General features: G+C 32.9%; 4 protein-coding genes and 1 long non-coding RNA gene across 7 annotated transcripts; 3 read left to right on the top strand and 2 right to left on the bottom strand.

Moving 5' to 3' along the window:
- The first annotated feature begins 31969 nt into the window (after window positions 1–31969).
- Window positions 31970–79673, top strand: LOC114326862 (alanine--glyoxylate aminotransferase 2-like). Its single transcript, XM_050648857.1, has 8 exons — window positions 31970–32137; window positions 49728–49846; window positions 52414–52648; window positions 58180–58273; window positions 67643–67843; window positions 72782–73009; window positions 73968–74212; window positions 78933–79673. The coding sequence occupies exons 1-8, from the start codon at window positions 32088–32090 to the stop codon at window positions 79198–79200; spliced, it is 1440 nt and encodes a 479-aa protein (XP_050504814.1). The 5' UTR covers window positions 31970–32087; the 3' UTR covers window positions 79201–79673.
- LOC114334349 (uncharacterized) lies at window positions 43601–46274 on the bottom strand. The gene is made up of 3 exons (XR_007697631.1): window positions 45512–46274; window positions 44722–44879; window positions 43601–43780 (listed from the first exon to the last, which is right to left on the bottom strand). It is a non-coding gene; the product is annotated as an uncharacterized LOC114334349 (long non-coding RNA).
- A 3506-nt stretch (window positions 79674–83179) lies between the features above and the next one.
- On the bottom strand, window positions 83180–87811 carry LOC114326864 (SNAPIN protein homolog). 2 transcript variants are annotated; one of them, XM_028275317.2, is made up of 2 exons: window positions 87602–87811; window positions 83180–84141 (listed from the first exon to the last, which is right to left on the bottom strand). In XM_028275317.2, the coding sequence occupies exon 2, from the start codon at window positions 83873–83875 to the stop codon at window positions 83243–83245; it is 633 nt and encodes a 210-aa protein (XP_028131118.2). In that variant the 5' UTR covers window positions 83876–84141; window positions 87602–87811; the 3' UTR covers window positions 83180–83242. The 2 variants fall into 2 exon arrangements, with proteins under 2 accessions (XP_028131118.2, XP_028131119.1); XM_028275318.2 differs by having other exon boundaries at window positions 83461–84141.
- Window positions 87812–89350: 1539 nt separating this feature from the next.
- LOC114326863 (BSD domain-containing protein 1-B) lies at window positions 89351–129127 on the top strand. Of its 2 annotated transcripts, none has more exons than XM_050648849.1 (8): window positions 89351–89535; window positions 89596–89650; window positions 107602–107718; window positions 109727–109784; window positions 109841–109938; window positions 112784–112995; window positions 115972–116084; window positions 119192–129127. In XM_050648849.1, exons 1-8 carry the CDS (start codon window positions 89525–89527, stop codon window positions 119491–119493), a joined length of 966 nt encoding a protein of 321 aa, XP_050504806.1. In that variant the 5' UTR covers window positions 89351–89524; the 3' UTR covers window positions 119494–129127. The 2 variants fall into 2 exon arrangements, with proteins under 2 accessions (XP_050504806.1, XP_050504805.1); XM_050648848.1 differs by having other exon boundaries at window positions 89354–89535; window positions 119189–129127.
- A 2339-nt stretch (window positions 129128–131466) lies between these two features.
- Window positions 131467–143794, top strand: LOC114326866 (zinc finger protein 502-like). The gene is made up of 4 exons (XM_028275319.2): window positions 131467–131626; window positions 133422–133998; window positions 137616–138260; window positions 143471–143794. Exons 1-4 carry the CDS (start codon window positions 131558–131560, stop codon window positions 143758–143760), a joined length of 1581 nt encoding a protein of 526 aa, XP_028131120.2. The 5' UTR covers window positions 131467–131557; the 3' UTR covers window positions 143761–143794.
- The last annotated feature ends 385 nt before the right edge of the window (window positions 143795–144179 follow it).

The raw sequence follows: 144179 nt of genomic DNA, 5'->3' as shown, positions 1-144179 counted from the left end.
TTGACAACAATTCACTAACAATTGTATTTTAACAACGAACCCCGATTTGGGCTTCGAAACGTTAATAAAATCTTTTTTTTTTTAGTAAAATTGTGGCTTATTTCCCATTGAAAATAGTTGATTATAAAAATGCCACAAGGAAATAGCTTCAGAACAACAACAAAAAAATGTATTTCCCTAACTGTAATGAAAATTAAGAAGAAACCCTGGGGAGATTAATCACAACTAAGTGGCTGATTTTTAGTTATAGGTTTCATTTAAGGGTAGTTGCCCATTTTTTAATTACAGGGTGTTACATTTTAAAAAACCCCTTTATATACCATCTGAACCGCCTATGCTAGAGTAAAAAAACTTTCAGCGATTATCCATGTACTGGTGTTATTTACAAATTTGTATAATGCACCCCATTTTTTTCCGAAACCACCCCAAAAAAAAGGAGAAATAATAAAGAAAGTGATTTTCTTGGAATCATTCACACACCATGCCCTTTATTAAAATGCTTCATTATATCGTTTTGTGCGCGTTCTTATTACCCATGCATGAACACCAAATGTGATTTCCTAATGCAACCCCTGTAGCCAAAAAAATATATATAATTATTGCAACATCCCTGCGAAAACTACTCCTATTCTTGAAAATAAACTGCAGAAACTACCCCTATCCCTTGGAGAGCATATTTTGACGATTTTCTCATTACTTATGCATTTTTTAAAACAATACTTTTACAGAATTAAAGACCACTATTTTCTCTACAAATAAGGTCTTATGCATTTTTTCCGTATAAGCAACCGTTACGGCACAGTGGCGCCGTAAACCTCATAATGCTTTGGCGGGCTCCAGTTTTTGTTTTTTTTTTCGTCACCTATTCATTTTATGGATAACATACTTATGGAAAATAAAAGAACACACTGTCTGCTACACATTATGACCTATGCATATTTTATTTTCTCTGCACCCTAAAGCCACAGTGGTGGCCCAAAATCAATTTTTGATTATTTTCTTTATTAATTCTCCTTTTTTTGGGTGGTTCCAGGAAAAATATGGGGGTACATTATACAAATTTGTAAATAACACTAGTACATGGATAATCGCTGAAAGTTTTTTTTACTCTAGCATAGGCGACTCAGATGGTATAAAAAGGGGTTTTTTAAAATGTAACACCCTGTAATTAAAAATTTTGCAATTGCCCTTAAATGAAACCTATACCAAAAAATCAGTCACTTATTTGTAATTAATTGCCGCAGTGTTTCTTCTTAATTTTCATTACAGATAGGAAAAAATATTTTTTTAAAAACATCTTTTTAAAAATTTGTCAACTTTGGGGCGCCACCCCTGCTAAACGGTGGGTGATGGACATATGCTGTCGGAAATAAATAGTAGGAAATATAGTCCTCTTCATTTTACTATTAAGTAAATTTTTTGCAAAACGTACAGGAAGGGCTACGTTTTGCAAAAACCACAAATTACCCCCCTTTAAAGGGATGAAAAGGGGGTTCCGGAGCGAAATTTTTTAAGAAAAAGTTAGTCTCATAATAAGCACCCCTTGATATACCAGAAAAAAAAAATTGGACTTGTGTCCATTTTGCGAGGTTCAACCTCTGTTTCCTACACTATTACTATCAATCTGAAAGTGAAGTGAATATAAAAAAGAATAAATATATGAGGGAGGAAATGAGAAGTCCCAGATTTAGAGCATAAATCCGAAAATTCTTGTGTAACTCCTTTGTGGTAACATAATTGAGGCGCTCAGAGCAACAGTGGCCTAGCCCACATCCTACAAGTTTACCAAAAGGCTTTAATTACATTAAAGTTATTCCTTATTTAAATATTTTCAGATGCAGAGTAGCTCAGCCAATGGTTGCTTGGGCCACTCTGCATCTGAAAATACTTAAGTAATGTATAACTTTAATGTAATAAAAGCGTTTTGGTAAAATTGTGTGTTGTGGGTTAGGCCACTGTTGCTCTGAGCGCCTCAATTAATCTCTGCCTTTTACAATTTGCCAATAAAGAAGACGAAAGGAACTCTACAATATGCAGTCACAGTCCGTCTATTCGTCTAGGAAAAATTCCAACGAAAGTTGATTCCGTATACTCAGAATATGAGTAAAATGGGGAAAAAATGAAACATAGGCTGTTTTTCATTTTTCATTTTGCTTATATTCTCAGTACACGGAATCAACTTTCATTGGAACTTTTCTTAGACGAACAGACGGAATGTGACTGCATATTGTAGTCATTTTCGTCTTCTTTGTTTGTCGTCTCCTTGCCTTATAAATTGAAAAAAGCAGATATTGGTTCCACGAGAATTTTTAGATTTATTGTTTACATCTGGGACTTCTCATTTCTTTAATAGATGTCGCTACAGCGTCGGATACGTGAGGTTTTTTTATAATTCTGCTTAAATAGGCAGTTTGTTTCGTTTCGATTCAGGGTGTTCATTGTTCATGTAGCCCCACTGAAGGTCATGAGAGACCGAAACGGACGTATGGGGATGGTGGATTATTTCTGAAGAAATGAAACACAAGCTGTCTTTAACTAAATATATGCTAATAATAAAGAAAACAAATATACAAACAAACATTTGGGAGAAGTACTGGCAGAAAGAGTTGAAAAATACAAATACTTGGGAACCTGGATTGCAGAAAATAATGATCCATCAACAAAAATTAAGGTCAGGATAGAAATATCAGGAAATGCGTTTGAAAAAATGAAAGCAATTCTTTGCAATAAAGACCTTAGATTAGAACTGAGAGTTCTGAGATGTTACGTGTTTTCGATACTAAAATATAGACTTGAAAGCTACTGAATCAAGAACACATACTTAAATGCTACAGTCATTTGAACTGTGGTAAATATGGTGGTACCGGGGGTTGTTACCCCCGATGATGGGGTTGATTTAGTTGAAACACTATTTAGCAGAATATATTTATTTAGGACACTAAATACGACAGTAATTAGTTAGTGGATAACGTATCTGATCTAACCACGTCGCTGTCTGAATAATGAATAATCTCTCCTCTTCACTTTCTCCGTATCTATAAATAAATTGTAATTATTTTGTTATAATTGACTACACCTGAATGTGCCCATGAAAATACTAATAGTAACATAATTGCTGACTCCGTTGTTTTCAAAACGAGTGGCCTGCATTACATTGCAAAAACAATGTAAAACCTTTACGTAATGTAAACAGTACATGTAAATAATATTTATTTGAGACTTTTAAAAATTAAATCAATATGGGTTACTCTTATTTTTTGGGATGCTAATATAAATCCTGTACATATGGTTAGAATAGTATGGACAGAGAAGACAAAGAACACGTAAGTATTGTGAGAAATGAGTAAAGAATATGAAATAACTAACACAATAAAAATAAGAAAGTTACAACACCAAGGATACGTAATGAGGGACAGCGATATGAAATGCAGGACAGCAGATAATACAGGCAATGATAAGGGGAGGAAGGAGTGTAGGAATAAGGAGAGTGAAGTGGTAAAAAAATTAAAGGAACTTGGTTTAAATTCAGTTTAATAGAACTCTTCAGAGCAGCGGTAGATAGAATAAAGATAGTGATGATGATGATATCAAACCTCCGATTGGGATACGACATACGACATTTAAAGAAGAAGGAGTGCTTACGTTACGATCATCATGTTGATCATACAATATAGTCCAGGAACCAAAGCTTTTCACCTCGCAATTTTAACAGAATGGATCAATTGGCTTGAAAATTTGAGAATAAGTAGTGGATAGTCCATTAATCAAAATCTATATGATGCCGACAGGCGCTTTTACCATGGGGGTGGTTGCCACCCCATCTCGGGGGTGGAAATTTTTTATTATATTTTGACCGCAAAAGTTAATAAAAACATTCATTCTAAGCAAAAAATGTTCCAAACATTTTTTTGATAAAATTAATAGTTTTTGATTTATTCGCTATCGAAAGTGTTAGTTTTATATCTAAAAAATCAATGTTTTTCGATGGTATACTCATTTACGATTCACTCAAATTTTGCCGTAGAACATATTTTATCCAACCATGTTCTTGGGAATTAAATTACCTACAATTTCATATTTAAATATTTTTTCGTATCTCTGACGCTAATCTATCTATTCTGAAGAAAATGGCATTTTTTACCAAATTGCAAAGATTCGTTATTCGCTTTAAACTTCAGTTTTTTTAAAACTAATCATTTCAAGCCAGTCAAACTTCTAGAATATATTAATAATACATAAATAAAGAAGAATAAGGCCAATGACTAAAAACACCGCCAACTTACAATATTATGCTTCCAATTGGATTTCTCCTTTTTTTTTTCAAAAAAATATATTGTTTTTTTAACCGTAACTTTTTTATTTTTTATCTTAGAAAGTTCGTTAAAAAAGAATTTTGTAGGTTTTTACAAGATCTATAAGGCTATTAATATTAAATTCTTTTAAAATTCTCATTCACAAAAAGAGGAAGCATTGAAAGGGTTGGTAATATAAAGGTGGTTTTTGCATGATATTACAAGATTTAACTGTCAATAGTTCACTCAATTTTTGCCGCAAAGAAAAATTTTTGTAAACCAAGTTCTTGTAAATTAGCTACAATTTCATATTTAAATATTTTTTCGTATCTCTATTTTTTACCAAACTACAAAAACTCGTTATTCGCTTTTAACTCCATTTTTTTTAAACTAATCATTCAAAGCCGATCAAACTTCTAGATCCTAGAACCTATTAACAATACATAAATCAAGAAAATCGAATCAGGTCAATGACAAATTTTAATTAGGGTGGTGGTTAGGCGGTTGTTTACGATCACTTTTTTGCTGAAAAAAATAGGGACTGACATGCTTTTCATTATAAGTCACTTAATTTTTTTAGCTAGAGATATTTTTTATTTTTGGAGATATATATTTTTAAACACTTTAAATTAGTTTCAACAAGCTATTCTCGAAAAACGCGTCCGTTTTTAGAATTGGAAAAATTATCAATAATAAGCCTAGGCTAGTAAAGGTTAAATTTTTCGATAATGATAGTCCTTTGTTTATGTTACGAAATAAGAGGAGGTTGCTAGGTACTCAATTTTCTAGAGTTGTTTTGAAGGATGGTTTAACCAAATATCAGATTAACTATTTGCAAAGTACGAGAGGAACTGGAAAAACGAAAAATATTTGATAAGAATCTAACAATAAGGTATATTAATAAGGTTCCAACCATTGTTAGTACTAACCAACAACCTACCGCAAAAAACGAATAAAGTTGACAACAATAAATATTTTTTATACTAATATTGATTCTTGACATGCTAAGTTTGCTGATGTTTTGTCATTTTCATCTTCTAATCCCGATATTCATATTTTTGCTGTAACGGAATCCTGGTTAAGTCCCAAAATAACTAATTCTTTTGTAAAACTTAATGGCTATTCAATTTATCGTAAAGACCGTATAGATCGTGTAGGTGGCCGAGTATGTGTCTACTTTCAGGATGCCTTCTTTAAAAAATCTAAGATAAATACTGTTAGTCATAATCTGGAAGGTATAGAATCTCTTATGTTTAAAATTATCTTTCCTAATAAAGTTGTTATGCACCTTCTTGTCATCTATAAACCAAACATTTCTTTTACACTTACCAAATCAATGTGTGAATTTATTGAAAAATGTAGTAGAGAAAAAGAAAATTTAATCATTTGTGGAGATTTCAATTTTAAGGACTTAAAATGGCCAGTTCAAACTCCGCTTATTGGAGATAATCCCAGTGTTCCATTTTACAATTTATTTTTTCAAACCAATCTAAACCAATTGATAACAGAACCTACTAGATATCGTCAAGGTCACCAGTATCACCTTCAGTTTTAGATTTGATAATCACTAATGAGGAAGAACTTATCAGTGAAATTCATTATCTTTCACCAATAGGTATTTCGGATCATGTAGTTCTTCAGACACAAGCTCAACTGGACATTACTGAAGCAATTAATGAAAAAATAGTTAAAGAGTTTAGCAAAATAGATTAGGTATGTTAAATTAGATCAGTATTTTAGAGAAGTAATTTGGCCGGATTTCGATAATTGTTCTTGTAACGATTCTTGGAATAACTATAAAGAAATTATATATAAAGGAATAGATAAATGTTCTTCAAAGTACACTCTTAGGACTAATCCCAGAAGCCCTTGGATCGATAATCGACTTATCGCAATGACTAAAGAAAAAAACATTTTATGGAAAAGGGTAAGAAAAAATTCAACTGAAGAAAATATACGTACACATAGACAATTTTCCAATGAACTGACAAAGGAGTTGAGATTGTCCAGAAGTAATTATGAAAACAGAGTTAGCTCCAGAGGTCCCAAATCTTTTTACAAATAAGTGAGATCAAAATTCTGTACAAAAACTGGTATACCGTTGTTAGAAAAATCTAATGGCGAAATATGTTTAAAAGAAGAGGTTTGTGAAATATTTGCTGAAACATTTTCCAGTGCTTTTACAATTGACACGGAGGCTGCGTTTTCAGGTTTGCCCACTACTGATAGAATAATGGAAAGTTTAACAACAATTGACATCTCTACTGGATTGGTTAAAGAGGTATTAGGTTCTTTAAAGACTACTGCGTCTCCTGGATCGGAAAATATTTCACCATTGTTATATCATAATTGTGCAGATAGTTTAGCGGCTCCAATGGCAGCTTTATTGGCCAAATCTTTGCATACTAATTCAATACCAGCTTCATGGAAATCTGGTATAGTAACACCGATATATAAAAGTGGAAATAAACTCCTTTCGTCTAATTATCGCCCAGTAACAGTTCCACCAACATAGGTAAAAGTAATGGAAAGATTAATAGCTAATAAATTAGTATCCTTTTGGTTACAGCATAATGTTATTCCAGTTTCTCAACACGGATTTCTGCCGAACCGAACCGTTCTGTAACTAGCAACCTTCTTCACTCTCTTAATGAATGGACTTTATCTTTAGACCGATATGAGCCGATTGACATTATTTATATAGATTTTTCCCGTGCATTTGATAAGGTACCCATAAAAAAATTAATGCTGAAGCTAGAACATTACGGCGTGCGTGGTGAGTTGTTATTGTGGATAAAAAATGAAAGAACTTTCTGAAAGAACTTTTTCGGTCAAAGTGGAAAATAACTGCAGTGTTCCTCGTGCGGTAGCCAGTGGTGTCCCTCAGGGATCAATATTAGGGCCGATTCTGTTTTTGCTGTACGTATCTGATTTAACGTGCGGATGGCAGTCAAAATCGGTTTCATATACCGACGATTTAAAGTTATATTACTGTCCCGATATTGTTAATACTCTTCAGAGTGACCTTAACCAGCTATCAGAATGGAGCATGAAATGGGCTATTCCAATAAATACGCTTAAGTGTTGTGTCGTTCTATGTGGATATAATAATCCATATATAACATATTTTTTGGATGGAGTTCCTCTTAAATCGGTAGAGGAAGTTAATGATTTGGGCGTGACGGTCAGCCAAACGTTAAGTTGGTCTACTCAAACAGCAAAAGCAGTCGTTAAAGCTAACTCTGCTTTATACCTCATAGCAAAAGCTTTTCCCAGAATGTCTCCGGACTTGTCTTTGAAACTCTATAAAAGTTATGTCAGACCTCACCTAGAATTTGCGGTATCTGTTTGGTCACCTCATTTACAAAGAGATATTAATTTATTAGAAGGAGTACAACGAAGAGCTACTAAGCTACCTATTAATTATGAAAGACTAAGCTGCGAAACTCGATTAAGAAAGCTTAAGTTGTCTCCATTGACTCATAGAAGAGAAAGAGGTGATTTAATATCTACTTATAGAATTCTTAGAAGGGGATTTTGGGGAACATCAATTTTTTTTAATATCAGCGAAGATGCTAGACTGCGGGGTCATCACTATAAATTGAAAAAGGAATCTTTTAAAACCACTGTAAGACAAAACTTTTTGGTTAATCGAGTTCTTGATAAATGGAACAGTTTAAGTGATGACATCGTAGGGGCTATTAGCTTAAATAGTTTCAAAAACAGGTTTGATGAGAAATAACTGGACATTGTAACTTTACATGTGTAATGTTAATAATTTTTTGTGATTATAGTTGTTATAAAATGTATGGATATATTTTGTTTTCACTTTATGAAAAAAAAATTGTAATCTTTATGTATACTTTCTAATTTTTGTACTTTTTTTTAATTTGCCATTGTATAAGAATTTCTGTAAAAACCAATTCTTTTGAATATTTATTTTAATTTAATTTTTATTTTGTAAGAATTTGTTTATGTTATATTATTTAGTTTAAGGCCTACAATTATTTTGTAATTTGAGCCATATAATTTTTGCTTTTGCTCGATATTATTGTATAATAATAATAAAAAAATGCATAGTTTTCCCGTCCTTTGACTTTGAAACTACAATATTTAGCATTTGAAGAAGAAGAGCCAACATATGAAGTATAACTCGATTACTGTTGGTCTTAAAGGAAATAAAAAAACGGTTTTGTTTATTTTTATAGTAAAGTTGTTTTGATAAAACGAAAACTTTTTGAGTTATTAGCAGAAAACTGATTAAAAACATTGATTATTTCGATATAAAACTAACACTTTCGATAGCGAATAAATCGAAAACTATTAATTTTATCAAAAAAATGTATAGAACATTTTTTGCTTATAATGAATGTTTTTATCAACTCTTGCGGTCAAAATATAATAAAAATTGCTACCCCCGAGATGGGGTGGCAACCACCTCCATGGAAAAAGCGCTTTTGGCATGATATAGATTTTGATCCCTGGACTATCCAATACTTATTCTCAAATTTTCAAGCAAATTGATCCATTCTGTAAAAATTGCTAGGTTTTGTCCTATTTTAAGCTTCATTACTTGGACTAATATTAAAATCTGTCAACTAACAACAAACAAACTTTTCAACATCATAAACTTCATCAACAAACTTCTTGTTTGGCGCCAATACTATCTTCCTATCGAAAGATGTAAAATTGTAGTTATTTTGATTAAAGTGTTATCCAAATCGATAAAAATAAGACTAATTTAAAATCTGTAATCGTAAATCGTAATTAATATTTGTTAAATATAGTGTTGTTATCATTTAATTTTAGCAAGATTTTTTATTTTTAATTCTATAATTATTAAAAATAATATTGACTATGTCTTAATTTTCAATAGTTATTATGAAATTATTGAGAAATGGTGATTTGATACAAATTTTACAAAGTGACCATGAATATGAAAATAGTCAATAGATAAATATTTACGCCGCATTACAAAGTAATAGAAACATTAAAAAGGGACTATATTATGAAACTAGTGTAGATATACATAGTTATACAGGGTGTTTGGTAAAGATTGCGCCCTAGCTTAAAGATCCCTGAGCTCAAAATAGGTCGATTTAAGCTAACTTACCTTAGTACGAAAGTTGATAATAACCGAAATACAGGGTGTCAAAGTCTAACTTTTATTTTCTTTATTCTCGAATATTTCTTGACAAGCATGGGTTAACAACACGAAATTTGGTACTGTACACCCTACTAAATTATGTTAAACAAACGTTTCTGGCTACTACCAGAGGCGTACGACGAGGGAACGTGAATGGTTAACCCTTCCTAAATTCTACGCCACTGGCGGAATTTCTATTTTAGTGCAATTTTTTGATTCTCCAATACTTTCTATGTAAATAACATACTCTTTATTCGTAACGATAAAGCCATTAGTTTTCGAGATATTTAAAGCTAATAACGAAGGAGCATAATACATTAATCAAAATACATAAGTGTGCCTATTCATTTTTAACTTTAAATATCTCGAAAATAGAAAAGCGTCAGGGCCTGGCGACATAGCACCAGAACTGCTCAAATACGGTAGCAACACCCTGTATGAATACCTAAGAGATCTATTTAATAGATGTATGAATGGCGAAGTGATACCAAAAGAATGGCAATTGTCTGTAATTTCTACAATACACAAGAAAGGCAGTAAAAATGTATGCGATAATTACCGGGGAATATCTGTCACAAGCACCATCAGCAGAGTTTACGGAAAAATTATCAAAAATAAAATAGAAGAAGAATACAAGGACTTAGAGGCCGAAGAGCAAGCCGGTTTCCGCGCTGGCAGATCCACCACTGACCACCTATATTGTGTAACACAGTTAATAGACAAACAAATAGCCTACAATCAAGAACTGCATTTAGTGTACATAGACTTAAAAAAAGCATACGATACTGTACCACAAAGTAAACTTTGGGAAGCCCTCGAAAAAACTAACATCAGTCTGAACCTCATTAAAGCTGTAAAAAATCTATACCAACATAATATAGCAAAAGTTAAGCTAGGCAAGGAAATCTCGTCAGGATTTGAAGTGAATAAGGGTCTTAAACAGGGCTGCTGTCTATCGCCGACACTATTTAAAATATATTTAGAGCAAGTTTTGAAATCCTGGAAAAGGAAATGTAAGAATATGGGTATACCGCTAAATGATGATAACATGCTATACACTCTATGTTTTGCGGATGATCAGATTCTTATGGCCCAGGATTATCACGATATTGAATATATGACCCGAAAAATCATAGAAGAGTACCGGAACTGGGGTTTAGAAGTGAATACCAAGAAAACGGAATATATGTGCGTTGGAGGTATACAGCAGGATCTAGCGTTGGAAAATGAAATAACTATTAATCACGGTCAGGAATATAAATACTTGGGTCTTAAAATTACACAAGATGGAACGTTGGACAAGAATATCCAAGAAAGGTGCACACAAGGAAGGAAAGCTATCGCATTATTGAACAAAATCCTATGGGACCAAAGTATCTCCAAAGAAAATAAACGTAACATCTATAACAGCATTGTTAAGAGCATTATAACATACAGCAGCGAAGTTTGGCCACTTAAAGAAAAATCCGAAAATATGCTCAGAACAACTGAAATGGACTTCTGGAGAAGATCTGCTGGTATATCAAGAATACAAAAAAATCAGAAATACAAGAATATTGGAGATAATGGATGTAAAGCATACAATAATGGACGATATAAAAACAAAGCAACTAAGATGGTTTGGCCACGTACAACGTATGGAAGAAGACAGATTACCCAAACAAGTGCTACGATGGGCACCAAAAGGACGGCGGAAAAGAGGAAGACCTAGGAAAAGCTGGATAGAAGGAATCCATAGGGAAATCAGAGAAAGAGGCTTGAACGAAGACATGTGCTACGATCGAGAGCAATGGCGATTGGGAATCGGAAGACGTCGTAGAACGTTATGAACCGATTATATATATATATATATATATATATATATATATATATATATATATATATATATATATATATCTCGAAAACTAATGACTTTATCGTTACGAATGAAGAGTAGGTATATTATTTGCATAGAAAGTATTATAGAATCTAAAAATTATGCTAAAATAGCAGTTTCATCAGTGGCGTAGAATTTGGGAATGGTCAACCATTAACTTTCCCCTATCGTACGCCTCTGGTATTAACCAGAAACGATTATATAACATAATTTAGTAGGGTGTACAGTACCTAAACTCTCTGCCAAGTATCATAAGGATATGTAAAATAGTTTTATAGTACCGGGCACACATAGTTCTTAAAGTTTTAAATAAAAAATAAATTATTTAAAAGAAAGAATACTTTCAAATAATTTGACATATCCGTGTCATAATTGGCAGAACGTGTAGGCACTGTACACCCTACTATATTATGTTAAATAATCGTTTCTGGTTAATACCAGAGGCGTACGACAGGGGAAAGTGAATGGTTGACCCTTCCCAAAATCTACGCCACTGATGAAACTGCTATTTTAGCATAATTTTTAGATTCTCCAATACTTTCTATGCAAATAATATACTTTTCATTCGTAACGATAAAGTCATTAGTTTCCGAGATATTTGAAGTTAAAAATGAAAAGGCACACTTATTTTGATTAATGTATTATGCTCCTTCGTTTTTAGCTTCAAATCTCTCGAAAATTAATGGCTTTATCGTTACGAATGAAGAGTATGCTATCTACATAGAATGTATTGGAGAATCAAACAATTGCACTAAAATAGAAATTTCGCCAGTGGCGTAGAATTTGGGAAGGGTCAACCACTCACGTTCCCCCGTCGTACGCCTCTGGTTGTAGCCAGAAACGGTTGTTTAACATAATTTAGTAGGGTGTACAGTACCAGCACCACTTACCAAGTTTCGTGTTACTGTCCCATGCCTGTCAGGAAATATTCAATAATAAATACAATAATGGTTTAACTTTGACACACTGTATTTAGGTTAATATCAACTTTTGTACTAAGGTAAGTTAGCTTAAATCGACCTATTTTAACCTTAGGAATCTGAGGTTAAGCTATTGCCCATTCTTTACCAAACACCCTGTACTTTGTAAGCTAGAGAGCGTGAATTCTAATAATTATATGAAGTACTTTCAAATTTTTAAGCAGATTCCATCATTCAACCTTCGCTTGTCCACTGCCGAACAAAGATCTCCCTCATAATTTTCCATCTATTTCGATCTTGTGCCTCTTGCATCCAATGCCTATGACAACGTTTTAGATCACCAGTCCAACGTGTTGGTGGACGACCTCTGTTTCGGTAGCCATCATCTCTTGGTCTCAATTCCAGTATCCGCTTTGTCCATCTGTTATCTGTCATTCGAGCCACGTGACCTGCCCAGTTCCATCTCAGTATTGCTATTCTCTCCACTGCAGATAGATAGATAGATTTAGGGAGGTGGCTTTCTGGCCTATTTCACTGCGACCTTTTCGGATCTATTGTGGTCCTCTAGTCCTAGATAACATTCTCTAGCCTGGCCCTTTTTAAAAAGTCTAATAGCTTCGAGACTGAACCTTCCATGTAGCTATTTGCCGGTGGATTTTGTTCTCCTAATGCAAAGAACCGCACATTTGCCAGACTGGTCACAATGACATAAAATGTACTCTGCTGTTTCTTCTTTCAGGTGACAGAATCTGCACAGGTCATCATCTGCCAATCCCATTAGCTTTAAGTGCCTATTCAGCTTACAGTGCCCTGTTAGAGGACCTACTATGGCTTTGACTGTTTTCCTGTCTTTGCTTATTAGGTCTGCCGTAAATTTTGGCGAATGTTCTGTAATGAACTGTTTCGCCTGTCTTTGACCTGGTGAATTCCTCCACTATTCCAAAGATTTGTGAGCTACCCAGTTTCTTGTTGCCTTTCTTGTAGCCTTTCTTGTAACTGCCTTTGCAACGCCGCAGAAGGGTTCCGGTCCAACGAATGGCATTGAAGAGCCTTGTTTGGCCATTTCATCTGCTTTTTCATTGCTTTTATGACCCTCGTGCCCCGGTACCCAGACTACCGTAACCTTGCTACGATCTCCTAGTTTATTTAGGGCACTCACACAATCTCATACTAGCTTAGAATTGACCTCTACAGAATTGAGTGCCTTAAGAGCTGCCTGACTATCTGTGAAGATGGCAACTGAACGGAACGTTCTTTTCTGCCTTTTTATTTCTTCCACATAGTGATGAATTGGCGTTATTTTCGCCTGAAAAACTGTGACATCCTTTGATACACTAACCGGGAACTGAATTCCTTGATTTGTCCCTACTATGCCGGCTCCCACACCTTCCGATGTTTTTGAGCCATCAGTGTACCAGGTAGCAACAGCCTGTATGGGTACACCTTCCTTCCAGTCTTCCCTGCCTGGTATATTAATTTTGAACTTATTGTCAAATCTATATCTCGTTGCTGTTGCATCGATAGGCTGCCCCATCACAATATCGGCTTTTAGCTCCTCGATTAGCTTTCTATTGTCAGCACCATGCACCTGGCTTATATGTGGCTGACCATGGATTAATCTGTGCCTCAAAGATATGAAGTGGTGGTAGATTCAGCAGGACTTCCAGCGCTGATGTAGGAGTGGTTTTTATGGCCCCCGTAATACACAGGCATGCTAGCCTTTGTGTATTACCTAGCAGCCTTATTGCTCCCACTTGCTGCGTCTTTGTCCACCACGTCACCGAGCCGTAGGTTATCATGGGTCTAATAACCCTTGTGTATAACCATAGAGCCATTTTGGGATTAAGCCCCCAATTCTTACCACACATTCTTCTACATCTGCCCAAGTAGCTTTTTGTGTGGTTTTTAGGATGTGAGTATTCCATGTAAGCCTATGATCAAAATAAACCCCAAGGTATTTTGTTTCTTTGGCAAATGAAATCTCTTTTCCTCCCAGCACCGGTGGTTTTAGGTCTTGTAGTGCTGTCTTTTTGGTGAAGTTGACGATTTGTGTTTTCTGAGCATTGACTAGCAGTCTCTCTTGTTTACACCAGTCGTCAACTATATTTAGGGCTGCTTGCATTCTTCCAGACACCACCCGGACAAACCTGCCCCTGACAACGATTGCTATATCGTCAGCGTATCCTAGACAGTAAAAGTCTTCTGTGGACAGATTTTTGAGAAGATCATCTACCAAGGTTGCCCAAAGCAGAGGTGAAATAACTCCTCCCTGTGGACAGCCTCCACCTACTCTTGCTTTGTTGGCTGCTTTACCCAGAGTGGATATTACAATCCTTTTCTCCAGGTATGCTCTTATCCATCTACAAATTACCACAGGTGATCCTCTTCTACTCATAGCCCCTATCAAAGAGCTGGTAGTAACATTATTAAATGCCCCTTCAATATCTAAAAAAGCGGCCATTGCTATCTCTTTGACTCTCTACTGCATCAGCCACTCGGTTTGGGATCTTGTCTCGTAGTGAAACGTCCAACATAGCCTCCATCGCCCTTTGAGACACACGTATCTTCTGCACTGTTCTCCTTGTCATGATCAACGTTTCCGCTCTGTAAGTCAACTCTGGTTTAATCAGTACTGCTCGAAGTTCTCTTTTCGTGACGCGATAATTTGGCTTAGGTTTTGAATGTACAGTAGACTCGCGATTATCCGAGGTAACTGGGACCGTGACTACCTCGGATACGGAAAACTCGGTTAACACTGAGATTGGTTATAAGTATTGATAGAAACACACGTATATAATCATAACTGTGGATATTTTAATGACAAAATTAATACAGTACTGTCTATAAAAGATAAAAACATTTACCTTATCAATATTACTGTTTAAAAAAGTCTTTGATTTTGCACAAGCTTTATTCCTCTTTTTGATTTTGAGGTTGAAAATTGTAACTCACCTGTTATGACTTTTGCTTCGGTTAACCGAGTGGCTCGGATGACTGAGACTCGAATAATCGCGAGTCTACTGTACTTTACTAAAATATCCAATGACTTTTCCACTCGATTCTAGATCCTGACCCGAGGATTAGCGGCGTGTAATTTGTGTTGCCTATATAAACTTGAATCGGGAAACGGACTCTGTTTATTATTCAAAAAATACTCCTTTTTAAAAGTTGCATGATAATTACACAGAGAACATTTATGTTGAAATGTTTTAGTTTCTGCAGAAACCGAAGCAGAAACTGATACATTTGTGTGCATTTGTTTGACATGAAAGTTTAAACTTGACTTATGTCTAAATTGTTTATCACAATGTGTGCACATATAGACGTTGCCTTTAAGCACTAAAGGGGCAATTGCATCCAATTTGTCGGGATGCGAACTTTTTACATGTCTTTTTAAATCATGTTTACGTTTATACACTTTTCCGCATTCCACGCACTTATTAATTCTTTCCACACCGAACATTTTTCGTTGTCAAGAAAATGAAATACCTACTCAAAAGCAAACACAAACACAGAACTGTGAACAGTAGAAATGATTGAATCGGAAAATTGATCTAACGGCTTCACTGTTTAACTGGTAATTATACAAAGAGTCTACATTCTACCACATCCAATACTATTTTAATATTAAATATCATGCAACCGCAGTAAATATTGCTTTTCATTATCAGTATTATCACTAAATGGTCTTTTCAGCGTTTTAAACATAGAGGTATATATTAACATAGAGGGAGCCTACCTTCCGCGCTTCCTGACGACAAGATCTCATGGACTGGTTTGCGGCATCTCTTTCTAACACATTGTATCGAAAATCTATGATGACATTCAGTGTGAATATAGGCACGGAAGAGGAGGACAACTGTAGCAGCTTTACTATGCGTAAGAGTGAAACAGCACTAATCCAAATAAAAAAGATGGTGTCGTCACTTCGCTCTGAATGATACTCTCTCTATGCTAATATATAACTCTATGGTTTTAAATAACTCAAAAGGCCCATTTCGTTGATTCAAGTTTATATAGGCAAAGGCAACCCAAATTACACGCCGCTAATCCTCGGGTCAAGTTTTAGAGAGAATATCTAGTAATTTCAAGCAAAACCAAATAAATCCACTTTTATTTAAATTAACTTTTCTATTAAATATCACTTTTACAAATTTATATTGTAGGAAAAGTTTTATTATGACTTCTCTAAAGACCGCGTCCCACCATCAAATAATTTGATCAAACTGGTTTGAGCAAACTGAAAGTGACAGTTAGTGACGTCACATCCTGAGTGTTCATTGTGGATAATAATGAAAAATTTTAATTTTAAATAAAGTACAAACAAGTTAGACAACTCAATACAAAAAATTTGATCAAACTAGACTGATAGTGAGAGCACAGATTTTTAGAATTTCAAAAAAACTGCAATTGTGACGTCACTTTGACGTACTTCCTCAAGTACTTCAAGTTTGCTCAAACTGTTTGATCAAATTATTTGATGGTGAGACGCGGCCTTAATAGTATTTGCGAACAAGGTAAACAAAAACATAATTACTTTTTGCGTCCCAGAAAAATCCTTTCCAAAAATCGTTTTTAGTGGATTTATTCGGTTTTGCTTTAAACCTCCTCATTTATTGTTTATTGTTTTTAGCAGATGTCGCCACGACATCCATACCATCATGTTATTTATTTCGTTGTGAATCGACACTGGCATCCCGAATTTTAGTTTGTTCAGAAATACCTACTTAAATATGCACTCCCTCATATAGAGTTTGAAATCTCTCTCAATAAGGTTTGAAACTGGTTAAGGTACTTTTGATCGTCTCTGAACAAACTGAAATATAAGACGGCTCTTGTTTCGTTTTACAACAAAATGATTATTTATTTATATTAGTTTTGTTTTTGATATTATTTAATGTTATTAAAAGCAAAACTTTCGCTTGTAATAATTTAATCGCTTATTGTATAAAGGGAATAAGTCCACTTCCGTACGAAATTAAAGTTTTGTTAATTGACGTCGACGGATCGATGAGTCTATAAAGGAAATTTGTATCTCTCACCGTACGCGAAATATCGCACGATATAGTTATTTTCGGAAAAGAGACTTTCTGCAAGAGTTAGGAACAATATTTTTTCTAAGAGTCTTTAAAAAATTACCAAATCTTAATCAATTAATTTAATTAATATGAAAATACGTACACAAATTAATTCTTTGACTAGGTTGTCAAAACCAAACTTTCAATATACAGTGGAACCTCGATAAGTCGGCCCCCGATAACCCGGAAGTCCGGCTAACCCGGACCGATTTTCATCGGTCCGGGTTTATTTTCAACAATAAAAATGTATGTATTATTTTAAAACATTTTATCTGCAGCCGCTTCTGGAATGTCTTAAAAATATCGAATTTCATTGATAAAACTTCCCTTCAATCATAATATAATATTTGAGAGATAATGGGTATCTGTGCAATTTGAACTATATATGATAGTAAAAATGACTCATGCACACGGCGGCGGCAGAGCGACATTCATTATCGCAAACAACAGGCACCTGTTATTCCATTATTTATTTTCAACTGTCTTTTAAAAAATTGTTTTTTAAACAATGGTCTTTTAAACAATGAAAGAGTCACTGTTCTTAAATGACATAACATCGTTCCGATGGCAGACCAGACGAAATTGACAAAACCAAACTGACTGAGTTTTTTTTTACCTAGAAATGAATAATACTCTATATTGTCTATACTAAACTCTATACAACTATAGGTAACTGTACATATATATTTCATATTATTTTGCTTATAAGGGACTTTATCTGTAAGTATACCGTATTTTATTAATTTTTACCATGCTCTCCGGCTAACCCGGATTTTCGATAACCCGGATCGGCCGCGGTCCCGATTAATCCGAGTTATCGAGGTTCCACTGTAATTAGTAGGCTATTGATTATATTCAAAATAAGATAGCTAAAAGGAACTACAACGTTAACGGGGTTTTATTATTTCATATGGTCAATGGACATCTATATATGAAAAAACCGCGGAGTGCTACCATTTAAAGGGGTGCGTTTTTGAGAAATGGGTGAATTAGTCCCTGGGCACAGGTTACATTAGGGTGAGTTCTATGCACTTTTGGTACAAACATATCTACATAAAAATTGTTCCTGGTTAAATTTACTATATAATATTTCGCTTTATAAAGTTAATAATACTTTTTTTACAAAAATATATTCAAAAGAAAAAGCACAAAGAAACCCAAAAGAATGAAATTTTGTTTTTTGTCCCATAACTTTTGTCCACGAGGATATAGGTATAGATATTGCTTTATAGAAAAAAAACCTACATATTTCTTCTTTAAAATGTTGTTTAGAAGAGGTAATTAGGATTTATAGTTTTCAAGATATGATTTTTCAAAGTTCGCCACTCACAGCAATTTTGGGCAATTTTCCTTGTTATTTCGCAAATATTGTTCTGTAGTTTTTTTCTACGTAACTTTAGGTATATGCAATGGTACACGTAATAGGAATAGAAATCAATTACCTTTAAAATGGTCTACTGTGTAACGTTGTACGACTTTTTTTTAAAGAGATTCACAGTTTTATACTTTTAACGATTTTTTATAATATAATATAAAAAGAAAAAAATATTATATAATATATTATATATTCTATAATATTATATTATATAATATATACTATATATAATACAATATTATATTATATATTATATATTATATATTATATATTATATATTATATATTATATTTATATAATACCTAATATAAAAAAATATTATTTTTTACATTTTTTACGATTATTTTTGAAATGTCTCATTATAACTTCTTTTTTCTTGTATATGAATATACTATATATTGCTCAATAAATAGCAATATCTATATTTAAACATTTAATGGAAACCGAGTGATTCTTTGATATTTTTTTACCTCTATTATTTAAAATTATTTCTTTTACAAAAATTACATAAACATTAGTCTTAGAAAACATCACTTTAGTTAAAATTGTTTAAACGTTGACATTTAAAATTTTTTCAAAATCAAAGTCCATCTCTTCGTTAGCACAGCTTCAATATCTTCCTCTGACACCTCAGTTATCTTTGAGTTCCCACAATTAGTACCCATGCACATGCACTCTTTGCAGAATATTGAACAACTAATTCCTATCTTCCTACAACCGCATTTTTTTGTACATCCTTTGGTACATTTACATGCTATTTTTTCAAGCAAAGCTTGTGATGCAGGAGCTTTGACAGTAAATATTGGAATTAATCCATATTTTGAAGTTTGCCGGCCGAGTCAAATGGATCCAAAGAATTACCTATAAAAAATAAGATTCAATCATAACACACAATCACATAAAAAAGTTATAATGAGGAATAAAAATTAATCCTAAAATCAAAAATCGTTGCAAGTACATTTTGAAAAAGCATATCTTATTCAAAAATAATCCTAGAATTTTTTATAATACACCATTTTAAAGTAAACAGAATAAGCTTTATTTTTTTGTTATATAATATATACCTAAATGTAGAAAAAAAAGTTTTAATGGGAAATTTAAAAAATAATCGTAAAAAATATAAAAACTCGTTAAAAGTATAAAGTCTTGAAAAAGATAACCTCTTTAAAAGAAGTCGTACAACATTATACAGTAGAACAATTTAAAGGTACAGTAGAGCGTCGATAATCCGAACCCTGGTAATCCGAACTATCGCTAATCCGAACTCAAAAAAAATTTATAAAATTAAAAAATATGATCGCGGACCGTATTTTTTTATTTAATATGACAATATAGGCAAAATATGACCGCGGATTTTTGTTTTGTTTATGCAGAAATACATACAATATATTTGTTCATTATGCAGGTGTTTTATTCCTTGTAACTAAAACGTATGTGCATATGTACAAATCATGTACTATGTTTATGAGCTTTGTATGTATTTTGAACATATGTTCGATAATCCGAACAATTTGATAATCCGAACTACCCCTGTACCAATTAGTTCGGATTATCGACGCTCTACTGTAATTGATTTCTATTCCTCTTACATGTACCATTGCATCTGCCTAAAGTTACGTAGAAAAAAGTTACAGAACAATATTTGCGAAATAACAAGGAAAATTGCCCAAAATTGCTGTGAGTGGCGAACTTTGAAAAATCATATTTCGAAAACTGTAAATCCTAATGACCACTACTAAACATCATTTTAAATACAACATATGTAAGTTTTTTTCTGTGAAGCAATGTCTATACCTATATCCCCGTGGACAAAAGTTATGGGACAAAAAACAAAATTTCTTTCTTTTGGGTTTCTTTGTGCTTTTTCTTTTGAATATATTTTTGTAAAAAAAAGTATCTTTGACTTTAAAAAGTTATATTTAGATAGGAAATTTAACCAGGAACAATTTTTATGTAGACGTGTTTGTACCAAAAGTGCATAGAACTCACCCAAATGTAACCTGTGCCCAGGGACTAATTCACCCATTTCTCAAAAACGCACCCCTTTAACTGGAAGCACTCCGCGGTTTTTTCATATATAGAGATTCATTGACCATATGAAATAATAAAACCCCGTTAACGTTGTAGTTCCTTTCTATAGTACATAATCAATAGCCTATAGCTATAGTAAGCATGACGACGATCTTGGTTTCCATAACAATGATTCAAAACGACTGTTATTGTTTACCGATTTGACTTTCGAATATTATGTCAAAATAATTTTATTTCATCGAATTGTCGCGTTAATTTCATTAAAACAGGAACACAATAAGATATATTTGAAACAAATTAATAAATAATATCTAAATATTAGTTTATTGCATGTAGTATAATTACTTTAAGGCCATATTAACATATCTTAATTAACACACGTGCGGATAAGTAAAAACCGCGTGCGGAAAAGTAACACGCGTGCGGAAAAGTGAAACTTTCTAAACTAAAATGCGTGCGCGAAAGTAGACATTTTTGCACGCTCGTAGAAAAAAATATTTGTTGAGCGTATAAAGGGAACTAGTCCGGGACTGATTACCTTTATACAATGATTCTTGTGGCACCACCATCGTTTGTGGCATTTTGTTTACAGAGTCGTTTATTTTATTACTTCGGTTAGCTTACGTTAGTTAGTCTTACGATGTATTTTAGATCTTGTTTGTAATAATAAACCTTTTTTTATAAATAAATTAATAATTTAACTGTAGAGAAGCAGCACTATTTCGTCTCTTATTCATTGACTGTATAAAGGAATCAAGTCCCAGACTTTAAAAACGACTTTTTGGTGTTAATCGTTTTCAAAGCCAAGTTTGCTGTATCACATGTCACTCTACTAGTCTTAGTCTCCTTCTACATTTCATCTGTAGAACAAAATTTGATAGACCATCAAGTTTCTAAACTAAATAGTTTTTTTCGTTTTTCTCAAAACTAAGTATTGTGGACTTATACCTTTTATACAATGAGCGCTTCAATTGTACTTTTTTTTCTATTCGACACATGTGGCATATTTTGAAATTTTCAGTTTGTTACACGAGACATAAGGCATAAGAGACAAAATAAATGTTTACACGATATTTAGAGTACTTATTCCATGACCAACAAAAATATGCAAAAATATTTACGATTTTTATATTGTGTTTAAGATGGTTATTGTATTGTATGTAAAATAATTAGATCAGTAAATAGATACTTTGTATTATGTTATATTACTTATCAAATTAATTAAATTTTTTACTTTGTTTTCAGGTCCTACTCATTGCTACTAATTGATAAAGAAGACCATTGTCTAAATGTATACATGTACATATTGAGATAATACATTATTTAATTTTTTCAGGCAAATATTACTGTCGGTCGTAGACCATATAAAAAATAATTATTATTTATTTTATAAAGGTACATGACTATTTTAAGTTTTACTACGAGTCGTATCTCAAAAACAATCATCACGAACCAACATTAATAGATAATTATTTATTCAATAAAAAATTATACAGAGTGAGCCAAAGAAAACAGCCCATCTCGATATTTGGCAGTATTGATTAGATTTTAAGGAAATTACAAAACAGGTCGATTTTTGATCTAAGGGGGACACATTTTTACGATACATGCCGTTGTCATTTGTCAACCCCCTCTCTTCCACTTCCCCTACCCATTATTTTTAAATAGAGAATAGGGGTCGTGTGCTAGCTCATTTAAAAGGTTATTAAATTCTCTATTCAGTAATATAAACATTAACATAATTAAAAATAAAAATGTATACCATTTTTATTCAGTTGCAATGCGAAGGCAAAACAATCTTACTTTTCAATTAGAATACGAAGTGCAGCCCAGTCCCTTGAATCGCGATTTTTGGCTCTTATTGGAGCCTTCATCGGAAGGAACGTAGACATATTAACGATTAACATTATTATTTATACAGGTTGTCCAAGAAAAAAATATTTTAATTAAATTAATTGACACAAAAAAAAGAATGTATGTAATTTATTTAATTCAAAGTGATATGGGAAATGTAAATCCCATTTAAAATACATTGTTACTTCACGCACACTTTAAACCCTTCAAGCACTGCTATCTATAATGACAGTTTTCACAAACTAAAAACTTATACATAATATGACATAGAGTAGATAATATTTTTTTTACACACTATCAAATTTTTTTGAGAACATACACCTGTTTGCCGGTTTGACCTACTTAGAAATGTGTACAAGTCTTTTTCAATTAATTTATTAATGACTTTAACACTTATTTTATTTAGTTTTTTCATTTTAATTTATTTATACCTATTTTAATGTATTTATAGTTAATTGTATTTAAACTAAAACATAATTTATACAGGGTGTTTAATTGGGAAACGGAAATATTTGAATGGTGAGTGGAGGTCTCTGAGGCGGTTCTAGATATACTACATTTATTGCCTCATCGATTTTTATAACCGAGTTACAGGGTGTTTTATCGATTTTGTTCCATTTCTTTCAGGACCCATAACTTTAGAACCACCTTGTATATTTTTTTAATATTTGGTACACATAGGTGTACATAAAATTTTTCCGGAGACATAGGCAGGTGAGCGTTATTTACTTGGAGTTCCATTAATAGAATTCTCTAGTGGGTCATTGACAGACCTAACGTAACGATACTATTTCCAATTGTTAAAATATCTATTATAAGCCCTTTTATAGGAAAGGGCTTTAAAAAAAATTTAAATTAAAAGAAATTAGATGTGAATTTATTAAGTTTAAGGGGTTTTTTTACCCAAGATATCTGGCTGTTGCCGAGTATCTATGTTTTTTATTGTGTTGTTTAGCAATTGCTCTTCTATGAAGGTTTTATAATAGGACGAAGCTCTGATGATGGCACGTAATGTGTTGAAGTACTTAGCTGATCTTTTTACACACTATCAAATATTTTTGAGAACATACACCTGTTTGACCTAATTAATAAATTAGACAGTAAAAACGTTACAGTATAACGTAAGTAAACGTTACAGTATAATTATTAGTTATTCATCTGCCCGATGGAGTCTTAGGTCCAGCGTCCACGGCGCAACTGTTTTAAAACTACGGTTTAAAACCGGTTGCACTCGCAACAATTTTGTTATCTCGATAATGTAAAAGCACGGGGATTCATCCACGAGTCAGTCCGTCTGAAACTGGTTTCTAACTAGTTTTCAACCGTTGTTTTAAAACAGTTGACTGAAGAATGACAAATAGCTTATGTATACAACACTAAGACCAGTGGCGTAGCTGAAGATTGCGGGGCCCCCCGTGACAGTCTTTGTGGGCCCCCGTATTATAAACATAACGACATAAACATAATATAAACATAACAGTATAATTACTAAAATATGTGTAAATGACAATAGTTGGCCTTTCTTTAATAAGTCTTCATTAGTTTATGAATAGACATGAAACCTATTATACATGTATCTTAATCAGATAAACCTATTAGTAAGTTGTTGCAATATTATATCCAAATTTACATTGAAAACATTAACTACAAAACTTTTTTGCAAAAAGTTATTTTTTCGTCACAGCTGAGCTCATCGTAAAAAAGTTTCGGAAACCAAATTTCTCATTTCTAGAAGATTATCACGAGTTTTTTTCAAAAAGTTGAAGGGCGACCGTTACCCCTGCCGTTTCAGATTGCAAAAGTCTTGATGTTAGACTAATAAAGTTAAGTATTTTAGATTTAATAGTAATGTTAACGACAAATTCAAAATTATTTATATGCTCTAATAATGCATTCGCTTGTAGTAATTTTTCATCGTTTTTTAAAGAGCAATGAAATTTTCGTTAAAGATTTCGTTACTTGTCGGAAAGCTCGACGCAAAGCCATAACAGCATTATGTCTGGATGACCACCGGGTTTCACATAACCTTGTGTTGGCAAGCGCGATGGATCCAAAGTTATAATAGTACATAGTACTATAATCTATTCAATTATATCCTAAAAAACCAACTCCTGTACACCAACAACGGCATCATTCAACACTAGGTTCAGATTATGGGATGCACAATGAAAAAATCCCAAAAAACTTTCAACAACTTCTGCTTTAGAAGATAAATTATTTTCATCGCAAGTTACATGCCGGAAAATAAAATTAAGCTGATCGTGTTTCGAAATATCTTGAGTGGTATCAAGAATTATTGAATAAAAACAATTTGTTTTAATTAAATTAATCAATTTGTTTTCAGTTTCTTGAGCCAGCAAAATAACTTCGTTTTGTTTTTGAGGGCTCAAGTAATTTGTTTTTTTAAGTTATTGTTTTTATCGATTAATTTAGCTAAAACAGGATCATATTTAGCTAGTAAAGGAACCACCAACAAAAAATTACCTTTTTGGGATTCACTTTCACCTAAACTACCAACATGTCCACGAAAGTACGAAACGCTAAATTGCACACGAAAAGAGTTACGTCAACTATCCGCTTCATTATTTCCTTCCAAATTCAATATTTTGATGCTTATTATGAAAATATATTTTGGTCCCCAATTTAAAGAAAGTAGAAGTATTAACACATTGAACGCCACGTATTTAACTCATGCCTTGTTTGGCCCAGGCGCTTAGTGAGTTAAATATTATTAACATTAACATTGAAATTCTCAATGTGGAGCCTGAAGGCATAAACAAAAAATTTTAATTTGGCGGTTAACCTTTAACTACACGCGCTGGCGTATTTTGTACGCCATATATAAGTATTCTACTGCAAATATATTTAAAAATTTAATTTTTGACCTTGTTTATCTACCTAATCTATCACTGGAATGTGCTTTACAATTTGGTTTTAGTTTCTTTATAATCGGCGTTCTGGGGAGATCGTAATTTACATTTTAGTATTTGTTGTTTCCGGCGGTGGACAATATACGCCACGATTATAGTAATATAAGTAGTAATATAAGTACATCTTTTAACTGTTTTTAAGTCATTATGGCACAAAATACAGGGTGTAACAAAAATACAGATCATAAATTAAATCACGTATTTTGGGACCAAAAATAGTTCGAATGAACCTAACTTACCATAGTACAAATATGCACATACAAAAAGTTACAGCCCTTTGAAGTTACAAAATGAAAATCGATTTTTTCGAATATTTCGAAAACTATTAAAGATGTTTTATTGAAAATGGACATTTGGCATTCTTATGGCAGGAACATCTGAAATAAAAATTATAGTTAAATTTGTGCACCCCATAAAAATTTTATGGGTGTTTTGTTCCCTTAAACCCCCCCAAACTTTTGTGTACGTTCCAATTAAATTATTTTTGTGGTACCATTAGTTGAACTAAATATTTTTAAAACTTTTTTGCCTCCTAGTATTTTTTCGATAAAGCAGTTTTTATCGAGTTGCAGCTTCTTTTTTAATATGTTTACATAAAAATTTTACGGGGGTTTTGTTCTTTTAAACCCCCCAAATGTTTGTGTACGTTCCAATTAAACTATTACTGCGATACCATTAGTTAAACACAGTGTTTTTAAATTTTTTTGCCTCTTTGTATTTTTCCGATAAGGCATTTTTTATAGAGATGTGGCTTCTTTTTTAATATGGTTCAAAATATACATAAAAATGTAAATCATAAATAAATGTTCATATTATTACCAAGTCTCCATAATCGTACTTAACCATATACACATATGGGGTGGATTTGACAAATATTCAAAATATCTCGATATAAACTGATTTTTCGAAAAAGTACTGAGAGGCAAAAAAGTTTTTAAAACATTGTCTTTAACTAATGGTACTACAATAATAATTAAATTGGAACGTACACAAAAGTTTGGGGGGGTTTAAAGGAACAAAACCCCCATAAATATTTTTATGGAGTGTCCAAATTTCACTATAATTTTTTCGTAAGATACTACTGCCATAAGAATACCACATGTCCATTTTCAATAAAAAATCTGTAATAGTTTTCGATATATTGGAAAAAAACGATTTTCATTTTGTAACTTCAAAGGGCTGTAACTTTTTTTACGTGCACATTTGTACTATGGTAAGTTAGGTTCAATCGAACTACTTTTGGTCCCAGAATATGCGATTAAATTTATGACCTCTATTTTTTTTACACCCATTATATTATATTTACACTCATTTCAAAAAAATTTTTATTACTTATTTTACATATTTATAATGGAATCAGATTCCAGTTATAAATCCCAATTGGCTTACTGAGAAGAAACTTCAAGTATGTATTCGCTGATGCCGAATAGGGTTTATAACAAACAACTAAGTGTATTTTTTCAAAAATAAAATAATAAACAAATCCATTGTTTTTAAGTGTATTTTCTTGTGGCGTATAAAGTACGCCACGCGTGTAGTTATGTTCTAATTTGATGCGCGGGTAGTTAAAGGTTAATGTGTTAAGCTTAAAGGCTTTAAGGGGTCCCTCCTAACGTCGGGCCCCCCGCCTTGCGGGCCTGTCAGCTACGCCACTGACTAAGACATGTTTAAACAAATGAAAGTTGTTATCGTAACTCAATTAATAAAAGAACGTACTGATTTAGCTAAAAATAGTAGTACCTAAATCATTCTAAACAGCACAAATCTGCAATAAATATTATATTACTGCTAATATTAAATAAATTTGATACTGATGTTTTTCATCTCCAACCACTCTAAAATTTTCCGTTTATTGGCACCTAATATTTATATCAACAACAAGTAGATAAATTAATCACATATCAAGTTCATAAATTGCATAATGCACACATAATATTTGCAAAATTAATAAAAATTGGCATTTAATAATATTAACCTTAGATTTAAATTTCATTTTAATAAAAACGAAAATATTTTCGTATTATCTAACAATAAAACACTGAAAACGTTTGTTTTCTATACTTCCACAAAATTTATTACAACTATGTGACTACAGCTGTTTCGGCAGAGTGTCTTTCTCAAGTGATTTAGATTACTATGGGTTTGCCTTCTTAAATTCTTTTTACTGAAGAGGTTGAGGAGTGGGGAGCTGTTTGTCTCGAGTTGGTCATTCAGAATTATATCTGTATTTTTCAATTTATTAATTTCCATAGATTCTAATAAAGATAGCTTAAGGCCTTTATTTCGAATATGTAGAATTTGAAACTCTTCATTGAAAGAATGATTATGATCTAGAAGGTGAAGTGCGTATGTAGAAGTGTCTGTTTTTTATTGTTGAAAGCCGTTTTGTGTTCTGCTATCCGTTTGTCAAAGGTTCTGCCAGTTTGACCGATGTAAGTTTTCGGACAGTCACCACAATTTAGTTTGTAAACACCACTCTGTAGTTGTTTTCTCTTTCGGCTCTTATTGTTCTTAATATATTTGCTTTTGCTTAAGTTGTTGTTAGTTCTGAAAGCTGGTGTTATTCCTTTCTTTTTTATGTATCTGGCTATTTTTGTTGTTATCTTGTCAGTATATGTGATAGAGCAGAAGGTACTGGGTTCTTTCTGTGGTGGTGGATAGACTAATTTCAGGGCTTTCTTATGGAGTTTTTGGTTTAAAATTTTGTTAATTGTTTGTTCGTTATAGCCATTGTTTACTGCTATTTGTTTAATGATGTTCAGTTCTATCTCGAAGTTATTTTTTGACATGGGAATTTCTGTCAGTCTATGGTAGGCTGCTAATTTGTGTTTTGTAAGATGGGATGATGAATTGTGTATAGTTGTGTCAGTATGGGTAGGTTTATGATATACGGAGAACTCATGTTTGTTGTGTAGTCTGGTAATTGTTACATCTAGAAAGTTTATAGACTTATTCTGTTCTGTTTCTGTTGTAAACTCAATATTACTATGAAGTGAATTAATGTATGATAGAAACGATATCTTTATTTATGATAGTTCAGTGTTTTATTGTTAGATAAAATGAACTTCCATCATATCAAGTAACGGTCGAATCCATCAATTATTTTTGTATTACAATAAGAGAGAAAATTTTGCCCGCAATATTTTCGACTGGCATGAAATACCTGGCAATTTTCGCGAATTAAATTTTGACAGTTAAATCACGAGACGTCAGTCGAGTGATTTTGTCAAAATTTCATAAGCGAAAATTGTCAAAAGGCAACAAACTTAAATAAAACCAGAAGAAAATTTTGCCGGTAAATAATTTTCTCGAAAATGATATTCGACAAGACTATTATTTCATGAGACAGTTAATACACCATATCAACGAAACATAATCTTTATTTATTTGTTAACAATATTAAATGTACAATTATTATAAGCTATAGTAGTTTGCCCATTCTTTTCTACCAAAGCATGATTTTGTGTATTATTGACCTGTAGCATTTGGGAACTCGAAGGTCCAGCTTCATTTGTTGTTCTGAGATTTTCAATCAACTTCTTTTGTTGACTGGAATCCAACTGCAGATATGGTTTTAGAAAGCTTGTATTTGAGTGACCCGTTAATTTAATTAACTTCTGTTCAGTTCAGAAACATCTTGCTTGAACAAGGCTGACACAGCTGAAGATCGATGAGAATGGTTTGTTATTTTATGTTTTTGAAGTTATACTTCTTTAGGCGCGATTGAGAGTAAAATTTCATAATACCTGCGCGCATGCGCACACAGACAGTATAGCGTTTAGTTGCTAAATCTTTCTAGTTATGTATAAATATATCAGTGCAAGAAAAGGCGTGAAAAGAATATATTAGTGTTTTTAGTAAATATATTTAATATAATTTTTGTGTCTTTGGATTTGTCTTCCTCAGGAGTAAGATAAGTATCATTAAAACATTTTATTGTATATTTATTATACTGACTTCACCTTGTCTGTTTGTTACCGTGAATTGTCATTAGGTACGTCCGAACCAATACAGACACAGTCCTCGTAGCGTATTTGGTATAGCATTCGGCCAGAGATCGAGAGGTCTTGAGTTCGAATCCAGTACAATTCTATACTTTTTTTTATTTTTTGAAAGCGGTATATAAGCACAAAATTAGTTTGGTGTTTAAAAAAAATTAAAACAAACTGTTTAAAGTATATTTATTTTTAAGAAATCATATAATAGAAGTATAACTTCTTACGTGCGTACAAAGTACACACACATTCTTTTTTTTGTGTCTATTCCAATTTTTTCAGCTGACATTTTTGTCCACTTAGATACGGTGTTGATTCGAAGTGGACAGTTTTTGAACCAAGATCCATCGTTCCAGTTGGGGTGAACGGTAAGAAAGAGGAAGCGTGGACACTAACTGTTGGACACGTGGACACGTGTTATAGGCGCATCTTACGTATATCCTGGGTTGACCGAATTACTAATGTGGAAGTCCTGCGTAGAATGGGGAAAGAGTGTGAAATTCTCATAACCAAAATAAAAAAAAATAGAATATCTAGGACATGTAATGAGAAATCAAAAACGTTACGGCCTTCTTCAACTGATTCTCCAAGGGAAGGTAAATGGTAAAAGAGGACCGGGAAGAAGACGCATTTCCTGGCTTCAAAATTTACGTAAGTGGTATAACACGAATAGCACTGAACTGTTCCGAGCTATGATAAAAACAAAGTCAAGATAGCCATGATGATCGCCAACATCCGGAACGGATAGACACTTGAAGAAGAAGAAGAAAAAGAAGAAGAAGAAGAAGAAGAAGAAGAAGAAGAAGAAGAAGAAGAAGAAGAAGAATAAGAAAAAGAAGAAGAAGAAGAAGAAGAAGAAGAGGAAGAAGAAGAAGAAGAAGAGAAAGAAGAAGAAGAAGAAGAAGCAGAAGAAGAAGAAGAAGAATAAGATCATTATCTTCATTCTATCTACCGCTGCCTTGAAGAGTTCTATTGAACTGAAAGTTAGAAAAACATCATACCTCGGCTACATACTGAGAAATAATAAGTACCAATTTGCTCAATTTATAGTGAAAGGAAAGATCGAGAGAAAGACAGGACTAGGAAGGAAAAGACTATCGTAACTCAGAAACATCTGACAATGGACATGGCTAAATTTTGAACAGCTAACAAGTTTAGCTGAAGACAGAGAAGAGTTTGCAATTGTAGTAGCCAACCTCCATTGAAAATAAGGTATTTTAAGAATAAGAAGAAGTGTCGTGTTCACACTCGAACAACAACGAGTTCATGGGTGAAAATGATATGTATAAAAATATCAAAATGCTATTTTACAATATAAATCGTGGGCGTACTGGTTCATTCCACCAACATACGTCTGTTTTGAATTATCGCGACAACGAATATTTCAGTGTGCAACATAAGAATTACGAAAGTAAATGGCTCTAATAGTTATTCCAATAAACAGCAATGTAATTTGCAATTTATTTTCGTTCTTCATATTTTGCACAATAAAATATTCGTTGTCGAAATAATCCAAAACAGACGTATATTCGTGGAACAGGGTATACCTTATGGCTTACCTCTTAAAAATCGGGTACACTGGCTGTTCAAGTTTTGGTACCTGGATATGATTTTGAAGGATGTTAACCACAGGTGGTGTAAATACACATTACCACATGTGGTGTTAACCACATAAAAATATTTGGACAAACATTGTTTTATTCATGAAAACTTAGAAAAATATGGAGTTAGTTGATTTTCTTTGTCATTGAATGTACCGATTTAAGCACGGTGGATGACGAATTTGGAGATATACGGTTTTTCCTTTTTCCTGTTAACATATTGATGTTTGTGGATTTAATGGTATTAAAATGTCAAAATTGAAAAAAAATAGAGTTGATGGATATTCCCAGTACAGTGAAACCTCGATAAGTCGGATTAATCGTGACAGCGGACGATCCGGGTTATCGAAAATTCGGGTTAGCCGGAGAATAATGTAAAAATTAATAAAATACATATAAATAATCTGAATGGAAGGACATAGCCAGACAGGCAAAGATCCATCCAGGGTTATGATGCCAAAAGAAGAAGAAGACATAAACAAATACACATTATAATTGCAAAAACATGAAATAGGTACATATGCATGGCACATCTAAATTACGTACAGTTGTATACAGTATTGTTTATTTCTTGGTAAAAAACTCAGTCAAAGCAAAAAAAAATTGTTTTGTCTGATGAAAATCGGTCCGGGTTAGCCGGACTTCCGGGTTATCGGAGGCCGACTTATAGGGGGTTTCACTGTACATACGCCCACGAAATTAACTTTCATTTAATTTAATAAAAAAATAACTTTAATAAAAATATCAATCTTTTAAATGGAAACTCGTAGTGTATGGTCTCCTTTATGAAATTTTCATTTATTTGATTGTGCTGATAAAACAACCGCGCGTCATTGGTTAGTCAAGCGTGCGCAACACCCGTCAATATAAATACTTAAATATTAACCGGTAAGCCTCGTTAAAGCTGTCTTTGACCAAAAGTCAATCGTACTTTCGTACTCGAAAAATTTTGCAGCCAAGTATCATCATCAACTTTACGCTGCTACAAAATGCCGCTATCAAAACAAGAGTCTTTGAACCTGCGTCAGAAACTTATTGGGTAAGAATTTTTTGGTTCTTTTTAGCTTTTATTTATTTTATTTATTTATTTAGCGTATTTCTACATCACAGTTCAGTTTTTGTGCATAAGTCTCCTTCTCTTTTTTTGTGTAGATATGACTCTGTCTCTTTTTTCAATGTGCCTCCAGTAAGATGTTCCATCGTTTTCCTGGTCTTCACACTGATCGTCTTTCTATTAGGAAACCGTCTCTCGCCGTCCTTACTACTCTTCTTATTGCCATTCGGCTAATGTGGTCGTTCCATTCTACTCTTGTGTTTTTTACCCAGTTATTAAAGTTGTCCACCTTGCATCTCCGTCGTATACTTATATGAACTTCTAGCTCTGTCACATAGTGTCTTACCATCGATTTTTCAAAGGGTTTTCATCCCTGCTGTTTCTAGCATTATTTTTGTCCTGTCTGTATCATGTCGTTTTCTGCCGCGTATGTCATTATTGGTCTGATGACTGTTTTGTAAATTCTGCCTTTCATTTCTTTTCCGATATGTTTATTTCTCCATAAGGTGTCATTCAGGCAACCTGCGGCTCTGTTTGCTCTATTCACTTGATCTTCCACTTCTGTTTCGAGCTTTCCGTAGCTATATAGTGTGATGCCTAGATATTTAAACTCCATGATTTGTTCTATTATTTGACCCTCCAGCTCTAATTTACATACATCTTAGTAGATTTGCGGTTATAAACATATACTTGGTCTTTTTTGGGGAAATTAACATGTTCAATACTCTGGCAGTTATAGTAAATTGGTGCGGCATACGTCGCGTAAATCATCTTCACTTTGAGAGATTAGTATTGCATCGTCTGCATAGCAGATTGTTTTAAGTAGTTTTTCTTCCATTTGGTATTCTTTTTTAGTTCCTACTTTTTTTATTATTTCATCCATGATCAGGTTGAACAGTAGAGGACTCAGGGAATCACCCCCGTCTTATCCCATTGCCAGCTTCAATTGACTCAGTTAGTTATTCTTCTAGTTTTACTTTCATTGTGTTGTTCTGGTAGATATTTTCGATCGTTTTAATTATTCGAAGAGGTGCCTCTCTTGCGTACAATAAATGGATAACGTCCTTTAATTTTACCCTGTCAAATGCCTTCTTAAGTCCACGAAACGTAAACATGCCGGTTTGTTGTATTCTAATAACTTCTCTTGAACCTGCTTCATTAGAAATATTACGTCGGTGCATGATCTTCCCGACCTAAAACCTTGTTGTTCTTCTGCTAATGTTATAGTTTTATTCAGTTTGTTTCTTATCACTATGGTTGTTAATTTTAATGTTGTGTTTAATAAATTAATTCCTCTGTAATTCTCTTGGTCTGATATGTCTCCTTTTTTGTAGGGATTACGATTACCGATTATCATAAGATGTATCTATTATGTATCTATTATACATACAGTCGGAAAAATGAAAGAATACCCATGGACGAACATATAAAACACGCTGTATTTTCCTGTCACCGTGCCACACAAAAAATTGGCCAGCGCAAGTACATGTAATAATTATTGTTACATGTACTTGCACTGGACAATTTTCTTTGTGACACGGTGACACGAAAATGCAGCTTGTTTTATATGTTCGTTCATGGGTATTCTTCCATTTTTCCGTCTGTATATGTTGTATAACAATGGTGATGCAGCCCTGTCTAGTTTCTTTCTTTGTTTTGAACGCATATTCCGTGTCTTTAACTTTGGCTGAATTTTTATCATACAATTTTTTTATTATGTTAATTAGGTGGTAAGGCACTCCCATATTTCCCATTATACTCCAGAGGGGATCATATTTTCTGAATCAAAAGCGTTTGTGCAATATATGCAACACTACAGCAATTATTTATCTGGTGTTCAATATCTGGTTATGAGTTTCTTTTCCTGGTACGAATCCACTCTGTTCTTCGGCTATATCTTTGGAAGTACAAAGTTCTTTAGCCGTTCTTTGATTATGTATGAGGATTTTGTTTGCATGAGGAATAAGGCCAATTCTTCTGTAATTACTGCATACTGTTAGTGATCCTTATGAATAGGGAAAAAAGTTGATTCGCATCATTCATCAGGCGATTCACCTGTGAGCCATATCATGTTCAATCACATATCCAGTATTATATTTATACCAATCTCGCCATAGCTTTTAGAGTCTCCACTGGTATGCCATCTATCCCTTCGTTTTCTTGTTTCTTAATTAGTTGAGAACTCGTACAATGATCGGTTCTGCCTTTTTGACCGATGTATCTTTTGAAGTATCTCTGTATAATTATGAGCAGTAATTGATCCAGGATTTTGCAATGCTCATTCCATTCATTTTTGTATTTAATAGTTTGATACTGTGGCTTAAACAGGCCAAATATGTAGGTAACTTTTTAAATAGTTCATGACTTTCATCGGTTTGCATGTTGCTCCAGTTCTTGACACACTTATTTGCGTGATTATTTTATCTCTGGGGCACAAACATTTTATTTTCCTGCTTAGCCTGAAAAAATGGCAAAACCTCGCAATTTTTTCGTCCAGCATCGATTTGTACAAAAATTTGGGATTAGGCTTATTACACCCTCTAGTTCATTTTCTATATTGAGCCGTTGTACGCTTTTGGTTTTGTAAGGGTGAAAACTACCCCTAGTTGTAAAAAATTATAAAATAACATTTTAAACTTTAATATTGTCAACATTTGGTTCTTATTAGTTACATAATGAATGTTTTATGCTTTCACCCCCAGCTACTAATTTTTTTGAGGTAAATAATCCCAGCGATTTTAAGTTTGGACATACGGTGTAAGTTTTCATGCTTATATACCAACGGTCGTACGTTGTACGTCATAGGAACGAACCTACACTGAAAAATGTAATAACTTGTACAAAAAAAGATATTTTCTATTAAAATGCATATACCGTATACCGTTGAGTGAAAAGTATAAAGAGACGCAACTAAATGTACTACTTTGTGCCAAATTTTTCTCACGGATAGATGGCACCTGTACATAATTCTCCAGGATTTCCCACACTTTTTACTTATTTGGATTAGAGATTCAGTGGCGTATTGTTTTATAATAGTATGATACAATTGATTCAAAAGATGGCATAATCCAGACATCCAAAGTCAAAGTTATCCTCCAACATCAAATGTTCTATATGGTCCATATAATGTTCAGGAAAAAGTCACACCATTTTGAGCGTCGGGTTTGGGTGGGAGAGTGGGGAAAAATCGGTAAATTCGTAGTTTTTTACGTTTTTCTTCAATATTTATATAACTATGAGGTTTAGCATGAACAACCTTCTATCTATACAAAAATGTTCTACATTAAATTTGAAATAAAAAAGGCCCTATGCATAATCCTTCTAAAATGAACAGTTCCAAAGTTACGGAGGTAGTATAGTATAATTGGTACAAAAAGAGGCCAAACCCAGACATCCAAAGTAAAATTTTTCCTCCCAACACCAAATTGTTCTATATGCTCCACATATTGTTTAGTAAAAAGTTGCACCATTTTGAGCGTCCAGTTTAGGGGGGAGATGGGGGAGAAGTCGGTAAATTAGTAGTTTTTTACGTTTTTCGTCAATATTTCTAAAACTACGCTTTAGCGTAAACAATGTTTTATACAAAAATGTTCTACATAAAATTTAAAACAAAAAGATCCTATGCATAATTGTTATAAAATCAACGGTTTCAGAGTTACGGAGGGTGAAGGTGGAGGTTTTCGATACGTTTTATATATATATATATATATATATATTTTTTTTTTCAATTGATGATGATTCTGGTTTGGTGAGGTTGACGTTTCTTCAAGGGCTTATCACCATCGGCCACTGAAATAGCAAATTTTATTTACAAAACAAAATCCTGTTAAAGAAAATTTCTTTCATCAGTAATAATATTATAAATTGCCCAAAAAATATAAAAAGTTTCGAAAACCTCCACTTTACACCCTCCGTAACACTGGAAACCTTAATTTTATAACAATTATGAATGGGCCTTTTTTATTTTATATTTTATGAAGAACATTTTTATATAGAACATTGTTAACGCTAAAGCATAGTTTTAGAAATATTGACGAAAAACGTAAAAAAACTACTAATTTACAGACTTCTCCCCCATCTCACCCCAAACCGAACGCTCAAAATGATATAACTTTTTACTGAACAATATCAGAGTGTAAAAATAACACAGAAAGAGAAATACAATTAAGTTTTTTTTATTGATATAATACATAATTTATACTTGTGTGATACAACAAAAAATCGGGGTCTGAATCACTGTCACTCATGAGAAGAAATAGTTTTCAAGATAATATAAAATAATTTCAAAGAAGACTGCACTTCGAACTACAGTTTAAAACTAAATCGAAAACTAATATCTTTTCGATTTTATTTATTTATTTTAACCATAAGTAGCCTATCAGCAGGGACACATAAACTTTTCTCCGGATTATTAATTGAATCCTCAAGAAACTCTGTACCTGCAAAATATACATTCTTATCTGGATCTAATTCAGTCATTCAGTGTTTACCTGATTGTATTCAAATTTTGGGTAAATATACCTGAAATCTAATGAAACCCTTTTAAAACACAGTATTTATCAATCATAAAATAGGTTTTCCCAAAATGTACTTACTAATTCTGATTAACTATTACTAATAAATATAAAGGTCGCATATTTTTCTACCTGTCTTTGGACAAAATTGTTTGTTTGAAAAGGGGTCGACCCACGATATACTAAACTGTGACTAAACTAAATAATTGAAGACAGATACTAATTTTCAATATTTATTTACAGTGGAACCCCGATAAGTCGGCCTCCGATAACCCGAATCGATTTTCATCAGATAAAATAAAAATGTTTTCACTTTGACTGAGTTTTTTTTTACCAAGAAATAAACAATAATGTATACAACTGTACGTAATTTAGATGTCCTGGACATAAGTATTTAATTTTTTTGGCAATTATAATTACCTTTATCTGCAAGAGTACCGTATTTTATTAATTTTTACCATATTCTCCGGACAACCCGGATCGGCCGCGGTCCCGATTAATCCAACTTATCGAGGTTCCACTGTATTTATTTATTTATTTATTTATTTTGAAACGTTTTTTCAGTGTAAGCAAAAAATCCAAATAAAAACAGTTGAAACGTAATAAAATAAATTTGACGTACGTCGTACGTCCTGAAGTATAGTAAATGGACGTACGTCGTACGTCCACTGGTGCTGAAAGGGTTAAGATATACTCTCAAGATATCATAATATTTCAACCCTTAAAACCACCCTTGTTGGAGCTATATATAAAAAATTTACTTATCCTAAAAGAATAATTTCGGCTTGCATCGATTTACATAAAAATTTGGGATTAGGATCACCTCACCCTGTACTTCATATTCTATATCATTCTTAAGGGAGTTGATTATTTTTAGGGGTGTAAACAACCCCTTATTGTCAAAAATTATATAAAAACATTGTATACTTTAATATGGGTAAAATTTGGTTTTGATTGGTTAAATAATGATTGTTTTATACTTTAGGGTATAATATCATAATATTTCAACCCTTAAAAACCACCCTTAATAACATTACAGTTTTTATAAGCAGATATTTTAATAGGTCTATACAGAAAAAAAAGTAGAATTAAAGAATTACAAAAACATTTATTTACACAAAAATACGAATTTACAAATATGTACAAATACAAATACAAATAGTTTTTTAGTCATCTTCCAGTATACGAACCGGTTCTGTGGTATTATACATACATTGAAAATTATCCATAAGCGGACTATCCGAATTTTTCGAAAAAAAAAATCGTTTTATAAACATAGCTCCTTCATTTTTGGCGGTGAAAAGATTTTTCAAAAATGACTTTGTAGGGTTTTTGAAGAGTTATAAGACTGTGAAAACTAAATTCCATAAGATCCCTCAGTTTTTAATTAGGGTGGGTTTAAAGGGCTCGAATAAAGGGGTGTTTGCTCGTAAATAGAGGCTTTAAACAGCTATATCTCGCTAACTATTCACTGTAATGAAAATCTATGTACAAGGGAATTTTAGTTATTAAAGAAGCTACAATTTGGTAATCTATCATTTTTTTCATATCTCCAGTATTTTCGGAGATATTTTGAAGTAAAAGGTGAAAAATGAGAAATTCCAAAAAATTAATTTTTCTTTAAACTCCAATTTTTCTAAAATTAGGCCTTTTAAATAGGTCAAGCTTCTTGGTTGTATTGATAATACAAATATAAAAGGAATTATAGAAAGGTGAAGACCCATTTTCAATCAGGAGGGTAGTTAGGGAGTTGTTTTCACTGATTTTATCATAGAGAAAACCAGGTACTGACCTTTTTTTGATCATAAGTCGCTTACTTTTCAGACTAGAAACTTTTTAATATTTTTTTTGAAAGGCCTAACTGTATACTTGAAAAAAGATTATTTAATTTTTCTTTGAAAAATGCAAAGTGCTTCCTTTATTTTACTTTGAATATTTCAAATTATGCATTTGACGAAAAAAGCTAACTTTTAACATGCCGTATCTCGGTTTGTGTTGGTCTTAGCGATATTACAGAAAAATAATTTAGTTTGTGTTACTAAAAGATACAATTTTGATACCTACAGTTATTTTGATTAAATGCATACTTTCGAGGTATTCTCAAAAAACCCTCTAAAAAAGTCGACTTTTTCATCGAAAAACTGTTACTTTCAAGCGCGAATAACTCGAAAAATATTAGTTTTACGAAGAAAATGTAAAAAACTTTTTTTCTTATAATCACTTTTTACATCGATTTACTTAGTTAAAATGTAATAAAAAATTCCCGCCCCCGAGATGGGGTGGCAACCACCCCCAAGGTTTTAGCGTACAGCGGCATGATATAGAAAATTATCCTTGAACTATTCCCTACCTTCTGTGAAAATTTCAAGTAAATCCATGCTAGACGAAAAAATTGCGAGCTAAAATGCTTCATTTCCTCGACTATAAGGTTTTCCCTGACATCCAATATTTGATTTTTTGGATTTTATGCACTTTTTTTTCACTGATTGTATACTGCTTTTTATTCCGTTTCATATGTTTATTTATTTGTGTCTTCTAATATTTTTGGTTTTTCATTCGTTACCAGTTTGATCTGGAATTTTTCCGCATTATTTTTCCTAAAGGTACGATTCCGATAACGACGGCAGACGTTAGACGGCAACTGCAGGCGGCAGTTAGAGTTGTCACCACAACGACGTCATTACTTTGCACTATTAATTTGTATATTTATTAGCAACTGACGTTCTGCCGGACAGCAGTTTAGCCGTTTTTTCTGATGCATTTTTCCAGTTGTGTGTAGTTTAAGCCTGCAGTTCATTTTTATCAGCTTATGATCTGATCCACAGTATGCACCAAGCATAGCTTTTACCGTCTTTTAAATTTATTGCTGAGGTTTTCCATCTTTTGCTCACGAGTATCTATATGTACTAAAATTACAATAAAGATGCACTAGAAATAAATAAACCAAGACACATTGGAACACTCCCGAATCATGATTTACAATGTATAAACTTTATAAATCACATTGTTAATCATGATTTGGGAGTGCTTCTTCCCAGGAGAGTAACATTCAATGTGTCTTGGTTTGTTTATTTCTTCTTCTTCTTTAAGTGCCGTTTCCTAATTGGAGGTTGGATATCACCATTACTATCTTTACTTTATCTTCCGCTGCTCTGAAAAGTTATATAGAACTGCATTTAAACCAGTCCCTCAAATTATTCAACCATGACACTCTCCTTCTTCCCAATACTCCTTCGCCTCTTATCTTTCCCTGTATTATCAGTCTTAGCATTTCATATCGCTGTCCCCTCATCAGTTCCGCGCCAGCACGTTGTAGCACATGTGTGCAAAAAATTTAATGGCGCCCAAAATGAACAATTATTTATTTATTGTAATCAAAAATAATAGTTCTTACATATGCAACAGGAAAATAAAGTAAATTAAAATATTTATGTAAAAATAAATCTTTGGCATAAGAGCATAAAAAATAAATACATATTATATAGGTAGGAAAACATGAAATACTTAGCTATGTATTTTATAAAATATTAACTTTTCGCGTCTTCAATTCGAAAAATCTGTTTATAATATGGTAAATATCAATTTGATTTAATACTGACGACTCTATAGAGATGGTATCTTAACTTGACTGATGGTCGATCTTAAATAATTTTTTAAGTTTCAGTTTATAAAAAGATCACTCAGCAGTGATATCAGATATGGGCAGAGTCAGCAGAATGCGAAGAGCTATTGCTAAATTGGTCTAAACCGCAGTAAATTCGTTTAAAAATATAAATTTAAAATTTTACATAGGTACATTATTTAATTCTTTTAACAAATGCTGAAGCTGTATATTTTCTTCAATTAAATCGTCTCCCCCTATATCTAGATGATCATTAAATCTCATTATGTACAAATTTCTACACAAAAGTTTTAATTGTGAGTGTTCTGTACTGTCGTTTAAATTATATAAAAATTTGAAAGAATCAACAGGATTTTCCAATAAATATGGAAAATCTTTCATTTACCGAAATTAATGCTTAGTTGAAAACATAAAAGAAATGAACTTTTTACGACATTTTAGGATACAAAATCGGTTCGTCTTTATGTCGTAATCGAACTGTTTGCTTTTATTCCGACGACGAACTGTGTGTCTTGTTGAAAACTGGGCTCCACATCCAGTTTCTCTGCAGTTTCATTTGCTGTAGTAATAACATCATTAAATTTGCGATCTATCCGAAACTAGAGCAAGAATTGGTTTAAGGGCGTAGGCGCAAAATTTTTCTCCAGTGTGTTTTAAATGAATTAATTTTTTTTTGAATTCTGAGAAAACTAATAAGAATTTTTAAAATATTTAAACGCAGAATGAAAGATTACATAATTACCGAGTGCAGAAAGTCCCTTAGAATAACCAAAAAGTTTGAGATATTTGAAATTAAAAATCACACTAATTTTTTTACCCCTGTAACCTAATGAAATAAATGTTATAGAAGTTTTTAGGGACTTTCGACCCTCGGTAATAATGCAATCTTTCATTCTAGGTTTACATTTTTCAAAAAGACCTATTAGTTTTCTCAGAATTTGAAAAAAAAATAAATGAATTTAAAACACATTGGCGCGAAATTTTGCGCCTACGTCCTTAACTCTTGTAAATCATTTAAGGTAGGCTGCATATATTATTCATTGTTTTTGATTGTAAAATTTTGCTAACGAAGTTAACTTTCATCAGAACTTCATACATAGCTATATGTGGACTGAGCATATTATGAATGTAAATGTTGATATCTTGTCTCCTAAATATCTAGCTTGATATTTTGAATTAAGATCAAGTTTATCCGAAAGTGAATTATCACATAAAGGCATCATACTTTTCTATCAATTTTTTTTGCAATGGTTTTAAAGCATAAATTCTGCTGGACCGGTGACTGCATGTCTTTACAGGATTTTCCTTGTTTATGCAGATTGTATAAATCAATACGTAATTTACCTACCTTTGAAGTTAAGATATGCAAGGTCGTTAAATGGGTAAGTGTTGTTTTGACCTGCGTAAAATTTTTGTAACAACTCTAGCGGCGCCCCTAATTGCTGGCGCCTGTGTGAGCCGCACACATTGCACACATGGACGGCGCGGCCCTGCCCCTCATTACGTGTGCCAGATATTGTAACTTTCTTATTTTCTTCTGTGTCCATGCTGTTCTAAGCATCCTTCTGGAACACCACATTTCAAATGACTGTAGCTTATGTATGTGTTCTTGCTTCAATGTCCAGCTTTCAAGTCCATATTGCAGTATCGAGAACACGTAGCATTTCAAAGCTCTTACTCTTAGTTCTAAGCTATAATGTCTTTGTTGCAGAGAATTGTTTTCATTTTTACAAACGCATTTCTTGCTATTTCTATCCTGGTCCTTATTTCTGTTGTTTAATAATTTTTCTCTGAAATCCAGATTCCTAGGTGTTTGTAGTTAACAACCCTTTCTATGGTACATTTCCCAAATGTAAGCTTGTATGTTTATTTCTATACTAAATTTACAATCAAGATGCAGTAGAAGCAAACAAACCAAGACACGTTAAATGCTACTATTAGTAGACCAGGGCATTTAGCACAAAATAAATAATTTTTTAAATACAGCACCTAGAGACTTGCAGTTATTTGCATTATGTTCAGGATGACGTCAGGAAAAAAGTCTACTATTCAAAAATGGGTGGAAATGCATAACTGCACTGTAAAGTGCATAAAATGCATCCAAAATTGCATAAATATAAAAATAAAGTCCAAATCAGTATACTATTATTAGGGGGGTTTTTGGGGTCACTGAATACGATTACGTCATCAAAACTGACCTCCGGATCACCTGGTGCCCAAGGTCACGGCAAGAGACGTCATCTTCTCGAGTTTCGATGGTTTTCGGCATTAAATCAATGCAAACGGATTACTCGCGAGTTTTAGGGGTCCCTAAATACGAATATGCCATCAGAATTGACCTCCGCAGTACCTGGTGCCCAGGGTCGTTACTAAGGCACATCATCTTCTGGAGTTTCGAGGGAATTCGGCACTAAATTGATGCAACTGGACTATTCGGGGGGTTTTTGAGGTGGTTAAAGTTAAACACGAATACGAATATGCCATCAGAAGAGACTTCTGGATCACCTGGTGCCCAAGGTCACTGCAAGAGACGTCATCTTTTGGAGTTTCGAGGGATTTCGGTATCAAATTGATGCAAACGGATTACTTACGGGTTTTTGAGGTCGCTAAACACGAATATGCCATCAGAATTGGCCTCCGAGGTACCTGGTGCCCAGGGTTGCTAGTAACCCTAATAACACAAAACATTCCATGAATGTTCCTAGAATGTACACACAGGACATTGAAAACATTCCTGGAATGTCCCCAAATGCACACGAATGTCCCTGGAAAGTACCAGGAAAGTGCTGTGTCAGCATTTTAAATATTCTTAGAATGTTCTGTTGGAACATTCCATGAATGTCTACGAATGTTCTTTGGACATTCACAGTCTATTTTTTAGACTGAATGTCTTGTTGGAACATTCCATGAATGTTCTTTGGACATTCACAGTATATTTTTAGACTGAATGTCTTGTTAGAACATTCCATGAATGTCTACGAACGTTCTTTGAACATTCACAGTATATTTTTTAGACATTCACTGAAATATATCGTCAGTAATGTGACTAATACCTCCTATATGTTTTTTCATGAGGTTTGCAGGAGATGAAAAACATTTTTTAAGGTCACTTTCTGGTTTCGTACGTATTCTGACTTTTTTTGTAGTAAATAGATAGTTGAATTTACTGCAAAACAAGTCAAAAAATATATGAAAACAGGAGGTGGCCGAAACAAGTTTTTAGTCTATCTTACAAATCTCTTGAAAAAAACAGATAGGAGGTACTGTCACATCACTGACGATATATGGCCATACCAAATAATACATCCTTGATAAATATAAACATTTTTATTGCAAAAAATCTTTACATACATTTTTTAATGTAATTTGCTGACATTCCTAAATATTATAAAAAATGTGTCACATTTGCTTTGTAAACCTTTCTTTTGCTTTTCGTAGCCACATATTCCGTTTCCTTTCTGGTTTTTTGTAGACCACTTCTCTCAGCTGATTCTAAAAGAAAATAAAATAAAAGGTAATTTTTCTATATTTACAATTAACAATCAGAAGAAATATTATTTACAGGTAATAATATGCATAAATAATAATAATAAAAAAATAAATATTAAATAATATTTAAATAAATAATAAATAATATTTAATAAATAAAATAATAATAATGAACATTTTGTATTTTGACAACAACATCCGATGTGGAAGTAGAAACCTTAATAAAATTATTTTTTCAAGTAAATTGTGGCTTATTTCCCCATTAGAATAATTAATTACAAAAAAGCCACAAAGAAATAGATTTTTCACAAACAAATAAGTATTTAGTATTCATTATATTTATTGTTTTTATTATTTACTTTAATGTCCTACTGGTACATTATTTGACAAATAATGACATTTCGAAGTCTGTTAAGTACGATATAACGCCCTTGGGCATTAAATTTAAATAACGACTTAGATACTGTCAAGTTGACAAATATCAACCTAAGTAAAACTATGGTTACCACAATTACGTTACTACTGTTACTGGTAAATGTACTTATTTAAAAACTAATCAATTCAAAATTCATTCAAATTTTTCGCATATAAAGAATAATTTAGTCGGGCATTAAACGTTGAAGGCACCACAGGTATTATAATAATAACGCTTTCGGTCAACGTATATCCCTATAATACCCTTGGTACCTTAATAACTGTAACATAAGATTATACCTTAATTCTTGTTTTCGATTTCTGATGTTTTTATTTATTTACATTGAATATTAATCTGTTTTGTTGTATAATCTACTTCGCAATAATTATGTGATATATTTGACTTAAAATGAATTCAAAAATTTTTTGTAGTTGGGCAACAATGTCAACTTAGATCTCCGATGTAGATAATGAATTACAACAGTATCTATATTGTACGGACTGTATTATTAATTAGGTTATGCATATACCTGTGTGACATAAGCTATTGGAACAGCACAGTCTCTCAAACGAACAGATGAAAGTGAAGTTCTGTCAATATCTTTTTCTAAAAAGTGTTTTGAACATACTCCTCTATTAACAAATCTGATCTATACTTCATGTCTTCTTCGCAGGATCTTCTGGAAAGCTAAAAATACAAAATATATGCATTACTAAGCATTATTAACAAATTTTAGTTTTAAATAAAAAATATGATTACTGAACTCACAAAATTATTATAAAACAGCTTAGAAATTGTTTATTAGTATAGTCGGTTCCCCAAACTCAGACACAACTGGCTAGTGATTTTAGTAGGTAATTTTTTTTGTTTTTGGCCAATTTTGCCAAAATTACAGTAATTAGTACTGAGACTGAGTTTAGCAAATCGACTATAATATTCTGTGTATTCATTAGTTGGTACTGCATATTATAGTGTGTGGTCTACCATCCTATTTATAAAGGCATACACTAGCAAAAACGCAAAAAGAATTATTTTAGTTTTACAAATCCTTTTGTTATTACCTATCTCTATTTACTATTTTAGTTAGGAATAAGCTAAGTTTGTGGCTTATTCACAATTATTATTAAAATAAATGGATATGACCAATTATTAACTTATAAAATAAAATAATAATTCTTCTGATTTATGCCTTTTATTCACTTTGTTATATCTACGTTACTTAAAAGATTTTTTATGAATAGTATTATTAGGGTATTAATAGTATTAATTTATTTTCTGAAATACAGGGCATGCTTTCGTTTACATATTTGCATACTAACCTTTTAATAGGGCTTTTCATTCACAGTCATTTGTTTTGAGCTTCTGTCATAATTGAAACGTTATTCCTGCAGATTTTTTTATCTACATTTGTTTCTGCTACTCCAACTGCGTTAAAAACAGGACACCATTTTATGCACTATGTTAATAATACTATTAAAGCTATTATAAAAGTATCCGAATTAAAAAAATATTCTTAAAAAGCACAAATAATACAAGCAACTAAAAACAATCCACGGCAAGGCAAGGTCGCCAAGATGAAGATGCCAAGATGGCCGAAGCGAGGTCGTTGGTTGGTCGTTTTTAGTCACGTGATGCCCTCTCAAGCGCCATGCACAAAAATATATGCACGGCGAATTTGAAAATGAACGCAAAAGAAATAAATATAAATGCCTCTCTTGGGTTTTGCATAAGTTATAAGTATTTTTTTATTAACAAAATCGCATTCCAAATTGAATATTCGCGAACAATAATTTTTATTACATTTGTATGTTTATAATCTTGGGAAACTCTTTAAATTTGACATATTATTGCACTGTAGGCCTAAAATGTCACTTAGTTTGTCTGGTATGTTATAAGTAATGTTGTATCTCTTACACGTATGTATTATTTCGCAACTTAAAATATAGGAACATTGGTAGTATGTTCACAGAATGTCTTATGGTAACATTCCAGGAATAATTTAAACAGATGTTCACCGAATGTTCCCTAAATGTCCAGGACATTCAAATATTGATAGAACTTTGGTAGTACATTCCTGGAATGTTGTGTGTTGTTAGGGAAGTCACGTAATCTTCTGGGGTTTCGAGGGTTTTCGGCATTTAATTGATGCAAATGGATTACTCACGGGTTTTTGGTGTCGCTAAACACGAATATGTCATCAGAATTGACCTTCGTAGTACCTGGTGTCCAGGGTCGCTACAAAGGCACGTCATCTTCTAGAGTTTCGAGGGCTTTCGGTATCAAATTGATGCAAACGGATTACTTACGGGATTTTGAGGTCACTATTAAACACAAATATGCTATCGAAACCGACTCCCTGTGCACCTGGAGCCCAAGCTCACAGCAAGGGGCGTCCTGTTCTGGAGTTTGCGAAATTTCGGCATTAAATTGATAAAAGTGGATTACTCGAGGGTTTTTAAGTCGTTAAACACGAATATGCCATCAGAATAGACCACCGGATCACCTGCTGCCCAAGGTCACTGCAAGGGACGTCATCTTCTGAAGTTTCTAGGGCTTTCGGTATTAAATTGATGCAAACGGATTACGGTGCAAAGGTCTGTCATGATGGCATCTTCGTGTTTAACCACCTCAAAAACCCCCCGAGTAGTCCAGTTACACCAATTTAGTGCCGAAATCCCTCGAAACTTCAGAAGATGACGTACCTTTGTAGCGACCCTGTGCACCAGGTACTATACGAAGGTCAATTCTGATGACATATTCGTGTTTAGCGACACCAAAAACCCGTGAGTAATCCATTTGCATCAATTAAATGCCGAAAACCCTCGAAACCCCAGAAGATGACGTGACTTATTAGCGACCCTGGGCACCAGGTACCCCGGAGGCCAATTCTGATGGCATATTCGTGTTTAGCGACCTCAAAAACCCGTAAGTAATCCGTTTGCATCAATTTGATACCGAAATCCCTCGAAACCCCAGAAGATGACGTCTCTTGCAGTGACCTTGGGCACCAGGTTATCCAGAGGTCTGTTTTGATGGCATATTCGTGTTTAACCACCTCAAAAACCCCCCGAATAGTCCAGTTGCATCAATTTAGTGCCAAAATCCCTCGAAACTCCAGAAGATGATGTGCCTTAGTAACGACCCTGGGCACCAGGTACTGAGGAGGTCAATTATGATGGCATATTTGTATTTAGGGACCCCTTAAACCCGCGAGTAATCCATTTGCATCGATTTAATGCCGAAAACCATCGAAACTCCAGAAGATGACGTCTCTTGCCGTGACCTTGGGCACCAGGTGATCCGGAGGTCAGTTCTGATGGCGTAATCGTATTCAGTGACCCCAAAAACCCCCAAACAATAAATTTTGTTCCTTAGTATACTGATTTGGACTTTATTTTTTATAAAAATAAAAATAAAAATGTATACCATTTTTATTCATTCAGTTGCGGTGCGAAACCAAAACTGTCTTAATTTTTACTCAGATCAGAGAGTGCAGCCAGCACTCTTATCGACGATTTCACCTCTTTTTAGAGGTTCATCAGAGACTGCATAGGCTGCTTTTCTCTGGCCCAGGTAAAAATCTTCGACATATCCATCTCCCACCGCAACTGACGAGATGGTAGTAGGTGCCTAGCGGCATCTGCTAAAAATTTTTTTTTTTTTTTTTTTTATATTTATGCAATTTTGGATGCATTTTATGCACTTTACAGTGCAATTATGCATTTCCACCCATTTTTGAATAGTAGACTTTTTTCCTGGCGTCATCCTGAACATAATGCAAGAAACTGCAAGTCTCTAGGTGCTGTATTTAAAAAATTATTTATTCGGGTGTTTTTAGTGCTAAATGCCCTGGTCTATAGGAGCACTCCCAAACCATAATTTTTACTGTACATAAATCCCAAATCATGATTTAAAAAGTTTATACATTGTAAATTATGATTTGGGAGTGCTCCTAGTAGCATTTAACGTGTTTTGGTTTGCTTATTTCTACTGCATCTCGATTGTAAATTTAGTATAGTGCATCTTTATTGTGATTTTAGTATAGTCGATTTGATTTTTGTGTTCTTTTGAATACCATGTTCAATGTCATCAGATTTATCTCACATTTTTTCTTCGTATTTCGATTTTTTATGACTGATATTCTCCATTCTATTATGTGTCATTTTATGTTTTTCCATCACGTGTTAACTTATAATTTTTTAAACGAGCATTACCCAATTTTTAAAGCGATAACAAAAAAGTCTTAGTACTAATGACTCCGGAAACAAATAGAACAAATAGAACTCATTAGGCAGTTTAATTAGTAATTTTCCATAAAAATAATTCTCAACAATTATTGGTATCGCAGATAAACAGACAATCATAGTATGGAAATAAATATTATGATATCGATATTACAGATAACCTAGCAATAATTATACTATGATAACAAATTCCGTTTGTTAAATAGAAATTGTATAATAATTATGTATAGTGAAGGAATATATTTTTAAATTTTTTCTTGTTGTTTTAAGACACATTATAGTAAGGGAGGAAAATATGCTAAATTTGCAGTTACTCGAGCGTTATCGGGACCTATTGTGTTGTGAAGATTAGGTCCAAAGTCCTAAGACCAAAGAAGGTTAAGCAAAGTTTTTCATTTAAGTGGGGACTTTCCGTCTTTTAATTTAATTTTCCATTTCCAACAATCTTTTTTCCGATTGTAGCGCCATCTATCCATAATTCGAAAAAATGACTCGAATAAAAGTTACTTATTTTTACGTAAGGAATCCAAATCTGCAATAAAAAATAGGGGCTCCTATTTAAGGTTTTAAAGTAACCCCCACCCCACCTCCGTGGGGATCGTGTTTGGTGTCATTCGATAGATTTTTCAAAAATATTGAATACGTGTGATTTTCAGTTTTTCGATCTGACGTTTATTTCTTGAAATATTCGCTTTTTTCTTATGAAACTTTGTGACTCACCCATTTCCTTGTTCAAACCGTCAGATTTTTGTAATTTACACTGTTCTGCATGTATATCCCATTCCACGAATATACGACCCTCTTGGATTATCGCGACAACGAATATTTTACTGTGTAAAATATGAAGAACGAAAGTAAATTGCAAATTATATTAATGTTTGTTGGAGCAATTATTAGAGCAAAATACTTTCGTACTTCTTATGTTGCACACTAAAATATTCGTTGTCGCGATAATCCAAAACAGTCGTATATTCGTTTAATACACCATACTTAACTCACCTTATCTTAATTTGACGATTTCGAGTTTTTCTAAGGATAGTTTTTTTTTCGGGCCGCCTTAACGAATTCCCCTGTATTAAGATCCAAAATATGGTAGGGGTACATTTACAGGGTACAAGGATTTTCCCCTTGTGATTTTCTGACGCGCTCGAGTAACTGCAAAAATCCCCGCTTGGGCTCTCCTGCCATTACATATCTATACAAAATCTAAATTTTAATTATTTTCATTATTTTTGTCATAGAAAAACAATAAAGTTTAATATTTGTTATTTAAAATATTTTTTGTTTACAGAGAATCATGCCAACTGTTTTTCCGACAAAACCCCTTGAAAATCGTCAGGGCTAAGGGGCAGTATATGTATGACGAAAAGGATGATTCGTATTTGGACTGCATTAACAATGTTGCCCATGGTGAGTAATAACTTATCTATATATTTTATCAAAGATCCCATTTATGACCAATTGTTATTATACTATATTTTTCATACATTTATTGGATACGCATTCCTTTTGTCTTCACATATCCTTCTCCATGCATTATGATACTCTGTGTCTTTTGCTTTTATTCATTCTTTGAACATGATTTAAAAATGAAATTAATATGATTACAAGTATCCAGAATTGATTTTAAAATATATACATTTTCTGAGTTGGTACTACTACCCACATAACAATGATGTTTGCATCATGTTCTAAGCATATCCTACCAACATTCGTCGAAGTATATCCTTTTTAGTATATGCGTAGTACAAGCATAGCACGTACCATAAAAAACATTCTAAATTTCATGTTCTTTGCATGTGCTTCAAAGAATATTCTTGCACCGAATATACTGAGCACATTCGTGTACGTAGTATCTCGGAATGTTCGTAAAAGTTTATTCTTAGAATATACCTTAATCGAATATTCTTAGTGTATGCGTAAGTATATTCAAAAGTATATGCTTAGCACATACTTGTATATACTTTTAAAATATCTTAAAAAGAATATACTGTATGTACCTATAGGAAGAAGAATAATGTTAGCCTATAGATTATCAACTTCGCGTTAAGAATAATTAATAAAATTTAGGTATTTTGGAGGTACTACTGAACTATCTAATTCATTTTTTTAAACCGTTTTAATTGTATGGTAAAAAAGTTTAAAACTTAATTCTATTAAAGAAAAATGAGAAATTCTCGTTTTGTTTTCAATTGAAAAGAATATACCATTTTGATTTGAGTTGAGTTTTTCAACAAAATAACCACATTTTTACACGGTTTTTCGCAAATAACTCAAAAAGTAAGTATTTTGTCGAAAAAAACGTTCTTAGCAAAAATATAGCCTGTAAAAAATGGTTTACGCGTTAGGTCTCTGGACCTCTTAGAACCAGAGTTATAACCAATGAAAAATAGATTCATATTCACCAAATTTCAAATAGAATATTTCGACGTGAAATATCCAAAAAATTAAGCACTTTTTGGGGAAAACCCATTATAACTTTTTTAAAGTGTTTAAAAAAAGCTTTATTTCTGTTTTTATAAAAAGTTTTTAGCATTAAATTTAAGCAAGTTACGCTCAAAATAAAGTTGGTCCCTTTTGTTTTGGCAAAAAAAATCGGGAAGACCACCCCCTAATTAGAAACTTAAATGAAATTAATCGTTACCGCTCCACAAATTATTTTACTTATGTTGTGTTTATATGATCTGTAAGTTTCATCGATTCAAAGTGCTTATTTTTGAAATAATTTGTTTTTAAAGTAAAATTTTTAAAAATTTTAATTTTGAAAAATATGCGTTTTTTCAAAATAACTTAAAAATTGTTAGAGATACCAAAAATCTCGAAAAACAAAAAAAAGTCAGCATTGCTTTTTTGAATATCATGTATTTTTTTGTTTTTCTGTTAGACAAAAATTGATTATAATTTGATGTTTCTAAATTTGCATACATTCGTGATCAGTGACTCGTTCAACCCCTTTTAACTACAGCCCTTTCAAAAATAAGCACTTTAAACCGATGAAACTTACAGATCATATAAACAATACATACACGAGTCAAGAAACTTGTGAAGTCGTAACGATTAAGTTCATTTGAGATACTAATTAGGAGGTGATTTTCCCGATTTTTTTACAAAAAAAAAAGGGACTAAATTTATTTTGAGCGTAACTTGTTTACTTTTGATACTAAAATTATTTTTTATAAAACAAAAATGAAGCTTTTTTAAACACTTTAAATAAGTTGTCCCCGAAATGTGCTTTATTTTTGGTTCACGTTAAAGTATTCCATTTGGAATTTAACGAATATGAATCTATTTTTCATTAGCTATAACTCTGCTTCTACTAGGTATAGAGACGTGATATATACACCATTTTTTTAAATTTTTTACAGGCTATATTTTTGCTAAGAATATTTTTTCGGCAAAATACTTACTGTTTGAGTTATTTGCGAAAAACCGTCTAAAAGCATGGTTATTTTGTTGAAAAAATGAACATATTCACAGGCAAATAACTCGAAAAGTATTGACTTAGTGAAAAAACTCTCTAGAACAAGAGCTACTTAAAATTAGTCATTTTATCCATTTCCGGACTTACTTTGGACGAATATTTTTTCACCCCCAAGAGGGGGCGAAAACCACCCCCAGGGCAAAACCACATATCTGCACAATATCATTTTTTTTTCTTTGACTTGTTAGCTATGTGCATGCCAAATTTCATGTCAATCCAAGCGGTTCTTTAATGTTTAGAGGTTTTGCAATATTTTACCGTTAAAGAACGTACTAATGAGTCTACATGAACATTTTAGTTTTACAATTGGTTATGTGACTTGGCAATTTCTACAATATTTCTCCATTCGTCCTGTTTTTGCTTATCTTTACCCATTCTCTAACTCCGATCTTCTTAAGGTCTGTTCTCCCATCTGGTTTTAGGTCTTCCTAGTGATCTTCCACTGATCATTTATTAAAGGTGATTTATTCTTTAGTAAGTCATGTTTTTGTTACAGTTGGGCATTGTCATCCAAAAGTGGTCAAAGCTGGAAGTGAGCAGATGGCTTCACTAAGTACAAACAATCGCTATCTCCACGACAACATTCTTCTCTGCGCTCAAAGAATTCTGAGCACGATGCCAGACGAATTGTCAGTATGTTATTTCGTCAATTCTGGCTCAGAAGCTAACGATTTAGCGCTGAGATTGGCCCAAATACACACCGGAAATAAGGACGTGATCGCTTTGGAACAGTAAGTTTTTTAATAAATTGTTTATTTTGAGGGTTTTTAGGCAACTTCCAGGCCACTAGATCGACCTGAGCTGAGACCTTGTATTTAGATTGTTGCTTTTGGTAATGATTTGGCTGCTTTTTTGATCAAAATGACTAAAACAATAAAAATATTTCTTTAAAATATCGTTCAGATACTTACAAAATAGTAATACATGAGATTAATTAATACTAAATGTAAACTCAGAAATAAAAAATATTCCTGCTGATTACTTTGAACATATGGGTACGGCAAAAATTCAGAATGAGAAATATGGAATAGCACACTAAAAGATAAATAAGTAAAATGAAGTACAGAAAATTACAAAAAAGAAACATATGATGATAGAAACATAGTCATACTAAGGATACAACAAACCATTGGCACTGATATTCGTAAACAACCAGAAAGCATTCGATATTATAAGCCAGCACAAAATGTTAAAGACTAAATAAATTTTGTAGTCTACAGCGAGGAGTCCGGCAAGGAAACACCGTCTCTCCAAAGCCATTCACGACGCTTTTAAAACATAATCAACATAATAGTCCAAGAGGCAGCACTGAAAAATTTCTCTGAATTTACTAAAGCTAGTTATTTCACAGTTGATTACTGTGATTGTGTAGAGAAACATACTGCGGTGGGTCAAGCGAAACGTAGAACAGGTGATACTGACAGCTTGTCAAAGTTGCTTACCTGCGGAGGTAATTACATCTATTTACTAAGGCTGAAAACCAGTACACACATTCTAAATTGAATATAAATAAAAGTTATTATAGTCGGTCAGGTGTATGACGGGGCAGAGCCGGTCTGTCGGCCCCAATGAATGTACAGGGTTATTCACTATATTTTGACCCCCTCTAAACTGCTTTATTTACAGAATTAAAAAAAAATGTAAAATACAAAAGTTATTCAATTTTTAAATTATGACTTTTTGACATATATATCGTACTAGTGACGTAATCCATCTGGGCGTGATGACGTAATCGACTATTTTTTTTAAATGAGAATAGGGGTCGTGTGCTAGCTCATTCGAAAGGTTATTCGATGTCCTATTCAGTAATATAAACATTAACATGATTGTTTATACAGGGTGTCCAAAAAAAAGAATGTGTGTACTTTGTACGCACGTAAGAAGTTATACTTCTATTATATGATTTCAACGAAATCAATATACTTTAAACAGTTTCTCTACTACTTTCCAAAAATTTTTATTAAAACAATACCAAAAATTAAAAAAATAAAAGAATAAAACACACACAAACACATTGAAAAATGCCACAAATGATTTCTGAACAATAATTGTTGCCAAAAATTTTAATTAAATACGTATTTTCTGAAAAAAATTATATAATAATATACTTACAATCATAAAATCTATAAAAAAAATAAAAAAATGATATAACTTGCATTGGGCTTGAACCTACTTCCCGTGTATCCCGCCGTACGAGAGTCGAAGCGATTTCAAACTGCACCACCTTCGCGTATACGTCATGTGGGAATATACACAAACTGAACAACTTTTTGACATTTTGTTTATATGAATTTTTATTAGTTTGATTTTTGTCGAATTAAAATACAACAATATATAGAATAAGAAAACGATACATTAGATGAAAATTTGTAGAAAGTTTGTTCGTAATCAGATTATGTAAATTAAAGCATTGCCTACTAGGGGTATAGCATATCAAGTACTAGGTAAGTACATTATTTTTTTACATTTTCCAAATAGGTATGAAGATAATTTTTTATTGGAATACAACTGAAACATTTAGAATTACGTACCTGTGGCTTTTCAAAACTATTTAAAAAGTCACTATAATTATAAATTTGATTTTATTTCTGTCCTCACAACAATAAAAACTAATATATTATACAACATTTTTGTTTACCGATAACCTCCATATTGAACAATGATTGACAGATCATTTCAACACCCAATCAGAGCCCGTATAAAGACTAATACCAAACTGTCGGTGTGCGCATGCGCGCAGATCAATATAAATTCACCCTCAATCTCAATCGCGCCTAAAGAAGTATAACTTCAAAAAATTTTTAATTAAATTCATTGTTTAATTAATAATTTAAAAAAAATTTGGACACCCTGTATAATAATGATCTTAATGTTTATATTACTGCATAGTAATATAAACACGGCCCCTATTCTTATTTAAAAAAATAGTCGATTACGTCATCACGCCCAGATGGATGACGTCACTAGTACGATATATATGTCAAAAAAACAATTAAAAATCGAATAACTTTTGTATTTTACATTTTTTTCTAATTCTGTAAATAAATCAGTTTACAAGGGGGTCAAAATATAGTGAATAACCCTGTACATTCATTGGGGCCGACCGACCGGCTCTGTCCCTTCATACAGCTGACCGACTATAATAACTTTTATTTATATTCAATTTAGAATGTGTGTACTGATTTTCAGCCTTAGTAAATGGATTTAATTACCTCCGCTGGTAAGCAACTTTGACAAGCTGTCAGTACCACCTGTTCTACGTTTCGCTTGACCGACCGCAGTATGTTTCTCTACACAATCACGGTAATCAACTGTGGAAAAAACTAGCTTTAGTAAATTCAGAGAGATTTTTCGGCGCTGCCTCTCTGTCTATAAATGGAGAGAAGCTCAGTAATTTGAGATTCTCAGATTCGCAGATGACATTGTCCTTATTGCCGATCGTATGGATTCATTCCAACAATAATGTTGGAAAAATTATATCAAACTTTCTGGGAGGTAGGACTAAAGATTAACATGAACAAGACGCAAATAATGACTAATTGGTGCTAAATGTATTGCTGTTGAAGGAAGGGATATTAAGCAGACCGCATCGTATAACTACTTAGGGCATTAAATTCGATTGGGTAGAGACATGTGAGCTCAAACGTCAAATAGGATTAGCCTGGACAGCGTTTAGTAAATTTTAATTCGGACCCACCCATAGGCCTCAAAAGGAAATTCTTTGACCAGTGTGTGTGTGTGTTACCTGTACTCACTTTTGGAGCGAAAACATTACAAACAAATAAGGTAGTGAACAAGGTTCGCGTGACTCAGAGGGCTATGGAGTACCAGTTGTTGGATGTCTCTCTTTGAGAGATCTAATCCCAAACGAAAAAATCTTTGTAGAACAAAAACAATAGACGCTATCGAAAAAATCGCATCGCTAAAATGGAATTGGACAGGACACGTCGTCAGATGGACAAAACGTATTGTCCAGTGGAGGCCAATATAAGAAGCACTACGGGGCAGAGGTCGGCAACAATCAAATGAATTGACAATCTGAATTAGCACCAATTGCATACAAGCCGCACAAGACAGAGACATATTGGAAAGAGCTGAGAGCTATATGTCCAGCAGTAGACGTTTAGAGCTTGATGATGATGAATACTAACATTACAAACATAATTAACTATGGGCAAAGAGAATGATATAAAATTGCGAAATAATTACGACAAAAATAAAATATCGCAGGCAAATGACTAGGCAAATAGGTTAATCCAGATTACTTATTTGTTTTTTATGCGTCGAATCATCTGTGTGTGTAAATAATTTACGTCAAGTCAAATATAAAATAATATTCTTAAAAAAAACAACGCAAATCTTTTCATTATTCTAGATAAAATATTAAAATTACCATTAAAATATTTAATCGAATTTAAATAAAGACAAAGAATTATGTTTTAGACATTTTTATTCAATCTTAAGAGCATTGTTGTATTAAAATGTTACGTTTATCAGATTTTACAGAGACTTTAAAGCACTTAAAAGACAATGAATCATATAAATGCGTAATGCGGGCAGTACGAAGATCAACAGTTTCCGATATTTTTTATCACCTGCTTATAGCTGATATGAAAAGAAGTGGTCAAAAAACTGTTGTCTAAGTACCTAATCTTTAACTAGCGAATTTCTCGTAGAGTGAGACCAGCTATTGCTATAGGATAGGCTAAAACAGCCAAAGAAGTACTCTAGAATGGTTTTAGCATATTTAACTTCTTGATAGTAAGAGACTGTGGGATAGAGCTAGCTGAGCTTAATGTAATGCTTGTCTTAAGCTTAAGATATGTTGTTGCAACCAGTCATTAATGCCTTAGTGACTCTTCAGAGGGTTGTGCTATTATTTGTTATTTCTCTTACAGTCTTAGCTTAGATAGATACTAATTCGTTCGTTTTTATTTTTTTCTAGTTGTTATCTTTTCTCCACGATAAGTTTTCTAATTTCTTTAGTGTCATTATTACCTTTAACTCTATGAATCAGTTCATATGAGTTATTAAACGGGGATTGCTGAATTCGTTCTTAATGAAACTTTCAAATTTATTGATTCTTCTGAGTTAAGCTGAAAACTGCGCCAGTCCTATTAGTTAGGTAGTTTTTGAGGTTGCTAAGTTTGATCAACAGTATCACTCAGTGTGAGACAGATACGATAATGGTCGCAGTTCATTTCACATGCTTTCTCAATAAGTAAATAATGAATAGAAATATTTCTAGTCATAAAGAAATCAACCAGGTCTAGAATTTTGTTGGGACCAGTGAGCCAATATGTCGGTTTACCTGTTGAATTGCTGGAGTAGCGAGGAGTACGGGTTTTAATTTTAGAAGAAATTTGCTTCTTACACCAGTCAAAACTTAAAGACAAAATTAGATAAAATATAACAACCAGATTTTTGATAGGTTACAATATGCGTATCAGATGTGACTCCCAGATATTTGTTCTTCGCCCATTACAACTTAATGAACAAGCTCTTCAAAGAGCTAGTATTCACCTCCTCTTTGATATTAAATATGTACTGATGAGTTCAAGTTTGTTAATTTATAAAAATATAGCAAGTTTAGTGGTGGCTTTTAGGTATTCAGTGTGATTCATTCTTATAGGTATGTACGTCACTAGGAAGCATTTTATTGGGCCTATTTTTGCTCTACGTTACGTTAAATCAAAGTAGTGGATATAAGTTAAAATGTATTATTTTTTCAAAATGTTTCTTGGTATTCTTGTATAAATATATCTCAATAAATATAACTATTAATACAACAATGTCTAAATGATATAGCAAATTCGTTTAAAAAGGAGTTTGGAAATCATCTAATAGCCGTATTTTTGTTTTTTTCTTACAGCTGCATAAAATAATCGACGAAGAGAACATAAGAACACTTCTTGCTTTTGGAACATAAATCACCAAAGGGCGACAGATTTTTCATAGAGATACATTTTGTATGTGACTGTAAGCTTTTATGTACAAAAGCTTTGTAACGGCCTTTTTGTACGAAAACACCCAATCAACAACTTTTGATTTTTTCTTTATTTAAACATAAATTATGTTATAAACCAAAAAAGATTCAAAAATGTATAAAAGGGCCGTTTTTTGCAATCTATCACATTCACTAATGCAACACTGCTTAAGAAGAGCCCTCAGGAAGAAAACGTATTGTAAATTTTGTAATTTTGGGGTTAGGGGTTAGGAACAAGGTGAAAAAAATGGCAGATACGAATATAGTTTTTTTTAGTGCTTACCATGGCCATTTGACTTCACTGATTGATATTTCTCACTACAAATTTAACCTACCTGGTGGAGTTGGACAAAGAGACCACGTCCATGTGGTAAGTTTTCTTTATTTTATCTATTACCTACTTGTCAATTTGATTATTATTGATACATAGCTCTGTATCAATTTTGAATAATTGTAAAAGAACTTTTTCATTCTGAAAAATCACTTGGTGCCAAATCAGCAGTGAATGATGTCACTATCAGGTCAATGTTTTAAGTGGTGTGAGTCAAATATACAACAAGATATCACCCTATTAAATACAACTCATAAAATATTTTCTCACATTCTATGCTCTTGTCTAAACACTACGCAAGTCAAAAATAGATAATAAATCAACTTCTTCTTCTTAACGTGCCCTATCAAGTCCCCTTGACGTTGGCGATTAACATGGCGAAACTGTCTCTGTCTCGAGCTATTCTAAATAGGTGTTCTGCTTTCTTTATTCCTGTCCACTCCCGGATATTCTTCAACCAAGAGGCCTGCTTTCTACCAATTCCTCTGCGTCCTTCGATTTTACCCATCATAATAAGTTGAAGAATATTATACCGGTCTCCCCTTACTACGTGTCCAAAATAGGCCATCTTTCTATATTTGATGTTATCAAGCAGCTCGCGGGTAGCATTTGCTCTCTTAAGGACTGCCACATTTGTCAGCATAGCCGTCCATGGTATTTTCAGAATACGTCTGTGCAGCCACATTTCAAAGGCCTCCAAACGGTTAATGGTGGATATTTTTAATGTCCATGCTTCGACACCATACAAGAGGACTGACCAAATGTAGCATTTAATCATGCGCTTTCGAAGTTGAAGTTGCAAGGTATCATTACAGAAGAATGACCTCATTTTTAAAAATGTGGTGCGGGCTATCTCGATTCTACATTTTATCTCTTTATCTGGATCTAGTTGTTCAGTAATATGGCAACCAAGATATTTAAAACTGGGTACTCTTTGAATTATATGACCATCAACATATAAACGTGAATCTTGATGGGCCAAACGGCTAAATACCATGTATTTTGTTTTTGAACAGTTTATATTTAGGCCAAACTCTCTTCCCACTGTGTCAATGGCATTTAAAAGGTGTTGTAATCCATTCATATCATCACTTAAAATAACTGTATCGTCTGCATATCTGATTGTGTTTATCAGAATTCCATTAACCTTCACACCCCATTCCAAATTATGCAGCGCTTCCTTAAATATTCTATCTGAATACAAATTGAACAACAGTGGGGACAGTATACAACCCTGTCTGACACCTCTTTGTATTTTGCATATTTCTGTTGATTTTCCATTTATGCAAGCTGTCGCTGTTTGACGCCAGTATAATTTTTCTATGATTCGCACATCTTGACTATCAACTCCTTTATCCTTTAATATTTTAATTAATTTGTGATGTTGTACTCGATCAAAGGCCTTCTCATAGTCAATAAATACAGCAAAGACGTCTTTCCTTTGATCTCGGCATTTCTGCAATAACACATTTAGTGCAAAGAGTGCGTCCCGGGTTCCCAGTCCATTTCTGAAGCCAAATTGTGTTTCATCCTGGTCTTCTTCACATTTATCTCTGATTCTACTGTGGATGATACGTAGAAAGATTTTCAAGGTGTGGCTCATAAGGCTTATCATTCTATAGTCGCTACAGTTTTTCGGACGTTGTTTTTTTGGTAGGGTTATGAATTCGGACTTTAACCAATCTTCAGGGATATCACCAGTCGAATAAACATCATTGAAAAGTTTGACTAGTATTCCAATGTTTTCCTCATTTATGAGCTTTAACATTTCTGTAGGTATGTTGTCGGGACCAACGGCTTTCTTGTTTTTTGCCAATTTTATAGCATGTTGTATTTCTGATTTTAGTATTTCTGGTCCTTCACCTTCATCTAAAGTGTCCAGTTCTTCGGGTCTATCATCATTATACAGTTCATTTATATAATTATACCAGGTAGTTCGAATTTCGTGTTCATCTATTATCATTTTTCCCGACGAATCGGTTATAGTATGTGGAGTTTTCTTATAATAAAGACCAGCTACTTCTCTAACTTTTTTAAACATATTAAACGTATCATGTTTTTCATTCAACTTTTCTAATTCCTTGCATTTATCCTCCATCCATTTTTCTTTAGCTACCTTTATTTTTTGTTTAATTAGTTTCTGTTTTTCTTTGTATTCTGTTTTGTTATATTTCAGTTTTCTTCTCTGCTCCATCAATTCCAGGATTTCATCAGTCATCCATTGTTGTTTTTTGTGCCTCTGCATCGTTGTTCTATATTTTTCCATTACTTTCCAGGTAAGATCTTTAAACGTGTTCCATATTTCTGTATTGTTTTCATTTGTTGAATTCTTTAGCTGATTATTCAGGTCATTTTCTATTAGCGTTTTGTTGGATGCTGATATATGTAATTTTGGTGTTTTGGGGCTTTCTTCGACTTTTTTGAGCTTCACTTGGATGTCAGCTATTAGAGGGTTATGGTCTGAACCGATATCTGCACCAGGATATGTCGTTGATCTCTTGACACCATTCTTAAATCTCTTGTTTACTAGAATATAATCTATCTGATTTCTAATTATATGAAGTGAGTTATCTCCTGGTCCCTTCCATGTATATAATCTTCTTTTGTGTAATTTGAACCATGTATTAATAAATCAACACTGAGATAAATTCTCGCAAAGACAATGGAATGTGCTCTTCATTGTGATGCGCGTATCCATGACAAATATTGGAGATCATCAGCAATCTTTGTCTTGTGACAGTAAGACTGATGTGGGAGAAAGTCCCAATTGGAAGAAGACCACGCGGACGCCCTCGACTCCAGTGGCGAGATAATATAGCAGGAGACCTAAGCGCGATGAGCGTGAAGAATTGGATGGAGGTTGCTCAAGACAGAAAACAGTGGAGGCATGTTGTCGAGTCGGCTAAAACCCACGAAGGGTTGTAACGCCACGGAGTAAGTAATTAAGTAAGAGTTGGTTGTCGTGTGCCACTCTTTCTGGAATTACTGGAGTTTAGTTGACGTAGAGTTGATTTCCTATTATCTTTTTTTTTCTAATGGCAGCTATGTACGCCGTTGCTCCCGCTTGGCGGCGCTAGTATAGTTGGGGATCAACGTTTTGACAATTCGTGAAGTTTGTATATGGTGTTTTTGTTTACGATTTAATAAATAATAAATTATGACAGAAAAATACGGATCGTGGACTGTTTGTATATTGAAAAACGAATTGAGGAGAAGCCCTTTAACAGCCTCCACTGTTTATATAGCCATCTATTTTCTAACTGTCCTGTCCCAATTTCTTAGTATCTTGTTGCCACAAGATCAGATTTATATTTTTTGGCTTCGTTTACTAGATGCTTCAGTTTTCCTTCCTGGAATGATCCTCTTATATTCCACGTCGCTATTTAACTAGTTCTTCTTTATTGCCATTATCTCGTTTATTATTTTTCGATTCTTGTTTCCGTTTTCTGTGCCGGGTCTCCTAATACTGCATTCAATTCTAGTTTTTTGCAATGTCTTCCTCTATTCTTTCCAGCTGCTCCTTTTTTATCCCATTTCCATAATTAATTATTTATTGTCAGTCTTTGGTATCCTGTTTTTGTGCTATTTCCTTTGATTTTCTGTTCCTTAGCAATTCTTATTGTTTTGGCCATTATTTCCCTATCCGTCCTTCGTCAGATCATCATTTATATATATTCTTTCTCTCAGTTGCTTGGGTTTCATCTTATTTTGCATTACTTTGCGGTCTTTTCGGTCTTGCTACCCATCTCTACCAAATATATTTTGTCTCCCAGCTTTCTTGCTTCATTAACGTTTACTTTTGCTCGCATTTCCTTTTCTATGAAATTTTCTACCTCATTCCCTAGCAAGAGTGGTTGATCGGTGTCAATCTGCAGTCCTTGAATCACAATATTTTTCCTTTTTACCTTTCTTTCTAATTTTTGTACTCTTTCGTTGGAGATCTTTAATTCATTTCGTAATTGATTAATATCTTGAAGCGCCTTTTCGTTAATAAGTTTCAGTTCTTCCATTTTTTTAATATTCTTTTTGCTGAAATGCGAGAGTTACTGGAAAAAAGGAAGCCCTTATCGAAGGGTAAGGTATATTAATCATCGTCTTAATATTTTATTTCTATAGCTCAGACCAAAATAAAAATATTTATGTTAATCTGAATTTTATAGTGAAGTAATCGATTTTTTACAGTCGAATCCAGGGGCAATACGTAATATGTTTCAACAAAATGTTTATTGCAGATACGTGCATATATTGTCAGAAGATATTTATCCCTTCTTATTGCTACAATCCACTTTTTTATCGGAATATCTTTGGGAAGCCTGCATCCTGATGTTCTCAATAAGCACAAAGGCATGGCACAACATTGAGGCATTTTATTTTCTCAAATTAAATTCACACTGCGAAACAAATATGCAATATTTACTTAGAAATAGATTGATTTGAATAGGTGACTTACGCTGACGTGACCTCCAACTACACAAGCGCCATCTACGTTGAGCTTTCTAGATTAGCGGCCATTTCTGTTCAGTCCATATCGTTGACAGTAAGGCTAGGGCTCCACGGGCTGGAAATTGACGCTAGCAGTAGCCGCAAAACGAACTTAAGGTTCCGCAGAACGGAATAGGAATAGCCGAACTGTACCGACTACAGGACTTGTGCGTAGTCGGTTCAGTTCGGCTACTCCTATTCCGTTCCGTGGAACCTTAAGTTCGTTTTGCGGCTACTGCTAGCGTCAATTTCCAGCCCGTGGAGCCGTAGCCTAACACGCGATCTTGTTCATAAGGACTTGAAGGTCTTCTAATACTATGGTCTCATCTGCATATCTGACGGTACCCGTTTAGTAGAATGCAAAGCTTTGGAAAATGGCACATATACTCGTTGATTTTAAATCTGCTAATGACAGCGTAAAATATATAAAACGATCATACGGCCAATAGCAACATATCGTGTAGAAACGGATCCTAACTGAAAACAATAAAGCTTATAATACTTTTGAAAGAAAGATATTAAGGAGGATACTGGGACCCATTTGCGACAATGATATATGGAGAATAAGGTTCAACAACGAGTTATACCAATATTACAGAGAACCCTCTATAGCAAATTATGCAAAAATACAAAGATTGCGCTGGGCAGGACACCTTATAAGAATGGATAACGACAGAACACCTAGTACAACACTTAGCAGCACTATGGTGGGACGTTGGCCAGTAAGAAGACTAAGGAAGAAGTGGATGGACGAAGTGAGAACCGATGCTAAAGAGATATTGAGGGTGTACAACTAGAGAAGAGCAGCCAAAGATAGAGGCCAGGTCCCTACTTGGACTGTAGCGCCATAGAAGAGAGATAATGACAGCGTAAACTTCCATCAGAAGTTCAACAAAGTAATGCACACTTTTGTACTGTGTTCAATTTAAAATCTATTGCAGTTAGAGTTAGAACATGGAGGAGACTTGCCAGAGATAGAGGTGAATGGAAGATTGTACTCCAGAAAGAAGGCTTTGGCTCATAACGTGCTGAGATACCACTGATGAGGATGGCAGCATTCGTATTATGTGGTACATTATTTTTGATAAACTTACACATGGGTACAAGAATCACCCAACTATTGTAATTTTCCTTTTTCTGTTCTGTGATTTTCCGAATGAGAATCAGATTAATTGATTATTGGAACTCTTTCGTATGATGCTGTCTTTCGTTTTTGTTTAATTCCAAACAAAAATACGTAAGCAAGTAATCTTCCGATACAATTTTTGGAAATTGATGATAGTAAACTAATGCCAGACACGATCAGAAATTTCCTCACGTTTTTAAAGCACGTGTTATCAAAATAGAAGCAAAGTTACAAAACACTTCAAGGAAATTTTAGGCGCAATATCTCTAGCTCTATATCATTTGTTTTTTCGTTTCATTGTCATCTTAAATTATTGTTCGATAAACTCTAGCTACTATAAAAATTAAATTTTCTAACATTGCACAATGTTTGTATAAAATAATTAGTCTGCGGTAAAAATTAATGAGGTCAACAATACACAACACACTGATGGTAGCACGAGAAAATCTCCTGATACAAATATTTTATAACGAGCGACTTTTTAAAAGTGTTACAAAGGTTCAAAGGTCGATAGATATGTTATTGAAATAATAACATATTGTACTTGATGTAATTAAAAAATCAGATCAAATATTGTATATGGAATTGTGTTAAATAATCATGCAATCTTACATCAAAAGTCGGTTTATGTTTTTCCGTCAAGTGCGGTCTTGCTAAAAAAAGATAAGATCAATGACTACTTACTAGCTATCGATATGTTTGCTTCTAAAACTGCTTCTTGTATCATCAATTAGCATATACTTATCCACTGCTAAACGTAGGTCTCCCGTGAAATTGTTCGCCTATTTCTATCTTGAACTTCTTGCATCAAATTTGTAGTTATGCGGTTTATATCATCCATCCATCTAGTCCAGCGATACTCAACCTTTTTCTTTCCTGGGTCACATACATATTGTCACAGCTTGCGGGCCGCGATCAAGATGAAGTAGTATACAGGGTGTTTCATTGGGAAACGGAAATACTTGAATGGTGAATAGAGGTAAATGAGGCGGCTCTAGACATACTAAATTTATTGTTCCATCGACTTTATAAAAGAGTTACAGAGTGTTTTATCGATTTTGCCCATTTCTTTCTGGACCCATAACTTTAGAACCACCTTGTATATATTTAGATATTTGGTACACATATGTCACATTTATACCCAAACCACTCAACTACTAATCACAAGAAAAATCCAAGGTCCGGATTAAACAAAATTATAAATCCACTGTGATCTTGAAACAACACCCTGTATATTGAAATGTTCATAACCCGTTTGCACATTTGAAAAAAACTTTAATGGAGCTTCCATTTTTTGCGCAGACAATTCAATGATTTTAATTTTGAAATTAATTATGTCGAATTTTTTAAGAACTCGAACTTTCAAAACAAAAATTTCGATATACATATATGTAATTTCAAAATTAATGTCATTAAATTGTCTGCGCAAAAAATTGAAGCGAGCAATTAAACTTATTTTTTGTACTCTTTTCAAATGTGCAGACGAATTTTGAAAATTTTAATGTACAGGGTGTTGTTTCAAGGTCACAATTATTTCAAAAATGTTTTTGTTAATCCGTACCTGAATTTTTCTTGTGATTACTAAATGGGTCGTTGCAATGTAGTAAATAAGTATTGATTATTTTTAAAATGAGTATTTGTTCATTAATTTTAATACACTAAGCATCAAAATTAACGCACCACCTTAAAAATGGGACATTTTTTTATGTCTGGTATTTCCTAAACCTGTTATCCGATTTGAGTGATTTTTTTAGTATATGTATATTATAGCTTTCTTCAAGAATGTCGATGTAATAATATTGTTGCTAAACAGCTAAGTGTCATTGTATACCGGGTGTAACAATGATAGTGTGTTTTTTCCTCAAAGTGTGGAACACCCTGTGGAATATTCTAGCGTATATAAAATATTGAAATTAAAACTCAACTGTAGCCTTAGGCTTTCTTAATATTTTTCTTTTTGATTCATTCGCTTATGTTGGATAATAAAAAATAAAATTACGTACTTTAACAACTAGCCATGTTCTTCATCAATACAGGGTGTTTCTAAATAAGTGCGACCAACTTAAAGGGGTAATTCTGCATGAAAAAATAATGACCGTTTCCTTTATAAACATATGTCCGCAAATAACATGGCTAGTTGTTAAAGTACCTAACTTTTTTATTATCCAACAAAAGCGACTGAATCAAAAAGCAAAATGTTAAGAAAGCCTAAGGCTACAGTTGAATTTTAATTTTAATATTTTATATACGCTAGAATATTCCACAGGGTGTTCCAAACTTTGAGGAAAAAACACACTATCATTGTTACACCCGGTATATAATGACACTTACCTGTTTAGCAACAATATTATTACTTCGATATTCTTAAAGAATAAAGCTATAGCATACTAAAAAATCACTCAAATCGGACAACAGGTTTAGGAAATAAGAGACATAAAAAATGTCCCATTTTTAAGGTGGTGCGTTAATTTTGATGCTTAGTGTAATTTATTATCAAAAGTTAATAAGACCTTGCTTTTTAATAAGAGTTCTTAAAAATTTCAATATAATTTAAAATTAAAGTCATTAAATTATCTGCCTCACTCCCAAACACGCCTCAAACACATCGGCACACTATCAAGTGATTTGAAAAAACACGTGAAATTTTACAAATAGTTTGATCAAAGGCCCTTCAGTTAGCCTTCGGACCGCATAAAAAACGCTAGAGGGCCACATGCGGCCCGCGGGCCTTCTTTTTCTTCTCTCTTCTTAATAGGCATAGGTAATGTCAACTTTTCACCTTCACTTTCGAACATTCGAACATTCTAGAAAGCAATAAGAATACAAACCTAGATGCCAACACCCTGAATGACGTTATAATAGAAGCCAGAGGTGTAAGCAGGATGATCCTAAGGGGGGGATCCTTGACGGTCTCTGGGGGATATGGAATAGTAATAATATAGAGCTCAAAGTACATCCAAATGGGGGGTTATAACCCCCACAACCCCCACCCTAGTTACGTCTATGATAGAAGCTATAGAGGAAACCCAGAAGATAGACTGCCAAAAGAAATCATATAACGAAACAAGTCCTCAAACACAATCATTACCTAATGGAAGAGAGGAGGAAAATACAAAATACCTAATAGTAGTGAAGAACACCATGACCTTAGATATATGGAAAAGAATACAAAAATCTGTTACCACGGACAACCATTGGCAACTAAAAGCATAAAAGTGAACAAATACAACAAACTATTGAAGATAAGAGCCTCAAATTGCTAAGAAGAAACTTAACAAATAGCAAAAAAGAAACACAAAATTAAAGGATAAAGATGAAAATATCATCACCAACAGAGATGAACTAATAGAAGATTTCTATTCAGAATTATACAGAAGCAAACAGTACCATAATGAGCAACTAACAGAAAAGTTAGAAAATTCAGGAAAATATTAGTCAACCAAGGATCGGAATTAATGTCTGATATAGGTATCAATAGACACAATAAGGAACGTACTGAAGAAAATAAAAAATATAAAGCATTTTTGTTTCACTTCCTGTATAAACCATGGTTTGTTGTTAGTTATTTTGCGTTTTTACTGTCTGTTTCTCTAATTCTTGTATATAGCTGCAATGGCAATAGATTTTTGTATATTAGCCCAGTATTCATCTATAATATTTCTATTTGATATTGACGAATATTGTCTTGTTTTCTCTTCAAATCTTTTCTGGTATATCAAACTGACAAGTTAGACCAAATTGACAAGTTTTAAAAAATATCCACCTTTCTTACATTACAACAAAAATTATTTTCTTTCCAGGCTCCTTTACCTGATTCTTACAGAGGTAAATATCGTGACTCTGAGTATCCAAAGGAAAACATAGGTCACGCATATGCCGACGATGTTCGCGAAATTTGCCAGAAAGTTCAAGAGAAAGGAGATGGAGTATGTGCCTTCATAGCAGAAAGTCTTATAAGCTGCGGAGGTCAAGTCATTCCACCCAAAAATTATTTCAATGAGGTAAGAACCTTTATTCTTATGTTTTTGAAGTAATACTTCTTTACGATCGAGAGTGAAATTTTATAATCCCGGGCGCATGCGCACACAGACAGTATGTAGTTCGTTGCTAATCTTTCAAGATATGTATGTATCAGCGCTGTCAGCGCAAGTAAGTCATTAAAAGGATATATTAGTGTTTTTAGTAAAGCATGTTTAGTTTAGCATGCAGTAGAATTAGGGCTGGATGGATGAAGTGGAAAGAAGCGAGTGGTGTGTTGTGTGACAGAAAAATTCCAATGAAGCTGAAGGGAAAATTCTATAAAACAGCCATAAGACCGGCTATGATGTACGGAACTGAATGTTGGGCAGTGAAGAAGAAAGAGAAACAACGCATGCATGTGGCGGAAATGAAAATGCTTAGATGGATGAGTGGGGTGACAAAGAAGGATAAAATTAGAAATGAGTATATTAGGGGAAGTCTAGGTGTGGCACCAATTGATGCCAAAATTAGAGAGCATAGGTTAAGATGGTTTGGTCATGTTCAACGTCGAGACGTTAATCACCCAATACGAAGAATAGCTGAAGTACAGATTCCTGGAAGGAGTAGGAGAGGAAGACCAAAGAAGACCTGGGGGGAGACGATAAGGCAGGACATGTTGGTAAAGGGAATTAACATTGATATGACCCAAGATAGAATTGCGTGGAGAAATGCAATTAGGGAAGCGGACCCCGCATAGGGATAAGGCAAAGATAATGATTGAATGATGATGATTAGTGTTTTTAGAAAATGTATTATTTATTATAATTTTTGTGTCTGGATTTGTCTTCCTCGGAAGTAAGATAATAAAATGTCTATTATAACATTTTTATACTTTACTTGATCTATTTGTCACCGTGATGTGTAATTATATCCGAGACGTCACTTACAAGGGCTTGATATCTTAGTTGGTAGAACATTGGACCAGAGATCGAGAGGTCCCAGGTTCAAATCCCGGACGATTCATATTCTTTTTTTTTTAATTTTTGGTATCGTTTTAATAAAAAAAATTTAAAAGTGGTAGGTAAGAAAGTTAGTTTATTATTTAAATAAAATACAAATAACCTATTAAGTATATTTATTTCGTTGAAATTACATAATAGAAGTATAACTTCTTACGTGCGTACAAAGTACACACACATTATTTTTTATTAACTTACTAATAATAAAAGTCATAATCTATATCTATGGAAATTATGAGAAATTGCCTCCAGATTGTAATATAAATTTATCTAACCGTTATTATGATGCCCCGTGCCAGACTCCAGTATGAGTCTAAGAAGGTATCTATTGAAGTCCAGCAAGCAGCAATGGAGGAAATCTTTTTAGACATCTGATGACACGGAACAAAACATCGTGGCATCACCTGTCCGAGCATACCACTAGGCCAGAATACCCCAGAGTAGTGCTGTCGTCCAATTATTATTACTAATCGTACCCTAAATCATAAATCAAGAGAAATCGTTCCAAAATCTCTATACAAAAAGAAAACAAAGAAAATACTTTTATGAGCCCATACCCCCGATTCGGGACCCCCGACTTCACCCTCTGCCCTCTTGATCCTTTTTTTTTAATTACCCCAGCGATCAGACGGAATACCCCTCTCCATTCTCCCTCTCCTCTCATTATTATGTGTAGTATGTTTCTTTCACCAATCTGAAATATATTCGCCTCTCGAAATGTTCTGCTTCATTCGTTTACCTCTGACAGTCTGCGTGCTGTCAAGAAGTAAACAAATTAGAAATTAGCTCCTTCTTCCACCTAACCTTTCCAGTATCACTCGTCCATTCCCACTGCCACTCCTCTATGGTTGTCTTTCTCTTCCTCTTCTATGTTTCCATGCATCCTTCTCGCATACACCCTTGCCCACTCTTTGCACAGCAAAACAATCGGCAGCACCGCTCCTATAACATACAGAGCCTCATTTGAGGCCGTCTTGTAGGCGTTAGAGACCCTGATGAGCATCCGGCTTTTGCAAAGTGTCCAACAGCTTGGCGTACTTCGAGATGCCCAGCACGCTACACCACACGGGGGCACCACCAACTGGAAGACTCCATTTAGCATCCTTCTTTTTAGCAGTTTTCTTTCTTGGCCAATTCTTTCATGATCTCTTGTTATAGTTCTTCTCCAGCTATTATGCGATCTTTCTCATCTTCTTTATCCATCTGGATTCGAGTGCCCATTTAAAACGTTTTTATGTACTTGGCTTGGTCGGTGTCACGGACTCCGCAAATTTTGTAATCCATTTTAAAAATAGTTCTAGGCTACCTAGGTACCTGAAATTTTCAGAATAGCTTTGAACTAGCTAACAATGCAATATTTAACTGCTATTATACAGGGTGATCGATTAGTAGGGTAAAGCTCCGTAGATCCATTATAGTAATGGATAGCGATAAAAGTTAATATCAAAAATTGTAGCCAACTTTGAGCTTCATATTACAAAATTAGTTAGAATTTTAGAGGGTGTTCGATAACATAGTGGCAGATCAAACTTATGTTTTTTAAATGGAACACCCTATATTTTATTTTATATTCGAAATCTTCTCAACTTGTCCATTACAAAAATATAAAGGTTTGGTATGTTATACAGGGTATGTACAAAGTTATAACAAATTTTATATGAAAATCGTAACAAGTTCAACTCCTTGTATAAATAAAAATAAACACAACGGCAATGGTTTATTGATGCCATATTTTTTTACTTATTGTCAAAATTTTCATAAATGATTGATATTCCTGATTTTCTTTATATTGAATACAGGGTGAGTCAAAACGCAAGTACATTATTTTCTCAGTAATTTTAAATAAAACACCCTGTATTTTATATCACTATCAAAAAGTACTATTATCTTACTTTAATTTATATATTATAACATTCCCTATGTCTAAATTTATTAGTTTTTGAGATATTTTCATTTTTCAGAGCAAATTATTAATTACGGGTCTAAATGTTTCCAAATTTTAGGTAAGCCATGACTAAATTGTCTAAAACTGACAATTTACGATTACAGATTATCAATCTGTAATCAAAGTTGGCTTCAACTTTTGTTATTAACTTTTATTGCTATCTATTACTATAAAGGATCTACGGAGCTTTTCCCCACTAATCAATCACCCTGAATTGATAAATCGATTTTTTTTATCTCAAACTATTTTAAAAATGTGGCTAATGCAATGATATTTTAAAGTACGTTAATAAATCGATATCTACAAATTGATGGTGGATCAGTGGCATTAGACTGCAGACCGAGAGTTCTCTAGTTCGAACACGGCTGTTGCGTATCTTTCTTTAATTTTTTTAATAAAAATAATTAAAAGTTGATATATGTACTTAAAATTCGTATTTTATAAGTTAATCATTATATATAAATATTATATATACCATTTTAAACAACCGTGGTATTATAAAAAGTACTTTTTTTATACTAGTGTAATTTTTGGAATTATAATTTTAACAGTTAATACACCTACTAAAAATTCATATTTTATCCTTTCGAAACATGTTGTGTCCTATATATAACAAATCCGTGTTATTATAAAAAGTACTTTTTTATTATAATTAGTCCTGTCGCCAGTGGGGGTACAACGGCCTCCTTTATTTAGATGGACTTACCCAAGTTTTTTTATGTATTTTGACCCGTAGAACACGAATTTTTTGGGTAACAGTCGATCCGGATGTCGATAAGATTGTTATAAACAAAGAACTTGAGGAATCACATAACAGCGATTTTTTGCAAAACAAAACATTTTTTTGTATTTTTTGGGCCATTCTAAGCAAAAAATGTTTTTACAAGTTTTTTTCGTAGAATGCATAGTTTTCGACATAAACGCCGTTGAACTTTCAAAAAATCGAAAAATTGCAATTTTTGAACCCGAATAACTTTTGATTGAAAAATAAAATAGCAATTCTGCTTACCGCATTTGAAAGTTCAAGTCAAATTCTATCGGTTTTGATTACTTTCATTGCTAAAAAATAATTTTTTTATTGTTAAATAAAGCTATAAACACATAGTGATTGAATGATATTTTCAATGCATTTCTCATTTGAAATCGAACGAGTAGGTGCGCATACATACAATTTCTACGTAGATTACGACATTAAAACGCATGCATTGGGCACGGGAAACACTATGTGTTTATGGCTTTGTTTAACAAATAAAAACTTAATTTTTAGCAATGCAAATAATCAAAACGATAGAATTTGACTTGAACTTTCAAATGCAGTAAGCAGAATTGCTATTTTATTTTTTAATCAAAAGTTATTCGGGTTCAAAAATTGCACTTTTTCGATTTTTTGAAAGTTCAACCGCGTTTATCTCGAAAACTATACATCCTACGAAACAACTTGTAAGACCATTTTTTGCTGAGAATCACCCAAAAAATACAAAAAAATGTTTTGTTTTGCGAAGAATCGCTGTTATGTAATTCCTCAAGTTCTTTATTTATAACAATCTTATCGACATCTGGATCAACTGTTACCCAAAAAATTCGTGTTCTACGGGTCAAAATACATAAAAAAACTTGGGTAAGTCCATCTGAATTAAGAAGGCAGTTGTATTACCCCCTGGCGACAGGACTAAATGTAATTTTAGGAATTTTAAGCATTTTATATCGTCAAAAATTATTTTATATTCTCTCCTATAAATAATAAAAACGTTTTATTATAAAAAAGTTATTTTTTATAAAAGTGTAATTATTTAATTTCGTGACTCTTGTTTTCTTTTCTTTTGTTTTTCTCCATGGTTCTGCGTTTGTAATTGTATCAGGCCATATTTTTAGAATTTTTCTCAACGATTTATTTATAAAGGTTTGTAATTTGTTGGTAGTTGTTTCTTCCTATCTTCAAGATTCTGCACCAAAGTAATCAAATTGTTTAAAACTTCTTTGTTCAAATATGGTAATAATCGCAATATGTCTTTTAGGTTTACGACAGTGTCAGGAGTGCTGGAGGAGTGTGCATCGCTGATGAAGTCCAGGTTGGCTTCGGAAGGATAGGAAAGCACTGGTGGGCTTTCCAACAGTACGACGTAGTTCCTGATATCGTTACCATGGGCAAACCTATGGGAAATGGGCATCCTGTAGCTTGCGTCGTTACCACCAGAGAAATATCAAAGAGTTTTACTCAGACAGGAGTGGAATATTTTAATACGGTGAGTGTAGATTTTTATATAGAGAGTGGGCCAAAGAAAAGAGTCCACCTCGATATTTGTCTTCTTTTTGTATCAATTAATTTAATTTAAAAAATTTTTTCTTGGACACCCTGTATAAATAATTATATTAATGTTTATATTACTGAATAGAGAATTTAATAATCTTTCAAATGAGCTAGCACACAACCCCTATTCCCTATTTAAAAATAAGGGATGGGAGAAGTGGAAGGGAGGGGATTGACAAATGACTGATGTATGTACCGTAAAAATGTGTCTCCCTTAGAACAAAAATCGACCTGTTTCGTCATTTCCTTAAAATATAATAAATACTGCCAAATATCGAGGTGGACTCTTTTCTTTTGCCAACTGTATATATTTATTTTCAATTCTTCTTTATGTGCCACTTACCGAAGGTTTTGATCATAATACGATATGTTTCTCTGTTTTGTGCCATTTGTATTATATTTGAAGTTTCTGGTATTTGGAAATATTCCCTTAAGTTTCTCAGCCATGATTTTTTTTTTCTGTTCAAATCTCTTCTACCTTCAATCTTGCATTACATACACTGTAAGCTTTAGCAGACTGTACTTATCATTACGTATTGTTAATAATTCTATCGAAGCTCAGAGAATAACATAGATTTTTAATAATTTGATGTTCTTAATGTGAAGTTCTGAAAGACGTACCTAATAGTTCTGTAAGTTTATCACGTTTCATGGTGTCGAACGCTTTCTCATAGTCAATAAAGTAGGGTCAAACATATTTTTGTTGTACCAGGCATTTTTGAACCAAGACTTTCATTGCAAAGAGAGACTCTCGCGTTCCAAAACCGGATCTAAAGTCGAACTGTGTTTTATGTTTTATCTATACTTTGTTCGTATTCTTTTCCTATTTTAAGGCGAAAAGGCTTTAAAATAGGTACGAAACTGAAAATATTGACATTTTCTTTCTTTTTCAGTATGGTGGTAATCCAGTTTCTTGCGCCATAGCAAACGCAGTATTCGACACGATAGAAGATGAAAATCTAAGAGAAAATGCCGTCGTTGTTGGCGAATATTTACTGGATAACTGTCAGTTATTAGGCAAGAAACACAAATGCATAGGTAACGTCAGAGGTGTTGGTCTTTTCGTTGGAATTGATCTAGTGAAAGACAGAACAACTAGGGAACCTAACACGGAGTGTGCCAAATTTGTATTACAAAGGTAAATACTTTTATTTTTTACAACTCATAACTATAAACACGGGAAGGTAGATACATTGAACAACGTAGTCCAGAAAGCCACTGCGCATCCGCTAGGAGAAATATTCCGATTCGGATTTTTTGCACAATCTTACTCAAAAAGGACCCCTTTTAACAAATTTGCATGTTGCCAGGACCAAAAGTGGGTCAAAAATTTTTTAAACCTTTTTTTTTTGTTTTTTTCCTAAAATTATTTTTTTGCATGGAACAAAGTTTTTTTAGGTTTTTTGGATCATTCCAAACAGAAAAGGTCTTTAGTGACATTTCTCTAAAGTTGATAGTTTTTGACATATAAGCGATTAAAAATTGAAAAATTGCGAAATCGGCCATTTTTAACCTTCAAAAACTATGTGAAAAACTTAAAATTTGAATGTTGCCAAGGTAGGTAGATATTCTTTAAACATCGATTGATTAAATCCCGAAGAGTATTTTACAATACAGTATTCAAAACTCCTTTGTTTTTTAATTTCTAATCACGCGTGCGCGACACTATTTTCCACCGTTGCATGTGTATACAGTACAGTACGGTGCAAATAAAAGGAATAAATTCGTTATTTCGTAAACCGGCGACTTTAAGGAAAAAACCCGAAACAGGTCGATTTTTATTTTTAAGTTATGATATTGTGGCATATATGGTATACCTACTAGTGACATCATCCGTCTGGGCGTGATGACGTAATCGATTATTTTTTAAATGCGAATAGGGGTCGTGTGGTAGCTCATTTGAAAGGTTATTCAATTCTCTATTCAGTAATGTAAACATTTACATAATTATTCATACAGGGTGTCCAAAAAAAATTTATTAAATTAAATTATTTGACAAAAAAAGAAGTAGGACACCGTGTATAAATAATTATATAAATGTTTATATTACTGAATAGAGAATTAAAGAACCTTTCAAATTAGCTAGCACACGACCCCTATTCTCATTTAAAAAAATCATCGATTACGTCATCACGCCCAGATGGATCACGTCACTAGTATACCATATATGCCACAATATCATAACTTAAAAATAAAAATCGACCTGCTTCGGGATTTTCCTTAAAGTCGCCGGTTTACGAAATAACGAATTTATTCCTTTCATTTGCACCATACTATCGGTGGAAAATAGTGTCGCGCACGGTTGATTAGCAATTAAAAAACAAAGGAGTTTTGAATATTGTATTGCAAAAAACTCTTCAGGAATTCATTAATCGATGTTTAAAGAATATCTACCTACCTTGGCAACATACAAATTTTCAGTTTTTCACATAGTCTTTGAGGATTAAAAAGGGCCGATTTCGCAATTTTTCAATTTTTAATCGCTTCATCATCATCAACCCGTACGCGTCCACTGCTGGACATAGGTCTCCATCAGCTCTTTCCATCTTTCTCTGTCATCGCTTCTCTTTAATCGCTTATATGTCAAAAACTATCAACTTTAGAGAAATGTCACTAAAGACCTTTTCTGTTTGGAATGATCCAAAAAACCTAAAAAAACTTTGTTCCATGCAAAAAAAAATTTTAGGAAAAAAACAAAAAAAAAACGTTTAAAAAATTTTTGACCCACTTTTGGTCCTGGCAACATGCAAATTTGTTAAAGGGGTCCTTTTTGAGTAAGATTGTGCAAAAAATCCGAATCCGAATATTTTCCCCAGCGGATGCGCATTGGCTTTCTGGACTAACGTGGAAGTTTCAAAACTGTACAATTGTTACAATTTACCTATAATACATTAAAAGAAAGACATCCTCATTGAAAGAACACAACAGATCCGCGACTGATTGTAGAAGCTCAAGAGGAGCAGATACCTACCGATACCGATAGTGACCATTTATTGAAAATAGTCACACTCAAGCAAGAAATTCTCAAACAATCAAGAAAAGCAAAACAACGTAAAAAATACTAAGTAGGGCAGCTCCAAAAAAAAAGAGAAAACAAAAAGGATAGAGGAAGAAATAAACAAGAGATTGGGAAACATTACGACGGGGAACCTAGAGGAGGAATGGGAACTATCCTTTTCTTCCAAATCCGCTATAACCGCTTGTCTCCATTGTCTTCTACGCCTCCCCTTCTTTTTCTTATAGCATGATGTCTTCCAAGCTATTGACTTCGCTGTTCTTCTTTAAAAAATTCTTTCAATATGGCGCAGCCACTGCAATCTTCTTTGTATTATCATATATATGGTTGGTTCTGTGTTGATCTCATATATCTCTTTATTTGTTCGCCTAATATAACCATCTTCTGTTTTCTTTCCTCCGAATACCTATTCCCCTCAAATTCTTGCGTTCCCATCTTAACAATTTGTCTTTAAAATTTTGGTTTAAGAGCCATTATGTCTCACATCCATATATTGCTGTTGGTCTTAACGTAATTTTATGTAGACGAAGTTTTGTGTTTTGTGACAACTGTTTCGCTCTTAGGAGGTGGTTTATAATTCCTGCAGTCTTATTTGCTTTTATAAGTCTTGCGTCAATTTCTCTTTCTTCCTCGCATTTCTCAGTTATTCTAACTCGCCTATAGGATTCTTCTACTACAAATTCTTCTACTGCCTCTATTTGTATTTTTTCTCGTAAAGTGTTTAGTTCGAACTGCAAGGGTTGTCGTGTTCCTCCTACTCTCATAACTTTGCATTTCTTTTGATTTAGCTGCAATCCCACTTTGAAGGCGTTTTCCACCATTCTACTCATTGTATCTTGTAGTTATTTTTCACTGGTTGCTGTATTTGCTAGATCATCCGCATAGACCATAATCTGACGTCCTTTATATCACCTTTACGATTCATATTACTATCTCTCATTATTTTCTCATACTTTGCTATATGAGCAAGAAATGTTTGATCTTCTGCGAAGAGTTGAGTACGAAAGCAATAAAGTTGGTCTGAAAATCAATAAAGCTAAGATAAAAATAATGGTGGTCGACAGATTTGACACTATTCAACCGACTAACATATTACAGGAATACCAGATAGTAAACACCTTTGTCTATCTCGGGTCTAGTATAACTAACGATGGTAACTGTGAAGCAAAAGTTCGGAGACGTATTGGTATGGCAAAAAATGCGATGAGTCGCCTAACTAAAGTTTGGAAAGACAGATCTATCTCTCAAAATATCAAGATGAGACTGGTGAATGCCCTTGTATTCTCAATATTTCTATACGGAGCAGAGACTTGGACTCTTCGCGCATGCGAGCGCCAAAAAATTGATGCCTTTGAGATGTGGTGCTGGAGAAGAATGCTGCGCATACCTTGGACAGCTCATAGGACAAACGTTTCCATTCTAAACCAACTCAATATTAAAAAAAGGCTGTCCACAATTTTTCTGCAACGAATTCTGCAATTCTTTGGTCACGTGGTTCGCAGAGGTGACGACAGTTTGGAGAGATTAATTGTTTCTGGAAACGTTCCGGGGAGAAGATCAAAAGGACGATCACCAACTAGATGGTCTGACCAAATAAAGCATTCAGCTGGAAACTCATTCTGCGAAGCTCTTAGAGCAGCTGAAGATAGAGACCAATGGAGAAACATTGTTAGGAATATTGGAAGAAATCACGATCCTCAGTAATGGGGAAACGACAGGAGAGAGAGAGAGAGATTATTTTCTCGAACACTATATTGAACAGTAAAGTTGATAGGGGGTATCCTTGCCTCAATCCGGATTTGATGGTGAAGTCTTCACATACCTGGTCTTTAACTCTCACATTACTGTCCTGTCATTGTCATCTTTAATAGGTTAATTAATTTTCTTGAGATATTAAATTCTTCTAAAATATTTATTAGCTTATGTCTTTTTATGGAGTCGTATGCTTTGCTGAAATCAATGAAGAGAGTAGTAGTTGGAATATTATATTCATAACAGTCGTAGAAAAATAGGAGTTGGGAGAGGCCTATGTCCAAACGTGGACAAAAGAAGGCTAAGAAGAACAGGTCGTTAAGGTTTCTTTTATTGTGAAGATTTGGTCTGTTGTTCCTCTACCCTTTCTGAAACCTGCCTGGTATTCTCCAAATTGTGGTTAAACTATTTTCTCTATCCTCTTCTTTATTAGAGAAGCTATAACTTTGTATGTTACGTTTAATAAAGAAAATCCTAGATAGTTATTAAATACCGTACTATCACCACTCTTTAAAATTGGAATTATCGTTGCTTTCTCCCATCTTTTTGGCATTTGTTCTTCTTGTCAAATTTTAAGTATTATACTGCATATTTTATTTATTAGCTCTTTCCCTCCGTATTTTAAGTTCTCACCATTGCTTCCTGGACTTTTATTATCCTTTAAATTTTTGATAATTTCTTCTACTTGTTTTCCTGGCTGTTCTTTTCGTCTCATTTCATTTTCAATCGGCTTCATTTTCGTCTCCTAATTCTGTGTCTTTCATTTCGGTTTCAGTTTGATCATTTAACATGTCTGAAAAATACTCGTTCCACCTTTTTTTAATTTTTTCTTCTTCTCGTATCAAATTTCCTAGGAGGAAATATACTGCAGCAAAATATAGCTCCATTAATTTATTATAAAAATATGGGAAAACGAAAAAATGCCAGAACAACGGAACACAGTACTCATCTGCTCAATTCACAAGAAAGGTGATAAAATTATCTGTGAAAATTACAGAGCATCTGTACATTTAACTTATCTAGAGTTTTTGTTAGTTTTTCAATGAACAGATTTTGTAAAGTTTTACTGATAAATTCTTTTAATTTTCAGGATGAGGGAAGAACATATTCTCATCAGTCTCGATGGACCTCACGGCAACATCATTAAGTTCAAGCCCCCAATGGTCTTCACCAAAGAAAATGTCGATGAAGTAGTTTCTACGTTAGACAGAGTATTCAAAGAATGGAGACACCAAGAAGAATTATATGATGTTAACACCCACAAACCATCGATACATGTTGGAGAAAGTACAAAAACTACAAAGGAACACAGACCTATGGGATCCTTATTCAAGGATTCGAATATTAAGTCTATTTAAAACGTTAAGTTACAATAATTTAAATCAAATTAACATTCAAAAATAGATACTTCATTTATTTACAACATCCATTCACATAATTAGGCAAATTTAAGTCTTAGCACTAAATGATAAATTTAGATTCTAATTTGAAAATTATTAAATAATGAATGGATGTCTAATAGTATTTAATTTATGTTAAGATTATTGTATAAAATTGTAGTATTAACATTACTGAAAAAAAAATCAAGAAATTTCAAAAACAGTAATTTCTTAATTGTATCTAGTGTTTTTTCATGTAAATATTTATTTTTTACTTTTAATTTTGCACTATTTAACTTTTTGTTACATTTATCATAGGTAAAACAAAAGAAGAGAGTATTATAATGCATTCTAGATTAAGTCTAATGTATAATTTCGACATATGACAATGTGTGAGGGATTATTATCGATGTTTTAATTGATAAAAATATATGTATATATTTTTATAGAAATTGAGGTTTTGTTTTTCTTTCCGTCCTAATGTTGTGTCGGTAGGTACCTACTAAAACCCAAGTATGTGCATTCCACCTCAACAACCTGTTCGAGCTATTTAAATATTGTATTAATTTCAGTTGTCTGAGGCTCCACCCTGTATTCAAAACCGTTAATTTGTTGGGAGATTCAAAAGCGTTGAGTAACGAATATTTTTCATAAAACGCTCACTATACTACTCGCGAAGTCGATCGAAATTTAGCAAGTACGAGAGTGTAGACAGGCACCTTATGCGACTTCGCTGTGCCTTGCTTGGCCTACTTCCATTTGATGGCGGTTTTTGCGATCAAGTCAAAGGAACCGAAGTCCTTATCCCCCGTCGTGAATGTGTTCCTCGCGAAGTAGAACGAGTGTGTAGTGACGAGTACTTCGGACAACTTTGCCGAAGTTACTTTGGCAAAGTTGACCGAAGTCCGATGTACCCGTCATTACACAGTTAATTGAAGTTTGGTCCGAGAAATAAATGGCTGAAAAAAGAGATTTTGGGAAGAACTTAGCAAAAATCTTGAAAAGGATATCAGGAGGGACGCCTACTGAATAGTTGTTAAGAATGTGAAAGGGACAGGAAGCTTCTTTAAGATCAAGGAGAGTCAGATGAAGGTTCTTTTTCCAGAAAGGGAAGAAGTAAGCTCTACGCAACTCCAGGTGGAGACACCCGTGATTGAATTCACAAGGCAATAGGCAGAGGTGTAACCAGGATGATCCTAAGGGGGGGTTACAACTACTTGATGGTCTCTGGGAGGTATTGAATAGTAATGGTGTTAAGCGTATTCGCGGTGTGCAAGTACTTGGAAGGGAAACGAGAAACGACCGTGCGCGAGTAGCGGAGAAATATTGCAACTATCTTAAATAATTCATATTGTCAAATTGACGTATATTTCATACCGTCTGTCATTGAAGCAGAAAAATTATATATTGCTCCACAATATTGATATGATATGCAATTATTATATAAAGGTAAATTTAATTAATTGTATTTTGAGTGCAGTACTGCATTTTAATAACTAATTTTATTTACTACATACAATTGTTCACGTTTTCATAACATAACCTGAATCTTATTTTTTCTTCTTACTATTTTTTTGGACTATGGCCTTGACAATTATCCAGTAACCAGGACTAATATAATTGGCCAATATAATTAAAAGTGCGAATAAAAGTACAGAGCGTAGAAATAGGGGTCGCTTTGCCGAACTTGCCAAAGTACATCCAAAAGAGGGGGGGGGGTTATAACCACCAAAACCACCCACTGCATTAATAGTTGAAAAGCTGCATTAATAGTTGAACGCACACGCTGCCCGGAGATTGGGCAAGGTCGGCTAATAGGCCTGCAGCCTCCTCTACAATTTTAGGATTATGACTACAAATTAATAATGAAAAAACTAAAAGTGCGAATTTTGTGATGAAATTTGGTATGTGGGGTTAGAATAATATTTGGAACAACTTGTTCAAATAACTTTTTCCTATATCTGTAATGCAAAGCAAAATATCGGTAATTTACCGTGTTTTTGGATTCGCAGCAGGCCGCTTTTAGAATTAAAAGAATGTGTGTGTACTTTGTACGCACGTAAGAAGTTATACTTCTATTATAATATAATTTCAACGAAATAAATATACCTACTTAACAGTTACAATACAAAAAATTAACAATAATTACCAAAAATGAACCAAAACTTAACAATGCCAAATATTAAAAAAAAAAAAGAAAAAAATATGAATCGTCCGGGATTTGAACCCGCAATCTCGCGATTTTTTTATCTCTGGTCCAATGCTCTACCAACAAGGCCGTCAAGCCGCATGCTACTTACCTTTCAGATATACATAATTATACATCACGGTGACAAGTGAAATATAAAAATAGATATTTTATTATTTTATGCCCAAGGAAGACAAATCCAAAGACACAAAATTATAATAAAAAACTTTTAAACCACCTTTTTCAAATTGCGCAAGTTGTATTATTAATATTAATGTTAATAAATGAAATATAAATATTTTGACGTTTCACAATTTGACAATTCACTTTTAACTGCAGTGCCTTAAAAATTTTAAAGCACTAGTGCCTTAAAGTAGCATTTTTAACACGTTTGTAAAAAAATATATTTGAAAACACTAATATATTCTTTCCACACCTTTTCTGGACTGATACATACATAAATTAAAACATTTTGAAGTATAACTTCAAAAATATAATATGAAAACTATTTAAAAAGGCAGTATAACTATTAACTAACCTTTGTTGTTTCTCTTCCCACAAATTTTAAAACGCAACAACCATACATAACCAAACCGTCAACCGTCCAAACCACAGCTGCGCTACAGCTGCCATATTGGATAATTTTTGACATGTAATTTGAACATCCAATCAGAACAAAGTTATAATGCGCATGCGCCGGGATCGTAGGTTTTAACATATAAAAATTCACCCTCATATCGCGCGTAAAGAAGTATAACTTCAAAAAAATTCAGTTGAGTATCTTAAAAATGTGAACCTTCAACCTGTATGGATTGCAAAAGTTCAAATCTGTATTTATTTTTTATTTTGATATGCATATCTACTTATAGAGATAGAATTGTTAACAAATAAACGACACAAACTTTGGTAATACACTTTTACAATTTGACTAACTATTTTTAAAATGATATTTATGATATTATGATGATATTATAAAATGAAAATAAAAAATTAGATTTTTTTGGAGGATTTTTTTTGCTAGTGCGAATTTGTCTAGATATTTTACAGTTGTTAGGTATAGCCTCCCCTATGGTAAAAATCACGATCCGCCACTGTGCTGTACAAATATCGAAGGTGAAAAGGAGGAACCACTTACCATAGGCAAAAGCAAAAATCCTCTGTTTTAGGGGACACACATTGATAAGTTGCATCTTAAATGGGTCTCCAACAAGAAGGCATGGATGGCGGCAGACTTTATAACGACATGGCTCCACAAAGACACGAAGATGAAAAAGCAGATTAGAAAATTGGTCTTGTTTCTGGATAATGCTTCTTCTCACTGCAAGATTGCACTGTATAATGTTAAACTTTTTTTTCACTCATTACTACCTCACATTGTCAAACCTTGAACCAAGATATTATCCAGAATTGTAAAATGATCTGTAGAGGCTACTTTATTAAGACACATTTTAACAATACCATAACCAACGCCTTGATATGTGTTACAGTGGCTTGGAATACTTTGTCACAGATTACAATAAAAAACTTTATGTGTAATATAGATGCGAATAGTTTGGAAGAAGAGGATTCCACTGCACAATTATTTACCACCATCAAAGATACATTCATGGTTTAGAACGATGTGTTAATAGAAAGTGGAGAATTGACAAAGATTTGGTGTCACACTGAAGATCAATTGCTTTAATTTTTGTATGTTCTCTCTTAAACAACCTTTTGTTTTTGATTCCCTAAGGAAGGTCACTATTTGAAGGTTTCACTGTATAATAAAAATTCTTTTAGAGATTAAAAAGTGTTTATTTTACATTACTTTTCAAATATTGTGATTATATAAATCTATACACCAACTTTCTTAAAAAATTTATAAACAAATAGATGTTCTCCTGGTATTTTTCTCTCAAGAACAATTTGACTGTTAAAACCTAATCTTTCCATATTTTTTACAATATCTTCTAGTCTGTTCTCTTTTAACAATACAACATAACACACACCTTTTTCCGAAAGTATATTTGGTAAATTATTTAATAGTTTATCAGTAATTTCACGGCCATCACTTCCCCCAGCCCAAGAACGATTTAATCCATTACCACACATTTCCTCCTGTTCTGTCACAACATACGGAGGATTGAACAAAACAATATCACAAATGTTATTTTTAAAATTAGTCAATAGGTCCATTGTCATGGTTTCGACAGTACTTTTGTTTAATTTACTTGTAAGCTGAGCAGCTAAGCAACATTGATTGTTTACATCAGTACCAAAGTATGCACAGGATGTTCCAAACATCTGGAACATCGCACTGATGATAACGCCACTGCCTGTTCCTATTTCGGCTATAACAGTAGGCTGCAAACTTTTTAAAAACAGAGAGTCCGACTCTAGTGCATCTAAGAATAAAAATGTATCTTCTCTCGGCTCGTACACTTCAGGAAATTGTTCTAATGAATAAATAGGTGTTGAAAGATTCATGTTAACTGGCACTAGCTTGAGTCTCCTCAGTAGTTTCTAAAACTGCTTTCCTTTTTAACACTTCTTTATCTAAATTAGCATGAACCTTGTTTAATCTCTCCTGTGTATTTTGCAGTACATTTGTCAACACTGTAACTCTCTGTTTGGCATTAATAAGCTTTTTAACGTAGATATCCAAGTCCTGGGTGTGCTGTTGTGACTCAGAAATTGACTTGAGTTCTTCACTGAGACTTTCAATACACTGTTTCAGTTCCAATTGAGATATTCTGTAACAAAATACATATGTTGGAATAATTTGGACACAGGTGCAAATAAAGTTAGACAATGAAATAACAAAAACAATAATTGCAACAAAAGCCCTCAATTAGGGATGTGGTCCATCACCTACACTTTTTAACATATACACAGATCAGGCTTTGAAAAGATGGTATAGAAAATGTACAAGAGAATATCGTCGCCTTAGTACTATAACTTGATAACTCCAAAATTGACGTTTTTGAGATAACTAGTTCACAAGATGTATTTTATTTGCCTCCATATTGTGTAAAAACTTGATAGCTCTCTCCAAACGGGTTAAGTATTTATTTATGATTGACGAAAGTTGATAAAACTCAAATGCCCCTAATATTCAGTGCTAAAACTTGACAAGATAGGTTATCAAGCTATTATTTAATCGAAATAATCGTGAATAAGACATACACTGAATGCTATAACTAAATAACTCGAATTATCTAGTTGGAGCACGTGTTTTTCTGAAACCATTGAGCTTACCACATAATTGCTATCTGTTTATTCGGTTCATTTTAATGCAAGAATTCGAGAATTGTTAGCAGATCTGGCAACCCCCATGGCAGAGGGCTAATTTTCAACAAAATAATGTTTAAAATATTAGCTGTGTTAAGTTCACTTATATGCAACTTGGCACAACATCCGACATTACCAAATGTTAACATTATGGTAGTGCTAAAAGTTGATAACTTTAATTTTTCATGGTTTTTTCCATATTGGAAAACAAATTTGCACCGTATTCCTAAATAGATCAGTTGCCAAAAAGTTAAGGAACAGTATTTTAGAGCCGTAGAGTGAATTCCGTATTTACCAACATCATGGTAGCAGCACAAATATCTTTAAAATCTTTAAACTCGTTTATCTCAAAATTACTAATTTCGAGTTATAAAGTTATAGTATATAGAATATGAAGACCACACAGAAGAAAGGCGAAATGTCACAAAGAGGTTAATTTGAGAAAATTGAATTTGAAATTGAAACCGTTCGCCTTTCTTCCCTGTACGAAGAATTTTATAACGTGTTTTAAGCTATGAGGATTCGTCTTTTTCCCATGTTTGAATGACTCACATAAAACTACTACTAAAAACCTACATATTGCTGCTCTGAACCAAAAATAATAAAAAATTGACATTTCGCCTTTCTTCCGTGTGGTCTTCATATATTACATTCACTACCTTTTGCCCATGACCAAAAAGAGGCGGCCCAGAGCATGATTTGAGGACCAGGTAGAAAAAGGACTTGAAAGTGTTAGGAGTGCGAAATTGGAAAGCCAAGGCGAAGGATAGGAAGGAATGGAAGCTGATACTGGAACAGGCAAGACTGACCATGAGTTGTAGAGCCAATGGTGATGATGGTGATTCCTACATGAAGCAGAAGTACGGCCAGTGATTGCAATACGAAATAAAATAAGAAAGTTGAATTGGACTACTCCAGGTTGATTGCCGAGTACTACGATCAGAAAATGCCGGGAGATCACATAATCGAAGTAAGACTCACGGAGTAGCTGGCGTTACTGATGGAGGCTTTTTGTCCGTCAGCAATCAACACGTTAATGAGATGTCTCCAAATCACCAGAGAGGACAGAATTACAATAATTATAAAACGTTAGAAAACAGAGCCATGACGGCTCCGTTTTGAGTTGTATGGGCATGTAAAGAATGCCAGAGCACAGGTGGCCGAAAAGAATATAGGACTGGAACCCGTAAGGAAGCAGACGGACAGGAAGACCTGCTATGAGATAGAAAACGTACATAGGAAATGCTATGATAGAGACCATAATATAGAAAATGACTGGGAGAATAGCCTGCTGTGGAGGACGAAAATGATGAACTCATAATGGGAAAAAGCAGAAGAAGGAATAATTTGGCATGTTTTATATTATAAAAAAAATTAATAATAGGAGGCAAACATTTTCTCAAACAACTGCTTCATGATAGCAGTATTATTGTCAATAACAAGCTGACACTTTTTTTTTTTAAGTTTAACGATTATCGATAACGATAGGTCTTTTAAAAAACCGGTGTTTTTATTGTGATAGGTTTCGAATTCGAAATTACCTTATCGCCAATACACCTGCCACACGACCTCTCGCCTCGCTTGCCAAACTCGAACTCGAAGGTATTAGCAAGAATACTAGAGACAAGAATAAAAACACAAATAGAAACAACTATGGAAGACACACAGTGTGGATTCAGGAAGGACAGAAGCACGCAAGACCTAATATTCACATTAAGACAAGTAAGTGAGAAGGTAATCAAGAAAAATAGAGAGATACATATGTGCTTCATTGACCTGGAAAAGGCGTTTGACAGAATCCGAAGAAAGGACGTTTGGAAGACACTAACAGAAAGGGGAGTCGACAGACACATAATAGAAGTAATAAAGGATATGTACAAAAATAATACAAATACAGTAAGAACCAATAACGAGGAATCCAGAGAATTTTCTACAAGTCAAGGCGTCAAACAGGGATGCGTGCTGAGTCCACTGCTATTCTCAGTGGTACTGGATGAAGCGATAAAGAAAGCCAAGAGAAGAATGAGAAAACTAACATTAGGATACTGGCAAATGAAACAGACTCAACTATCGGAGCTACTATTTGCAGACGACATGGTATTGATAGCAGAAAACAGAGAAGACTTACAGAACAATCTTGAAATCCTAGAAGAAGAACTATCAAACATAAATATGAAAATTAATACAGAGAAAACAAAAACAATGATAATTTCAAATACGAGGAAGACACACGCAATAGAATTAGACGGGAAACAACTAGAGCAAGTGGAATATTTTAAATACCTAGGAGTAATAATCGAATCAAATGGTAAACAAGACATGGAAATAAACGAGAGAATGGGACGAACAGGAAGCTTATTTAACACTATGAAAACAACATTTTTTGGGAAAAAAGGGATACCGGAAAAAGTAAAAACGGCAGTCGTTAAATCAGTAGTTAGACCAACAATCATGTATAGCAGCGAGACATGGACATTGACGGGGAGACAAAAATCCAGAGTCAATGCTATGGAAATGAGGTTCCTGAGGAAAATAGCAAACAGAAAAAGGACAGACAAAATACGAAACGAAACAATTAGACAAAACCTAAAACTAGAACCAATCAATGAAAAAATAGTAGAAGGACAACTTAGATGGTTCGGGCACGTGTGTAGAATGTCGAACGAGAGGCTAACAAAACGAGTGTTCGAAACGAGAGTGCAGGGGAAAAACAAAAAAAGGGAGACCAAGAGTTATGTGGGTAGATGAAATCAGGAAAGAAGTCGAGAAGAAGGGATTGACATTGGAAAGTGCAAGAAACCTAGCGCAAGATCGGAAAGCATGGAGACTACAATGCCAAACTCAACTCCACCAGCCTTACACCTAAAGGTAGAAAGGCTTAGGACTAAGTAAGTAAGTAACAAGCTGACAGAATATTCTAACCTTGTCGCTCTAACTCTTTCGTCTAATTGATCCACTGTAGGTTTTATCAGTCCCATTAAACCCTCGGCGAGGGTATCCCTTGTTGGATTGTCACAGAAATTTTCAGTATTGTCCTCTAAAGAAGTAGCAGTACTTTCAGAATCTAAATCCATTGCAAAATTTAATATAATCAAAACGTCAAAACAACAAAGTTGACAATCACGTTGACAAATGTCTAATTTCTTCTTTTTTCTTTTTTAAAAAATGACAGATGAGATGAAATCAAAATTGCTCTGATTTATAATTTCTGTGTTTATAATTATGTTTTAATGATATAATTTAAATAAGTTTATTGTTGCCAAATAGATTTATTACAACTTCTACTAGCTCCCTTCATCTATAATTTGGCAAAATAAATTTTAAACAGTTTAGTAAGCCATGACCTTCGTCTTAGATGTGGCAACACTGTCAATCTGTCACCGACATTTTGGGGACCGATTTACAGATAAAATAGTGGTCCTATAGCGGGAAGACCTGATTTTAAAGAGTTGTGTGTTATGTCTGATTAAATTAACACAAAATATTATTTATTTTACTTAGAAAATGGACACAGTCGCTGGTACACAAAATACACATTCGTTTTCGGCTTCAGAATAACAAGAAAAGTGTTCAATTTGTGACCAAAGACTTTTTAGTTTTGAAGTTATTGGTAATAATATCCAACTTAATTTATCTTTTAATAAAAGTATATAGTTAATAGTTACTTGAATTTCCATTGTTTCTTTAATTTTTAAGTCTGAACTTTGGCTCACCACACGCTTTCACAAGATAAAAATAAATATATGATACTCTTTTTCCATTTCATCAGATAATAACTTAATTTACACTTTCACTGAAATTGCAAAAATCCATTATCACCTAACTTGAAACACAGCCACCTAAAGCTAACGTTAGCTTTAGGTGGCTCGGTGGCTGTGGCTGTGCTTGAAACCATTGGTCATTTGTTTATGTTGCATCCGTTATCGATCAATTCGCTATCTACCTCGATTTTTGACCCTTCGCTACATTATCCATCATTCGCTATCTGTGGACCTCGATTTTTGGCCCTTCGCTTCGTTACCGAACGTATTCGCTGCGTATCTGTTAGTGTACAGATAGCGAATGATCGATAAAGCGAAAGGTCAAGAATGGCTATTTATAAATTAATTCACTCCTTTTCATGGGACTGTCCTTTTTAGCACTACTCCTTGCTTTGTCAAATACTCTGAAAGTCCTGGAAGTATTTTTGGAAAAGCATTTTCTCTAAAGGCCGCGTCCCACCATCAAATAATTTGATCAAACTGGTTTGAGCAAACTGAAAGTGACAGTTAGTGACGTCACATTCTGAGTGTTCACTGTGGATAATAATGAAAAATTTTAATTTTAAATAAAGTACAAGCAAGAATTGATCAAACTAGACTGATAGTGAGAGCACAGATTTTTAGAATTTCAAAAAAACTGCAATTGTGATGTCACTTTGACGTACTTCCGGAGTTTGCTCAAACTGTTTGATCAAATTATTTGATGGTGAGACGCGGCCTTAAGAGATGGTTTTTTCTTGGAAAAGTTTTTAACTCACAACAGAATGCTATATTTTATAAACACAGATATTTTATAGGCCCTCTATTCACTGTTGCCAAATTTCAATGTTCTGGCCTTGTGTTACAGGGGCTATGTAGTTACAGATTTCAATAGCTGTATAATAATTTTTTATGAAAAAGAAGAGGAAACTTCACTTAAAAACTAACTTCATAATAAATTTGTTTTGTGTTATGGCTGCTGAAATTTTGATGTTTGCGAGAAAACAAAAATAAAATTTCTAGAGTTGTCAATCACAAGTTTTTAATAACATATTTTCCCAAATTCATTGTGTAATTTGTTAACAAAACCAATTTTAATCTAACAATGGCCGAACAGTGAGTATCTCTTCGAAATTCTTTATCAGCCATGTCTATTATGTTTATTTAATTTTTTAGGAATGCGAATGATAACAACTGGTTTGGCTCTTGGATAAATGCTGCGAAGAATAAGGTATTTATTAATATTTAATTATATTTAATATCACTCGAGGAATGTGAACTATTTGTATTAATAAAATATTAAGAAATTTCTGGTGTTCTAATAAAAAATTTCTTTTACATCTATTTAACATTATGTTCTTTTGCCTACATGGTTTTAGCTATTTTTACATTATAAACATTTCGTTATAAAATATAAATTGTAGCAATTATGCTTTGTTTAAAGAATAATATTTGTTATCTATAGAAACCTTGAAAATTTATTAACATTGAATCAGTTTTATAAACTTAAATATTGCATTTTATTGATGATGGTCTGAAACAAGGCCAATATCTTAATTATTTTTAAATTTATTTAAACATACAAAGTATTGTAGGATGCCCACATTTACCTATATTTATTTATATTTTTTATCAGTGAAGATAACAAAGTTAACAAACAATTAAAAAGATTGTGTGGGTGCTTTATGTTTATCAACATATATTTAGTATTTTATGAGGATAAAATTTACCAAAACATTGCCACATTTTAGCATATTTATTTATAGTATTGTTCAAGCAATCTATATAGTGTAATAGGTAAGATTTGTAGCTTTGGGTAGTTCTTCTTTAAGCTATTAGGCCAGCAGCTGGTTTTTCTGGTAATTAAATATGTAGTTAAAAATATTTATTTATACTTAGGTAAATACCGTTAAAGCAGGACATAACATTGTATGTGTTAAAATTAATTTTGTCAATTTTTTAATTACATTTAACCTCACAGGGACCCTCCCTCTTACCGCTTGCTTGCATTAATAACTGATGTAGAATAGCTTTTATACAGTTCAAAACTTTTAAAATTCAGCACAAAATGCAAGCATGTCCCCGTCCTTTTTTTATTTATTAAAAATACAAAATCTAAAAATATTTTTTTAACAGAGTCTTTTCATTACTACATTTACTACACTTACTACTACACGTACACTTACTACACTTATGCTTGGAAACTGAATTGCACAACACAACAATTAGAATACTGATACACTTAACTCATTTTCTCCTTCTTCCGTATTTTCTTCGTCACTATCACCGCCCAATTCAATAATAAATTTATTTCCACCATTAATGTGGAAGTGCCCAATCTTCTTATAATTCTTCCACTTTGTTCACTTTGGAGATTCTTATCTGCCAGTCTACTTTGGTAATATTGGCTACTTCTTTTTTAATTATCTCAATTACCTTTTTGTCAAATTTAGGAAATGTATTTGAACACCTTATACTTGGTTTGAATTGTCCCCAAATTAACGCAATAGGATTGAAATCACAAAAATAGGGGGGAAGTCTCAATATAGTGTGTCCATGCTTTTCAGCAATACTCTCTAGAGCATATAATTTTCTAAATTGCTTCATGTGTAGAACTTCAATAAGTTGTTTTTTTGTGTAAAAATCTTCAAAATACAAATCATTTTCCATTAAAAAATTTTGCAGGTCAGCTTTCTTTGAAGATGTATTTGGTATTTTGGTGAGCTGTCGGGAATGATAGGAAGCGTTGTCAAACACTATTACGCTGTTTTTCTCAAAGTTTGGGATCAGCGAGTTTTCAAACCAATCTTCAAAAATGTCAGCTTCCATATTCTTGTGGTAGTCAACGTTACAATCTTCCATTTTCTTCCCACATAAAGCTTTCTTTTAAAGCATTCGGAACCCATCCCTCACTTCCTCCGCAATGTACAATAATTAGCCGCGAGCCTTTATTTGCAGGCATTTCTGGTATGCACATGCTTGAACCATCTGTCCATCCTTTCTTTACTGTATCGTGGGTATCATACCAAGTTTCATCTAAATAATAAATTCTCCTATTTTCTTGGCTATATTTAGTAATTTCTTGTAGGTACATATTACGTCTGTTGACTATTCTTTGGCTTTCCATGATTATTGCTTGACGTTTATTTATTTTTTTTTTTTTTAATTTAAAGCCATTTTTTTATCCAGTTTTGAAAAGTTTTCTCACAGCAGTTCATATTTCGACCGGTTGTTTCCAATTTCTTTCTTATTATTTCTATTGTAGGTATTTCATTGCTTTTGTAGTAGTCGTATATTGTGGTTTTCAATAGTTTTACAAGTGAAGGATTTAAAGGTTTTGAAAATTTGTAGTCACATCGTTTCTTGCGATGATAGGGTTCATTTTTAACTATTTTATATACAGTGGAAAGTGGAATTTCTGTTAAACCAGAGGTGGCTTGTGCCAATAGTGTTTCATCGAAGCCGAATTTCGTACGTAAATTTTTGTATACCTACATTCAAACATACTTGCTGTGTTTCAGCATTTAAATGCATTCGAATCTTCTTTACGGGCACTTTTAGTGATTACATTTTAGTAATTACATTCACACTAGCACTGGCAATTTCTACAATATCAGCGTTATCGTAAGCGATATTTACATTATCGTACGGGCGCGACATCACTATTCACAATAATTAAATTACAATAATCAACACTTTACACTCTCCAAACGAAATACTAAACCAATATTCAAAATAATTACAGCAAACAAAACACTCGAATCACTACACTGCTACCGAACTAAAACTACTATCGTTTTGCATGAAACTTGTGAATAGATGGGCGGTCTGGGCGTAAAACCACAGATGTGTTCAAAGGGCCGCTTCTTAAACATTTGACCTAATATCTTTATTTGAAGAATATCATATTTCACCGGCTTAAAGCTATTCCACAATATGTTTTACTTGGACTATACCTACTTATTTTTAAGGTCCATAATTCCACCCCATAAAGTATAATCAAATATATTGAATTTTTCATAAACCTACAGCCCTATTTCATATTTAGTTTATTAGTACATTGCTCATCTTCATAAAAATGGTCTTATTGACTCTATTTTACCTTTGATATTGAATGAATTAATGCTGTGTAGAAATAGACACAAGCATAAATAACTTTTCTTAAGTTTCTTTTGATCCAGTGATAAGTTGACAGCTGTTAATATTGCTAACAATACAGTGATGAGTGCACTAATAACCAGCAAAGTAACGTAAAAGATGGAAAACATAATACATTGTGTAATAAAAAGAGATTACACTAGTAGAGGTGGGAAATTTAACAAGAGAAAACTATAAATTGACATCATATTGATAGTTTCCCACCCTTAGACATATTGGATGAGTTTGGCAATTACCACTGTGACTGTGACAGTTTTAGTTCACATATTCCTCTAATACATCTAAAGGGGGGAAACTATCAATTTAATGTCAATTTATAGGTTTCTAGCTCTATATTTTCCACCTCTGCTAGTTTCATATCTTTTTATTTCACAGCATATGTTTTCCATCTTTTGCGTTATTTTGCAGATTGTTAGTATAATAGGTATGTTCACACTAAAGGTAGCATTCTCGGCTGACTAAATGGTAGTGTTTAGCCATCTTGATGACAAACAACTGGAAGTCAGGAACTCGAGCGTGTCTACAGTACCAAAAATTGAAAATATCGCGCCACATTGTTTCACCTACTGGAAGTTTTCTACCACCTTCCAGCCGATTCGAACATGTCCACATAGACATTATAGTGATGCCGGTCTCAGAAGGAAACAGATACTGTCTAACATGAGTCGACCGTTTCACACGTTGGCCAGAAGCTTTCCCGATGCCTAATCAAGAAGCAGACACAGTAGCCAGAACATTTTTTTCTGGTTGGATAGCTTGTTTCGGCACTCCCAAGCGCATCACAACATATCAAGGCTGACAATTCGAATCGCATCTCTTCAAATCAATCTGCAAATTAACTGGAACTACCCATTTAAGGACAACCGCCTATCATCCGCAAGCAAATGGTATAGTAGAAAGGTTTCATAGACAGTTAAAAGCAGCAATTCGATGTCATGAAAACATCCGATGGACCGAAAGCCTACCTTCAGTGTTACTGGGCATACGAGCAGCGTGGAGAGAAGATTTATTGAGAGAAGAACTATTGTTTTCGTCGCGAAGAAACACCGACGACAGTGCTCACATATACTTAAGAAGGCTTCGAAACCATTTCGAAAACCTCCGTCCTACGCAACCGTCGCATCATGGATCCAAAAGCACCTTCATTTTCAAAGACATGAAACCCACCTCTCACGTTTTCATCTACCGTGATACAATCAAAAGCAGCTTAGAAAACCCATAACACGGTCCTTTTCCAGTTATTAAGCGAGGTGACAAGACTTTTGTCGTCCGTGTAAATGGAAAAGAAACAACAATTTCCATAGACAGATTGAAGCCGGCGTACGAGCTTCACGAAAGTATCCATCACGAGCCAGAAAGAATGGCAGTGTCCAGCAAAACGAACACAGACAATGAAAACAACAGACTGAAGAGAAAAGCAAGATTTACCGGAAGTTATCAAGAAAGTGTCGGGCATTAGTGAATTCAGTGATTTTTTTTCTCCTCGTATAAACACTGCAATGTATTTTCTGTTATTTTCAATTTTCATTATATGATATGTATTACCTAGCGGCTTATATTTCTCGAAGGAGGTGTATAGCGATACGCTTTAATTACTATTTTTGCTATTTTTTTTTTATTTTTAATAACTTTTTCAAAATGAAATAATATGTTCCATTTAAAATTCACATGCGTAGAATGGCCTATTAGTTTTAAGAAACGAAATATATCAGTTCTCAGCTTTTTAAAAAAACCAGATGTTATACGCCCTTGTATGGGAAATTACCTTATCAAACCCTAGGCCCATAAATTAGTTTAAAAACCACAAACTAATGTTTTTAGTTTAGCGGAGTCGTTTTCACCAGTCTCGGTCGATTTCGCATCCCGGCAAGTGGTCTGACACTCTTACGAGATCTATAAGCAAAACACCTTTTTTTACCAAAATAAATAAGTATGTATATTATTGACAGTTGTTTGCGTTTTAATTAATATTTACTTTGTATAATTAATTCCGTCAACACACACCAAACGGAACATTATACATTGTTAAGCAAGCCAAGACTCACAAAGGGTTGTAGCACCATTAGAAGAAGAAGAAGTAATATTTATGTAAATATTGAGATTAGATTCATCTAAATGTCAAACAAGAAATGAAATGTTAAGACAAATGAAGGGTACAGGGGAAGAACGGCAATAGTCCATTTGGATTTTTTTCTAGCAAGCTGATAGTTAAGATTTATTAACTAATTATAAAGTCAAATTAAAAAAAAAAAGAAAGTGTGTGTACTTTGTATGCATGTAAGAAGTTATACTTCTATTATATGATTTCAACGAAATAAATATACTTCAACAGTTTATTTTTATTTAATTTAAATAATAAATTAATTTTAATGCTTGCCACTTTCCGAAAATAAAAAAAAGCCACAGGGTCCGGGGTACCAATAGCCCATGGGGTCTTTGTGTATACATTTTCTCAGACGTAATGACAATTCGTGGTAACAAACAGACGAAGTGAAGTATAAAATATAAAAACAATTTAATAATACTTATCGTACTCCCGAGGAAAACAAATCCAAATAGTCCATTCTTTCACGGTTTTTGCTCTAAATTTTAAAGAACCGCTTGGATTGACATGAAATTTGGCATACGCATAGCTTACATGTCAAAGAAAAAAAGTGATATTGTGCCGACGTGTGCTTTTGCCCTGGGGGTGACTTTCACCCCCTCTTGGGGGTGAAAAAATATATGTCCAAAACAACTCAGGAAATGGGTAAACTGACTAATTTTAAGTAACTTTTGTTCTATAGAGCTTTTTCGCCAAGTCAACACTTTTCGAGTTATTTGCGAGTGAATATGTTCATTTTTCAACAAAATAACCACATTTTTAGACGGTTTTTCGCAAATAACTCAAAAAGTAAGTATTTTGTCGAAAAAACCGTTCTTAGCAAAAATATAGCCTATAAAAAAGCAAAAAAAAAATGGTGTACGCGTTAGGTCTCTGGATCTCGTAGAACCAGAGTTATAGCCAATGAAATATAGATTCATATTCACCAAATTTCAAATAGAATATTTCGACGTGAAATATCCAAAAAATTAAGCACTTTTTGGGGAAAACCCATTTTAACTTTTTTAGTGTTTAAAAAAAGCTTTATTTCTGTTTTTACGAAAAGTTTCTAGCATTAAATTTAAGCAAGTTACGCTCAAAATAAAGTTAGTCCCTTTTGTTTTTGCAAAAAAAATCGGGAAGACCACCCCCTAATTAGCAACTTAAATGAAATTAATCGTTGCCGCTCCATAAATTATTTTACTTATATTGTGTTTATATGATCTGTAAGTTTCATCGATTCAAAGTGTTTATTTTTGAAAAAATTTGGTTTCAAAGTAAAATTTTTAAAAATTTAAATTTTGAAAAATATGCTTTTTTTCAAAATAACTTAAAAATTGTTAGAGATACCAGAAGTCTCGAAATACAAAAAAAGTCAGATTTGCTTTTCTGAATATCATGTATTTTTTTGTTGTTCTGTTAGACAAAAATTGATCAAGATTTGGTGTTTCTAAATTTGCATACATTCGTGATCAGTGACTCGTTCAACCCCTTTTAACTACAGCCGTTTCAATAATAAGGACTTTGAACCGATGAAACTTACAGATCATATAAACAATATATACACGAGTCAAGAAACTTGTGAAGTCGTTACGATTAAGTTCATTTAAGATACTAATTAGGTGGTGATTTTTTCGATTTTTTTACCAAAACCAAAAGGGACTAACTTTATTTTGAGCGTAACTTGTTTAATTTTGATGCTAGAAATTTTTTTTATAAAACAAAAATGAAGCTTTTTTTAAACACTTTAAATAAGTTTAAATGAGTTTTCCCCGAAATGTGCTTCATTTTTGGTTATTTCACGTTAAAGTATTCCACTTGGGATTTGACGAATATGAACCTATATTTCATTAGCTATAATTCTGCTTCTACTAAATAAAAAAAACGTGATATATTCACTATTTTTTTAAATTTTTTATAGGCTATATTTTTGCTAAGAATGCTTTTTCGACAAAATACTTACAATTTTAGTTATTTGCGAAAAACCGTCTAAAAGCGTGGTTATTTTGTTGAAAAAATGAACATATTCACTGCCAAATAACTCGAAAAGTATTGACTTAGTGAAAAAACTCTATAGAACAAAAGTTACTTTAAATTAGCCAGTTTACCCATTTCCTGACTTTGTTTGGACGAATATTTTTTAACCCCCAAGAGGGGGTGAAAACCACCCCCAGGGGCAAAAGCACATATCGACACAATATCACTTTTTTTCTTTGACTTGTTAGCTGTGTGCATGCCAAATTTCATGTGAATCCAAGCGGTTCTTTAAAATTTAAAGGTTTTGCAATATTTTACCGTTAATGAATGGACTAAAAGACACAAAAATTATAATAAATATGTTTACTAAAAACTCTAATATATTCTTTTCACACCTTTTTTTTGCACTGATATATAGATACATAATTTGAAAGATTTAGCAACTAACGCCATACTGTCTGTGTGCGCATGCGCGCAATATTATGAAATTTTACCCTCAATCAATATAACTTAAAAAAAATAATCAGTCAAATTTAAAGAATAAAAATAAAATAATAATTACTTATGTCCAGTTGCACCAACAAATAAGCGATTGATTTTTTTATTTGGATTGCCTGTTATTTTAAAATATAATAATTGTCAAAAAACTGTCAATTAAAAACAGAAATTTTAACGATTCTCTCGAAAAACATTAAATTTTTTACCATCAAATATAATAACAGAACACTTTTCTTTCGAAAAAGGTTAAAATTTAATATTTTTTGGGAGAATCATTAAAATTTCTGTTTTTAATTTGACAGTTTTTTGACAATTATATTTTAAAATAAACGGGCAATTCAAATCAATCGTTTATTTGTTGGTGCAACTGGACATTAGATTTTATATTATATGATATTGACTTTATAATAAGTTAATAAATATTAACTTTCAGCTTGCTCGAAAAAAATCCAAATGGACTATTGCCGTTCTTCCCCTGTACCCTTTAAATGTGTTCAGAAGGTTTTTATCTGCTGGCTACAAACACTAATCTGCTTTGCTTTTAAAGTCAGCTGCTGAGGGTTGGTGAACATACTTATCAACACAAATTCAAAGAACACTTTGAAATTTACATCAATTATTTGTCTCCTTTTCATTACACTTACAAGAGTCAAGAGGGAGAGTGGGGAGATAATTTTTTAAGAGTTACTGTTACTAAACTTTACATTAACATAAGGAAATACAATAATATTAAAGTTAGCAAGGTCAGAACCATAATACACTCACCGGCACAAAATTCTGCCACCCAAAATTTTTGATTAAGTTTGACAATTTATAACTTTATTATTTGTGCTCTGATTTTCAAGATTCTTGCACCAGTTTGTAGCTACATGTATTGATATCGTTTGGTATTATTCCGATAACAAAAAAAAATTCTTGCATGGCATTATACAGGGGTGAATGGAAGCGTTATATTTTCTCCTAACTTTACAAAATTCTGTGGCAAAATGGAATAGCTGATTTTGTTTCATAGTCCTGTCGGATTATCCCGGAGGCATCACTAACATTTTGTTTTTTGAATTATCCGAATATCTCTTTTCTTGGAAGAGCTGTGCCATTTTTTGTAAATAAAAACACTGATTAACTCGCAGATAAGATTAGAATGGCCCGCATGGAGGCCAGATCTCAATCCTCTTGAGCATTTATGGGTTGAATTAAAAAAAGCTATGCGCAGTTCTAGGCCTCTAGAAAATTTTTTACAGTTATGGCTCTGATAGAGGAATATCGGGCTATTCCCTAGGCAAGGATAACACATCTTTATTCAATGCTAAACAGATTGCGAGCAGTCGTTGCTGCAAGAGGTGGACATACCCGCTATTGAATTGTTTGGTTTTGTTGTTAATTTTGTTTTGTTAATTTTAGTGAGTTTGGTATTTTTAATTAAAAGAACCTTCAAAGCAGTGTTTTTATTTACAGCTCTTACAAGAAAAGAGATATTTGGATAATTCAAAAAACAAATAGTCCTGTCGCCAGGGGGGGTACAACGGCCTTCTTAATTCAGATGGACTTACCCAAGTTTTTTATGTATTTTGGCCCGTAGAACACGAATTTTTTGGGTAACAGTTGATCCGGATGTCGATAAGATTGTTATAAACAAAGAAGTTGAGGAATTACATAACAGCGATAAACAATTTTTTCTATTTTTTGGGTCATTCTAACCAAAAAATGTTCCTACAAGTTTTTTCGTAGGATGCATAGTTTTCGAGATAAACGCGGTTGAACTTTCAAAAAATCGAAAAATTCCAATTTTTGAACCCGAATAACCTTTGAATAAAAAATAAAATAGCAATTCTGCTTACCGCCTTTAAAAGTTTAAGTCATATTTTATCTGTTTTGAATATTTGCATTGCTAAAAATTTATTTTTTGATAGTTAAAAAAAACTATAAACACATAGTGTTTCCCGTGCCTAATACATGCGTTTTAATGCATGCTACGTAGAAATAGCCCCGCTTGCACTTTTACCTCCTCTACCTACTCATTCGATTTTAAATGAGAAATCATTGAAAACATCACTCAAGCACTAGGTGTTTATAGCTTTGTTTTAACAATAAAATAATAAATTTTTAGCAATACAAATAATTAAAATCGATATAATTTGACTTGAACTTTCCAATGCGGTAAACAGAATTGCTATTTTATTTTTTAATCAAAAGTTATTCGGGTTCAAAAATTGCAATTTTTCGATTTTTTGAAAGTTCAACCGCGTTTATCTCGAAAACTATGCATCCTACGAAAAAATTTGTAAGAACATTTTTTGGTTAGAATGGCCCAAAAAATACAAAAAAATGTTTTCTTTTGCAAGAAATCGCTGTTATGTGATTCCTCAACTTCTTGGTTTATAACAATCTTATCGACATCCGGATCAACTGTTACCCAAAAAATTCGTGTTCTACAGGTCAAAATACATAAAAAAAACTTGGGTAAGTCCATCTGAATACAGGAGGCCGTTGTACCCCCCAGGTCCTGGCGACAGGACTAAAGACCTTAGTGATACTTCCAGGATAATACAAAAGGAGTATGAAACAAAATCAGCGCTCAAAATTTTTCCACAGAATTTTTTAAAGTTAAGAGAAAATACAACGCTTCCATTCACCCCCGTATAATGCCATCTAAGCAAAAAATTTTTGTTACCCGAATAATAAAAAACGACATCAATACATTTACCTACAAACTGATGCAAGAATCTTGAAAATCGGAGTACAAATAATAAAGTTATAGATTGTCAAACTTAATCAAAAATTTTGGATGGCGGAGTTTTGTGCCGGCGAGTGTATGTACTTTAAAACAAAGAAAAGTTAGAAATCCTCTTTGTGGATCAGTTGAGTTTTTCATTCCATTTTACTCAAATACTTTTGAGCCCAAGTCATTTAAAAATATTTTTATTTCGAATCAAAACATCTTTTTGCACTTCGTTTTGTAGGAATAAAGATAAATATCTTAAGGCATATAAATATCCACTATTATTGATGCAGTTAAATAGTTTGGAAGTTGGTGGTTGGTTACTGACATTGAATTTTGCTACTGAGTATTGAAATTATGTATTTAATGCTAAGGCTTAAAAAAATAAACTTTGACTCGTATACAAGTGCAATAATAGCAAATTAGTGCCGTCCCAAATGACAGGACCTCTATGTATTGATTTATGAACTTATAATAGTCTGTGAGCATAAATACACATGAATACATTATCAGCAATTGAATTCCTTAAAATGATCAACAGATAAAAAACAAAACATATTATTTAAACTTTATTTTTGTTGACACCAAGAAACCAATTTCAGGAAAGGTGCTTTAAAAGCTTAGATGATATGCAAAACTTATTTGGTTATGTAAGTGTGCTCAATATTACACTGAAATAGATAATTTTGTCATAATTTTTAACCAGACAACATTTTTCTTCATATGGAATTAAATATAATTTTTAAGTGAAAGTCTTGCTTTTAATAAAATTAAAATAATATTAAAAACAAACCTTTATTGGGACCAATTATCTGGTAACACCTTTGTGGTTTATAAAATTTGCAAACCAACTAATTGCCAGAGCAAAGAAGGCGGAGGGAGATCTAAGAGTTGCATCTCACTTCTCGCCTGTCCAGTGCAGTAAAATTCCAATGAAAAATATAATATATCAGTTTATTATAATAATTTACAATTTTCTTTTAGTCCATTCTTTCACGGTTTTTGCTCGAAATTTTAAAGAACCGCTTGGATTGACATGAAATTTGGCATACCTATAGCTTACACTTCAAAGAAAAAAAGTGATATTGTGCCGATGTGTGCTTTTGCCCTGGGGGTGACTTTCACCCCCTCTTGGGGGTGAAAAAATTTATGTCCAAAATAACTTCGGAAATGGGTAAACTCACTAATTTTAAGTAACTTTTGTTCTATAGAGCTTTTTCGCCAAGTCAACACTTTTCGAGTTATTTGCGAGTGAATATGTTCATTTTTCAACAAAATAACCACATTTTTAGACGGTTTTTCGCAAATAACTCAAAAAGTAAGTATTTTGTCGAAAAACCCGTTCTTAGCAAAAATATAGCCTATAAAAAAGTAAAAAAAATAGTGTACACGTTTGGTCTCTGGATCTCGTAGAACCAGAGTTATAGCCAATGAAAAATAGATTCATATTCACCAAATTTCAAATAGAATATTTCGACGTAAAATATCCAAAAAATTAAGCAGTTTTTGGGAAAAACCCATTATAACTTTTTTAAATTGTTTAAAAAAAGCTTTATTTCTGTTTTTACTAAAAGTTTCTAGCATTAAATTTAAGCAAGTTACGCTCAAAATAAAGTTGGTCCCTTTCGTTTTTGCAAAAAAAAATCGGGAAGACCACCCCCTAAGTAGCAACTTAAAATGAAATCAATCGTTACCGCTCTACAAATTATTTTACTTATGTTGTGTTTATATGATCTGTATGTTTCAGCGATTTAAAATGTTTATTTTTGAAAAAATTTGGTTTCAAAGTAAAATTTTTAAAAATTTAAATTTTGAAAAATATGCTTTTTTTCAAAATAACTTCAAAATTGTTAGAGATACCAAAAATCTCAAAATACAAAAAAAGTCAGATTGGCTTTTCTGAATATCATGTATTTTTTTGTTTTTCTGTTAGACAAAAATTTATTGAGATTTGGTGTTTCTAAATTTGCATACATTCGTGATCAGTGACTCGTTCAACCCTTTTTAACTACAGCCCTTTCAATAATAAGGACTTTGAACCGATGAAATTTACAGATCATATAAACAATATATACACGAGTCAAGAAACATGTGAAGTCGTAACGATTAAGTTCATTTAAGATACTAATTAGGGGGTGATTTTCTCGATTTTTTTACCAAAACCAAAAGGGACTACCTATATTTTGAGCGTAACTTGTTTAATTTTGATGCTAGAATTTTTTTTATAAAACAAAAATGAAGCTTTTTTTAAACACTTTAAATAAGTTGTAATGAGTTTTCCCCGAAATGTGCTTCATCTTTGGTTATTTCACGTTAAAGTATTTCATTTGGAATTTGACGAATATGAACCTATTTTTCATTAGCTATAACTCTGCTTCTACTAGGTGTAGAGGCGTGATATATACACCACTTTTTTAAATTTTTTACGGGCTATATTTTTGCTAAGAATGTTTTTTCGACAAAATACTTACTATTTGAGTTATTTGCGAAAAACCGTCTAAAAGCGTGGTTATTTTGTTGAAAAAATGAACATATTCACTGCCAAATAACTCAAAAAGTATTGACTTAGTGAAAAAACTATATAGAACAAAAGTTACTTAAAATTAGCCAGTTTATCCATTTCCTGACTTTCTTTGGACGAATATTTTTTCACCCCCAAGAGGGGGTGAAAACCACCCCCGGGCAAAATCACATATCAGCACAATATCACTTTTTTTCTTTGACTTGTTAACTATGTGTATGCCAAATTTCATGTCAATCCAAGCGGTTCTTTAAAATTTAGAGGTTTTGCAATATTTTACCGTTAAAGAACGGACTATTTGTAAACTTTAAAGTGACAAAACAATATTAAAGTTTCCCAAATGTATAACTTCTCTTATCTCTAAATAAATGAATATATAGTAGAATACATTTATGTTTCCAACAAACTTTACAAAATATATGAATTCATAATTACATTATCACAGTTACTACTGAGAACAATGAACAATAAACACTATGGTAGGAGAGCCCAAGCGGGGATTTTTGCAGTTACTCGAGCGCGTCAGATTATCATATGGGGAGAAACCTGGTGCCCTGCAGATGTACCTCTACCATATTATTAGCTCTTAACACAGGGGAGTTCGTTAAAGGGGGCCAAAAAAAAAATCTATCCTTAAAAATACTCAAAATTGTCAGATTAAGATAAGGTAAGTTAAGGACATACAAAACAGTGTATATTTCAAAAATCTGACGATTTGAGCGGGGCGGGCGTAAGGAAATGGAAAAGTTTCACAGAAAAAAAGCGAATACATAATTCGCGAAATGAACGTTAGATCAAAAAACTGAAAAATACGTTTTCAATATTTTTCAAAAATCTATCGAATGATACCAAACATGACCCCCTACAGAGAGGGGTGGGGGTAAATTTAAAAATTTATATACAAATCCCGCGATATTTCGCAAAATAAACATTAGATCGAAAAACTGCAAAATACACTTAATCAATATTTTTGAAAAATCTATCGAATGGTACCAAACACGACCCTCCACGGAGGTGGGGTGAAATAATTGCACACGCTAAAAATCAAGACGATCCTGATTTCGAGAAGCTGGGTTTCTCATTCCACATTTTTCGTCATGTATTTAAAAAAATTTGTAAAATTGACATTATCCAAATGGATTAAAAATCTTAGAACGTTTTTAGTCTTATCAGACCGTCATCAGTGAAAACATGATTAGTAATTGAAACTAGCCACATAGTAAGGTCTAATAACCCTTAGATTCAATATTGAATTTAGTAAATGTTATAATTTAATGCGGTACAGGGTTCAGTTGGTTGGTATCTTCCTCGGGAGACCCATGTAGTCCTTGTTTCGTGTAGGGATCAGTATGTTCCCTTAAAGTGATATTCTGGTCATTTAGCTAGAATGGCTCATCAAATCATGACATATTATGAGATATCGAAGGAAAAGGTTCAAACAAGAAGATGAGCTGCAGCATGTTACGTATCCCTACCATTCCTCAAGCAAAGGAGTAAAATTAATGTTTATATAACATATCAAAGAAAATTTTATAAGACATAGAGTATAGTACAAATGTCCACTATTACTTCATTACATCTGCTACTGAATATAGGTTTGTTATGGGTCATTCAACGAATATACGACTCTCTTGGATTATCTCTACAACGAATATTTTACTGTGCAAAATATGAAGAATGAAAGTAAATTGAAAATTACATTGTTGTTTATTGGAATAATTATTAGAGCCATTTACTTTCGTACTTCTTATGTTCTTCTTCTACGACACTACAGCCCAAATTGAGCTTTGGCCTCCTATATTTTTTGCCTCCACCCTTGTTTGTCTGTGACTGCTCTTCTCCATACACGGACTCCTAAAAGGGCTTGTGCGTCGCTGTTTACTGTGTCTTCCCAACGCTTTCTTGGCTTTCCAACCGGTCGCATCTAAACATTCCGTATATGTATTTGGACCATAGGAGTTTTCTATTGGTTCGTTGCAGCACGCGGTAATATTTTAACCAATAGGCGGCGAGGTTCCAGATGCATATACGGAATGTTGGTCGGTCCCAAATTCATATACGGATTGTTACAATATCGTACACCGAAAAAGATAAGTTTTTTTAGAGTCTTTTAAAAGGAGATTGATTTTAAAATACTTGTTACTGTATTATTAAATAAAAATAAAACAATTATAGTATTTCGAATGTTATTTGGTGCGAAATTCATATGCGGAATGTTAATTATTCGTAGACCAAAATAAATACAGAGAGAGTCTGTAATTTGAAATAAATTCAATATCTCAAATACTAATTGTTTTTTTGAAAATTGCTCAGACCCGTTGATTAGTATTTCAAATTTTCCTTTTTAACATACAATAATAATGTATATAGGGTGTCTCAATTTAGAGATATGACGTCATCGTTGATTTTCTTAAATGGCAACACTGTCATTTTGATAGGGTGTGTAAAGTTATACATCACTGCAAAATATCAAATTTTTATTCTCTGCCATTTACAAGATAATAAAAAATAACCAAGTTATGTCTGTAATTTGGAATAAATTCAATAATTCAAATAATAATTGTTTTTTTGAAAAATGCTCAGACCCGTCGATTAGTATTTCAAATTGTCATTTTTGACATAAAATAATGTATACAAGGTGTCCCAATTTAGAGATAGACGGCATCGTTGATTTTTTTAAATGGCAACACTAGCATTTTGATAGCTATTTTGACAGGGTGTGTAAAGTTATACATAACTTCAAAATTTCAAAATTTTTGTTCCCCACCATTTATAAGATAATAAAAAATAACAGTTATGAAAAACAAGTAATCAAATAATAATGAAATTTAATTATTTCAATTAAGCAAATGCTCATAATATTGCCTACTGACCATTTGACAATAATTGAGGGCAACATTATGAGCATTTGCTTAATTGAAATAATTAAATTCAATTATTATTTGATTACTTATTTTTTATTACTTTGTTATTTTTTATTATCTTGTATATGGTAGGGAATAAAAATTTGAAATTTTGCAGTTATGTATAACTTTACACACCCTATCAAAATAGCTATCAAAATAACAGTGTTGCTATTTAAGAAAATCAACGATGACGTCAAATCTCTAAATTGGGACACCCTTTATACATTATTATTTTATGTCAAAAATGACAATTTGAAATACAAATCGACGGGTCTAAGCATTTTTCAAAAAAACAAATAGTATTTGAATTATTGAATTTATTCCAAATTACAGACATAACTTTGTTATTTTTTATTATCTTGTATATGGTAGGGGATAACAATTTGAAATTTTGCATTTATGTATAACTTTATACACCCAATCAAAATGGCTATCAAAATGACAGTGTTGCCATTTAAGAAAATCAACGATGACGTCATATCTCTAAATTGGAACACCCTGTATACATTATTATTGTATGTCAAAAAGGACAATTTGAAATACTAATCAACTGGTCTGAGCAATTTTCAAAAAAACAATTAGTATTTGATATATTGAAATTATTCCAAATTATAGACTCTCTCTCTATATAAACCAGAATATAATATTTAAAACACAACCGCAAACGTTATAATCAAGTTAACATTTATTTTCGTCTGATAGCACACAGCCCTAAACTTCAACAGAATTGAATTGAATAGCTGAAACAGATCTAAACATACTTAACAACACGTGCAAGTCATTAAAAATTCTGAGAAATAGTCAAATAAAGAAATATGTATGTATCTCAAATCTATACCATCCCATTTATGAATTTTGCACCAAATAGGTACCTAATCATTGTTATATTTTGCTTTAATAATACATCAATAAGATAGGTATTCTAAAATCAGTCTCCTTTAACTGATTAATAAAAAGTCCCATTTTTGGTCTACGAATAATTAACATTCCGCCTATGAATTTCGCACCAAATAACATTCGAAATACTATAATTGTTTTATTTTTATTTAATAAGACAGTAACAAGTATTTTAAAATCAATCTCCTTTTAAAAGACTTATCTTTTTCGGTGTACGATATTGTAACAATCCGTATATGAATTTGGGACCGACCAACATTCCGTATATGCATCTGGAACCTCGCCGCCTATTGGTTAAAATATTACCGCGTGCTGCAACGAACCAATAGAAAACTCCTATGTTCCAAATACATATACGGAATGTTTAGATGCCAACCGGTCTCTTTCCCTGCATTCTAGCATTCAGTGCTCTTTTTGATAGCCTATCCTCTCCCATTCTTATCACATGTCCGGCCCATTGCAATCTTTGTATTCTAATGAAGTCTGACGGGTGTGCTTCCTTATAAAGTTGATAAAGTTCGTTGTTGTATCGACTTCTGAAGATTCCGTTTCCCTCACAGGTCCTAGTATTCTCCTCAGTACTTTCCTTTCGAATGTGTCGAGTTTGTTTTGGATGTTTCTTTCAGGACCCAGGCTTCACTGCCATAGCATGTTATTGGTTGAATTAAAGTTTTATAGATTCTCATCTTTGTATTTCGGTGGACACTTTTAGACCGAAATATGTTGCACAGTACTTCTTATGTTGCACAGTAAAATATTCGTTGTCGAGATAATCCAAGAGAGTCGTATATTCGTTGAATGACCCATATTATTTCCAATTAACTCCAGTACTCAACCTAGGACTTCCATTTAAGCTGTTCTGGAATTTAATTTTTGTAGCCGTCTTCCGTGATATGGCCACATTTGTTTAAATCATTTTTATGTTGTCAAAATGTTCGTCTTTAAACGACATGTTTGGTCTTGTTTTGGTTTTGGTCTTGAAACACGAAAAGGCACAGGATTCTGTTTCAGGGCTGTACTGAAAGAGTTCTGGGATTTAGTTCTTGTAATCGTTTGTCGTGCCACCTTTGCATTTGTTTTAAATCGTTTCTATGACGTCAAAATGTTAGCCTTTAAGCAACATTTTAAGTTTTGATTGAAGTCGCAGGATTGTGTGTCAGGACTATACGGAAACAGTTGTGGAATTCAATTCAAAGCAGAAGTAGTCTCTACAAATTGGTGAGTCATAGATTAATTGACATATCCCTAGCTAATACTGTCAAAAGCGGGGATCTTGAGGAAGATCATAGTGCAGGAAGTTCTTAGCTACTGCATCGGATTTGATAATGTCACGAAAACAATATATTATGACAAAACATTGGTACTGAAAAGCTGTATTCCTTGAGAAGTATTGTTTGTATATGCTAATTAAGTTTAATTTTAGGGTTCAGAAGTTCTGGAATTCGTAAAAAAGGATTTGGAAGAATTTGGATCTGCTGTTAAAAATGAAGCTACTAATGTGGTATCATCTACCGGAGCTGTACTCGAAAAAACACTTAGTGTAAGTATCTATTTAGTTCAATTATTCAATGGAAAATAATAGATATACAGGGTGTCCCCGAAAATAGTGCGTTCCTTAAAGGTATAGGTAGAAGGCACCATGTAGAGCATAAAAGTCTTATAACATTTTTTTATAAATGCAACCGTTTGGCTAAAAAACCAAAATACATTTTGGTAACCAAATTGAAATCTGACAACTATGTATACAAAAATCTAAACACAGACAATCACAATTCAAGAATAGTTGCAGCATTTTAGCCATAAGTATTTACATTAAACCCTGTCTTTATCCTAAACAAACAAACAAATTCTTGTTTTGTTGGATTTTTAAACATGGGGTGGTACAATTATTTTGCAGGTGTACCTGTCTGACCTACATTTGTGGTGTCAATAAACTAAATCACAAACAGTTCTTGTACAGTGATGCCAAATTAGTTAATTTTATGAAAATAAAAGTTCACTTGTATGGCGAACAATGTAATTTTTGAAGTTATACTTCTTTACGCGCGTTATGAGGGTGAATTTTTATATGTTAAAACCTACGATCCGGGCGCATGCGCATTGTAACTTTGTTCTGATTGGATGTTCAAATGACATGTCAAAAATTATCCAATATGGCAGCTGTAGCACAGCTGTGGTGTGGACGGTTGACGGTTTGGTTATGTATGGTTGTTGCGTTTTAAAATTTGTGGGAAGACAAACAACAAACAAAGGTTAGTTAATAGTTATACTGCCTTTTTAAAGTTATACTTCTTTAGGCGCGATTTCATTGAGGGTGAAATTTTAGTAATCTGCGCACACAGGCAGTATGGAGTTCGTTACTAAATGTTTTAATTTATGTATGTATCAGTCCAGAAAAGGTGTGGAAAGGATATATTAGTGTTTTTAAATATATTTTTCTATAAGCGTGTTAAAAATGCAATTTATAGCACTCCATAGGAGCGTTAAAAATGCTACTTTAAAGCACCGGTGCTTTAAAAATTTTAAGGCAATGCAGTTAAAAGTGAATTGTCAAATTGTGAAACGTCAAAATATTTATATTTCATTTAGTAACATTAATAGATATTAATAATACCTATTTACGAATGTTTCTTCTAAAATTTAGGAATAGGTATATTAATTTTATAATACATTTAAGTATGTAGTCATTTTCTTTACAATTTTTACTTACCAATTTGTTCTGTTTATACCTAATATCGCCGTTGTCTAGCAAGTGTCTGCGTAGATTAGCGGTATGTGTATTTAGCTACGGACCTGTTAGTACTTGGTTCGATTCCCACATAAGGAAATTTTTTTTGTTTATTATTAATGGTTATTGACATCTTAGACTATTATTATATGGACTTATAAATTATTAAAAATAATTGAAAATAATTAAAATAATTAATCGGGATTTTGCCCAACTATTTACCGGGTTGCAAATTTATAATAATTGCCTATTTCAAAATGCACTTTTGAAATTAATTTTTCTTATGCACAAATGCAATTTCAGATGTCTTATTCATTACAATAGTTCACAAAATTTCCTGACATTCTCACGAATCCAACGCACCAAACTGCATTAAAATCCGTCTTACTGCGCCAAAAATCGAGAGTAAGGCCTTTTTTGTGCTTCAATGCCTCGACTAATTCGGCCAGAGATCGAGAGGTCGTGAGTTCGAATCCAGTGCAATCCTATACTTTTTTTTATTTTTTTGAAAGCGGTAAGCACAAAATTAGTTTGGTGTTTAAAAAAAAATTAAAACAAACTGTTTAAAGTATATTTATTTTTAAGAAATCATATAATAGAAGTATAACTTCTTACGTGCGTACAAAGTACACACACATTCTTTTTTTTTTTGGAAACGGTTAACTTTATAAAAAAATGTTATAGGACTTTTTTGTTCTACATTTTGTATTATATCCATACCTTAAACTTTAAAGGAACGCACTATTTCCGGGGACACCCTGTATAATGATTGGAAGCTAATAAATACAAATAGGCGATAACAAACATAACCCTTTTTTAGTTGGATTCTCCGTCTTCTACTGCTAGTAATATGAAAAGAAGTTTTAGCTCATTCCTTGGTAAATATAATAGTTTTATTATCATTCATATTTCATATAAAATTGTTTTATTTAAGGTCAAATGAATAATGTATTGAATCCTAGTCCAGATGATTCTGATGCAGAAATGTTGATAGTCGAAAATTCAGAGACAGTCACTTTAAATAAATTTCAGGTAAAGTTTTTACAATTACAGATTCACGAATTATCACATACAGAGCGTTTACTTTTTAATTAGATGCCACAGTGAAGAAAGCGCTAAAATCGGCAACATTGCTTATTATTCCACTATAATATCCTTGTGTAAAGTTACGTTGTGCTAAAGATATTTCTATCCTCCATCAGATTCAAAGAAATACCACATTTAGTCCAGACAAATTAATATATTTTTTTACCACCAAAAATGAGATGTTTGAATTAAATAATGTTTCAAATATATTGTGCAGAATAATTTTGAATTCGGTTCTGCTAATGAACTTGCATTTTTTGTCCTTACAAGTAAAAAAAATTAATTTCTCTTGGGTAATATTTATATACAGGATGATTGATTAGTAGGGTAAAGCTCAATAGCTCCGCTATAGTAATAGATAACAATAAAAGTTAATAACAAAAATTTTAGCCACCTTTGAGCTTCACATTACAAAATTAATTAGAATGTTACAGGGTGTTCGATAACACAGTGGCAGACCAAACTTTTTTTTTTAATGGAACACCCTATATTTTATTTTAAATTCGAAATCCTGTTAACTTCTTCATCACAAAAATATAAAGGTTTGTTATGTTATACAGGGTATTTACAAAGTTATAACCAATTTTATATGAAAATCGTAACAAGTTCAACTCCCTGTATAAATAAAAATAAGCAAAACAACAATGGTTTATTAATGCCAGATTTTTTAACGTATTGTCAAAATTTTCAAGAATGGTCGATATTGCTAATTTTCTTAATATCAAATACAGGGTGAGTCAAAACGCAAGTACATTATTATCTCAGTAATTTTAAATGGAACACCCTGTATTTTATATCACTATTGAAAAGTACCATTACCGTACTTTAATTTTTAGATAACATTCCCTATGTCTAAATGTATTAGTTTTCGAGATATTTTCATTTTTCAATGGACCAGTAGCGTGGCCACCCAAATCACCCGAATTTAATAAACTGGACTGATTTTTTTGGGGTTACGTTAATAATGAAGTTTATAAAATACCTCCAACAACAAGGGATGAGATGAAAAATAGAATACAAAGTGTATTTCGATGTGTTAATTTACAAATGCTCCGTAGAGTAAGTAGCTCATTCAATGATCGTTTTTAGGCGTACATAAATGTGTTAGGAGATAATTTTGAACACCTTATGTAATTAAATATTAAAAGTAGCTTCTAATTTTTTCAAACATGTTTTTTTGCAAAATGTATTACTGATAAATTATGTTTCGTTCTTTATTTGTTACATTGTTACATTTACATACAAAAGTAGTGTTTAATTGTCTTCACAAAATATTGTATTTTGTGTTTGTGTGTTTTTTGTAAAATTTATTACTAATTTTCTTTGTTTATTTTATTTGTTGCATTTACATAAAAAGATAGTTTTTAATTGTTTCAAAAATGTTGCATGTAGTGGTTGTGTTTTTGTTTGTAAAATGTATTACTAATAAATTATTTTTATTTCTTTATTTGCTACAGTTTTACATTGATTACCGGATTGATAAAATCGGTAATCTTCAATTGTCAATTCAGTCATGGCTTACTTAAAATTTAGATAAATTTAAACACCTAAAATAATTTGCTCTGAAAAATGAAAATATCTCGAAAACTAATAAATTTGGGCATAGGAAATGTTATATAAAAATTAAAGTACGTTAATGTTACTTTTCAATAATGATATAAAATACAGTTCCATTTAACATTACTGAGAAAATAATGTACTTGCGTTTTGACTCACCCTGTATTTGATATAAAGAAAATTAGCAATATCAATAATTCTTAAAAATTTTGACAATAAATAAAAAAATATGGCATTAATAAACCATTGCTGTTGTGCTTATTTTTATTTATACAGGGAGTTGAACTTGTTACGATTTTCATACAAAATTTGTTATAACTTTGTAAATACCCTGTATAACATTACAAACCTTTATATTTTTGGGATGGAGAAGTTAACAGGATTTCGAATATAAAATAAAATATAGGGTGTTCCATTTTAAAAAACATAAGTTAGGTCTGCCACTGTGTTATCGAACACCCTGTAACATTCTAACTAATTTTGTAATGTGAAGCTCAAAGGTGGCTAAAATTTTTGTTATTAACTTTTATTGCTATCTATTACTATAGCGGAGCTATTGAGCTTTACCCTACTAATCAATCACCCTGTATATTGTGTATATGATTGTTAAAATACCGGCAAGTGGTTATCTATAAGACGGCTACTCAAACTTCTTCAAACATTTATACCAAACGTTTAAAATTGTATTTTAACTGTTAAAGATGTTCAAAATTTATCTACTCGTTCCGATATTAACAGTATGATATTAAAATCACTATCAATTTTTCTCTTTTCTCGATCATCAGTTTTTATTGCATAGAATATAAATTATTGTAATCACTGAATACACAGTTAGTTAAAAATAATCCTATTAATTTAATTAATGAATAATTTAAACAATTAACAAGTAACGATTTTCCAAGAATATCAAAACTAAACGAAATAGCCACCTCTATTTTGCAGATGAAATTGATACTCTGTGACTCTACGCTTCTGCCTACACTGTTAATGTTTATGTGTCTATAATTATAATATAATAATAAAGCATAGCTTATTGAATTATAGTACGTGGGAAGCCGGCAGTGTTGCCATTTTTAAATCTGTATATCTAATTTAAAACTAAACGTAGTGTATCAAGAGCGTCTCGGTCACGCATGAGATTGATTCGGGCTCGGGCAAAATATACAGGCATACCGAGCGATAAGATGTACATATAAATATCAGTCATAACTAATATTTTATTTTCTTTATTTAGAAAGCTCTATATGAACTTCAAAAGGATCCCGTAACATATTTGGAAGATCCAGACGAGAGTTTAAGAAAACAATATAATTGTTGGCTAGAAATAATAGATGACCAGTTAAATGACGATAGAATAGCTAAACACGTAAATAGCTCAGAGATTTTAAAGCAACACTATGCTAAATTAGTTCCTGACATCGTAGAACATCAAGTTTTCTGGAAAAGGTTTGTATATTACTAGATAGACACAACTATTTCTTGGTCTAAGGGCCGGTTGTTCGAACACTAATCAAGAAGTTGATTATAATTAAGTCCCCTTATCAACCATCAAATAACAACACCCCTCAATCGCACGTCAATCAGTTGATTGTAATCAATTATAATTGATTGATTAATTATGAATTAACATAACAATTATTAACATAATTGATTAATAAATCTCATAATTGTTGTCAATTATGTTTTTAGCAACCCAAACAAAGTTGACATTGACAGTTGGTGACAGTAATTAAATATTTGATAATGATCAGTTGATTCCATTTTTTATTAGCGTTCGAACAAATGGCCCTAAACTATGCTTCTTGTTAGAAACAATGAAACTAAACTCATCCCCTCTTCTTTCATGTCCAAAATGGTTGGTCATTTGTTTTAGAGCGAAACAGTGGTGTAGTGTTGTAAAAAGTGGAAGTGGCTTATTATTAATTAACATAACAACTATATAATTGATTAACTAATTTCATAATTGTAATCCATAATTATGTTTTCAGCAACCCAAACAAAGTTGACATTGACAGTTGGTGACAGTAATTAAATATTTGATAATGATCATTTTTGATTAGCGTTCGAACAACCGGCCCTAAATAGTTTTATTTGGATTTCGACCATATTGCTTTCTGGAGATGCTGAAAGCCATGATAGATTACAATAATTATAAGGCTTACATAAAAATTATAAATAGGCGACTTAAAGACATAACTTCGATTTATTTTAACATTAAAACATTAAAATCGTAGATAAAATTATTTTTCTTTCAAATTAATATTTTTCGGATTTAAATTTTTTATTATTATTATTTTTTAATCGCCAAAAGTCAGAAATTTTGGGGCGCGTGAGTTATTTAGAACTATTTTTGTTAACATTATCAATAAAGTTGGGTGCGCAAGTTTAAGTTTGCTATAAAGCTGCCTGCACTTAAAGTGTCTTTTAACATGGTTTTAAAAGCACCTTCACAGCAGCTTTAAAACCACTTGTTTAAGAAAACAAAGTTTTAAGGTTTTTATTCTTGGTTTTATTGACCTCTTTCAGAGTGGGCCCTTTTATGCTGAAAACGGTTTTATTGCCAAATGGTTTTTAAGTAAACTTTAATTTTAGTTTTATTCTACAGTTTTAAAGCATCCGTAAAAGTCTTAATAAACCCGTTCGGTGCTACTTAGGTAGTTGAGGGATTGCATATTTTTCCCCTCTCAGGATATGGCCCAGGGATCCAATTTTTTGTGCCTTGGTCAAGTTGAGCAATTCTCTCTCAGTATTTGCTCTTCTTAAGACTTCCTCTTTTCTCACCCTATCTGTCCATGGTATGCGGAACATTCTTCGCGGGGTCCACATTTTGAGGGCGTCCAACATTTTAATGGAAGAGTGAAGATTACAAGTGTAAAGATGTATTATAAGTTATATCTGTCATATATGAGGCGTCTATAAAGGGGTCATATATATGGGGCGTATATATGGCCAAGGGGTATAAGTGCAATTTTGTTCAAGTTGGAGATAAGTACAGTAATAGATAGTTAATACCCATTTTAATGTTGTGGCCAAAAGACACAAGTGAATTTAAAATCAATAGTGACATCTATGGGTATTTCACTTAACTCCTGAAAATAGTTTGTTTATCATTTGGCAGCCATTGGATATAAGTACGCTTATATCCCTTGTCCCTTGGCCTCCAAACAAGTGTTAGTTATATCGTTTGGCAGCCAACTCATTAATACTTGTTAGATTAGTGGTCCAATGTGTTAAAGTTCATACCAAACCCTTCTTTCAGTGCGTCATTAATTTTGACGTCATATAGGATTTTAAGAATGTCGCGAATCATTGCATCATATTTTAGTTAATGCGAGTTGACACGATCCAAGTGTACTTGGAAAAAGAAAGAAAAACTGAAAGAGAAATGTTTGTACCAGAACACTGGGTAGAGATGAAGACCAGTTCAAAATTTATGGTTGTTAGGATGAAAGACCACGATTTTGTTAATCTAGATACACTTCGGCAGATTCGACATAAAGGTATCTACTGTACCGGGAATATGAACCATGCAGTGGCGTAACTTCTACAGAAATTTGTCTTGCCAACAACGGGAAGAACAACAAATCACATATCAAGGCACTCTGGATAATATTTAGGAAGATCCCGACGAACCAGACAACTGCTTCGATAGCGAAGATGACTATTAATATAAATAGTCTATGATAGATATTAATAGTCTATAACTATTATAGTTAAGTTTACTTCTAGTGTTGTTTCCTACTTTTTGCATTTTTATGCCAATTTTTAATTTCTTTTACAAAAATTATTTGTTTTATTGATCAAATTGTATTTAGAAGAATAAAGATACAAGTACAGAGTACAGTACAAGTATTTAATTGGAAGACAGTGAGTATAAGTCCTGTCTTTTATTCTAAACTATCTTATAAAATGCTAAGTTTTTTTAAATCTGATAAAATTGTACTATTACATAAAAGTTCTTGAAGTTAACAAGACCAGTCAATGACCAACTATTTTGAAAAACAAGCGGTAGAATTTAGGAAATGTGTTAAACTTTAAACTTGATTTTCTCAAAACTACTAAAAATGCACTTATATCCCTTGGCTTCTACACGCCTTATATGTATTTTAAAACTGCTGGTGTTATGTTTTATGACGAAATAAGTTAAATGCAATTTATCGATTAATTGAATTGTATACGTAAATGACGATTTTACGATACTTTTGACGTTGTATGCTTCTTCTTCTCTCTCCAGCGCGCTGGGGTGTGGAATCTCGCACATGTCCTGCCCACTAATGATTATAGTGGTAGTCAAGTGAATGATTATAGATTATATTGAATAAGAGAGATAATATTTTACAATAAACCTGTTTCAAGCCGAAAAACTTATTTTCTTATCGAACAATAAAACTTCATGTTTCTTAATGTTTATTTTTTATATAGGTACTTATTTAAAAAAGCCCTACTAGAAGACGATCTTGCGAGACAAGAAGCATTAGAAAAACGGGAACAGAAAGAAAAACAAGCTACGGAAGAAAATCTCAAGTGGGACCAAGGTAATTAAAATTAGATACGATAGATTTTGTTTGTTTTTGAATATTTTTAAAGAATATTGAACATTTTGTTTATTATTTAATGTAAATGTACATTCATTCTAAATAAAATGTTTTTTAATTGTCTGTCTGTATTAGCCCCCTCAAGAATTTCATAACAAAATTTCGCTCGTCTCTCAGCATTTCCTTCTCTCAGTTCTTGATGACATTGAAATTTATATGAACAGAATAATATATTTGTTTTCGAAAATTTTAAGGCTGTGAAATTATGAATCAAATTGGTCTACAATGGTTCGAGAACTTATTATAAGATTTTAACTACTGCATTTAATACATTGACATGGGCAGGGGGCCGTGCTCCCTAACTTTTCGGGTACTTTAAACTCTTTATGGTTATCCAATATATACAAAATATAATGTGCAACATCTTCACGTCTGCCCCCCCCCTAAAATTTTTTATATGGGCCAGCCCCCCCTAAAAATTATATTTATATAATTTCGTTTTAATTTTCTAAATGTCTTCCTGATACCTCAGCAATATTGTTTGTACAGGTACAACTGTGAATCACGGTCCCAGTATTTTCAAACATTTTTAAAATCATTTGAGTTGTTGAATGACTTAAATTGATCTGAATTGATCTATTAATGACAAACCAAAACCCAAAAAATCTTACTGTAAATAAAGAACTGACAGTGCGAGCACTATTTCATGAATAAAACATCTTTATTATTGTTACTTTCTCCTCAACTGAGTATTCGCGGTGTGCAAGTACTTGGAAAGGGAAACGAGAAACGACCCTGCGCGAGTCGCGGAGAAATATTGCAACTATCTTAAATAATTCATATTGTCAATTGAAATTGTCAAATTGACGTATATTTCATACCTTCTGTCAATGAAGCAGAAAAATTATATATTGCTCCACAATATTGATATGATATGCAATTATTATATAAAGGTAAATTTAATTAATTGTATTTTGCTTGCAGTACTGCATTTTAATAACTAATTTTATTTACTACATACAATTATTGATGTTTTCATAACATAACCTGAATCTTATTTTTTCTTCTTATTATTTTTTTTGGACTATGGCCTTGACAATTATCCAGTAACCAGGACTAATATAATTGGCCAATATAATTAAAAGTGCGAATAATAGTACAGAGCGTAGAAATAGGGGTCGCTTTGCCGAACTTGCACGGTCCCAATACTTTATCAACTTTATTGTTTTTTAAACAATAAGTCATAAAATAAAAATATTAACAATTCAAATATTGTTAATATCTTCATTGTCCCCGAACGCAACCCGTTATACACATTCTGCACTAGGTGTGGCCTAACTTTTACAATATACTTTGGCAAATGTATTAAATTTTTACAAAATTTTGGAATGTGTTGGTAGTGCAAACACTCGTGACCACGGCGCAGTAGACGAAATTTCGCACTTCCATGCGAAACGCACTGTACTCAACGTGAAAATATCCGCCTTCGCGCAGCTCCATGGTCAGGAGTGTTTGCACTATCTAACTGATTAAATAGTCAACATTTACTAACTGTTACATTAATAAATAAAAATAAAAAATTATTAGGTGTTCAAAATGTAACTACATAAGAAAAAATAAAATATAAAGGAAAATATTCCTCTCATTGGCTGTATACCATAATAAAAACTTACTAATGAAGTAAAAACCTCACATGTAGGTAGGTGGTATATAATTTATTAAAAAATTTTTTCTAAAAATGATCCAAGATGGATAAAATCACAAACGTTTTCGGACCAATCAGTCCATCATCAGGTGGTAGAAACTTCAGATCCAAAGTAGTTGAAACTAGCTACATATTTAGGTCAAAAGACCTTAATGTAATAATAATTATGCCATTTAGGCTACAAAAATGTCGACAATAAGTCGATGTCACAAGAAATTAAATTGCAACGGTATTACAAAGTGAGCAATTACAAAGTGACTTTGTAATACCGTTGCAATTTAATTTCTTGTGACATCGACTTATTGTCGACATTTTTGTAGCCTAAATGGCATAATTATTATTACATTAAGGTCTTTTGACCTAAATATGTAGCTAGTTCCAACTACTTTGGATCTGAAGTTTCTACCACCTGATGATGGACTGATTGGTCCGAAAACGTTTGTGATTTTATCCATCTTGGATCATTTTCAGAAAAAAATTTTTAATAAATTATATACCACCTACCTACATGTGAGGTTTTTACTTCATTAGTAAAAAAATAAAATGGAGTAAGATTCCGTGATTACGTTGGTCATTCTGTGGATCCAAGTTGTCTAATATACCGTCCGGAAAAAACTGTGTTTTATTTCGGACACTGCATGTATTCGCGGTGTGCAAGTACTTGGAGGGGATACGAGAAACGATCGTGCGCGAGTATCGGAGAAATCTTGCAACTTTCTTAAATAATTCATATTGTCAATTGGAATTGTCAAATTGACGTATATTTCATACCTACTGTCATTGAAGAAGAAAAATCATATGTTGCTCACAATATTGATATGATATGCAATTATTATATAAAAGTATATTTAATTAAATGTATTTTGCTTGCAGTACTGCATTTTAATAATTAATTTTATTTACTACATACAATTGTTTACCTTTTAATAACATAACCTAAATCTTACTTTTTCTTCTTATTTTTTCTTTCTTTTTATTTTTTTGGGCTATGGCCTTGACAATTATCCATTAACCAGGACTAATATAATTGGCCAGTATAATTAAAAGTGCGAAAAATGTTTCCGAGCTATGAAACCAGGTGTCGCTTTTCCGAACTTGCACGGTCCCAATAATGAGACTATACTCCGTTTTGCTGGAAAATTCTGTTTTCATGAAAATAATATTTTCGTGAAAATTTTCATTCACAATATTATTGTGAATGATTTGGCGGTGGATTGGATGACGTGGACCCAAAAATAGCCACTGTGATTACCTAGTCTTATCCCATTAGCATTAGATGTATTCTTCTGGGGTTACAAGAATCTCACATTTTGAACACCTAATAAACTAAAATTTTTACTTTCTATCGTCTTGTAGCTTCTAAAGCTTATTTTTTGTAATAATCAAATTTTGATTTCAGAAGATTTTGCCGCAGACATAGAACTCACAGAAGAGCAACAGATAGAGCTTTTGGAACAGTACGAAAACGAGAAAAAGGTTAGTCAAAAGTCTTCTCAACAACCAATAGGAGAAACAGTCGTTTTTAAACAGGAATCCCCTAAGAGGAAAGGCAAAGGATCCAAACGGAAGCCGACTACAGAAGCCCAAAACACAGAGGCCGCTACCCCAAAGGAAAACGATCTAAGCGCGAGTATAACCAGCACCCCAAGTAGCAACAGTAGCCTAGACTTAGATTGGGAAAAAATCAGTGATACAGAAAAGTAATTTTAGAGTAACTAATCTTATACTTGACTTTGGAAACTTCAACATGTAGCTGAATGTGAATGTTTGTCACAGTAATATTTTCCCTATTGATAACTACGTACTATATCGTACTAGGTGATGAAAGATAGTTAACTTGTATTGCTGGTATAGTCACCGTATAATGCTAACGAATCAGTAGGGACACTCTGCGAAAAATCCTTTGTTCTCTATGTTCCATTAAAGAATATAGACGTAAGTAGAAGAGTACTGCCCTGTAACTTTTCAGCATAGGATTTGTGTTCCCACTTAGTAGAAGCCACGTGACAACGACTACTGAACTTGCGCGATCTCCTCACCATCGCGGTCGCAAGTTTATGCAGTCGTCTTTGTACAGGATTATCAGCATCCAAAATAAGAGCAAGACATATTCATTTAATTTTTAAATGTCTTACAAAACAAACGTCACGTTTGTTGTTAAATAATTAAGGTGACACCGATTACTCAACACAAGTGCACTAGTTTCAATAACGCTTTGTCAGCTATTCAATATTATTCTTAATTCACGGCCAGGCCGAGTCAGCATTAAAAACATCAACGCTTTTCTAGTTTATTTATAGATAAAGAAACATCGCGGATCATTCTTTTATCAATTATCATTCGTGATTCAGATTATTATTAGACGGTTAGACCTCAAACGCACCAACTAGTTACTGTGGTATTTATAGTTGGCGATCCTGCCAGGATCGCCATCTAATATAACTGGTATGTGTCACCCTGGGAGCTAAGGGTGGTAATACTTCAGGTTCTTTTCAATGTTAAGTAGTTAAGGGAGAATAAACTTGGCGTTCGTCGAGGTAAGATGTTTCATTCTCCCTTAACTACTTAACATTGAAAAGAACCTGAAGTATTACCACTCTTAGCCCCCAAGGTGACACATACCAGTTATATTAGACAGTATTTTAGACACGAGTATTTTGAAGTAACAAATAAACGTGACCATCTGTTCCATTTAAAGTCTTCTTCTAGGAGGGTATATTATATTCGTTGGTTCCATTTTGATGACGATGTCACCGAATTCATCAAACAATTTTGTCCTTTGCGCATGTCATAAATAAGTGTACATAATGCCTTTTAGGTCCAAATTAATTAAAACTCTATTTCTTGGTTCAGATACATTATAAAAAACCAATACAGAAGTAAAAACTTCGAGATGTATTCTGGTATAAAATCGTTTATTTAAAACTATAAAATGTCATGGATTGCAAAACGTTTTCGTTCTAAACAGAACATCTTCAGTGCATCCTGCCGAGTATTTTGAAACTAGCACACTGTAAATAGTGTTAACATCATCGTATATGGTTTACATAATGTAATATATTAAAATGTTATGACTACAAGTCGATGTTGATAGATAAAGTGGAACACATGCTAAAAGGGTGCCATGGTTCCCTGCTCGAAGATGCTAGGTCTAGTCCTGTACTGTGTTCTCAGTTGGTCTGTGCCCATTGAATTGGCAAGTACCTAGCATCTTCGAGCAGGGAACCATGGCACCCTTTTAGCATGTGTTCCACTTTATCTATCAACATCGACTTGTAGTCATAACATTTTAATATATTACATTATGTAAACCATATACGATGATGTTAACACTATTTACAGTGTGTTAGTTTCAAAATACTCGGCAGGATGCACTGAAGATGTTCTGTTTAGAACGAAAACGTTTTGCAATCCATGACATTTTATAGTTTTAAATAAACGATTTTATACCAGAATACATCTCGAAGTTTTTACTTCTGTATTGGTTTTTTAAACTATGGTATACAGCCAACTATTGGGATTTTCCCATTGATTTTTTTAGATACATTATATTTACAATCCACACCATCAATGGCTAACCATAACAACGTGTTTACATATATAACAGTAACGACCTACCTTTACATTAATTAAATACTGAGTACAATAACAATATCTATATCATGGGACGTTCACTTATATATAGATTAAACTATTGCAACATCACGCGCTGCCTCGGTCATGGTCGATCGAGTATATTATTTACTTTGGTTATTGACTTTGAATAAAAACATCTTTTTTTATACAAAGTGTTATTATAATAGGTTTGTTCCAACTCGATACAAAACCCTTCTTGAACGGTTACGGGTATGCGCAGTAGCGAAAAATGTGTTACTTCGCATAATTATTCGTTATTGCGCATACGCGTAACGATTCAAGAACGGTTTTGTATTGAGTTGGAACAAACCTAATACCACACGCAGATGAATGACAGTTAACGACATCCTACGTTTGCCGTGATTGGTCGCTACCGGCGCGCATTTGCCGTGATTGTTCGTTCTCGTCGCGCATTCAAAATTTTGTCTGAGGAGTGGATTGCAAAATTGGAACCTTCAAAATCGAGAGTGACCTTACTGATTCGTTAGTATTGTACTGTGGTATAGTTCAGACAGGATCTGTTTTGAGGTGAATATTTTTAGATGATCACTAGATTTTTGCTGGAAAGTGTCTTTAATTGAGTCAAGGAACAATACTATCGAGGTGCGTCTCATAAAAATTGTAAATAAATACTTGAAAAGTAGAAGCGTAGCAGTTACGATGCAAAACCATGTTTTTGTGTTTTTTATATTCTTCTTCAAGATTTAAACCATTCAGTTGTTACCTCAGTCTTTAATGACTGATGAAATGAGATAAAAAATATAAATTTTACTCTTGGAATTTGGGTAAGTGTATATGAATCAATGAAAAGAGAAAACAAAACTTTGTTTTAATATTTTTTTCTTACAATTCTCAATGCATATACAAGGGAAAACAGGTAACTCTCAACCATTTTATTGGTTAAATAACTTTTTGGCAGTTCCTCGTGTCTTTGTAAGGTTCTGGCCAATACTCTTCCCTCCTGTATGCGGCAGTTCAAGTATCAAGATTTGCTTCAGCTTCCTGTGAATTGACTGTTGAGTAGTTAGCATATCGAAAAGTGTCAGTCACTTTTCGCATAGAATTTCATCCGTTTTATAAGTCTTGTCTTCATTAGAGCTTTCTAAAGGTAAACTGGTTTCACATAACAGTACTTACTTTACTAGTTCCTCTTCGAAAAGACGTAGTTTATATCTTACAGATTTGTAGACTTCAAACCAATCTTCTATAATGTATGTCTTGGGATTCGGATTCACCATATCGCTGTCTTTGTCAAATTCAACCAAAGTGCGACCTCTCTTGGTAAAAACACTGATTACTGTGTCAAATCTTTTTTATACAGACAAGATAGTTCAAGAACCTGAAGACAATACAGTTTTTATGCTGACCACAGCACGAGTCTTTGAAAATTGTGAGTTGGCATACTATTTCTGATAGTACGTCATCTCACTTCAGTGACCGCTGTACATTTAAAAAACAGAACATTAAGAAAATTTTAGCTCCTTCATTTTTTTTTTGGTAATCTATGAGGATCCCTGCAATTAGGAATAACGGGATGAACTACATCCCACGACTGGTTCTGGACCAAAGTAGGAATTTGACCTGATCCCCTCACAATCTAAAATGAGAATCTTAATCTTCCTTTTTCTCGCGACCATCCAAGCCATCGCGACCATCTTAACCTTCGACTTTCTTTCTCTCTCCCGATTGCGCAGAACTCAGTTTTTAGATGCATTTGTTACTGAAAACAAACAATTGGAGTATGTTTGTTTTTGAGACGCAATTCTAAAACTGTTACATAGGAACTTATTGGATTTAAAGAGAGAACGAATTCGAAAGTAGTGCTACATCCCGAGACAAGTTTGGCTATGTAAATAAACATTTGGATTTTGTTTATTGTCGTTCTGAAGATTTTGAGATGCAATTCGAATGTTTATAAAAAAACTCTCTTTCAAAGACTTGGAAGAGGCAAATTAAAACCTTATACAGGATGGGAAAAAATGCTACAATATACATAAAAGTCAGGTTACAGATATAAACTAGTCTTCAAAAATATTAGAAGTTAGTTTTAATGTTGCTAACTAATTCCGTCTTGTGCAAAATTTAACTATAAAACTTAGTAATTTTTCACGCATTTACAGTTTTGAGGTGCATATCGATATTATTCTTCTCTGTATCATTCTGTGAATACTTTAAAGATGTCAAAATGGTCTACTTTTAGGCAGATCCAGACTGGACTAGTATATATCAATATAATTCATCACAAACTTAAATTTAAGCGGCTTTATAATTTATTGATTCGTTTTACATAATGTATTTTTATAATATCAATTAAATTGATAGATAGTTGGTCGTAGCATTCAATGTTTTATATCATTTTCTACTGGTATCATTTACACTCTAATCATTTTAAATGTGTGAAGACCTTAAATACCAAGCCTGTTATCATATTATGTAACTTAACGAAGTTTTTTTATTGATTTATGTACATAAATTTATTTTTACTAACCATCACTGACTAACACAGTTTTTGTCTAAAAATCTTTACTTGTCTTAAAATTTCTCGTTAGATAGGCACACATGAAGATTTTCAAAATATCTAGCCCGCTATCCGAGTATATCATCTCTGTTCAGCAAATCCGATCTGCCAAAACATTTTCAACAGCATTTTTGATGGACAAAAGAATAATTATTTTGGTGAAAGTGCTACATATCCAAGACAAATATATTTCCATAGTCATCATCATCATTGTCTGACGACCTAAATTGACTACATTCGGTCTTGTTCTGTGTAGCTTGATGCCAGTTGACAACACCGATCTTTCTGTTATCTTCATCTACAAATCTACACCATCTCAACCTTGGCTACTTCTTCGTCTAGTTTCCTCTGGCTAGATGTCCTGTCTTCTGCAGGCGTCTAATTCTTTATACTTATTGTATAGTTCCAAGTTATGTCCATGACAGGTTCCATTTCCATTTATTGGACTTAGTATTTTCCTCAGGACTTTCCTCTCGAATATTAATAGCTCGTTTTCATCTGTTAGAAGACACCCATGTCTCACAACTGTGTATAGACAACAGTGGATACCGTTGAAATAGTTCCCATGTATCCAGATTTAGCCATATCGGTCCCACTCACACTAAGAGTTCACTCAAACCAAATATCTACGGTATCAAAAAAATTAGCTCTGGTGGAGCTCTGTCCGTGTTATCGAGACCTAGGTGACTTGATATGCTGGAGTATCTCCCAAATATTTTCGTAGACATCTGGACGTCGAGAGTAGTACAGCTTTCTGCATGATCTTATAGAGGTGTTTATTCAGACTCAGCTTTTTTATGTTTCCTATGAGGTTCTTAGGAACGAATCCAGTAAAAGAGATAATAATAGATATTGTCTGGGTACGTTCCATTCTCCACTGTCTTCTTATTTAGATTTCCAGAAATTTGTACTTGTAAAGTTTGTTTTGCAGTAAATGGTTGACTTCAATTAGTGCGGTCGTAAATATTATTAAATTTATCTGACTTGCCCCATTGTTAAGACCGGTCTTGAGCGATAAGCAAGCGAGGTAGACAGAGTTGGTCTTTTGACAATTAACACTGACTAGACGGTACTCCTATAATAAAGCAAAGGATCCACAAAATTTACAATAATTACGACGACAAAAACAAAAAAACGGATGTAAAAACCCTCTTATCAGTACAGTTTCGTCAATATAAGCCTTATCTGTATTAATGAAATTATAATGAGTTTGAATTGTACGCAATTAAATCAACATTAAGAAATGAAGATTGACAAATTTTACCAGGAAACATATTTAAATTTTACCTGAAACCGGGCCTTTTATACTATTATCGGTTAACCCAGGATGTTTATAGTCTGTACTAATTGAAGTCAACCATTTACTGCTAAACAAACTATAATCTTTTCTTTGCATTTAATACGCAGATTATTGTTGGTATGTATCGCCACATCAATTAGTGTTGTTTGTCTCGGTTATTTATTAACTAATATGAGATCTGGTCTATTACGTGTCATTGTTTGGTCTGTGAGCACAGTGCGGTCCCAGTATAAGTTGGTAGGTCTCATTCTCAGGAATGTATTGATAATATAAGAGATGGTGGGTTTGGAGAACTTCCAGTTTGATATCTATCTCTTGATGAAAGATGTTTTCAAGTGAATCATGTGAATCTTAATTCAATTGCAGCAAATACCTGACAGCCCCGGTAAGATGTTGCATGATTTCTTAGATTTGACATCCAAATCAGCATTTGTCGTTTTGAATCTGAAGGTCTTTGAGGATATATTTCAGGTAATTTTGGCTCGTATAACCTCATCCTGTTTCAAGAACCTTCTAAAGAGGAAAACTCACGGAACTTAGCGCTACATTCTGAGTGAAATAAAAAAATTTAACAGGAAAAAGATAAAAACTGAAGACGGGATTCAACCCAACGTGAAATAGATTAAACGCAACCTGAAATAGAGAAATTTCTGTCAAAATTTGGTATTTACCAAATGCTAAAATTTATTGTACTGTGGATCGTCTCGTATTTTGCCACAAAGTATCGGTAAAGTGACACGCATCAAAGAAAAAATAAACACGCTTCAAGATCTGTCAACTGGCCAACCGAGCGTACAATCAGTGTCGTATCTCAGCAGAAACTCGCCGTTGCCGTTGTTATGACTCAGCGTGTATCCGTCCCAAGCTCCAGTGTTGCAGAAGTATACGTAATCAATATACGTAACCAAACAGTTATTGTTATTTATGTAAAACTAGTTAAGATTCCACAAATTTGTTCCACTAAATTTTTTCAGGTATACAATCCTGATTTATGTTTATTATGATAATATCAAACACCAACTATGATGAGGTTGGAGCCAGTTATGCAAATGTTGTATTTTCTCATTGAGTCACAGGATTTCTCCTGTCTCTACATGTAACATTATAATCAACGCACATAGAAGCATACATCAACGTAATTTTTTGGTATGTATATGCTGTGAGGGAGCATTTTACTTTTTACTTTTGTTCCCGCAACACCAGAGTGATCCCCCCTTAACCACCGCACGGTCCCTGGTCCACGAACTACTTCTTCAAGTGCTATCTCTGCGAAGGAGGTCGGCAATCATCATAGCTATTCGACTGTAGAGACAACTGCTCTGAAAAGTTCATTTAATGTACATCCGTATCAGTCTCTCAGGTTGCGCTACCATGATGTTCTACGTCTCCCTATGCTTCCTTTTTCCTTGGATCTTTCTCTGCATAATGAGTTGTATCTCTCTCCTCGTGTAATATGCCAATTTTCTGGCTTTGACTGGATTCAAAACTTCTATTTCTTATTCATCTTCCTCAGAACTTCGTTGTTTGTGGCGTGTTCTGTTCATGACAAATTATTACTGCTTCTAAAATATGAAAGAGTATATTTTTTTGTAGAAAGTAAAATATTATTTTAACTTTTAATACTTTTTACTAACTGAACCTTTTTAGAACTACAAACAATATTGTGAGTCAAATTTTTAATTTAAATATGTAGAAATCTACAAATAATAGAATAAGGTGCGGCCTACAAGATCAACTGTCATCAACACGCCTAACTTCACGCACAACTTTAATACATCCAAAATGCATGGGCCCCAAGTTGGATACGACCCTATCATATTCACAGCAACTCGCATACATAATATTAAGAAAAATAAATATATAGAATATGTATTACAGAAATTGAATTAATGATGTATCAAATTTGCGCATGAAGTTAGGCGTGTTGATGACAGTTGAGATTTTGGGGGCGACCCATATAATACAGTTTATGCAGCCGCCATCTACAGGGATATTTTGAAGTATACTAACCGAGACCATTTCTACCATTTGAAATGTACTTCTATATGCGTCTATATTCGCTGTTATAACACTGTAACGTTTTTAGGAAAATAAAAGAAGAATCGTCGGCAATTCACAAAGTTTTAAGTTTAATATTAAGATAATATACATACAAACAAAATAAAAGAACTGTGCCAGATATAAAATTTACTTTTTTTCGTCAAATAAATAGAAATGTGTGACTTTTAACACAATTTGTTCTATAGTCTTTTCAGCCTTTTCAAGTCGTGTTCTTTGCACGTTAAATATTTCCTTCTAGATCAATTTTAAAAGGAATTAAAGTTTATTCAACGTGAGTTCTGAATAGTATAAAATCATAAAACTACTAAAAGCCACAGTTACAATGCAGTGCAGGTAGCATAGAGCAATGTATTTCTTACGGGAGAACGGCCGACCACGTTGCCGATTTGTCCTGAGCGGCGCATCAGGACAGGTGATTTCTCAGTCTACCGCCAAACTACCACGCACCTACCATTGCTGCGCGTCGTAAGACCAACATTGCAGTCTAATTGTGGCTTCTACTTTAGTTCACGGGTTTTCACCTATAAATTATAAAAAAATTTTGCAGTTTTTTCTGGTAGTTGTTCGTCTAAAGATACTAGAATACATGTAAATAACTTTAACTATAAGATATATATCTAGTTTCCAATATCTTAAGGCACTCGGGTACATGTTGTTCGATCTAAGCTCTCGATTACATTTAGAGACCAAGAGCTAGTCGACCCTCCGAGTAACAGTATGTCTGTAAGACTAGAAATTCTTATACTGATGAGTCATAGCATTCTAAGTACGGTAGCCATTACCTGGCACGTATCAGCCTTGCACATCATCATCCCCTATATTTGTGAAAGTGTAGAAAAAATTTGAAAAAAAAAACTTATTTTAAACTTTAAAATTTTGAAAAAATTTAGAAACAAAGAATCTACATATCCCTCTTTCACTACAGTGTTTATAATCCGGAGCAAAGCACATTACCATTTTTATTATTCAAAATACAATGGTTCACAAAAGTTCCTAACATTTGCTTGGTGATAATATCACTAAAAAAACTATTTCATAGAAATTTAAGACCGAATTATGGTGGTACTATCAAAAAGCACTATACGTAAACAGAAAAAGCAACAGAGGAAGCAAAATTTCAACTTTATAGGAATTGAAAAGGTTTAAGATTGTATGTATTGATACATTAGCACAAAATTAATAGTAAAATTTTAAATAATCCCTTGTTTTTGTATCACACATAAAGCATACACATAAGATCTTTCCCTGCGACGTCAGAGTGTACCACGTGACCCATAATCATAGTTAACACTCCCAGCGGAGATGACACATCTTTCGGTTTACCTGACAGGTTCTCATCGAAAATGCCTGTCAATTTTTTTAAACTTCACAATGAAAAAACAAAATTGTATAAAAGTTTCAAGCTGACAAGTTTTTTTTTCAAATTTTTTTCTAAATTTTCAAAAATATAGGGGATGATGACGTGCAGGGCTGATGCGTGGCAGGTGATGGTTACCGTACTTAGCTATGACTCTTCACTATAAGAATTTCTAGTATTACAGACATACCGTTATTCGGAGCGTGGACTAGCTCTAGATTACATTTAAGGGCCCTATCTATAAATTAATATATTTTATATTTATCCGCAAATATTTCCGAGTTTAATATTTACTTTACATTGTGAGATAATTAATACTTAGTTTACTTGTTAATGTTTTATTTTGTATTTATTTTGGTAACTCGGTACTGAATTTTTGTTTTTTTAAAAATTGTGTACCTAGTCCTATTATGTATGATACTATATTTTATAAAATGTTTGATGAAAAATATAATATTGCTAAATATTTTATTTTGTTTGAAGCTCCCTTTCTACCTTACTTGTATCCAAATCTCAATATTGCAAAATTTGAGTATGTTTTACTTGCTACATTTTTTGTAGGACACACAACATATGAAGAGAGATATGAAATATTTTATAAGAATGAAGACAGAACGCCTATAGTATGTGAGACTGTATCTAAAATTATTCATAAATTTGAGGAAAGTGGCCATGTACGAGAATTTCTCATAAAGTGGTCGCCCTGGTATTTCAGAGGAAATAAAAACTGACATTTTTGTCGATAAGGCTACTACATAGAATAATTGCATCCGAAAATCAAATCAGTCAATCAACTGTTCGTAAATGCAGTCGAACCCGCTTATTAGAATAACCTTCGTGCCAAGCAAAAATATTCTTATAAGCGGGATATTCTAATAACCCATCATTGGTGGATAGCTGAAATAAGTGTACCGAATATACGTTATAATAGTACATACTATCTCAATATGTATATGCATATGGTTAAAATTTATAATCTATTTACAAAAATAATTACGAAACGATTAGACAATAAATTGGAATTGGGTTTTAGAAAAGACTTCCGAATAAACGATCAACTATTGATAATAAATAATATTATAGAAAAATGCTGTTTCTAAAAACAGCCAAGTGTGTGGCAATGTACCTATAGAAATTTGTAGACAAATGAAATTATTTTATAACCTTATCGGCATACGATTGAATTTTCTGTGGGAAAGGAGAGTTTACTCGTAACACAGTAATAAAGTGTTTATTAGGTAGGTACCTGACAAACCGTAATAGTACATATACAAAACAGCAGGCTTTCGAAGCTCTTACCGACAAACTATTATATCAGGCAAATTTAAAAATTTTTAGGAAATTGTACCTAACAATTTATTTGTTAACCTGAAAAAATTATTATAAAAAGCGATATTAGGTTACTAATCCATATGCCAATAAACGGATAAATTTATTAAAGGGTAAATGGAAACGTTTCGGGACCTCGAATTTATATTCCATAAACCGGAATATTCCTATAAGCGGGTTCGACTGTATTAAAAAAAAGAAAAATAGCATCCCTATAAAGTATATTTGATACAGGAACTGAATGAAGAGCATCCAGATCGCAGAATGGAGTTCTGTGACACAGTGTTAAGCACATTTAACACTGATCTGATAACACTAATTTTTTAACCAAATCCTTTTTTCGGATGAGTCTATTTTCCATTTAAGTTCCATGGTCTTCTTTTCCTTTTATATAGGCAATACTGCCTGTTTTTCTTCAACGGCGCCTTTCATTCTGTCCCTAAATTGTCATTCCATGTTTTCCTTGGGCGTCCTATACTTCTGCCTAACGGTGACTTGTCCTTGGCTCTTCTTACTATCCTTGATTCAGACATCCTGCTTATGTGTTTGCACTCTTCTGTTCTTTATCCAGGTATTTATATTGTCTACCCCACATATGCGTCTGATTTCCTCACCCTGTCCTGTAGTCCTTTTCCAGCAATCCTTCTTAAGATCTTCATTTCGTTGGTCTCCAGATGTCTTTGTGTTTTGCTTGTATCTGGTCTTGTTTCTGCCGTGTAAGTCATAACTGGCCTCATAACACTGACTTATATATTCGGGCCTTTGTGTCCACTCTCAGGTGTTTATTTTTCCAAATTGCGTCATTTAGGCATCAAGCCGTTCTACTGGCCTTGATTATTTGGTCTTTTACCTCTTCTTCGATATTATTCATGACATGGTTAATATTCAAAATTGGATGGTGGAGGCACATACGCAATATCGAATTAATATGTAAGCAGGAGTTATTAATAATACCATTATTGGACCTTATTTCTGGGATGAAAACATAACAGCTAAAGAATACTGGGGATTTTTAGAATTGAGTTAATTCCAGACTCTTTCCTGATGATATAAATCCTCATCTCGAGAATAGATCAATTTGGTTTCAGCAAGATGGAGCACATTCTCAAACGTGAAAATGATATGGCTATTTGCCTATCGTTAATAATACTCATTTACTTAAAATATATACTAAGATAATGTAAAGGGAACTTATATCGTTAATGATACTTATTAAAAGTATATACTGACATAATGTAAAGGGAACTCAGAAGAGAACTGAAAGGGATTTTTTTCTTTTTTGGGAAGAGACGAACAAGTATCATCTACATTATATTAGTAAAATAATATGGTCAATAATGGAAGATCTTAAAATTTGTCAAAGCAGAAAGTACTTTAGCTGCCAAACTAAGAATCTAATAGAAACTAGCTACCGACGACGTTCCTTATGAAGTTTGCGAATATACCTGTAAAATTGGTTGCATAATTCGGGGCGGCCTGACACTGACAAATGTCACATTTTATATTTTTATTTTAGGTTATATTTTTAAGTGAAGTAATCTTATAAATAAACTAAAAAATATTTATTATGAAGACTGAAGGTATTAATTCGGGGGATCCTATTTGGACACAAAATGTAGAACTTCTACCACAAGAGGTAGGCCTTGTTTGTTATAAATAGTTATATAATATTATAAGGAAATGAAATAGTTATATGTGATACTTTTTAATTTATGATAACTCAAGACTCAGGTAAATCTTGTATGAATTATTAAGTGATTTATATGTTTCACGGTCCCCTGCATTTTACAGGAGGCAGGCTGAAGTTGTTTTGTGTTTCACCTGAGTTTGATCTTAACCATAATATTATGGTAAATATCTCCTATATGTATCAGATGTTTGCTTCCCATAATACTAATCTGGTGTTAACTCTCTGCAATTAGGAAATTATCCATGTTTTTCTACATTAATTACTTATTAGTGTACCTTCAGTTACTATTAAATTGCAAAAGTTCCTATTTTGCATTTTGAATTTTCTTTTTTTGCCCGTAACCTTTAACTACCCGTGCATCCAGTTATAACATAACTACACGCGTGGCATACTTTATACGCCACAAGAAAATTCACTTAAAAACAGTGGACTTGTTTATGTTTTTTTGAAAAAATACACTTAGTTAGTTGTTTGTTATAAACCTTATTCGTCATCAGTGGATACTTGGTGTTCCTTCTCAGTCAGCCAATTGGAATTCAGAACTGGAAACTTACGCCATGATAAATAAGAATACTAAAAAAAAATTTTTGAAGTGTGATTTTTTACATGAAAAAAAGTATTATTTATAAAGAAAAGTATATTTTGTGCTATAATGACTAAAAAACAATTGAAATATGTACTTATATTACTACTTATATTACTATAATTGTGGCGTATATTGTCCACCACTGGAAACAACCAATAATAAACTGTAAATTACGATCTTCCCAGAACTCTGATTATAATGAAACTAAAACCAATTGTAAAGCACATTCCAGTGATAGGTTGGAGAGATCAGGTCAAAAATTAAATTTTTAAATATATGAGCAGTAGAATTCTTATATCTGGCGTACAAAATATGCAAGCACGTGTAGTTAAAGGTTAATGTGTCCTTAAACAGGTTAAAATTTAGAATTTGCTTCTGATTTATCTCAGTTACGGATTAAGGCTTGCCTGATGCTTTGGCACATCGTATCATGGTTATCTATTAATCTGGAGCATATACGACTTTCCATTTTTCTATAAGGGCATGCATTGAATCACCCTCGTGTGAATGTGCTATTTTAAAAAATACATGTGTAATGTTAATATTAAACTTTTTCACTACATAGAAGTACGTAGCAAAAACTAGTCTACTTATATTTATTTTGTCCACTGCAACTATCAAAAAGGAAAAAAAGTTTGTAAATTATTTATTTTCATTTCGATAAATTGACTTAATAGAAGCACCATATGTTTGATTACTTTATAAATTAAACATATGTGTAACAAAGTTGTAACTCATTTAAAAACTTTGTTAATGTCAAGTATAAAGAAAGTAAATAATTAACATAGGGAGTATCCAGAGTCACTGCCTTTTTCACTCTAAAATGGCACACGTAAGTTAAAATACAACTTTTTTCAATGAAGTATTAGCCAAACTATTGAGAATTATACTGTGTCGTTTATCTGTGTTTTTTCATTCTGGTGGGATGTAGAATAGCATTATGTTGTTTTATATGCCATTAGAGTGAAAACTTAGTCTTTTTGTGTCGTTTATATTGATAAATGCGCAATTTTTTTCTGAATTCGCCTGTGTTGAAATCTGAAAATAGATCTAACTTGAGTTACAACCTTGTTCGATGGGGGGTGTTGATTTATGTAACATTGAGTTTATGTTAATATTTTGTTTGTTGCTTTGTAACATTAATATAATTTGCAGGAATGTCTTCCAGTCATTGGCAGCTCTCAAGTATCGTCAATCCTTCAAAATTTGGATCCAACAGGTGGAGAAAATGGCCCCCAAAACATGGACTTAATAATTCTTCCACCTGCCGATTTTAAACTACCTGTAGTAGAGAACCCCTTCTCAATCCCTAATAATTATATAATTTTAAAAGAAAATGGAGAGACAAAACAAGACAGACTTAAGCCTACTATTAAGTTGAGGGACCTGAAGCCAAAAAAGAAAGACAACTATGAAGACATGTTATACTTTGTATGCAATTTGTGTCCATTTTTGTGTACAAACGATACGAAAATTAATGAACATTTAGAAAACGCCCACAAAAACAGGTCCATAGTTAAACTACAGGAGTTGAAATGCCCTGCTTGTCCTAATATATTTTACCATAGAATGTCTCTAAGATCCCACCTCATCCATGACCATGGAGTAGGAAACTCAGATATCACTCCCATTATACAGGCAGTGGTGTATTATTCTAATAAAAATAAAAAGAAAGAAAAACAAAAGCTGCATGTGAAACCTGTTGAGGAAATGACACTTATAGGTGGTAATGGTTAGTATCCTAAATCTGCACCTCAGAGGTAAACTACACTATGTCAACATGGTGTTGTTTTGAATAAGTTCCTTTAATCAACTTATTGTATTAGTTGGATTATACAAATTGGTTATATATTATCATTAAAATATCGTCATATTGTCTTTCAACCAATTATGGATATCCGATTTATATTATAGGCCATTCCACGAACATACGCCTGTTTTGGATTACTTCGACAACGAATATTTTACTGTGCAACATAAGAAGTACGAAAGTAAATGGCGCTAATAATTATTCCAATAAACAACAATGTAATTTTCAATTTACTTTCGTTCTTCTTATTTTGCACAGTAAAATATTCGTTGTCGAAGTAATCCAAAACAGGCGTATGTTCGTGGAATGGGGTATAACATCCTAAGTGCTGCAAACACATGCTAAACACAGTTGCTGGAAATAACATAGTGTAGTTTACATCTGAGGTCCAAAAATATAAATTATTTAAAAATGAAATTTTTTATGAAAAAAAAATAGCTCAAATCTATATACATAATTGTATTTTATTATTCTTTCTTAAGGGAAGGGTATGGTTTGAAATCAACATTTCAAGCACATAGTTTTTTATATTGGCTATATGACTATTTAATTATGTAATACGATTAATTTCTTTTAAAACCTACAATCTTATCGATATTCACCCTATACTTTCGTATTTTTTAACACCTCCCTGTAAAGTGACCACACCACTGGCTGTTCATAAATATTTTCTTGTTAAAAGAGAAAATGCACTCACTTTGACAAAAGGGGATCAAAGCTTGCTTGGCACATGTATCAAGTTAGAAAGTATTTCAAGGAACAACATGTTTCAATCCTTTATCACTTCAAGCTATCTCTACCAAGAAAGGGCGGTACCTGGGCCTTGTCAAGGAAGACAAAATTCAGTAGGAAATTAGAAGCTGGCACGAAAACATCCCTAAGAACGCGACGTACGCGTGCCATAGCCGGCGTTTCGGCATCGTACCGGTACCAGATAATGGGCGTCCAGCAGAATCTCCACGCGAATTAAGATAATTCAGTCATTTAAAGGTAGGTGCGATACTTTCTTTGGACAATTGATACAATTTATGAATATGGCCAGATGAATTTCTTTACATTTACATATGAACCCACATATTTATTCAGTTTTGCACACTCAGTACTTTATATCTTATTTTCACTGAACCATTTACTGTCCACTGCCTTGCTTTCATCACTTATTTAAATTAATTGAACCCAGGGACCTTAATCATCAATCAGAAGCTCATTAGATGCTTCAGTGGCAAATTTTTATGGACACCTAAAAAAAATGCTTTTTGCGGTGGACATCAGAACTGGTCACTGGATTATGTAAAACAAAAAATTCAAAACGATTTTATTAGCTTATGCGATTCTCGAGGTAACGCTATCGAGTTTTTATTTTTAACGATTTTTGAGTGCTTGGTATCACTCGGAAGTCAGAAAAACGAAATTATTTGTAACAAAAGGGGGAAAATCAACATATTTATTATTTCTAAACCAAAATAAGCATAAAACAAATATATCTCGACAGCGTTACCTCACGAAATGTCTAAAGAAAATCTATACAAAATTTCAGGTGGATTGGTCGAGTAGTTTTTGAATTACAATGTCCACCGCATTTGAAAAAGCAGTTTTGAGAAAAACGCGTTTAAAGTTTTGACAACTGGATCTTCATCTTCTTATTTGTCTGTCAAATCGTAAAGTTTTGCACATCAATCTGAAATGTTCAGAGAGTATTCTTGAAATTAGGCACTTTTATTTAAATAAAAAAATTAAATATTTCAAACAATGCCCCCTCCCTTAATGTATACTAAATCCCTTAACTAAAAATAATCTTGTTTTTCTAATACAGTATGTAAATTGTTCAGCTTGACATAGGATATATACATTGAGATAATTGTGGCAACTACGCTCTCTCGATAACAATATGGTTGTTAGCATTAAGGGGCATTAACCTCAAAATTGACAATTAATTTCGGCTGACACAAATAAACTTCAAAATATGACAATGTAGTAGCTAAATATTTTTAGCCTAAGGGAATGGGAAAACTGTGTCTGTTTTTGGAATTAGTTTTTAAATAAAAAATATTTTAAACAATAAACTAAAATTAATCTTTGCTTTTGATTTATTTATGGACAGCCTTGCTTCCAAACTCACTCATTATATTCGTTATAACAGCTCTATTGCACCAGAAACTCGTACTCGAACAGAAGCTTCAACAAACACAGGTTAGCGCAGTTGCCACAATTATCTAAATGTATTTACACTATGTCCAGCTGAATGATTTACGTACTGTATACAGGGTGCTTCAATAATAATTGTCCATATAATAACTGGAGAAACCTTAGCACAAAATACGAAGATTTAACCTAAAACACTTAAATAAAATGTGGTTCCTTACTGAGTTGCAGGTTTTTTACAGTTTTGCCTAAAAATTTAAAAACCATTTTTGCTTAGCATTTTGAAACTATTCGACGTATTTTTTTCATACTTGGCAGGAAGTATAGGTACTGCTAAATTATGTTAAACAAACGTTTCTGGCTATTACCAGAGGCGTACGAGGGGGGAAAGTGAATGGTTGACCATTTCCAAATTCTACGCCACTGGCGGAATTGTTGTTTTAGTTCAATTTTTGGATTCTCCAATACTTTCTATGAAAATAGTATACTCTTCATTCGTAACGATAGTCATTAATTTTCGAGATCTTTGAAGTTAAAAATGAAACGACACGGTTATTTTGATTAATGTGTTTTGATATTGTGTCGCTTCATTTTTAATTTCAAATATCTCGAAAACTAATCATTTTATCGTTACGAATGAAGAGTATATTATTTCCATAAATTGGATTGGAAAATCAAAAAATTACACTAAAATAGCAATTTTGTCAGTGGCGTAGAATTTGGGAAGGGTCAACCAGCCACTATCCCCTGTCGTACGCCTCTGGTAGTAGCTAGAAACATTTATTTATCTTAATTTAGTAGGGTGTACAGTACTTAACACTTTCTGCCAAGTATGATAAGGATACGCCAAATAGTTTTAAAGTACTGGGTACGAATAATTTTTAAATTTTAATGATATGAATCATATCATAATGTAATCAAAATAACTGTGCCGTTTCATATTTAACTTCAAATATCTCGAGAACTAATGACTTTATCGTTACCAATGAAGAGTATATTATTTACGTAGAAAGTATTGGAGAATCTAAAAATGGCACTAAAATAGTAATTCCTCCAGTGGCGTAGATTTTGAGAACGGTCAACCATTTACTATCCCCTGTCGTACGCCTCTGCTAGTAGCTAGAAACGCTTGTTTATCATAATTTAGTAAAGTGTATAGTAGTCGCACTTTCTGCCAAGTATGAAAAGGGTACGTCGAATAGTTTTAAAATGCTGAACAAAAATAGTTTTTAAATTTTTAGATAAAACAACCTGTAACTCAGTAAGGAAAGAAACCACATTTTATTTAAGTGTTTTAGGTTAAATCTTCGTATTTTGTTCTAAGGTTTCTCCAGTTACTATGTGGACGATTATTAATGAAACACCCTGTATATTCTTGAGATATATTCTCTTTTTAGATGACACCTCAGACTCCACAGATAAACACCAACCTCCAAGCGACCTGAACAATTCAAAACCGTTTTTCGAAAATATAGTACAGCTACCAGAGATAGTAACAATGTCGAATTTAGATCCTTCAGAAAGTACAAGATGTCCTTTCACCACCTGCAAAATGAAGTTTCCGGATGGTGCCAAACTGAACTACCACATATCCTGTCACAGTGATGGTGCCTTCGCCTGCTTCGAATGCGGAGAGCCGTTTTCCACTTTTAAACCGCTAATCTCTCACATGTGGCGCCTTCATAAGCTAGATTTAGGTTTATATTCCTGTGATAAGTGCGACTATAAAACGTATAGCTTAGCAAAACTCAATAACATTCATAAGTATATTCACGGTGACGCCAAAAATTTTTCCTGTGATGTTTGCAAGAAGGCTTTTAAGAATAGTAAGCAGCTTAGGAATCATAAGTTAACTCATAAAGAGAAGACCCAGAAGTTAGTGCATATTTGTAGCGAATGTTCGAAGAAATTTTCTGATAAAAGACAGTTGAGAATTCATCAGGATGTGGTACACAAAAAACTGAGACCGTTCTTGTGTAATTTCTGTGGATATAAGGGACCTTCGAGGAGTTCCTTGAAAATGCATGTTAGACAACACACAGGTAGGCATGTTTAATTAAGTAATACATATCGATACCTAAACTCCAAAACCTTTCAACTGAAAATCTACAATTGTACTTTACGGACAACTACTACACTCCTGGCCAAAAAATCCGGACACTTTAAAAATGGGTCATTTTTGATGTCTCGAATCTCCTAAACCTGTTGTCCGATTTAAGTGATTTTTTTAGTATGTTATAGCCTTATTCTTTGAAAATCTCGATGTAGTAATATTGTTGCTGAACAGGCAAATATCATTGTATACCGGGTGTAACAATAATACTGTGTTTTTTCCTCAAAGTTCGGAACAACCTGTGGAATATTCTAACATTCAAAAAATATTGAAATTAAGACTCAATTGTAGCGTTAGGATTTCTTAACATTCTGCTTTTTGACTCATTCACTTATGTTGGATAATAAAAAAGTTAGGGACTTTAACAACTAGCCATGTTCTTCATCAATACAGGGTGTTTCTAAATAAGTGCGACAAACTTTAAGGGTTAATTCTGCATGAAAAAATAATAACAGTTCGCTTGATAAACATATGTCCGCAAATGATTCGTTTTCGAGATACGGCATATTGCATTTTTTCTTACACACTGACGATTTATTTATACCCCAGGCTGTGGGTGAAAAAACGTGATATAATTCAGGAAATTTTGAAACCTATCAGGTGTTGTAAAGGACGATGCCAGGAATAACTTCTACTAAAATGTAACCAAAAATATTGTGCGCTTTTTTTATTGCGATTTTCATTTGTTAAATTTGCAATTTTTAATGATTTTTAATTTTGTAGCTTAGGATATTGATTTTAGAGAAAAACTTTTTAATAGAAAGTTGTAGTAAATTAAAAAACCTACAATTTGAGCTATGGTAAGTTTAATTTCGTTAATTGGTTATTACAAAACAGCCTGCGAAAGGTCCAAAATGGCCGTTTTTTACAATGGCATTATTTATTGTACAAATAATTTTTTTTTATTTTTTAAAGATTTAAAATAAAGATCTTTCAATTCCAAACATAAAAAAAATTGTAATGCCAGATTAACGAATTTGTTGCTTAGATATTATAAATTGTTTATCCCAAGAGGTCAAATGTCGAAAGCTATAACTTTTTGAAAAAAAATCGTAGAGAGTTGGTGAAACATCCAATCTCCTTCTAAAGAGTTATATTTTCATATTCTGATGTAAATAAATGCGTAAAACATTTTTAAACCTCTAATTTTTGGGTTTGAAAATAAGGGGGCAAATTTCGTTATAAACATTTAGAGCTGAAGCGGCCCTGTACATCCTATGAGTTTTTAACTTACAGATTATTGTTGCTGAAGACGAAATAAAGATTTATAAAAAAATTTAAAATTTCTACGACCAACTGAAGCCGAGATAATTTTTGGGTTTGAAAATAAGGGGGCAAATTTCGTTATAAACTTTTACGAGCTGAAGCGGCCCTGTATATCCTATGAGTTTCTAACTTACAGATTATTGTTGCTGAAGACGAAACGAAGATTTATAAAAAAATTAAAATTTTCTGCAACCAACTGAAGCCGAGATAATTGTTTTTTTTTTTTTCTTAAATCGTAGTGCCTTTATTTATAACAATTAATAAATTATTTTACAGTCACTGACTAAAGAAAAACATATTATTTATCTTAAAATAAAAATTATTATAAAATATAATTACATTTAATTATTAAGAATTATTTTTTAAATCGGTGCTTTTGCAAGCGGCCGAATTTTGCAAATCGTCCGGCTCGCTTCAAATCCGCGCGCTCGGAAAACTTTTAGGTACTTGTATTAAATTTTGACAGAAAACAATTTAATAATATTACCATTATAATATACAGTCTATTTACCACTGTATTTGTTTTTCTTGATAAACTTTTATATGTGAAATCCAAAAAGAGTAGTCACTACAAGAAGAAAAAGTTTTATATTGTATATTATAGTAAGAAGTAACATTATTATTATTTTATTTACATAACAATGAAAAAATTAAAAATATAGTTATATATTTCATATATATGTATCATTTTTGTAATATTATTTCTTCAGAAATGAAATTTCACATATAAAAGTTTATCAAGAAAAACAAATACAGTGGTAAATAGACTGTATATTATAATGGTAATATTATTAAATTGTTTTCTGTCAAAATTTAATACAAGTTACGTAAAAATTTTCCGACCGCGCAGATTTGAAGCGAGCCGGGCGATTTGCAAAATTCGGCCGCTCGCAAAAGCACCGATTTTAAAAATAATTTGTAATAATTAAATGTAATTATATTTTATAATAATTTTTATTTTAAGATAATATAAGTCTTTCTATAGTCAATGACTGTAAAATAATTTCTTAATTGTTATAAATAAAGGCACTACTACTTAAGAAAAAAAAACAATTATCTCGGCTTCAGTTGATTGTAGAAAATTTTTATTTTTTATAAATCTTCGTTTTGTCTTTAGCAACAATAATCTGTAAGTTAGAAACTCATAGGATGTACAGGGCCGCTTCAGCTCTAAATGTTTATAACGAAATTTGCCCCCTTATTTTCAAACCCAAAAATGATCTCGGCTTCAGTTAGTCGTAGAAATTTTTTATCTTTTTATAAATCTTCATTTCATCTTCAGCAACAATATTCTGTAAGTTAAAAACTCATAGGATGTACAGGGCCGCTTCAGCTCTAAATGTTTATAACGAAATTTGCCCCCTTATTTTCAAACCCAAAATTTAGAGGTTCAAAAATGTATTACGCATTTATTTACATCAGAATATGAAAATGTAACTCTTTAGAAGATTAGATGTTTCACCAACTCTCTACGATTTTTTTTCAAAAAGTTATAGCCTTCGACATTTGACCTCTTGGGATAAACAATTTATAATATCTAAGCAACAAATTCGTTAATCTAGCTTTACATTTTTTTTTATGTTTGGAATTGAAAGATCTTCATTTTAAAGCTTCAAAAAATTTAAAAAAATTTATTTGTACAATAAATAATGCAATTGAAAAAAACGGCCATTTTGGACCTTTCTCAGGCTGTTTTGCAATAACCAATTAACCAAATTAAACTTACCGTACCTCAAATTGTAGGTTTTTTAATTTACTACAATACAACTTTCTATTAAAAAGTTTTTCTTTAAAATCAATATCCTAAGCTGCAAAATTAAAAATCATTAAAAATTGCAAATTTAACAAATGAAAATCGCATTTAGAAAAAAAGCGCACAATATTTTTGGTTACATTTTAGTAGAAGTTATTCCTGGCATCGTCCTTTACAACACCTGATAGGTTTCAAAAATTCCTGAATTATATCCTGAAATCGACCTATTTTTCACCCACAGTCTGGGGTATGATTGCTCTAAAACGGGTTGAGATATGCAAATGAAATTTGGTAGGTTTTATTTCACTTTTTTTTTTCATATATTTTTATTTTATTTCACATTTTTTGACATACAACTAAAAATTTTATATTCACCATTGGCGTGCATACAGGTTATATGACCGGGTAATATGACCCGTATGCACGCCAATGGTGAATATAAAATACATAATCGTATGTCAAAAAATGCAAAATAACTACCTCTTAAAACCCAACAAATTTCATTTGCATATCTCAACCGGTTTTAGAGCAATAAATAAATCGTCAGTGTGTAAGAAAAATTTCAACATCCCGTATCTTGAAAACGAAGCATTTGCAGACATATGTTTATAAATCAAATGGTCATTATTTTTTCACGCAGAATTGCCCCTTAAAGTTTGTCGCACTTATTTTGAAACAATCTGTATTGATGAAGAACATGGCTAGTTGTCAACGTACCCAACTTTTTCATTATCCAACATAAGTGAATGAGTCAAAAATCAGAATGTTAAGAAAGGCTAAGGCTACAATTGAGGTTTAATTAAAATATTTTTTAAATGCTAGAATAGTCCACAGGGTGTCTCGAAGTTTGAGGAAAAAACACAGTATTATTGTTACAGCCGGTATACAATGACATTTACCTGGTCAGCAACACTATTACTACAGCGATATTGTTAAAGAATAAGGCTATAACATATTAAACAAATTAATAAAATCGGACTACAAGTTTATGAGATTCGAGACATTAAAAATGAACCATTTTTAAGGTGTCCGGATTTTTTTGGCCAGGAGTGTATATATAGCAGTAAATTGACGAAGAAAATCTATATCTTTTTTGTTTTATTAAGGTCTCAACTTAATGCAGAAGGCACTAAAAAAGGCGGCAGAAGTTTTGATACCTAAAAAAAGACCAAAATATGAAAAACGAACAAAAACAGTTGAGAGGTTTTGGAGTTTAGGTATCGATATGTGGGATGAAAATTTGAAAACTCTCATAGTTATTATCTTTATTCTTGCAAATAATATAAAAAGATTATTCATTTTTGTAAGGGAAGATTTTCGATAATACTACACTCACGGACAAAAATATTGCATATTTTGAAATTAACGTGTCAAATAAAAATTTTTATGCTGCCCTCGGTGTCATAGAAATAGGATTTCTATGACATGAATTCTTCATGTCTACCGACATGAAGACGTGCCTCATGGTGCATTAACAATAATTTGTTATCCAAAATGGCTGGTAAATGGGAAAACATGATCTTCTAAAATGTTTTTAATGTACAGTTACGGTCACTGAATAGTTTACACTTTAATTTTTATATTGTAATACTGTAAAATTGCAGTGTCGTACGGATTTGATAAATGTCGAAGTCAAAAATTCTCAAAAAGTCAATGCTTGTCAAAAATTTCGTGAGTGTTGAATAATAAAATAAGAAACTAAACCATATTAAGACCATAATCCATTTTATTCAAAAAAACTTCTTTCTATATTTTCCATTTTGATGAATTTAGTAAAATTTATTTTTATTATTTTGATTTTTTTAATTTTAATCAACTTATTCTAGGTACACCACTGGCAACGTCACTTTGACGCAAGAGGTGCGTTTAAACGAGGTAAAAATTTAAAAAATCGGCTCCTAGATAAGCCAACCTATAAACTATTCACTGGCCGTAACTGTACATATCAGCTAAAAGCCTTATCTGTAATTAAATGAAAATAATATAATCATAAAAAGAAGTAGTTCAAAACTACGAACATCTTTATAAGTGGCTCCTTTTTCGTTTTAATCAGTGTATTTCTGTCTTTTAAGATACTAAAATGCTTCATAAACTGTATGCAATTTATTGCTTTCTTTCAGGTGAGAAACCATTTTCCTGTAATGTTTGCAGCTACACAACATCCGATCACAACTCATTGCGTAGGCACAACCTTCGACACACTGGTCATAAACCGTACAAGTGCAGCTACTGCGCATACGCCTGCATTCAAAGCAGTACTTACAAGACTCACCTGAAGACCAAGCATCCCGGACTGGAGAAGGATCTTCTGTTCACTTGTGTCGAATGTCAATTTAGATCTGTGAATAAAGATATGTACATAATGCATATGGTAACAGCACACAATTTAAAACCTCAAGATTGTACGTAGTTATGGTTGCAATAAAGTATTTAATAAATATTTACTACGGCTTTTACAATTTTCTCATACAGTATACTATTATTTTCATAATATATCTATTAGGCTATTGATTATGTTCAAAATAAGAGAGCTAAAAGGAACTACAACGTTAACGGGATTTTATTGTCTCATATGGTCAATGGACCTCCAAATTTGACAAAATCGCGGAGTGCTACCATTTAAATGGGGGCGTTTTTGAGAAAGGGGTGAACTCTATGCACTTTTGGTACAAACACGTCTACAGGAAAATTGTTCCAGGTTAAATTTACTATCGAAATATCACATTTTGAAGTCAACAATACTTTTTTTTATAAAAATATATTCAAAATAAAAGCAAGAAAAAAACACGAAAGAAAGCAATTTTATTTTTCGCCCATAACTTTTTTCCA

The sequence above is a fragment of the Diabrotica virgifera genome, chromosome 4 (genome assembly GCF_917563875.1).
Source record: "Diabrotica virgifera virgifera chromosome 4, PGI_DIABVI_V3a".
NCBI lineage: Eukaryota > Metazoa > Arthropoda > Insecta > Coleoptera > Chrysomelidae > Diabrotica > Diabrotica virgifera.
Note: the sequence above shows the minus strand (reverse complement) of the source record. Positions and strands in the feature narration are given on the sequence as shown.

Bases quoted from the DNA above. Each gene is read 5' to 3' on its own strand.
- LOC114326862 (XM_050648857.1), top strand. From the start codon at position 32,088: ATGCCGCTATCAAAACAAGAGTCTTTGAACCTGCGTCAGAAACTTATT. The intron at 49,847-52,413 runs GTGAGTAATAAC...TTTTTGTTACAG, and splicing joins CATTAACAATGTTGCCCATG to TTGGGCATTGTCATCCAAAA. The intron at 52,649-58,179 runs GTAAGTTTTTTA...AGTTTTTTTTAG, and splicing joins GACGTGATCGCTTTGGAACA to TGCTTACCATGGCCATTTGA.
- LOC114326864 (XM_028275317.2), bottom strand. From the start codon at position 83,875: ATGAATCTTTCAACACCTATTTATTCATTAGAACAATTTCCTGAAGTG.
- LOC114326863 (XM_050648848.1), top strand. The intron at 109,785-109,840 runs GTAAATATAATA...GTTTTATTTAAG, and splicing joins AAGTTTTAGCTCATTCCTTG to GTCAAATGAATAATGTATTG. The intron at 116,085-119,188 runs GTAATTAAAATT...TTTTGATTTCAG, and splicing joins AAATCTCAAGTGGGACCAAG to AAGATTTTGCCGCAGACATA.
- LOC114326866 (XM_028275319.2), top strand. From the start codon at position 131,558: ATGAAGACTGAAGGTATTAATTCGGGGGATCCTATTTGGACACAAAAT. The intron at 131,627-133,421 runs GTAGGCCTTGTT...TATAATTTGCAG, and splicing joins TAGAACTTCTACCACAAGAG to GAATGTCTTCCAGTCATTGG. The intron at 133,999-137,615 runs GTTAGTATCCTA...TTCTCTTTTTAG, and splicing joins GACACTTATAGGTGGTAATG to ATGACACCTCAGACTCCACA.